This window comes from Zootoca vivipara, chromosome Z1 (assembly GCF_965207765.1).
Source record: "Zootoca vivipara chromosome Z1, rZooViv2.hap1.1, whole genome shotgun sequence".
Classification (NCBI taxonomy): Eukaryota; Metazoa; Chordata; class Lepidosauria; order Squamata; family Lacertidae; genus Zootoca; species Zootoca vivipara.
In genome coordinates this window covers 72,657,890-72,780,028 of record NC_142583.1, presented here as the reverse complement: position 1 = coordinate 72,780,028, position 122,139 = coordinate 72,657,890, and the positions used below count along the sequence as shown (strand labels likewise).

At 47.9% G+C, this 122,139-nt stretch overlaps 2 protein-coding genes across 5 annotated transcripts; one reads left to right on the top strand and one right to left on the bottom strand.

The window, feature by feature from the left end:
- The first annotated feature begins 8,820 nt into the window (after positions 1-8,820).
- HSPA12B (heat shock protein family A (Hsp70) member 12B) lies at positions 8,821-54,334 on the top strand. 2 transcript variants are annotated; one of them, XM_035103691.3, is made up of 13 exons: positions 8,821-9,032; positions 19,571-19,632; positions 26,283-26,383; positions 27,075-27,199; positions 28,137-28,323; positions 30,782-30,886; positions 32,587-32,703; positions 37,366-37,537; positions 44,575-44,661; positions 48,953-49,057; positions 50,281-50,539; positions 51,439-51,542; positions 52,812-54,334. In XM_035103691.3, the coding sequence occupies exons 1-13, from the start codon at positions 8,905-8,907 to the stop codon at positions 53,453-53,455; spliced, it is 2,196 nt and encodes a 731-aa protein (XP_034959582.1). In that variant the 5' UTR covers positions 8,821-8,904; the 3' UTR covers positions 53,456-54,334. The 2 variants fall into 2 exon arrangements, with proteins under 2 accessions (XP_034959582.1, XP_088516831.1); XM_088660705.1 differs by having other exon boundaries at positions 8,863-9,032; positions 26,121-26,383; positions 52,812-54,290.
- Positions 54,335-56,839: 2,505 nt separating this feature from the next.
- Positions 56,840-118,375, bottom strand: ADISSP (adipose secreted signaling protein). 3 transcript variants are annotated; one of them, XM_088660706.1, is made up of 6 exons: positions 118,244-118,375; positions 94,545-94,661; positions 86,954-87,102; positions 76,744-76,882; positions 61,185-61,307; positions 56,840-59,039 (listed from the first exon to the last, which is right to left on the bottom strand). In XM_088660706.1, exons 2-6 carry the CDS (start codon positions 94,561-94,563, stop codon positions 58,939-58,941), a joined length of 531 nt encoding a protein of 176 aa, XP_088516832.1. In that variant the 5' UTR covers positions 94,564-94,661; positions 118,244-118,375; the 3' UTR covers positions 56,840-58,938. The 3 variants fall into 3 exon arrangements, with proteins under 3 accessions (XP_088516832.1, XP_088516833.1, XP_088516834.1); XM_088660707.1 differs by having other exon boundaries at positions 118,138-118,333; XM_088660708.1 differs by lacking the exon at positions 118,244-118,375 and adding an exon at positions 114,057-114,154.
- Positions 118,376-122,139: the final 3,764 nt, after the last annotated feature.

The window sequence follows — 122,139 nt, the reverse complement described above, 5'->3', positions numbered from 1 at the left end:
TGGCCATTTCCATATACCTGTATTCCAAAAGTTTCGACTGCAAGTCGTTAATTGATGGCATTTAGTTAATTTTCCATTTCTGGGCTATTAGAATTCTCGCCGCCGTAGTGGCATACAAAAAGAAATTTTGGTCAGGTTTTGCTATTTCTTTGTCTAAAAGTCCCAGCAAAAAAGCCTCTGGCTTTTGGGGAAAAGTGTATCTCAGAATTTTCTTTAATTCATTGTAAACCAAATCCCAGAGTTCTTCTTTAGTGGGAGACAGCAAGAACTGAACCCGGGACTTTCTTCTTTCAAAGAATTTTCTCTCCCCATTCTTCCCCATGTGGTTTTAATAAATACTTGACATTTGCACAAATTTATTAGTTGCTAGCACTGCCTTTAATAGCAAGCACGCGGGGTGAGTTCCTTCCGATAGACATGGAGCCAAAACAGGGCCATTGATAAATGAGATTGGGGGATCCTCCAGGTTTGCATTGGAGGGGAACCCCGACGTTTATAAGAAGCTAAGAGTGGGGGACGAGACAGAGGAAGAAACATCCCAGGGTGGCCTGAGCAAAATGTTGCATGATGGAATAGGAGGGAATTTGAAAATCTAGGGGTAAGAAAGAAATGCCCACTGGGAAGGAACGGTTGGCAGAGGGAAGACTACTATTAGAATGGGGCTCTGGGATGCTGTGTTCAACCTGTGGACCCTCCAGATGCCATAGAATCATAAAATTGTAGAGTTGAAAGGCACCCCCAAGGGTAATGTAGTCCAACCCTCTGCAATGCAGGAATCTTAGCTAAAGAATCCTCTGTTTCAAAAGCCCCAATGAAGGAGAGTCCACAAGTTTTCAAGGGGGTCTGTTCCATTGTTAAACAGCTCTTATTGCCTGCTGAATTAGGCCAGGGGCCTGTCTAGTAAAAAGGTAAAAGGTAAATGACCCCTGGACGGTTAAGTCTCGTCAAAAGGTGACTATGGAGTGCAGTGCTCATCTCGCTTCAAGCCGAGGGAGCTGGCCTTTGTCCACAGACAGCTTTCCGTGTCATATGGCCAGCAGGACTAAACTGCTTCTGGTGCAATGGAACACCGTGACGGAAACCAGAGCACACAAAAACACCGATTACCTTCCCGCTGCAGCTGTACCTATTTATCTATTTGCACTAGTGTGCTTTTGAACTGCTAAGTTGACAGGAGCTGGGACAGAGCAATGGGAGCTCACCCTGTCGCTGCGATTCGAACCGTCAACCTTCCGTTCAAAAAGCCTCAGTGGTCTAAACCCTGCATACCCAAATTCCTCCCCCCCTTCCTCCATACAATGTATTCCTTCTGCCTCGCTTTTTTTGCCAAATGCTAACAATCCCTTAGATAAATAGACAGAGACAGATCCCCTTGGGGCCTGATCCAGCTCCGTGATTCTGTGACCGAACCCAGTTTATTAGCAGGTCAGCACCAAAGTTTCCAGCAAAGTCTGGCCCCTTCTCGCACTTTCCCATCAGTTGCTAATGGCTCGGGGCGAGAGTGAAGGAGAGAGATCTGGACACAAAAGAGCAGAGAAAGTGAGCGGTGCGGTAAGGGAGCCTTGATAGAACAAGACGTGCCTTAATAGCAAGACACTGTATCCATTTACCCAGCAAGGAGAGCGTGGCATCTTCCTGTCCTTCAAGGCTCAGGAGCCTAAATCTTTGTGACAAAGACACAAGGTGCCATCGCTGCTCAAGCCCCGGACTCCGTGGCATTTCGCCGTCTCCATTTCTCCAGGCCGCAAAGGGACACGCCAAGAGGGAAGGTGGGAGGGGAGATAATGTCCCTGTCTAATTTGAACACAGTGTTTAAGAGCAAGATCAGGGCAGCCACGTCAGGAACGATCTCCTACGACGAGCGCCTGCAGATGCGGGCAGCTCCCCTGCTGTAAGGTAAGGTGAAGCGGCAACTTCTGATGGGGGGTTTCGGAGCCCCTGGTGGTGGCAGCGGCAGATCTGACCTAAGGGGTGCAACCCAACAGGAGGTTCTCCTGCAAAGACCCCACCCCACTCTTGCCCAGGTCCTGTTTGTTTCCATGAGGGTCACATGGGGCTCTGGGCAATGGTTGCCAGGATAGTGAGTGGAAGAGGTCCTGCCACTGGACCTTCCTGCTCTAGGTACCATAGAATCATAGAATCATAGAGTTGGAAGAGACCACAAGGGCCATCCAGTCCAACCCCCTGCCAAGCAGGAAACACCATCAAAGCATTCTTGACATATGGCTGTCAAGCCTCTGCTTAAAGACCTCCAAAGAAGGAGACTCCAGCACACTCCTTGGCAGCAAATTCCACTGCCGAACAGCTCTTACTGTCAGGAAGTTCTTCCTAATGTTTAGGTGGAATCTTCTTTCTTGTAGTTTGAATCCATTGCTCCGTGTCCGCTTCTCTGGAGCAGCAGAAAACAACCTTTCTCCCTCCTCCATATGACATCCTTTCATATATTTGAACATGGCTATCATATCACCCCTTAACCTTCTCTTCTCCAGGTTAAACATACCCAGCTACCTAAGCCGTTCCTCATAAGGCATCGTTTCCAGGCCTTTGACCATTTGGGTTGCACTCCTCTAGACACGTTCCAGCTTGTCAGTATCCTTCTTGAACTGTGGTGCCCAGAACTGGACACAGTACTCCAGGTGAGGTCTGACCAGAGCAGAATCATAGCGAATCATAGAATTGGAATGGAACCCGGGGGGTCATCTTGTCCACCCCCCTGCCGTGCAGAAATCTCAACTAAAGCATCCGTGACAGGTGGCCATCCAACCTGTGCTTTAAAACCTCCTGAGGGAGACTTTTTCACTGCCAAACAGCTCCTACTGTCAGAAAGTTCTTCCTGATACAGTCGTACCTTGGAAGTCAAACGGAATCCATTCCGGAAGTCCGTTCGACTTCAAAAACATTCGGAAACCAAAGCGCGGCTTCTGATTGGCTGCAGGAAGCTCCTGTAGCCAATCGGAAGCTGCAGAAGCCCCGTCGGACGTCCGGGTTCCAAAAATAGTTCACAAACCGGAACAGTCACTTCTGGGTTTGCAGCGTTCGGGAGCCAAAACGTTCGAGAACTAAGCTGTTCGAAAACCAAGGTATGACTGCATTTAGTCAGAATCTCCTTCCTTGTCACTTGAAGCCATTGGTTCAAGTCCTACCCTCCAGAGCAGCAGAAAACAAGCTTTCTCCTCTTCCATGTGACAGCCCTTGAGATATTTGAAGAGGGCTATCATATCTCCTCTCAGTCTCCTCTTTTCCATGCTACCCAGCTCCCACAACCGTTCCTCATAAGGCTTGGTTTCCAGTCCCTTGATCCTCTTGGTTGCCCTCCTCTGCACACTTTCTAGCTTGTCAACACCCTTCTTAAATTGCGGGGCCCAGAATTCGACACAGTATTCCAGGTGTCAGCCGTCTTGGGGACTTGAGGTCTTGGGTCATATTACTGAGCACCGCTATTCCCCAATTTGTCTCTAAGAACCAGCTGCTTATCTAAGGGGTGTCAGGGCGGGTTTCAGGCCATGACCACTAGAGGGCTCTGTTTGTTAGCAAGATTGCATTCTCAACCCCACCCAGGCTTCTTTTGATTGGGCCCTGATGGGGTAAAGGTTTACAGGCCAGGTGGTCCTGCGCTTCCTGCTGGCCCAGGATTCCTCCTTGCCTGGCTGTATGCATCTGTCAAGGATTGCTTGATTGGGGTGCAGCTGCCCCATGTGGTAAACCACAGAACTACAGGTGGCCACCATCCCCTCCTGAAGATCCTGTGGAAGTGAGTTCCATAGGTTAACACTGCGCTGTGTGAAAGAGGGCTTTCTTTTTCCTGTCCTGAATCTTCCAACATTCAGCTTCTGGTCCTATGAGAGAGCGAAAAGATAAAAGTTTCTCTGTCCACTTTCTCCGAGCCACGCATAATTTTATAAATTTCTATCATGTTGCCTTTTCTCTAAGCTCAAAAGTCCCAAACACGGCACCCTTTTTTCATAGGGGTATCCCTCCATCACCTTGATCATTTGAGTTGCACTTTTTGGAAACTTTTCCAACTCTACAATACCCTTTTGGAGGTGAGGCGGCCCAAAATGGACCCAGCTCCAAAGGTGGTTGGTTGCATTCTCTATCTTCCACCAAGGGACAATATTCTCCGTTTATTGAAAAGTATTGAGAAATGGAATGGGTGGTGGCATGGAGCAGCTGGCATCTCTCTGCACCCCAGCACCAGTCTGCTGTTCAAGCCAATTGCTAGGATGTCCCCGAAATCTGCCTCCTGAGTGGTACATGGGGTAACACCTCTTGCTGCCAAGGGCAATCACATCAGGCAAATGGGAGGACATGTAACCCTCCCTCTCGGCGCAGGTGGAACAGGGAGCCTTGGAATTAAACCGCTCAGTCAAAACATTAAGGAGCTATTAAAGCATAACACCAAGATGGCAAGGAGACAGGCCCGGCTAAAAGCTTTTTGGCGTCGCGTAGATTGCAATGATCCCAGGCCTGTTACTGTGCTCAGAAGGGAGACAAGGAGAAGACAAAGACATAACAGGCAAGAGAGAAACTGAGAGGAAGAGACGGGGGAGCAGGGAGTGCTGGGTATTTTATTTGCAATTAAAGCACAAATCAACACAAATAAGCATTTACTGATTAGTCTGGTTCGTACTCAGCAGCTGATAAGCATTGCAGAGGAATTCACAGCCTGGTTCAGGACACGATAGTCTGCTTCACCTGGAAATCTCTACCTAGCGTGGGCATGCTTTTCCTTGGCAAAGTGCAGGATTTTAGGGTTGGAAGGGACCACAAGGGTCATCTAGTCCAGCCCCCTGCATATCTGGGCTGCCATTTGCATGGTAGGACCCCTGCCCAGCCCCAGAGTTTGAGGCTTTGTGTCTCCCCTTGTAGGCTTTTGTAGAATCAAGCCACATGCTTAGTTTGCCTGTGGGGTGATACAGCTGCGCCCCACAGTTTCTTGAAGAGGGTGGATGACACAAAATTAATGCTTCTATTCCTCCCTGTTGTCTTTGTCCATGGAGTTTTCTTGGCAGGGATACTGGAGTGGCTTGCCAGTTCCTTCTCCAGGTGGATCACGTTTAGTCTAAACTCTCCACTATGACCTGTCCATCTTGGGTGGCCCTGCATGGCATAGCTCATAGCTTCTCTGAGTTATTCAAGCCCCTTCGCCACGACAAGGCATTGATCCATGAAGGGGTGAGAGGCAGTGAGAGATTTTACTTTCTTGGGCTCCTTGATCACTGCAGATGGTGACAGCAGTCACGAAATTAAAAGACGGCTGCTTCTTGGGAGAAAAGCAATGACAAACCTAGACAGCATCTTAAAAAGCAGAGACATCACCTTGCCTACAAAGGTCCGTATAGTTAAAGCTATGGTTTTCCCAGTAGTGATGTATGGAAGTGAGAGCTGGACCATAAAGAAGGCTGATCGCCGGAGAATTGATGCTTTTGAATTATGGTGCTGGAGGAGACTCTTGAGAGTCCCATGGACTGCAAGAAGATCAAACCTCTCCATTCTGAAGGAAATCAGCCCTGAGTGCTCACTGGAAGGACAGATCGTGAAGCTGAGGCTCCAATCCTTTGGCCACCTCATGAGAAGAGAAGAATCCTTGGAAAAGACCTTGATGTTGGGAAAGATGGAGGGCACTAGGAGAAGGGGACGACAGAGGACAAGATGGTTGGACAGTGTTCTCGAAGCTACGAACATGAGTTTGACCAAACTGCGGAAGGCAGTGCAAGACAGGAGTGCCTGGCGTGCTCTTCTCTATGGGGTCACGAAGAGTCGGACACGACTAAACAACAACATTCCTCCCTGAGCTTCTGCAAAGGGTTCTCTCTGAGGCCATGCTCTCCTCCAAGGGAGCATTCCTGAGTCACGAGACGTCTAGGGGAGAGCCCCCCCCCAGGCCACACCCACGACTTGGTCTTTACAATGCCTGTGTCCCACTTGAGTTATTTATTCTAGGACCTGGCAAAAGACCTTTCAGAGTGCATTTAGTAACACGGCCTCTATTGTGAAGCAGGAAGCCAGCCAGCCCTTCCCAAGCAGGGTGTGTTTGGTTTGCAGTCCACAATTTGGCTTTTTTTATAAAACACACACACACACACACACACACACACACACACACACACAAATGGCCATGGACATTTCCAGACAAAAACATGCCCCTGGACAAGGCGGGGCAGTGAGGTGAGCGATAAGCAGTGTTCCGGAGGGCAGCCGCCACCCTGGGAATTCAGGCGTGCCGGTGGAGGCCTGACCCAGCGGGAAGGTCAGGATCTAGAACGTAACTCGGAACTAGTCAGGAAGGACCTCAAGGGTGTGAGGCCTGCCGTCTCCGCTGGGTGGTGCTTCTTGGAAGCCCTGATGAAACGCTCTCCCAATCCGATGAGTCTTTCGTCACATGATGACCTCAACATTTTGCTCTCTTGGAAGCGTGCCACTGGAATCTGTCCTAGAATCATAGAACCACAGGACTTCCAGTGAAGGGGGGTCCACCACATTCTAAGGTCAATCATTCCACTGTCAAACAGGAGCTTCAACCTGGATTGGTCATAAGTGGACAGCCAATGCAACTGTTATCATAATGCTATCACATGATCTCATTTCAGATGCTCCCATCAGCAATCTGACTGCAGCATTCTGCACCAAACCAGGCCCACATAGAGTGCCTTGCAGCAAATCGATCTTTGCTTGTATTTTTTTTTAATGAAAAACTACCTCCTTCTTACATCTTAGATCGAGACATGAACTGAAACACAATTCTCCTGCAAAATTCGCACATCTCTGAATTTTGTGATGCAGTTCTCTAAAGCACAAAAATGCATATGTATTAAGGGGTGTGCATAGATATGCCTATATGAGTGAAAATAACATACAGAAATGCATTCTATTGTGGGACAGCGCTTGTGAAATCCATGTATATTAGTTAAAACAGCATCCAAAAATTCAGAATTTTCACACGGACTTTTAAAAAAATGCACATATGGAGAACTAAGAAAACTATGAACTGAGAGAGAAAAAACCCGACAGGTTTGCTCATCCTTAACACAGTGATCTCACTTTCACCTCTGGTCAACAGGTACTATAAGCTCCAGCTTTGATCTGAAAGTCTGCCCAATCTGTTTGGCCCAGAGGTTACAATGGACTAAAACACAGGAGTTCATATACACAGCATGGGGCAAACAAAGCTTCTCTTCAACTATTTTGTTTCAGCCCTGTAAGAACAGAAGAAGACCCTTGCAGGATCAGGCCAAAGGGGGCCCATCTGGTCCAGCCTCCTGTTCTCACAGGGGGGAAATCAGATGCCCCGACGGACAGCCCGTAAGCAGAACCAGAGTTCAACAGCAACTCTCCCCTTCTGTGGGTTCCAGCAAACTGCTTCTGACAGTGCAGCTGGAGCAGAGCCATCCTGGCTAGTAGCCATCAAAAGCCTTCTCCTCCATTGATTTATCCAATCCTCTTCTAAAGCCATCGGCCCAGTATACCTGAAGGAGCGTCTCCACCCCCATCGTCCAACCCGGACACTGAGGTCCAGTTTCTGGCAGTTGCCTCACTGCAAGAAGGGAGGTTACAGGGAACCAGGCAGAGGGCTTTCTCGGTGGTGGCACCCGCCCTGTGAGAAACGCCCTCCCGCCAGATGTCAAGGAAAGAAACAACTATCTGACTTTCAGAAGACATCTGAAGGCAGCCCTGTTTGTTGTTGTGGTTGTTTAGCCGTTTAGTCGTGTCCGACTCTTCGTGACCCCATGGACCAGAGCACGCCAGGCACTCCTGTCTTGCACTGCGTCCCGCAGTTTGGTCAAACTCATGTTCGTAGCTTCGAGAACACTGTCCAGCCATCTCGTCCTCTGTCGTCCCCTTCTCCGTGTGCCCTCCATCTTTCCCAACATCAGGGTCTTTTCCAGGGAGTCTTCTCTTCTCATGAGGTGGCCAAAGTATTGGAGCCTCAGCTTCAGGATCTGTCCTTCCAGTGAGCACTCAGGGCTGATTTCCTTCAGAATGGATAGGTTAGGGAAGTTTAGGGAAGTTTTGAATGTTTGTTGTTTTATCGTGCTTTTAATATTCTGTTGGGTGCTGCCCAGAGTGGCTGGGGAAGCCCAGCCAGATGGGTGGGATAATAATAATAATAATAATAATAATAATAATAATAATAATAATAATAATAATAATAATCCTCTCCCCTCTGGCGGTCTCCAGCAACTGGGACTCTGAGGCATTGCTGCCTCCACCTAGCCATTGTGCTTAGTAACCCCCCATAGCCTATGGGGGTGATAAGACACTGGCTAGGTGATACAGAAGATGCTCTCTGTGGTCCGTCTGTTGCTTTCTATGCATGTTTGCAACCCCCCCCCCCAGGAAAAGAAAACAGATTTTTAAAGGCGGGCTATATATGAGACGCAGTTAACCTTTCCCCTCTTTCCTCTCTCTATTTTTCTTGGCCTCCTGCAATTCTCCACCCCAGGCCTCTCTCTCTCGAAGAATCTGTGCTGGGGAAGGGGAGGGTCTTTCCTCCCCGCCCTCCCCCCTCCCCACATGTTGTGTCTGCCCTCCACATCTTGCACATTCCTGCAAAGGAATCCAGGGGGGGCGGGGGGGAGCCTCCCTACATTTGGAAGCGGGTGGTATGTTTCTGCAAGGGCTCCCGCGCTGCCCAGGCAAAGGAGACAGGAGGAGGGAGGGTTGGGGGGGGGTTCTCTGTCCCGCAGGAGGGCAGGGGTGGGGTAGGCTGAGCCTGCCCCCCTTCTTCCTCCTACCCCACCACCCCATGCAGCACATCTGCAGCTGGGCTTGCAATTTGAACAAGAGCCAGGTCTGGGCTGGGCCAGGATAAGGGGGTGGGGAGGAGAGGGAGGCCTGGAGGAAATCGGGAGGAGAGGCAGAGAGAGTGAGAGGACCAAGCAGACCAAAGGACTCTCTCTGGGCATGGTCTTCAGCTTGCAAGGTCAAGAAGAAGAGGTGGCCTCAGGGGGCGCAGGAAGCTCAGCTGGACCGGGGGGCTTTGTCCCTGCCGCGGCATCTGCGGTTCACTGGCACCACCCGCCCGTGAAGAGGTGAGGCTCCCTTCTCGGCAAATCCTTTCGGGCGAGAAGAGCTTTGGAAGAAGGAGACAGGCAGTTCTAGAAAGCCATGGGCAATGCCAAGGTTGGGGGTGGGTGGGGTGGCAGCTTGTGGCGAACGAAGGATGCAGGATGGAAGGAGGTTGGAGATGAGGGGGGCACCTCTCCTTTCCCTTCATGCCAGGGGAGGGGAGGGTGGGGAGGTCCAGTGGGTCGGGGAGGAAAAGAAGTCGGGTCTCAGCCCTGCTCACGCAACCCAGAAGCTCGCTGGCTGGCTCCTGGCCTCTGAGCAATACTTTATGGGCGAGAGGCCACCTCGTAAGGTTGTTGTGAAGATCAACGGAGATATGGGTAGGTCGTAAGTTACCCAAGACTGCAAAAACCACCCCAAGCAATGTGGGAGGGGCGGAGAACTAGCTTGGGGTAATACTGGAGGTCTTCTTTTACTTATGTATGGGTTATCAGGTGCATTAAAAATAAATAAATCTGTTTAACAAAGTTGATATCCCACTTGATTGTAAGAACAACCACCACCCGCCAAACCCATTTTGGTTTGTTTTTTTAATAAAATGTTTGAAATTGTCAATAAAAACAGTTAAAACAGGATTTGGAAACATCCAAAAGATGATTAAACAGTAGCTGGAACAGGATAAAATGCATGTTAAGTTGATCATGTCTGGGGAGGCTTGCCTAAAGAAAAATGTTTTAAGCAGATGCCTAGAGTGGCTGGGGAAACCCAGCCAGATGGGTGGGGTATAAATATATTATTACTATTGCAGTATTATTATTATTATTATTATTATTATTATTATTATTAAGTACAGTAAAGGCACCTGCCTGGCGTCAACAGGCAGTGAGTTCCAAGTCCAGCCCTCTAGCCAATACAGTTTATTGTTATCTGCTTATTTGTTTTACGTAAACCACTGGAGTTTTTTTTAATAAAAAAAATACATTAAATAAGGAATAAATAATAAATACACCACACTGTCTCCCGTGAGGTCAGAGCCCTTGGTCCCAATTCCAGGAGCAGACATCTCAAACACCTGGAGTTTCCAGGTTTGCTTAGCTACAAAATATTGGAGAAAACCCTGGACTTGCAGTGGGATCGTAACTCCTCTTACCTGGGGGTCAAAATGTTCTACAACTTCTCTATAACAGTGGCATGAAAGTTTCTTTGAATCACGACTTCTCAGTTCTGGGTAAAAGCTTTTCCTGTTGAGTATCTGCTGGTCAGCAACTGGAAAGGCAACCAGACAAAGGGCCTTCTCAGTGGTGGCTCCCACCTTGTGGAACACCCTCCTATCCAATGTCAAGCTTTTATAAGACATCTGAAGGCAGTCTTGTATAGGGAAGCTTTTAATGTTTGGTGTTTTGATATCTGTTGGAAGGAACCCAGTCAGATGGGTGGGGTAATAATAATAATAATAATAATAATAATAATAATAATAATAGGCAGAAACATGGGCCTAGAACAGTCTAAGTTCCCATCTGGGGAATAGTTCAGGGTTGCTTGTGTATTGATCGAGGTCTACAGGTCCTCTTGGAACAGGTGAACTTATGAGAGTGTGAGAGAGGTTGGGATGCGGCTTTTTGTTGTTGATTATGATTCCCAAAATTTCTGAGTCTCATCCCTGCATTTGGAGAAGAGTATAAGAGACGTCCAGTAGGTAAAAAGGGTGGGAACAGCTCTAGGAAGCAAATCATAGAATCATAGAGTTGGAAGAGACCACAAGGGCCATTCAGTCCAACCCCCTGCCAAGCAGGAAACACTATCAAAGCATTCCTGTCTGCTTAAAGACCTCCAAAGAAGGAGACTCCACCACACTCCTTGGTAGCAAATCCCACTGCCGAACAGCTCTTACTGTCAGGAAGTTCTTTCTAATGTTTAGGTGGAATCTTCTTTCTTGTAGTTTGAATCCATTGCTCCGTGTCCACTTCTCTGGAGCAGCAGAAAACAACCTTTCTCCCTCCTCTATATGACATCCTTTTATATATTTGAACATGGCTATCATATCACCCCTTAACCTTCTCTTCTCCAGGCTAAACATACCCAGCTCCCTAAGCCGTTCCTCATAAGGCATCGTTTCCAAGCCTTTGACCATTTTCGTTGCCCTCTTCTGGACACGTTCCAGCTTGTCAGTACAGTATCCTTCTTGAACTGTGGTGCCCAGAACTGGACACAGTACTCCAGATGAGGTCTGACCAGAGCAGAATACAGTACAGTGGTACTACGGTATTACTTCCCTAGATCTAGATGCTATACTCCTATTGATGCAGCCCAGAATTGCATTGGCTTTTTAGCTGCTGCATCACACTGTTGACTCATGTCAAGTTTGTGGTCTACCAAGACTCCTAGATCCTTTTCACATGTACAGCTCTCAAGCCAGGTGTCTCCCATCCTGTATTTGTGCCTTTCATTTTATTTACCCGAGTGTAGTACTTTACATTTCTCCTTGTTAAAATTCATCTTGTTTGCTTTGGCCCAGTTGTCTAATCTGTTAAGGTCATTTTGAAGTGTGATCCTGTCCTCTGGGGTATTAGCCACCCCTCCCAATTTGGTGTCATCTGCAAACTTGCTCAGGATGCCAAATAAGTGTATACAGAAAGAATATTGGCCTGAGACAACAGGGACCAATGTATAATTCCCCACCTTCTTTAACCATCCCATGTTATTCAGAATCAGGGTTTGGGAAGGGAATATTTCTCCCCACTCATCTTTTCAAGAAGACACACTTGTGTTTAACAGGGGAGATAGTTCTGAAATGAGTAACTGACGATTACAGCCCAGAAAGTGCATTGTAAACACTCCGTATCCCATGGTGCAGTGCTCCCTGACAAATGTCCATGTCCCCGTGGGCGGCTAAAATTTCTTGGTATAGACTCAAAAGTGTCAAAGAAAAACTTCTTTCTGGGCTCTTCATCTCCATAACTAAACTTGTCCCAAGATGAGAAATAAGAAGCCAAACTCATTTTAACCATCCAGGGACTTTGAGTGTGGAACATGGCGGTGGTAGTTCTTTGAAATTAATTTCTCACGAACTGTGCAAGAAGAGGAAGATGGAAGGAGAGCCTGATGAGGAGGATATCTGGGTGTACAGACCTTTTTCTTCTTCTTCCTCTTTCCTCCTGTCACAAATATGCAGCATGTAAATAGAACAGCCAAAAGATGGAACAAGACCACGAACTGCAAATCTCTAAGCTTCTATTACCGGTAGCACTTAAGACTGTGATGACTAACAGTGGAAGAGAGATCCTGCTTGCAGTTTTCCCACGGTCATCTGGCTGTCCACTGTGAAAAGAGGATGCTAGACTAGATGGGCCATTGGCCTGATCCAGCAGCCAGCTCTTCTTATGTTCTGACCCACCTTAAACAACGGTATGGATAAGCCCTTAATTTCAGCTTAAATCAGGCTTCTCCAACCTAGCACTCTCCAGATATTTAGGACTGCAACTCCCATGAGGCTGCGTTGGCTGGGTCTAATGAAAATTGTGGTCCAAGGCATCAAGTTGGGAGAGGTTTGAGCTGATCCTGCAAAATGCCCTTGGTTCGCTTCTTGTTCGTTTTCATAATGAGCTCGCAGACTTTAACCATTAAGTAAAGTTGGAAAGAAATGATCTTGAATTCCTGCTCTGCAGAAGTGTTTATTCCGGAATCTAACAAAGGAGGGGCCCCTGTTCTAAGAATTCACTAGGTTTCTCCCCACCTCAGTCCCTCAAAATGAACCAACTGGCTGTCCACTTTGGTGACCATGTCTCATTGGGCAGAACCCCCGGGAGATTTCCTGCACTTAGTGGCTCTTGATTTGTTGTCGGAAAATGTGCCACCAGACGCCCCCCCCCCCGCTCTTGACTAGTCTGCTCTCAGTCCTCTGCTGTAGACAACAAACGCTTTCAGTGCTTCTTTATCCAGAAAGCAGGCCGAGTGAGCCAACAGTTTCTCAAGGCTGATTGTGAGAAAAGGCACAATGCTTTGCAGAGCCTTTTTGCACGCTGAAAACTGCTTTGGAAGCAAATTATGATCGCATCTTGGTGGTTGCTCTCGCTTGGCTTCTGCTCAAGGTTGTATTTTTTTTCTCTCTCTCTCTTTTTTGCAAGAGGAGGTGCGTGCAGGGACAACGCCGCTGCAGCCAATCAAACGCTTGTGGTTCTTTCTGTAGCAATGCCCTTTGATCCCACAGATGGAAATTATAATCTTATGTATGCTTTGCCTTTTACATCATAGGAAACAAAATACTTTCACTACCAGAAGTCAGGGCAAAGAAGCAAACATATGCAAGGCAGGAGAGAGGGAGAATTATTGGTACAATCGCTGAATCGGCTGTTCTCTCTGTGTTTTAGAAATACTTAAACCCACATACTGTGTTGAGACTGGTGTGTAGACCGCATAGCTTAAATTATTCCTGCATCACAGGGGGTTGGACTCAATGAGCCTTGGGGTCCCCGTTCCAACACTACAATTCTATGGTTCTATAAGCCCAGAGAAGGATTCCTAAAATGAAAGGTGCCAGTTCTACTTGAGACCCAAAGCTCCTTCCTTGCCTATGAACCCAACTGTGTCAGGGTAGTTCTTGTTGGAGAAAAGGCACTCTGCATGTGCTATGGGGCCCTTTTCTTGTTATCAACCATGCTCTGGCACTCATAAGTAGTGTGAGGACCACACCTGCCTATACCTTTTGTAATAATATCTCTGTCTGTCATCCTGGTGGCCCTCCCTTTTTTTAGTGACCTATTATTGGGTGACTAGTTCTGAAGAAGCTAAAAAGATGAGCATCTGAGGATGATTTGTAAAAGGAAAACGGGGTTCGCAAAGTTTCTTCTCCCCCAGCTTTGCCACCTGATATGTAGTAACACACATTCCCAGCTAAAAAGTGGGGTGGGAACAAGATGGTTAAATCCAGAGCCTAAAAGCAGCATTGCAGAATACTCCAAACCTCCATGTCCAGGACTTCAGTAATCTTTATGACTGAATTCAGATAAACAATTTATAAAAAAACTTAAAAAAAACCCAAACAATTGCCCGGTCCTTCCATTCAAAAGAAAACCCCCAAAGCAGCTTGCAAATTAAAACCCACACGCTGCACTGGATGAAACACCAGCAGCTCTGTAAATAAATTGTCCTTGGTGATGATGATGATGATGATAATCTTAAGACTGTTCAGCCGCAAGCAGAGACAAGCCTTGCAGAATCAGAATTACAACAGCTTAGCTCCAATAGCATATCTACAATTGCTTTGGGGTTGGCCTAGGTGGATATGGTAGTTCCTTTGTGGTTGGCTGTGGTGGTCTTTGTTTCGTATGTGAGTGGGGTGGGTGGGTGTTTTGGATCAGGTTAGCCATATTGATTTGTATGCTAAGCAAAATAGAAAAATCGCCACCCGACCCCACCCCCGCCTACCTCTTTCCCCCTTTTCTTTCCAATGTCTCAACAAATGAAACTGATCTGTAAAAATGCTACGAGAGACATTGCATATATTTTTGTAAACCAAGAAAATCTTTAATAATAATAAAAAAGATCTACAGGTGAAACTCGGAAAATTAGAATATCGTCGAAAAGTGCATTTATTTCAGTAATGCAACTTAAAAGGTGGAACCAATATATGAGATAGATGCATGGCATGCAAAGCAAGATATGTCACGCCTTTATTTGTTGTAATTATTTGTCGTTAGGCGGGTCAATTATAAATGAAATGTAATTAATGAAATGTAATAGTGATCTTTATTTTTGTATTATTGTAACTATTTGTTTTATTACTGTGGAATTTCCAAAAGAAAGCATTTGTAAAAATGAAAATAAAAATAAAAAATAAAAAGTTGCATTACTGAAATAAATGCACTTTTCGACGATATTCTAATTTTCCGAGTTTCACCTACAATTGCTTTGCTCCTGAACTGCTAGAAACTGCCTGAAAACTCAGATATAAGGTTTTGTAAGCAAAATGGCCAGCAAGCCTTTCGGGAGATGACTAACTTGGTCAAATCTAAACCATCCATTTTAATCTATTTCTATACCACTTTAGCAGTCATGGAGAATCTTGGGAACTGTTGTTAAGGCTGCTGCCTGATCTCATAGAGCTGCAGTTTCTGGCACCCACCAGCAAACTACAATTCCCAGGATTCTCCATGACTGTTCAGTGGTATAATGATACTTTAAATGGAGAATAGCAAATTCCAGTGCCGAGGGCCTTCTAGCGGTTCCCTCACTGCAAGAAGCCAAGTTACAGGGAACCAGGCAGAGGGCCTTCTCGGTAGTGGCACCCGCCCTGTGGAACGCCCTCCCATCAGATGTCAAAGAGAAAAACAACTACCAGACTTTTAGAAGACATCTGAAGGCAGCCCTGTTCAGGGAAGTTATTACTGTTTGAGGTTCTATTGCGCTTTTAATTCTGTTGGGAGCCGCCCAGAACAGTAAAAAAAACTAGTAAAAACGTGAACCAGGGCACTATGACCCATATAGAATGCAAATATTTAACAAATCTGTTTGGTTCGCTTTGTTCTACTCTGATTAGAGAGCTAGTGTAGAGACTGCGCTGTGAATCAGGAGGCCCTTGGTTCAAATCTTGCACCTGCCGTGAACTCACTAGGTAGTTACAGGTAGGTAGCCGTGTTGGTCTGAGTCAAAGCAAAATAAAAAAATTCCTTCAGTAGCACCTTAAAGACCAACTAATTTTTTATTTTGGTATGAGCTTTCATGTGCATGCACACTTCTTCAGATACACTTGAAACAGAAGTCAGACCCTTATGTATATACAGAGGGTGGGGGTGGGGGGAATGGGTGATGGGCTGATGGGAGTGGTAAACCTGTAGATGGCCGTTAACGACTGCTGATGACTGCAATTGGTCCTGCGGGGAAAAAGCAAGGGCTGAGGCGCTAAAGAAAGCTAGGTCATGATGCATAATGAGATAAGAATCCTATGTCTTTGTTCATCCCAGGTGGCTCCATGGTTTTAAGCTTGGTAATGAGTTCCAATTCAGAAACTTCTCTTTCCAGTCTGTTCCTGAAATTTTTCTGTAAAAAAACAGCCCATCACCCATTCCCACCCACCCCCACCACCCTCTGTATATACATAAGGGTCTGACTCTTCTGTTTCAAGTGTATCTGAAGAAGTGTGCATGCACACGAAAGCTCATACCAAAATAAAAACTTAGTTGGTCTTTAAGGTGCTACTGAAGGAATCTTTTTATTTCACTAGGTAGTGTTAGTCAAGCCCACTCTCAGATTTGATCCTTCCGTCTACAATATGGCAATAATAATCCTGGTTTACTCTATAGGGCTGTTGTTAGGATTAAAACTATAAATGCATCGGAAGCACTTTTAAGATGATGCCTCAAATAGTGGAGGCAGACTGTATGTGTTCAGATGTGAGTGGGCATCACTCCAAAGCCCAAAGTTGGCAGGTTGACAGACCGCCAAATTATGCACCACCTTTAACTTCCCTGCATAAGAACACCATCAGAGCCCGTCTTGCCCTGCGTCCTGTTCTCACAAGAGCCAGGCAGACGAGGCGCTGGCATCAGTTGGATTGGTGCCCTTGGTCTCTAACGCAATGGGTGTGCTCTTGAAACCAGCTTTAGAGATCTCTGCAGCTGATATCACTGGAGTCATTCTCCATCCCCTTCCCACCCATTCCTGCTTCTCTATTTATAGGCGGTGCAGTTACGGAAATGTGTTCCTGGTCAGGAAGAGCTTGGCAGCTGCAGTTTCAGAATGAGATCTTTCCTCTCGGGACTTCCGGGGTTTGGAGCGGCCTGTTTGGAACACGGGGTGTGGCCCGCTCCTCCTCAGATAACCTGCTCCTGTTGTTTGTGCCCAGTATCTGGCGGTCATTGGCATATCAATTCTGATCATTGAGGCGCGTTTGGTGATAGATCAGCTCGTAGCCAGGGAGGAATGGATGGCTGTGTTGATTTCAGTTTGTCTCACAGCTGATCTACACCATAGATTTAAGGCGCATCTGATGCACATTTAAAGCACACAATTTCCCCCCAAAGAATCCTGAGAACTGTAGTTTCAATCACACAGAACTGCAATCAGTCCCCAGCAGCCTTGGAAAAAAACTACAGTTCCCAGGATACTTTGGGGGGGGGGGATCGTGTGATTCAAGTGTGTACTGGATGTGCTTTAAATGTGTGGCTCTGCTGCCTCGTTTTTCTGCTCTTCAATTTGGCTTGCCCCAAGTTCAAGTGGACTTGAACGTCCACACACATTCTTGTTCCTACTTTGGCAAGCAATTACCCATAAGGGTAATTTGTATGCTTGAACTCAGGACAAAAGGGGGAACATGCTAAGAGGAAGGCACACTTGGCAAATCCACACCGTGATCAACTCCCGCCCGGAAACCAATGTCCCCACTGTGGAAGGACATGTGGATCCAGAATTGGCAACCGTAGTCACTTATGGACTGACTGTTAAGAGTAGACCATGTTCATGGAAGACAATCTTACTCGGCTACAAGTGATCGCCAAAGAAGAAGAAGGACCAGATCTTGCGGTCAATGCATATCCCCACCGGAGACCGATGTTCAATATCACTTCTCACCTCCCCTTCGCAATGGCTGCTAATCAGCAAAGCCCTTTCCGGTTTGCGTCATATTCCGTTAGACTTCAGTTTATTACATTTTATACATTGTTTAAAATACTTAAAACCACGTGATAAAAACATATTTTAGAAGTTAAAAACAGACGTCAAACAGCCTTTGTGGAAATATGTTTCCTTAATTGCCTGCATAGGCCTGGCAGAATAGAAAAATTGTCAGCAGGCATTTAGAATTTAAAACAGAAGGTGCCTTCCAAATCTCTATTTGCAGAGTGTTCCACAACTCTGAGGAGATGGCACTAAAGCCTTGGTATCTTCTTGCTGTCAAATGAGCCTCACTTGAGGGATGGCCAGTGACTCTCCAGAGGATCTCAGTAATCAGGCTGGGATGAAAAGGCTCGGGAAATCCCTGGACCCAAGTTATTCAGGGCTTTGTAAATTAAGAGAAGGGCCTTGAAGCTGGCATGATTGGAAGCGGGCAGCTGTTTTCACAATGGCAACACATGTTGTCGGATAGGTGCCCCCGTCAGCAATTTGGCCACAGCATTCTGCACCCGTTGGAGCTTCCGAACTAAACCCAAGGGCAGCCCCACATAGAGCGCCTTGAGGTTACCAACACAAGGAGTCTTCAGACTATTGCAGCATGAATGCAGCGTTCTGAAATATGCAGTGTATGGAATGCATGTGCTGTGACCAAAAATAATACGCATTTGCCAGCAAGCAACACATATTGATGGGCTTGGCGTGATGTTGCCTTCTGGAAATCTGAGGGCGGGCAGTGGGGTGTTCAGAGAGGTTTGCTAGCATAATGGCCTCTCAGCGACATTATCATCCTGAAGGAGCGTCTCCACTCCCATTGTTCAGCCCGGACACTGAGGTTCAGCTCTGAGGGCCTTCTGGCGGTTCCCTCCCTGCGAGAAGCAAGGTTACAGGGAATCGGGCAGAGGGCCTTCTCGGTAGTGGCACCCGCCCTGTGGAACGCCCTCCCTTCAGATGTCAAGGAAAAAACAACTACAGTATCTGACTTTTAGAAGACACCTGAAGGCAGCCGTGTTTAGGGAAGTTTCTAATGTTTGGTGTTTTATCGTGTTTTTAATATTCTGTTGGGAGCCACATAGAGGGGCTGGGGAAACCCAGCCAGATGGGTGGGGTACGTACGTATAAATAAATAAATAAATAAACAAATAAATAAATAAATATCATCATCATCAGAGGAATGGTGGGAGGAAGGAACCAGCTGAGGAACCAGCTGAGGAACCAGCTCAGAGCCTGGGGATTGGTGGTGGGACGATGATGAGTGGTCAGATGGAGATGAGAGAGAAGACTGGGAAGAGGAGGTATCGGAAGCTGAAGGGATAACAGGGCTTCTGTGAGCAGGGAGAGTCTGTGGCAGAGAGAAGTACAGAACCAGAGGCAGAAGCTGAAGCAGGAGAGGAGGGAGGCCAGGAGGCAGAGAGGAGTCAGGCTGCTGAAGAAGTCAAGGTGTCTCCCTCCCCCCTCTTGTGACCAGCTCCCCTCCCTCTTGGTCTCCCAGAACCGGGAGAGGTGTGAAGAGGGTGGAGGAGAGGTTGGCTGCACGCAGGCTTGGAAAAAGCCCTGGAGAGGAGGGTACTTAGATGGCTGTGGGGAGGCGGGGTCTTTCAGTCTGGGCAACTGATGCATGGTGTAAAAATATTTGGAGTTTAGCATTAGCTTGGAAAAAATAAAGGCTTGGAGAACCCTGAAAAATTCATTGCTGCTTGTTGGGATTTTATCTTATGTACAAGAAGAAGGGTACACAGGACACCCTCTCCACAGTACAACATGAAATTTGGCTTCCTTGATGGTTTCAAGTACTTTACCCACCTAATACTGTATTGAATCTTTTTTGTATATGCTGTGCTGCCTTTTGGTACTTCTATTGTTTTTATTAAATTGCTTTGCTTTATTTACTTCAATAACATCTTTAAAAATAAAAATCAGAGGACAATTTGATTGGGATGTTCTGTCTGTCTTTCAGCCAGAAAAGTGATGTGAAGATGTCAAGGCTTGTGGAACCAGCAATGCACACACTCCAGATTGGTAAGAAATACAGGATGATAAATCAATGAAATGGAAATACTGGGCATATTCAGCCTGGAAAAATAAAAGAAGATGGGTGGTGGGTGGATGACCTGGGTACCACTTTCCAAATCTCTGAAGAGAAGAGGTTGAAGGCAATTTCTCTACTGCCTCAGAGGGCAGTAGACACTAGACCTGGTAATCTTACATTACCTCGCTGCTACTTACCAAAGCACTGGGTGGGAGTTCTGTCCAAGGCTAAGGAGAAAGGAAAGATAACACATTGTTTCGAACATGTTTCGAATTAGCAGCCTTAGCTGTGTTGCATTCCTGAATGTTCTGAGGAATTGATAAGTGTCACTTCTGCAAAGATGTTGGGCTTGGGGATTTCTGCAGAATAGCCAGAGGCAAAACAGAGAAGTTGCTAAGGAGGCGGCACTTCAGAATGTGTTGAGAGAATATCAACCTACCTTCCCACTTACCTATCAGGCTCCTTTCCTTAAAAAAAAAACACAACTCCAGGCATTTCAATTTGAGCTTTTTGTTGGGGGAGCAAAGACGGACAAAGTCTCAAAGGCCTTCTATCTACACCTAGGGTCTTGATCCAGATTGTGGTCTTTGTGTTGGCAGTGTGTGTGACAGAGAGGGAGGGAACTCTTGCAAAACTACACAATCAAAATCAGAATTCATGTTGTTGTTGTTGTTGTTTAGTTGTTTAGTCGTGTCCGACTCTTCATGACCCCATGGACCAGAGCACGCCAGGCACTCCTGTCTTCCACTGCCTCCCGCAGTTTGGTCAGACTCATGTTGGTAGCTTTAAGAACACTGTCCAACCATCTCGTCCTCTGTTGTCCCCTTCTCCTTGTGCCCTCCATCTTTCCCAACATCAGGGTCTTTTCCAGGGAGTCTTCTCTTCTCATGGGCAAAGTATTGGAGCCTCAGCTTCACGATCTGTCCTTCCAGTGAGCACTCAGGGCTGATTTCCTTAAGAATTGATAGGTTTGAATGATCTTCTTGCAGTCCATGGGACTCTCAAGAGTCTCCTCCAGCACCAGAATTCAAAAGCATCAATTCTTCGGCGATCAGCCTTCTTTATGGTCCAGCTCTCACTTCCATACCTCACTACTGGGAAAACCACAAAATTAACTATACAGACCTTTGTTAGAATTCATATGTTTTTAAAAAATACTTATTTTATATTCTAGCCCATATAAAAGCTCAGATTTGCTCAGAAAGTGTGCAGGAAACCCATGTTGATATCTCAGAAGTCAAAGAGGTGGCAAAAATGGATTTCCATGGGTCAGAGAGTATGAGGCAATAAGCGCTCTGACTTTGCCCCCTCCCCATGATCAGCAAAAGCAGAAAAAATATCCAAAATTAAAGAAGTGACACTTTTTTGCATATTTTAGGCACCTTGTGGAATTCCTGTGGAAGCAGAGTGCTTCTGGGTCAGGTCATCTAGCCCAGCCTCCTGTTCTCACTGTGGGAAAAGGGACGTGGGTGGTGTTGTGGTCTAAACCACTGAGCCTCTTGGGCTTGCCGATCAGAAGGTCGGCGGTTCGAATCCCCATGATAGAGTGAGGTCCTATTGCTCTGTCCCAGCTCCTGCCAACCTAGCAGTTCAAAAGCACACCAGTGCAAATAGATAAACAGGTACAGCTGTGGCGGGAAGGTAAATGGCGTTTTCGTGCACTCTGGCACTTGTCATGGTGACCCATTGTGCCAGAAGTGGTTTAGTCCTGCTGGCCACATGACCCAGAAAGCTATCTATGGACAAACACCGGGATGATCTGAAAGCAAGATGAACATCGCAACCCCATAGTCACCTTTGACAGGACTTAGCCATCCAGGGGTCCTTTACCTTTTACCTAGAATCATAGAATCATAGAGTTGGAAGAGACCACAAGGGCCATCCAGTCCAACCCCCTGCCGAGCAGGAAACACCATCAAAGCATTCTTGACATATGCCTGTCAAGCCTCTGCTTAAAGACCTCCAAAGAAGGAGACTCCACCACACTCCTTGGTAGCAAATTCCACTGCCGAACAGCTCTTACTGTCAGGAAGTTCTTTCTAATGTTTAGGTGGACTCTTCTTTCTTGTAGTTTGAATCCATTGCTCAGTGTCCGCTTCTCTGGAGCAGCAGAAAACAACCTTTCACCCTCCTCTATATGACATCCTTTTATATATTTGAACATGGCTATCATATCACCCCTTAACCTTCTCTTGTCCAGGCTAAACATACCCAGCTCTCTAAGCCGTTCCTCGTAAGGCATTGTTTCCAGGCCTTTGACCATTTTGGTTGCCCTCTTCTGGACACGTTCCAGCTTGTCAGTATCCTTCTTGAACTGTGGTGCCCAGAACTGGACACAGTACTCCAGGTGAGGTCTGAACAGAGCAGAATACAGTGGTACTATTACTTCCCTTGATCTAGATGCTATACTCCTATTGATGCAGCCCAGAATTGCATTTCAACTGAGCATTTCAACTTATCTGTGGCATGATTTATAATTTACACCCATGATGTTATTGTTTCCTAAGAATTTGTGTACCATTTTGTGAGGCATCCTGTTTGCTGCAGGAGCGCAGTTCCAGAGGCTTTGATCCCAGAGCAGCTATTTGTTTTCATTTCGGCAGAGTGCCTCTTTAATTTCTTCCCTTCCACCCCCCAACCCCCATACGCACAAGTAAGAAGATCTGGGTAAAGAGCCTTCTCCGAGAACATGTTGGTTTCATTTCAAAATCCTGGCTGGTTTCTGTCCTTTTTTTGTACCAGATGAAATATTAACATGACAGCCAGCCGAGACAGAGAAAGCCACTTAGGGAATCGGAGAGAAGGGCCTAGTGTCGTGTCTCTCCTGTCGCTGATTCTTCACGGTGAGAGTTGCTGCGACTAATCTCTGGAGCTGTATTTGGAAAGGACAAAAAAAAACCCCATCTTTGACAGGCTCATAAAACCCAACCCTTTTAAAACAACTCGCTTCTCCAGGCGTTCAGCCAGGAGCTGCAATGGAGTAACTCTCTCAAAAGTTGTCCTTCTCGGGATGTTGGTGGTCTGGGAAGGATGGAGGGGGCCTACTTTAAAGGGATGGTTTGGTTACACTGTATATAAAGAAAATGCTGTCTGTCTCTGGCTTTGCCAACCTGGGACAACAGAATGATCAAGGAAATGGAGCTACTCCTGTAGGAGGAAAGGTTGAAGTTTGGGGACTTTTTTGAGAAAAGGCAAATGAGAGGCGACGTGATTTACGTGTATGGAGGAAGTTGGACCACAAAGGGGTTTTCTCCCTCTCTCATAACACGGGAACTCATGGGCATCAGATGGAGCCGAATGTTGGAAGATTCAGGGCAGATCAAATGAAATATTTCCCCATTCGGAGCAGATAAACTGTGGAACTCCCTGCCACAGGAGGCAGTGATGGCCACCAACTTGGATGGCTTTAGAAGAGGATTAGACAAATACATGGAGGAGGAGAGGCCTATTGATGGCTCAAAGGCAGGATGAAATTAAAAGACGCCTGCTTCTTGGGAGAAAAGCAATGACAAACCTAGACAGCATCTTAAAAAGCAGAGACGTCACCTTGCCGACAAAGGTCCGTATAGTTCAAGCTATGCTTTTCCCAGTAGTGATGTATGGAAGTGAGAGCTGGACCATAAAGAAGGCTGATCGCCGAAGAATTGATGCTTTTGAATTGTGGTGCTGGAGGAGACTCTTGAGAGTCCCATGGACTGCAAGAAGATCAAACCTATCCATTCTTAAGGAAATCAGCCCTGAGTGCTCCCTGGAAGGACAGATCGTGAAGCTGAGGCTCCAATACTTTGGCCACCTCATGAGAAGAGAAGAATCCTTGGAAAAGACCCTGATGTTGGGAAAGATGGAGGGCACAAGGAGAAGGAGACGACAGAGGACAAGATGGTTGGACAGTGTTCTCGAAGCTACCAACATGAGTCTGACCATTGGCTTGATTCTGCAGGCTCTTCTCGTGATGTTTTGGGCTACAGACCCCATGGCCGCTGCCAGAACAGGATGCCAGGCAAGATGGGCGCTTGGCACTGTTTGGCAAGTGCCTGGGCAGACCAGCCTTGCTCAAAGCAGGCCTTGAGATCTGAACCAGCCCCCCCGCCCCCCTTCCAGCTCTAAGAGAGGCCCTCACTGCTAGGGGTCTCAGATGCCTTGCAGATAAAGTGACTCTCCTCCTCCTCCTCCTCCTCCTCCTCCTCCTCCTCCTCCTCCTCCTCCTCCTCCTCCTCTCCCCTGAACCAACAGCTGGATCCTGTCAGCCAAGAAGCCATACTTCTGGCCTGGAATGGGGCAGCAGTGATGGGGGGGGGGGGAAGCAATTAACTCCATCCCCTAATTGGAACCATCTGTGGCGCAGGGGAGTGCGGTCTATGCACCGACGGGACGGAGACATGTCTGCCTCATTAAGTGCGCATTGCGTGGGCGAGACGAGGCATCCAGCACACTCGGGGCTCCAATGTCGCACGAAAGAGGCATGTTTGCTTCAGATAGCGTAGAGAACGACACCCGCCTCCCTTGGGCTGGAGCAGAGTCTCCTTTTTGGAAAATTGCAGCCTGCAACACACACACACACACACACACACACACACACACACACACACACACCCCTCCTTTTTTCCAGGCTTGCTTGAGGTTTCTTATTTGCAGCTCGAGTCCTATTGATTTCAACAGAGCGAAAGAACCAGTGTGCACATTTGGGACAACCAAGTGGCAAAGACCTCCCTGGCTTGAGGTTTTTTCCATCTGTGGTTCCAGGTCAGGCTTCGCCGGCAGGGGAGGTTGAGGACCAGAGTCTTCCTTCTCCCAGATGGGCTCCCTTCCCAGGTGGACAAGCCCCACCTGCCCCTCACTTCCCTCTACAGCATGTGCAGAAACCATCTTCTTGGCTGTTGGACCCGCTCTTGGTCTTGTCTTCTCAATCCTCAGGAGCCTGTCTTCGCATGCATGGGGAGTCCCTAACGCGTCTAAGGCAGAGATTTTCAATACTGTCCACATTAAAGAACAGTATGGATGAGCCCTGAGTTCCAACAGCTCCAAAGCCTTTCAGAAGATGACAGAAGATTTGGAGTTTGAACCACTGGGTTCGTTCTGGGAAAATATAGAGTGCTATCCATACTTGCTCAGTGATAAAGCATTTTGAGGTTGAATCCCAACAAGACAGAAGTATTGTTTTGGGGGGACAGGGGGCTGGCAGGTGTGGAGAACTCCCTGGTCCCGATTGGGGTAACTGTGCCCCTGAAGGACCAGGAGTCATTTTTTTACTCACAGCTGTCCATGGAGGTGCAGGTCAATTCTGTGTCCAAGGCAGCTGTCTACCAGCTCCATCTGGTACACTGGAGGAGACCTTCCCTGCCCGCAGACTGTCTTGCCAGAGTGGTGCATGCTCTGGTTATCTCCCACTTGGACTACTGCAATGCTCTCTACATGGGGCTACCTTTGAAGGTGATTTGGAAACTACAACTAATCCAGAATGCGGCAGCTAGAGTGGTGACTGGGAACAGCCGCTGAGACCATATAACACTGGTCCTGAAAGACCTACAGTGGCTCCCAGTATGTTTCCGAGCACAATTCAAAGGCTTGGTGCTGACCTTTAAAGCCTTAAATGTCCTTGGTCCTGTATACCTGAAGGAACACCTCCACCCCCATCGTTCAGCCCGGACACCGAGGTCCAGCACCGAGGGCCTTCTGCCGGTTCCCTCACTGCGAGAAGCAAAGCTACAGGGAACCAGGCAGAGGGCCTTCTCGGTGGTGGCACATGCCCTGTGGAACGCCCTCCCATCAGATGTCAAGGAGATAAGCAACTATCTGACTTTTAGAAGACATCTGAAGGCAGCCCTTTTTAGGGAAGTTTTTAATGTGTGGCGTTTTATTGTGTTTTTAATATTCTTCTGGGAGCCACTCAGAGTGGCTGGGGAAACCCAGCTAGATGGGCGGGGTATAAATAAATAAATTTATTATTACGATTCTTATTATATAAGACGACTGGGCGTTTAAGACGACCCCCAACTTTTCCAGTTAAAATATAGAGTTTGGGATATACTCGCCGTATAAGAAATACGACCCGGTGTATAAGACGACCCCCGACTTTTGAGAAGATTTTCCTGGGTTTAAAAGTAGTCTTATACGCAGGAATATACAGTATTATTATTATTATCCCTGATGGCATCTACAGTTTGGGCTAAAAAGCCCCTGCTTGAGACCTTGGGAATCAGTGTGCAGACGATACTAAAACGCACGACTTCCTCCCAAAGAATTCTGGGGGCTGTAGTTTGCTAAGTGTGGTAGGAACTGTGACACTGCTAGGGTTAAACTACCCAGATTAAGGGTAGTTTTAATAAGGGTTAAATTCCCTGGATTCTTTGGAGGAAGTTCACGTGCTTTAAATTGGCATCAAATGTGCTTTAAATGGTATGGCTCTTCCTAGATCGACCAATGGCCTGACTCTGTATCTAAGGTAGCTTCCTTTATTCCTTTCATGCTTCCCTTTCAGCCCTGCATATGAGGAGCCTGCAGGAAAGCAAAGAGCTGATGCAATTTAAAATAAAATGCTTCCCTTCCTAGTCAGCTCAAGGGAGACTCCCACTCATTCTTGGTGACCAGGAGAGCGGCTTTTGCAAGCCTCCCTCCCTTGCTATCTCTTCTTATCTGCCAGGTGCAAATGGAGAGAGATCCTGCACTCCATCTCCCCAAAACTCTCCCAGACTCCACAATGAAAGCTGCAACATCGCCCCTCTGACGCCGTCCCAGTCGCCGGTAAGCAGGGAGAATGGCATGCGAACCAAAAATTGACCGAATTCAAAGCAGTGCCCTGGGGAGGCTCACAGGCAGGGTGTGAGGGTGATAATCCCTGCCCCCCCCCATCCAAAATAGCCTGAGTTCAGTCTATTGCCTGCCATGTCCCTTTGAATCTTCATCTGGCCTTGTTTAAAAAGCGGTCGCCACAGCATCTTGTGGCAGTGAGTCCCAGAGGCCACCTGCAGTGTGCGAAATACGTCCTTTTCATTTGTCTTAAGCCTGCTGCCTACAAAAATTTTCTGTCTCTTTCCCCCTATCTCCCAGATTTATTTCCTTACGTGGGAAGCATTTTTAAAAAAAGTTTAAATATTCAGATTCCTGCATTGAAGGGGTTGATCTAGATGACCCTTGGGGTCCCTTCCAAGTCTACAATGCTATGATTCTAAAGCAATCCTCCACCATCTAGCCTGCAGTGGAACAGTCTGGGATTCCACCATCTCACTCTGAGCAATGGGTTAAGCCAATCTTCACCCTTCAGGTGCCCTCCAGAGGGTTCGGACTACAAATCCTATCAGCCCTGGCCTGGGAATGATGGAAGTTGTAGTCCATCCAGGGGGGGGGGGCAAAGGCACTGCTAAGCCCACAGGTTCTTAGTCAGGTATGGTGAAATTGCCCTCCAGGATCTGAACCCACTGCCTTTTGTTTCCAGAGGAATGAAATCCGGATGCGCCAAACCACTCCCTTTTCTGTGGTGGTAGCCATTGACTTTGGGACCACGTCCAGCGGCTACGCCTTCAGTTTTGCCAGTGACCCAGAGGCCATCCACATGATGAGGTATGTGGCATTGCTGGGAGTAAAACTCCTGCATCACAGGGGGTTGGACTAGATGGCCCTTGGGGTCCCTTCCAACTCTACGATTCTACAAATACAAGAGGGTCAAAATGAATTCCCTGCAAGCCTCTCCCTCCATTAAACATTCACCTTCTTAAAATTCCCCTCTGTGAGGTTGAAGGGTCAGCTTTCAGGTGGCACAGAATCCAACCCCCACGGCAGGTCGCCAGGAACGGATAAGACAAGGAAAAGTTCTTACCAACTGCTTTCTATTCAATAGTCACAGAGAGAGGCTTGGGAATGCCGCCTCTTGGAATAATGGCGTTGCTCCGAGTGAGTCTCCACCCCCTCGCTCTCTCATGTGTCATTGCTACGGGTGCTGAAAAGTGCCCTCTGTCTTTGAGCTCTTTGCTCTCCTACTTTCAATGCTTGCCGGGTTCAGGGAGGGGAGGGGTCTGGAATGCTTTCTAAAGACTCTGTGTCTGTCAGCTGTGTCCCCCCCACCCCCCTCTAGTGCTTCTTCGTCCTCCTCCTCCTCTCCCATTATTTCCCAGCTTTTCCCCTCTTCTGCCTCTGAGCTGTGATCTCCCTCAAACCCCTGTTGTAATTCTGAATTGTCTTCTTCTCCTTTGGAAGGGTCAGGCTAGGGTGGTGGTCTCCATCATTCCTCCTCCTCCTCTGCCCAGTCCCTGACATGAATATTACCTGGAGGGACAACTGCCCTTCCTGCTCCCCTGCCTGTGGACGCCCCGGTTGTGCAGCAGATTGTGGACCAGTGAGGGAAGTGGACTGGGAAGGGGGAGTGCAACCTCTTTCAGTGAGTCCGTGGGCTGAATAGAGGGGCATGGGAGGGGGACACCACCCAGCTGTTGCACCTGTGGTTCCACACACCTGTTTAGGACATGGACAGGTGAACCCACTTTCTGATCCCTCCTTCCAGGAAATGGGAAGGTGGAGACCCAGGAGTAGCCCACCAGAAGACCCCCACCAGCCTCCTCCTGACTCCAGACGGCAGTTTCCACAGCTTTGGGTACACCGCCAGGGATTACTACCACGACCTGGATCCGGATGAAGCTCGCGACTGGCTGTACTTTGAGAAGTTCAAAATGAAGATCCACAGCACCAGCGTGAGTTCGGTGGCGGAAGCCTCCTTTGGGGGCCATGCAAGGCACAGTATCCCTGAATGATAGCATATGGAAGCAGTTTCAGGGCAGCCAACAAATTCCTCTCGGCCTCGAGGCTCAAAATTTGAGCTCACAAGGACTGTTTGAAGGTGGAACGGTCTAGCCCCTGGAGGTGGTGGACTCTCCTTCCTTGGAGGTTTTTAAGCAGAGGTTGGATGGTCATCCGTCAAGGGTGCTTTAGTTGCAATCCCTGCATTGCAGGGGGTTGGACTAGATGACCATTTGAGGTCTCTACAATTCTATGATTCTATTAATCTGGACACCTGCTTGCAGGCAGCCACCCTTTCTCAGGGAAATGCAGATTGCCAGGAGGAGGGCGTGCCTTTCCCACAGGCTTCTGGTCCCATGCACTGTTGAGTGTTTTCATACATAGAATAATAGAATTGTAGAGACAGAAGGGACCCCCAAGAGTCATCTAGTCCAACCCTCCTGCAATGCAGGAATCCCAGCTAAAGAATCCCGAACAGATGCTTCAAAACCTCCAGTGAAGGAGAGCAATTTGTGTAATTTGTATCCACGAGGCTCCAATCTATTCTGCTGTATTTATTTTGCAAGATGTTTGTTGCATTCTTTGTTGAGAACAATGCAGCAAAAGTGACCTTCAGTTTTCAGTCACCCACAAGCCTCTACTGGACTCTGGGTGCTCAGCCTCTCACAGCTGTTTTCTTTCTTTCTTTCTTTCTTTCCTTTCTTTCTTTCTTTCTTTCTTTCTTTCTTTCTTTCTTTCTTTCTTTCTTTCTTTCTTTCTTTCTTTCTTTCCAGAGAGAGGTGTGATGATTGGTGTCGATATCTCAAACTCTGAGCTCTCAGAGAGGACCGGGAACAAGTTAGGCAGGTTCTGATAACCCAAAGGCAGGAGTTGGTGATTCTAACCTGTTTGTGCACATCTCAGTTTTGTTAAGAATGCCATGTGAACACATTGAATTAAGCTACTTAAGAGGAAACCCGTTTGCCTTCAGGGAGATTCTGTCCGTTCCATTGGGCCATGGCACAGATGATCTCCCAGGTGATCTTCAAACTCCCATGTGCAATTTGCAGCTGATGGTCATGTTGGGATATGGATAGATGCTAAGAATGGATATATTTATTAGATACTGTCCTTCCTTCCTCGCGTTTGTGAGTTCAGCAGAATGGTATCCCTTTCCATCTTAAAAGGGAAGCTTAGATAGGCTAGTTTTCGCATTTAATTCAGGATACTTTAAAGCAGACTCGGTTCTCCTAGCATTACTCAATCTCCCCACCCCCTTAAAATAACAATCAAAACCAGGTAAAAGGACATTTACTCACTCAGAATACTTCATGAAGAGTAACAGAGCAGCTTTTTTCAGGCAGGCTAAAAAGGACAATTCGGTTACAAAGACATGCTTAAGACTATCTTAAAAATGGAGTTGCAATGTGCTTGGGAAACCTGGAAATCTGTCACGGTGGTGGTCCAGGTGGAAGCATGCAGGTGGAGAAGGGAATATTTACGAGAGGCTCAAGGGGCCTGTGGGTATCCCCTTGAGCAGGCTTCCCCAAACTGCGGCCCTCCAGATGTTTTGGCCTACAACTCCCATGATCCCTAGCTAACAGGACCAGGGGTCGGGGAAGATGGGAATTGTAGTCCAAAACATCTGGAGGGCCGAGGTTTGGGGGTGCCTGCCCTTGAGGCTAGAAGCCCTCAGGAGTCCAGGTGAGCTTTAGCAAGGGGGCAGGGCGTGTTGGTGGGAGAAGATCAGGACCCTGGTCAGTTCCCTGTGGAGAAAGCCTACAAAGGAAGAAGCAAAGGACAAGCTTGCTCCCCTGTATGTCCAAAGCCAAGGGTGGGATTTCATAGCCCTGAAGCTGAGAGGGTTTCACCATGGAAGGACCATGGCTCAGTGGTAGAGTGTTCGCCTTACAAGCAAAAGGTTCCCGGGTTCAATCCCTGGCATCTCCCATAGGGTTAGAGGAGACTCCTGCCTGCTGCCACTACTGAGCTAGATAGGCCACTGGTCTGGACCTGGCATAAGGCAGCTTCCTGTGTTTTGCCATGTTCACCCCACTGCTACCAAGGAAAGCTGTTGCATCCCGATTTTCAGGTGTGAGCTCTGGCAGAGCTGGGGAGCCCCCATTTCCCTGGGGTTTCCAGTGATACCCTGCGGGGTGCTTCCCTCTGCCCACCTTGGGGGGTTCTTAGGAGGAGAACAGGACGACTTCTGGGGGTGCAGTATAAACCAGCAAAAGTAGGTCTGGAGCTCTCCAGATACCTGTGGGAATCTCCATCAAGGCAGGTATTCCTGGGCTCTCTCCAGATGTGAGTCCTGCCCCCCAATCTTCCTCCTCACCTGTGTTCTGGGGCCAGAATGCTTGACCAAGACGGTGGGGGGGCTATTGAATGAACTGAGGGCAATCCATCTTTGTTTCCCTCCTCTTTTGCTAGGACTTAACCATGAAAACCGAACTGGAAGCAGTGAACGGGAAGAAGGTGCAGGCTCTGCAGGTCTTTGCCCATGCTCTCCACTTCTTTAAGCGACAAGCACTGCAGGTAAGGGAAAGGGGGGGGGAGAGACACCCCGAGGTGCATGTCCGTCATGCAGAGAAGTCACACAGAGGCAAAATTTGGCCGGGCATGAAATAACTTTCTGCAGTTGTCTGGAGAAGGCATTTGACTGGCTGGCGTTTCTCCTCCACCGTAACAATTTGTTATAGTCTCCTTTTTTGCCTCTCCCACAGTTTCTTCCCCATTCAGAGACCCTCCCTTTGCTAATATTTCTTCTTCGCAGACTTGGGGCCCCTGTAGGGGCCTTCTGCAACATGTCACTGACGCAATTTGAGGTGGGTTTATACACCAGACATAATATAATAATAATAATAATAATAATAATAATAATAATAATAATAATATTTATACCCCGCCCATCTGGCCGTGTTCCACCAGCCACTCTGGGCGGCTTCCAACAAAACATTAAAAATACAGAAATCAAACATTAAAAGCTTCCCTAAACAGGGCTGCCTTGAGATGCCTTCTAAAGGTCTGGTAATTGTTGTTCTCTTTGACCTCTGGTGGGAGGGCATTCCACAGGGTGGGTGCCACCACCGAAAAGGCCCTCTGCCTGGTTCCCTGTAACTTGGCTTCTCGTAGCGAGGGAACCGCCAGAAGGCCCTCGGTACTGGACCTCAGTGTCCGGGCAGAATGATGGGGGTGGAGATGCTCCTTCAGGTATACTGGACCGAGGCCGTTTAGGGCTTTAAAGGTCAACACCAACACTTTGAATTGTGCTCGGAAACGTACTGGGAGCCAATGTAGGTCTTTCAGGACTGGTGTTATGTGGTCTCGGCTGCCGCATTCTGGGTTAGTTGTAGTTTCCGGGTCACCTTCAAAGGTAGCCCCACGTAGAGTGCATTGCAGTAGTCCAGACATCATTCTGCTTTAATAGTTCTTCTGCAATGCTTCCCCCAATGTTATTGCACTGTTGCCCTCTGGAGGGGCATGCATGCCCTATATTGCAGCTCACCCCCCAACTGCCTGTGTGCTGCAATTAGGCTTGGGAAAAGCCCGTTGTTGCAATAGAAAGCTTCTTTTCCATTCCAATGCAAGCAGGGAACAGCAAGGTGAGGGAGAGACACTGTGGGATGAATTTGCAGGCCCCCGGTGCATGGACACACACACACACACACACACACACACACACACACACACACCCTTGGGACCAGAGTAACCTAAAGAGCCACTTCTCCCCTGAAAGCTTGCCTGATCACGAAGCTCAATCAGCTACACAGGGCCTTCTCCAAGCTGAGGTAGGTGCCAACCAGAGAAGCAGCCTTTTCAGTGATGGCCCCACATCTCCAACATCTCCCTCTCCAAACAGATTTGGGAGGTATCCACAATGTGGCAATTTCCAGGACTGGTGCAGCACAGAGGAGTGACCGGATTCAGGCAGTACCAGGGAGAGGTGGGCGGAGAAGAGAGAATTGGTGTTTGGATGTCGCAGCAGGGCCTTGAAGGTGGTGGCCCAAATTGTGTGGAGGAGGCAGCATTTGGGCTCCACTTCAGGCAGCAAAATATCATGGGCTGGCCTGGGACATGGCAACTTGTAGCTACCTTGCAACTATCTGCATTCCTTCCAGTTAGAAGTAGCAGTGAATAAGTTTGCCTCTCCTTCCTACTAGTTGCTCCCTTCTCCCTCCGTTTCTTGGAGCCAGAGGAGAGTCAGTGCCTCCTGCTTTGTTCCCTGTGACTTGCAGGAACTCAAGGACCAGTGCCCAGCCTTGCCAGAGAAAGATGCCATCCGGTGGGTGATCACTGTGCCGGCCATCTGGAAACAGCCTGCCAAGCAGTTCATGAGAGAGGCTGCCTACCTGGTGAGTGAAAACGCTAATGCTATTCTAGGCTGTATCAATGGAAGTATAGAGTCCCAATCAAGGGAAGTCATGTTGTTGTTGTTTAGTCGATAGTCGTGTCCGACTCTTCGTGACCCCATGGACCAGAGCACGCCAGGCACTCCTGTCTTGCACTGCCTCCCGCAGTTTGGTCAAACTCATGTTCGTAGCTTCAAGAACACTGTCCAACCATCTCGTACTCTGTCGTCCCCTTCTCCTTGTGCCCTCAATCTTTCCCAACTTCAGGGTCTTTTCCAAGGATTCTTCTCTTCTCATGAGGTGGCCAAAGTATTGGAGCCTCAGCTTCAGGATCTGTCCTTCCAGTGAGCACTCAGGGCTGATTTCCTTCAGAATGGATAGGTTTGATCTTCTTGCAGTCCATGGGACTCTCAAGAGTCTCCTCCAGCACCATAATTCAAAAGCAGCAATTCTTCGGCGATCAGCCTTCTTTATGGTCCAGCTCTCACTTCCATACATCACTACTGGGAAAACCAGCCCCTTCATGGATCAATGCCTTGTCGTGGCGAAGGGGCTTGAATAACTTAGAGAAGCTATGAGCTATGCCATGCAGGGCCACCTAAGATGGACAGGTCATAGTGGAGAGTTTTGACTAAACGTGATCCACCTGGAGAAGGAACTGGCAAGCCACTCCAGTATCCCTGCCAAGAAAACTCCATGGACAAAGACAACAGAGAAGTCATAGTCCTACTCTAATCTGCCTTGGTCAGACCACAGCTGGAGTCCAGTGTCCAGTTTTGGGCACCACAATTTGAGAAGGATGTTGACGAGCTGGAAGGTGTGCAGAGGAGGGCGACCAAGATGATCAAGGGTCTAGAAACCAAGCCTTATGAGGAATGGTTGAAGGAGCTGGGTACATTTAGGCTGGAATAGAGGAGACTGCGAGGAGTTAGGATAGCCATCTTCACATATCTAAAGGAAGATGGAGCAAGCTTGTTTTCTCCTGCTCTGCAGGGTAGGACATGAACCAATGGCTTCAAGTTACAAGAAAGGGGATTCCGAGTAAACATTACGAAGAAATTTCTGATGGGAAGAGCGGTTCAAGAGTGGAGCGGACTACCTTGGAAGGTGGCGGACTCTCCTTCCTTGGAGGTTTTAAAACAGAGGTTGGATGGCCTTGAATGCTTTGGTTGAGATTCCTGTATTGCAAGGGGTTGGACTAGATGACTCTTGAGGTCCCTTTCAATACTACTGCTCTATGATTCTCCTGGCAGAACTAGAATGATTCTTATTAAAATAAGAAATACAGTATAATGTTTTTGGTATCCGATGAAAACAAAGAAAGTAATACAGTAATCTGGAACTTTGTGTGAAGAAAGAATAGAAATAATAATACAATGAGTCAAATCAGAAGACAAATGTGTTCATTTATTTATTTATTTCCCTTTCTTCTAATTCTTTCTTTAAATCTCTCCCCCCCCCTCCTTTCTTCTTTTCCTTTCTACCTTCTTCTTTTTCTTTTCTTTTTTGGTCCTTTTCATTTTCTTTCTGATCTGCTAAGAAAGAGACAAAGAGATAAAAGTTAAATATGAAAATTTGAGCACGTTAAAGTGATGTTCTGTAATTTTTCAGTTACTGTTAAAGATGGTCCATTGTAATGAACTGATGTAGGAGATATTGTGGATTTTTTGTTATTGTTGAATCTTAAATAAAGTATTTTTTTTAAAAAAACACACATTTGCATCATCTGGGATATTAGCTATGTGTGGTCCTCTGTAATTTACACAGACAAAACCCCAAGTCGAAATGAATAAAAAAAATAGAAAAATTGTCCAGTAGTACCTTAGAGACCAACTAAGTTTGTACTGGGTATAAACTTTCGTGTGCATGCACACTTCTTCAGATACACTTAAACAGAAGTCACCAGACCCTTATATATAGTGGGAGGGTGGGGTGGGATTTTTCTCAGGAGGGTAGTGGGAGATGGGTGATTGACTCAATGGGTATGGTAAACCTGTTGGTTAACGACTGCAATTAGTCCTACAGGAAAAAGCAAGGGATAGTATGCAGATGACAAAAAATAGCTTTAGCATATGCAATGAGACAAGATCTCTCCATAGTTTTCAGTTTAGTAAAGGTAAAGGACTCTGACAGTTAAGTCCAGTCGCGAATGACTCTGGAGTTGCGGGGCTCATCTCACTTTACTGGCTGAGGGAGCCGGCGTTTGTCCGCAGACAGTTTTCCCGGGTCATGTGGCCAGCATGACAAAGCCACTTCTGGTGAACCAGAGCAGTGCATGGAAACGCTGTTTACCTTCCCTCTGGAGCAGTACCTATTTATCCACTTGCACTTTGACGTGCTTTCGAACTGCTAGGTGGGCAGGAGCTGGGACCAAGCAACGGGAGCTCACCCCGTCGCAGGGATTCGAACCACCGACCTTCTGATCGGCAAGCCCTAGGCTCAGTGGTTTAACCCACAGCACCACTTGCGCCCCTTTTCAGTTTAGTAATAAGTTGTAATTCAGCAACTTCTCTTTCAAGTCTATTTCTGAAATTCTTTTGTAATAAGACAGCTGCTTTCAGATCCTGTATGCCCTGGGAAACTGAAGTGTTCTCCTACTGGCTTCTCTGTCTTGTGATTCCTGATGTCACATTTATGTCCATTTATCCTTTGGCATAGGGTTTGGCCTATTTGTATATAGAGAGCTGAAAGGCACTGTTGGCATTTGATGGCATACACGATGTTAGAAGATGAGCAATTAAATAGTCCTGAGATGGTATGTTGGATGTTGTTGGGGCCAGTAATGGTGTTGGCCGGGTGTATGTGGCAGCAAAGTTGGCAACAGGGTTTATTGCCGGCTCTGGTACCAGTGTTCGTGTTAAGTCTGGTGGTTGTATTATTGTGGGTGAAGAGCTGTTTAAGATTGGGTGGCTGTCTGTAGGCAATGAAAGGTCTTCCTCCCAGAGCTTGAGAAAGGGAGCTGTCATTGTCTAGGAAATCTCTGATGATGCATTGAACTGTTTTAACTTGGAAGCTGTATGTGATTACTAGTGGTGTTCTGTTATTTTCTCTTTGGGGTCTGTCTTGCAGCAAGACCAAGTGTTTCAGGTCAGGAGTCTGGCGTTCACACAATAAATTCAGAACGTCAAATGCCTGCGAGACTCACGCCCCCCCCCCTCTGTGGTTTTGCCTGCCAATGAGCTGTGTTTTCTTTCTTTTTTAAAAAAATATGGTTTTCAGTTATATACGGTACATTTCGATAGTTTTACAGTCATTTCAACATTTCAAAACTTGACGTCCTTCCTCCTCTTTCTGCGGTTCCTTTAATTTATTTTTATCATTTCCTGCATATTCTAAATCTACTTAAGTTATTCTTTTATTAATCTACTTTAATTATATACTCTTGTAAAACTGCAGGTTGTTACAATAATCCTGCCAATTTAAAATTTGTTTGTAGATATTCAATAAATCATTCCCATTCTTTTATAAAAAGTTTGTTATCTTGATTTCTTATTTTTCCGGTAAGTTTCGCCATTTGTGCATATTCCATAAGTTTTTGCATCCATTCTTCTTTCGTTGGGACTTCTTCTTTCCAGTTCTGGGCAAATAACATTCTTGCTGCTGTAATATGCTCCAACTCAGACCCTCCAAGTGTCCCTATTTTCCAGGGACGTCCCTAATTTACATACGATGTCCCAGTTTCTGATATTATCTTGGAATGTCCCCCTTTTCCTTAGGATGTCCCTATTTTCATTGGAGAAATGTTGGAAGGTATGGAGTTATCAGGAACACTCCCTCCCCCTGAGCCATCTGAAGGCAAGGGAAGGTTTTTTTAAAAATGTTTTATTATGTTTTTATATATGTTTTATATATGTTGGAATTTGCCCAGAGTGGCTGGAGCAACCCAGTCAGATGGAAGGGGTAAAAATAGTAAAACTACTGTTATGGAATGTTGTTGTTGTTTAGTTGTTTAGTCATGTGTGTCCAACTCTTCGTGACCCCCTGGACCAGAGCACGCCAGGCACTCCTGTCTTCCACTGCCTCCCGCAGTTTGGTCAGACTCATGTTCGTAGCTTCGAGAACACTGTCCAACCACCTCGTCCTCTGTCGTCCCCTTCTCCTAGTGCCCTCCATCTTTCCCAACATCAGGGTCTTTTCCAGGGAGTCTTCTCTTCTCATGAGGTGGCCAAAGTATTGGAGCCTCAGCTTCAGGATCTGTCCTTCCAGTGAGCACTCAGGGCTGATTTCCTTCAGAATGGATAGGTTTGATCTTCTTGAAGTCCATGGGACTCTCAAGAGTCTCCTCCAGCACCATAATTCAAAAGCATCAATTCTTCGGCGATCAGCCTTCTTTATGGTCCAGCTCTCACTTCCATACATCACTACTGGGGAAAACATAGCTTTAACTATATGGACCTTTGTCGGCAAGGTGATGTCTCTGCTTTTTAAGATGCTGTCTAGGTTTGTCTTGTTATGGAATAGGACGTCCCTATTTTCACCAGAGAAATGTTGGAGGGCATGCAAACTGCCTTGCCCTAGTGAATTCTGCACTGCATATTTCTATGGATGGTTTTTAGTCACTCCACCAGGAGTGGCTGTTGTCACGGGGTCTCCAGAGAGATTTTTGGGCCGTCTTCTGCAATGACTCCTTCCTCCCAGTGACGTCCTTTCTCTTCCTTCCTCCAGGCTGGGCTGGTTCCTTCGGAAAACCCCGAGCAGCTCCTGATCGCGCTCGAGCCGGAAGCGGCCTCCATCTACTGCCGCAAGCTCCGCCTCAACCAGCTGATCGACCTGAGCTACAAGCCCCAAGCCAACGGACTCATGTCGGATCTGCCCATCGATTCCAGCTTCAGGCAGGGTAAGGTGGGATCCTGAGCTCCCATGGGAGCGAGCAAAATGGCAGGTCACAGGACACGGCTGATGGGCCATGCCAGACCCGGAGTACCTGGATTTTAGGGAGCTGCTGCTACTGAATCAGACCCATCTACACAGATGGCCTTTGGGTGGCTTTGAAAAAGGACTTGTGGAGGTCAAATTGGTTGGTGTCCTAGGCATACCTGCCAAGTTGCTGTCGGAAGTAGCAGACCAGAAGTAGCGCTGCCGCCATTTTGGAACTGGGCAGAGCATGCTCAGAAGTGACTTTTGATACTGCTTTGCCCAGTTCCAAAATGGCCGCCACGCCAGAAGTCGCACTGCAGCCATTTTGGAACTGGGCAGAGCAGCATCAAAAGTCGCTTCTGACCATGCTCCGCCCAGTTCCAAAATGGTCGCTGCACCAGAATAAACCGGGGGGAAACAAAAAAATCCATTTTTTCAGCTAGGAACAGCTGGAAAAACGGGGATTTCCCGGGGAATACGGGAGACTTGGCAACTATGCCTCTAGGTAGGCCAACCCTCTGCAATGCAGGAATCTCAGCTCAAGCATCCATGGCAGATGGCCACCCAACCTCTGTTTAAAAACCTCCAAGCATGGAGAGTCCACAACCTCCAGAAATTATGGCTATCGTACCTCCTCTCATCCAGGCTAGAAAATACCCAGCTCCTTATGTTGTGCTTACAGAAATATTGTAAACAAATGAGCTCACTAGCAGGATTTGACTAAACACTTACAATTAATAATAATAATAATTCATTTATACCCCGCCCTCCCCAGTCAAAACCAGGCTCAGGGCGGCTAACACCAATAAAATTACAATAAGACATAAAAGAAAAGAAAACAATGAATTAAAATACAGATTAAAATACAATATTAAAATTTAAAATTTAAAATGCAGCCTCATTTTAAGTAGTCCATAAATCCAAACCATGAGGGAGGAAAACACAGGGGTCAGACTAAGTCCAACCCAAAGGCCAGGCGGAACAGCTGTCTTGCTGGCCCTGTGGAAAGATGACAAATCCCGCAGGGCCCTGGTCTCCTGTGAAAGAGCGCTCCACCAAGTTGGGGCCAATACTGAAAAGGCCCTGGCCCTAGTTGAGGCCAATCTAGCCACCTTACGGCTCCTGATCTCTAGAATATTGTTGTTTGTGGACCTTAAGGTCCTCCGCGGGGCATACCAGGAGAGGCGGTCCTGTAGGTACAAAGCCGAACAGAATAAAGAAAGGACCTAATTTAGAGAATACAGCACTAAGGTATAACCCAAAAACAGGGAAATTATTACGCAACAAACCAGAAGAGGAAGCTGAGGGAAGTCAGAGGGGGGTATTTGGGCTTGGGTTTATATCTGAGATGATATTCTTGTGATGAAGATAAAAATTTTAAAACCAATAAAAACTATTTAAAAAATAAAAGAAACTACCCAGCTCTTTCGACTGTTCCTCATCAGGCTCCATTGCCAGACCCCTGATCATGTTGGTCCACCCTCCTTTGCACACATTCCAGTTTGCCAACATCCTCCTTAAATTATGGTGACCTGTGCTTAATGCAGATTGTGACCCTTTTAGCCTCCCTCAATTCCCCCTCGTCTGTGCGGCACCCTCTGGTAGCACTAGGCCATTGGGCCACTGGTTGCATAGGGATGAGAAAGTGTGGGGCGGCAGTAGCTGGGGGAATTAAAAGGAAGCAGAATCCACATGAAGCCGAGGTGAGATGAGCTGATACCTATGAGGTCAGTTGCCTTTGCAATATCTTGTGGCAGTGAGTTCCGCAGGTGGTGTGTGCATCTTCTACCCAGCTCCACCCAGTTTTCCCTCTTGGGCGGCGTATTCTTTGACGGAGCCGTTTTAAAAACAGTAAGAAAAGGGGGAAAGCATCAGAAGACAGTGGTTCGAATTAAGGTTTCCACACATCTGGTCTTCATTTGATTTTATTAGCAGAACAAACCACAGTGAATAAAGAGCCTGTCTCACTGCAAACAGCTTGGCGGAGTCTTCTGCAGCTCTGCCTGTAGGAAGGAGAGTTGAGGGAGCCTTTCTTGAGTCCACCAGCAAGTGTAACACCTGAAGTTTCCAGGATCTGAACCACAGTGCTCCTCTCCTTCTAAGCAGAAGTTACTCATAGAATCACAGAGTTGGAAGAGACCACAAGGGCCATCCAGTCCAACCCCCTGCCAAGCAGGAAACACCATCAAAGCATTCTTGACATATGCCTGTCAAATCCTCTCTCAGATCAACAGTCTTGGGGCCCTTTCTAAACACAAAACCTGGTCTGTCACACAAAGCAAAGGCACTCTGCACATGCTCAGGAAGGGAATATTGTGCATACGATTACTAAAACCCAGTATGGGCTTCTCAAAAACAAGTCATGCCCCACACATCTCATTTCTAGTTACAAGCTTGGTGGATCAGGGGAATGCTGTGGGCGTAGTGTATCTTGACTTCAGTAAGACTTTTGACAAAGCCCCCAGTTATATTCTTGCAAGGACAGAATCACACAGAGGACAGAATCCGACTTCAAAATGACCTTAACAGATTAGAGAACTGGGCCAAAGCAAACAAGATGAATTTTAACAGTGAGAAATGTAAAGTACTACACTTGGGCAAATAAAATGAAAGGCACAAATACAGGATGGGAGACACCTGGCTTGAGAGCAGTACATGTGAAAAGGATCTAGGAGTCCTGGTAGACCACAAACTTGACATGAGTCAGCAGTGTGATGCAGCAGCTAAAAAAGCCAATGCAATTCTGGGCTGCATCAATAGGAGTATAGCATCTAGATCAAGGGAAGTAATAGTACCACTGTATTCTGCTCTGGTCAGACCTCACCTGGATTACTGTGTCCAGTTCTGGGCACCACAGTTCAAGAAAGATACTGACAAGCTGGAACGTGTCCAGAAGAGGGCAACCAAAAGGGTCAAAGGCCTGGAAACAATGCCTTATGAGGAACGGCTTAGGGAGCTGGGTATGTTTAGCCTGGAGAAGAGAAGGTTAAGGGGTGATATGATAGCCATGTTCAAATATATAAAAGGATGTCATATAGAGGAGGGAGAAAGGTTGTTTTCTGCTGCTCCAGAGAAGCGGACACAGAGCAATGGATTCAAACTACAAGAAAGAAGATTCCACCTCAACATTAGGAAGAACTTCCTGACAGTAAGAGCTGTTCGGCAGTGGAATTTGCTGCCAAGGGGTGTGGTGGAGTCTCCTTCTTTGGAGGTCTTTAAGCGGAGGCTTGACAGCCATCTGTCAGGAATGCTTTGATGGTGTTTCCGGCTTGACGGGGTTGGACTGGATGGCCCTTGTGGTCTCTTCCAGCTCTATGATTCTAAGGAAGCTGGAAGTTTTTAAGCAGAGGTTGGATGGTCATTTGTCATGGATGCTTTAGTGGAGATTCCTGCCTTGCAGGGGGTTGGACTAGATGACCCTCGGGGGTCCCTTCGAACTTTATGATTCTAGGATTCATTTATCATTACATTTATATCCTGCCTTTCTTCCAAGGAGCTAAAGGTGGTATATGTACCCTATGCTAGCCTAACAACAACCCTGTAGGGTAGGCTGGGGTGAGAGACGGCCCAAGATCACCAAGTGGGGATTTGAACACTGGTCTCCACTAGCTTAGACTCTAACCCACTGCTTCCCAAATTAGTGCCACCTTGCTGGGGGGGCAGTGAGATTCCCTAGTGGGGCTCAACAAGCCAAGCACTGGAGGTGCAAATAGCAACCAGACTTTGAAAAGCTGGTCTCTCAGTTTTGTTGAATCAATTAAAATATATTGTTTTAACTGGACTTCGAACAAATGTGGAATTAATTGCCACTGCTTTGAATTTTCATGTGTTATCTTCCTCCATGGGTTGTGCAAACCGCTGTTCTGAGCAAGGAGGCACTGGGGCTGACTTTATGGAACCAAACGGGGTTGTGGCCCAGAGCACTGATCTAGCCGCTACACTACACTTTGTACGTGTTCAGAGGCACTGCGCCCAAAGGGCCAGAACTGTTGAAAGCCAAAGCTAAGCCCTGACTAGGTGTGAGCAGAGGCAAAACATCCGAGTTTCTTTTTGTCGCTCAGAATGAGTGGTTAGGCGACACACCTTCTGAGTTCAGGGGGATTTTGGTTTTCGAAGGCTCTCTTCTCCAAGAGTGACTCAGAGGTGCTAATCTGAAGGCTGCTTTTACATCTGTGCATGCTTGTGCCAGATGCAAGACCCGTAATTCTAAAGAAAGGCTTCTGTCTTGAAGCCAAGGGAGGGAAGCCGGAAGCCAGGAGACTCTCAAGAGGGAAGTTGTGGGGAAATGGCCTGTTTCCTGAAACCTTGGCCAGGTCAGGGAGTTTCCCTGCATCTGTTCAGCCTGGGGGGGGGGGGGAGGCTAACTGTCCTCAGCCCCACCACAGACCATCCAGCCTGTGCTGCTGAACATTGCTCCTGGACATCTCGGGGGCATCCCCAATCTCCCCATTTTCTTGCCCAAACGATTTTTGCAGAAGAAACTCAGATATTGAGTCTCTCCCTCATTTATTAAGGGTGTTAGCTGTGTTTTCCTGCATTGCAGGGGGTTGGACTAGATGACTCTTGGGGGCCCCTTCCATTTCTACAGTTCCATGTAGTGCTTTTTTCTGGTGGGGGTTATGCAGGGGTACACATACCCCTAAACATTTTTGTACTTTTGTCCATTTACTGTATTTATTACCCCCGATTTGAATTATAAAATGGTAGTTTTCTTGAGTCAAAATGAGAATACCCCTAAACATTTATTTCAAGGAAAAAAGCACTGGTTCTATGATTCTAAGCCCGAGAGGTTTCTGGAGGCAACAATACCCCTTTCCGACTCTAGACTTCTAGGACGCTTTGGACCCCTGGGGTTACAGCTAAGCTGAATGGTGTGAAATGCCAGCCCAAGTGTCCGGTTAAAACCATACCTGGACACACGCTGGGTTTTCTTTCAGCTTTTAATGATTGTTTACCTTCAACTAGCTCCTCCACCGAAGAGTTCAGTGTGATCTAGAAGCTTGCGTCTTGTATTTTCCTCTACAACTAGTCCAACTGAAACCCACTAGGTGGGCCAGCTACTCACTCTCAGCCCAACCTACCTCGCAGGGTTGTTTTGAGGATGACACGGGCCACCTTGTGCTGCTTGGAGGAATGGCCGGGTGTCAATGTTCACGTTAAAATAATAATGAAATAAAATAAGGAGCAGGATAGCCCAGCTACTTAGAGTGTGGTGCTGATAATGCCAGGATTGCAGGTTCAGTCCCCGTGTGGGACATATTCCTGCATTGCAGGGGGTTGGATTAGCAGGGGTGTCAAACTCAAATTCATCGGGGGCCGCATCAGCAGTTTGGTCACCCTCAAAGGGCCAGTTGTATCTATAGGACTATGTGTCCACTCTTTATTATCATAAATTATTGTCACTGCATTCAATTATTACTGTTTTTTGTAATAATGTAAGTAATAACTAACATAGTCAGAATAATGGCAAGTAGATATTCAAATGTACAATTATTGTACAATTTATTGAAAAATGATTTTTGGTAACTGCACTGGGTGGTGGAGGCTCGCTAGGGTTTCATGCAGGAGCTTTGCAGAGCTACTGGTACCTGGAGATGCTGGGGTCCTTCTGCATGCAGGACAGATGTTCTGCCAGTGAGCCACCACCCTTCACCAAAGGGACTGGCTGAGGTTGACTCACTGGAGCTGCTCTCCTGGTTCCAGGGTTTAAGGGCCAGAAGTATAAAGCAGCATCCTATGTTTCTGAGGAGAGAGAGAGGGAGGGGAGGGGAGAGGAGGGGAGGGAGGAAGGAAGGAAGGAAGGAAGAAAAGAGGGAGTGGGAGGGAGAGAGGAAGGAAGGAAAGAGGGGAGAGAAAGAAGAGTAGGAAATAAGGAAGGGTATAAAGAAGGAAAGAAAAAGAAAGAGGGAGAGAAAGAAAGATGGGAAGGATGGAAGGAAGAAAGGAAGAAAGGAAGGAAGTAAGGAAGAAAGAAAGAAAGAAAGAAAGAAAGAAAGAAAGAAAGAAAGAAAGAAAGAAAGAAAGAAAGAAAAGAGGGAGCAGGAGGGAGAGAGGAAGGAAAGAGGGGAGAGAAAAAAGAGTAGGAAAGAAGGAAGGGAATAAAGAAGGAAAGAAAAAGAAAGAGGGAGAGAAGACAGAGATAAAGAAGGAAGGAAGGAGAGGGAAAGAAAGAATAAGAACGAGAGAGAGGAAGAAAGAAAGGGAAGGGGGGGGTCGCCGCCTTGATTCAGCGCCAGAAAAGAGCGCGAAGGGACCCAGGGGCAAAAAGCATTTCCCGTGCAGCGTGAGGCAGCGGGTGTCAGTTTTAGGAGACGTGCGTAAAGCCTCAGAGTTGCACGTTCGTGAGGCTGAGCCGCTGCTGAGCTCACGTTTATGAGGCTGAGCAGGAGGAGGAGGTGAGGCAAGAGGAGAAGGCGGCGGCTTGCCGGGTCGGTGCCCGGCAGCGCCGTACGGAGAATCCCGAGCCTCTGGGACGCAGCAGTGCTCTGTAGCACTTTGAATCCTCCTCCTCCACGCGGCGCTGCTGGGTGCTTTGTCTGTGGTTCAGCAGCAGCAGCAGCAGACGTTTCCAGGTGCCAAGCCGTGGCAGGAGGAGGAGGATTCAAAGTGCTACAGAGCACTGCTGCATCACAGAGGCTCGGGACTCTCCGTGCGGCGCTGCTGGGGGCAAGCTGCCTCCTCCTTCTCCTGTGACGCAGCGCTGCTCCGGCTGCCTTTCTACCCCCCCCCCCAGGCCCCAACTGTTTGTCGGCGCTTTGTCGGCGCGGTGCTTCAGCAGCAAGGTCCCGCTGCTGGGTCCTGCTGGCTGGGGCGCTCGGCGGGCCACACGACAAGGTCTGGCAGGCCGGATTTGGCCCGCGGACCTTGTGTTTGACACCCGTGGATTAGATGATCCTCAGGGTCCATTCTATGATTCTAAAACAAAACAATGGATTATTCCATTTTGTGTGTGTGTGTGTGTGTGTGTGTTTCCCCCCATCTTGCTGCTGCCTCACTTTCCAATTCGTCTCCTTGCAGCCCGAGAACAACTTCGCCGTTCCAGACACAGCCGGACCTTCCTGGTGGAGTCCGGGATGGGGGAGCTCTGGTCTGAAATGCAGACAGGTAGGAAGAGCCATTGCGGCAAGTCGAGGAAATTGACTGATTTCTTAAAGAAGAATTCACAAGTCAGCTGGGATGTGCGTGTGTTTGTGGAGGGAAATATTCTGCTGTTTGCAGGACTGATGGATTGATTACAGTGGTACCTTGGTTTACAACATTAACCCATTCCAGAAGTCTAGTCTCAAACCAATGCGGACTTAAACCAAGGCATGCTTTCCCATAGAAAGTAATGGAAAATGGATTGATCCGTTCCAGACGATGAAAAGCAACAACTAAAACATAATTTTACTATCTAACCAGACCATTGATCCATAAAATGAAAGCAATAATCAATATACTGTACTTAAAAAATAAATAAAACAGTATTGTAGATGGCAAAAATGAAAATATTTTTTTTTCTTACCTGCACTGATAGTCATTGCTTGGATGGGGGGCTTTTATCCATTTCCGCAGTCACTCACTCACTCATAAAACGAAAAATAATCCACAAACACAAAAATGAAAAAGCCACACAAACAAAAACGCAAAAAATAGCAAAAACAAAAGCACCAAATATCACCTCAGAACACAACAATCAGAAACGGAAGGGTTTAATTATGATTTTGGGGGGGGGGACTCAGATGAGAGGCGCAAGGGCAGAAGCGGTAGGCGAAAGGCTTAAATTACATTTCTATCTATCTATCTATCTATCTATCTATCTATCTATCTATCTATCTATCATCTAATTGATTTTATAAAACAAAACATACAAAGAAAACACAAGGAACATACAAAAACAAATTGCAAACACTACATTAAAAAATATAAAAAACAATCTTCTATCATAAAATATATCATTTGTCGACTTCCTCCACTCCTTCCCAACTGCGTTTCAATATCTTACTTCCTTAGTACTTTCCATATCTTGATTCCAATCTTTTTACTACTTCTCTAAACATATCATTACTCTTAATAACTTGGCAATATAATAAATCTCTTCTTACTACCGGTATCTTAAAACCCAATTCTTAAATTACAATCGGGGGGTGGGGACTCAGATGATCGGTGAAAAGGAAGACACGGGAGGAAAAAAGGCGGAGGCCCGATCCGGGCAGCGCCAGTGGCGAGGCCTAGCCCTGCACTGCAGCACCGCTCAGGGAGGCAGCCTCCCGCTGCCGGATCCTGGCAGCGGAGGCCCAATCTGGGCAGCACCGGCAGCCCATACAAAGGCCTCCCGCAGCCAGGCCCCGCAACCCGGAGCACTCATTTCCGGGTTGTAATTGGTTGTAATCCAAAATGGTCATATACTAGATAGATAGAAGATAGATAGATAGATGATAGATGATAGATAGATAGATGATAGATAGATAGATAGATAGATAGATAGATAGATAGATAGATAGATAGATAGATAAAAAAATTATTGTCATTGTACATAGTACAACGGAATTGCATGCCATCCCATAAGAAACAAAACAAAAACATAATTACAGCCACACACACACACACATACATACATACACACAACTCCCCAAGATCATCTTATTTAGTTACAGCATTTAAGATGGTTATAGCTCTTGGATAGAAACTGTTTTTTAATCTATTCGTTCTTGATTTAATTGTTCTGTATCTCTTGCCCGAAGGCAACGGTGCAAAGACTATATCTAGGCTGTTCGTAAACCGAGGTACCACTGTAATCCGCTTATTTAGAATACTAGGCTGGTGCTCGAAACCGCCTGCGTCAGACTCTCCAAATGAAATGCAGGGACTTGCCATCCAGCGCAGGGCTGGGAGATCCACTTTGCTCCTTTACGGCTTCACATACCCTCCAAGTGTCCCAATTTTCCAGGGACAGTCCCGGAATTGCGAAAGCCGTCCTGGCTTCTGATTTGAATGTCCCTATCTCCCCCCCCCCCCCCGCTAGCACTGCTGCTGCCGAGCTCAGGGAGGAGGATGAGAAGGCGTTTGTCCCGAGCCGTGGGACAATCTCCGTGGCCGCTGTTCACGTCCTCCTCTCTTGGGCAGATGTGGTGGCTGCTGGAGAGGGGGAGAGGCTGCCACAACCACAGCCCAACCACATAGGATGCACTTGGCCCTGAGGGGCAGGCGGAGGGCAAGGCCACCCTGGGCAGGAAAAAGGGGGGAGCCGAGCAGAGCGCAAGGAGTCTTGCTTTTTTAAGAAATGCTTTGTGCATCCACAGCTAATCCTGCCCTTTTCTAATATTCATTTATTGCTCTCTCTGTGTGTGTGTGTTTTTTTTTTTGAGAATCTACAGAAGAATAAAAGAAAATCAGGATTAAGGAGTTTTCTTTTCTTTTTTCTTTTTTATAATTTTTATTGAATTTTCTGTTTTACAATTTAGAATATTCATTTAAACATCCTTAAAATATTAATAATAATAATAATAATAATAATAATAATAATAATAATAATACCTTTATGGGACGCAGGTGGCGCTGTGGGTTAAACCACAGAGCCTAGGGCTTGCTGATCAGAAGGTCAGCGGTTCGAATCCCTGCAATGGGGTGAGCTCCCATTGCTCGGTCCCAGCTCCTGCCCACCTAGCAGTTTGAAAGCACATCAAAGTGCAAGTAGATAAATAGGGACCGCTACGGCGGGAAGGTAAAGGGTGTTTCTGTGCGCTGTTCTGGTTCACCAGAAGCGGCTTTGTCATGCTGGCCACATGACCTGGAAGCTATACGCCGGCTCCCTCGGCCAATAATGCGAGATGAGTGCGCAACCCCAGAGTCGGTCACGACTGGACCTAATGGTCAGGGGTCCCTTTAATACCTTTATTGGGGACCTTTAATACCTTTATTGTCAATGTCCAACCTGTGTACAATGAAATTGACCCAGCCTCCCCCCCCCCCACGAACACTCAATCCCATTGCACTCTGTGTGCTTGTCGCACAGCACACCAACCCTGAAAGCCAATTGCACTCTATTATTTTCCGTTCAGCAGCCTAACAGCCCACGGATAGAAATTGTTTTTTAGCCTGTTGGTACGACTGATTATACTTCTATATCTCCTGCCCAAGGGTAGAGGATTAAAGAGGTGCTGGCCGGGGTGTGAATCGTCCCTGAGAAGTTTTCTCGCTCTCCTAAGGCAACGATTCCTTGTGATGTCATCTCTAGCAGACTCAAGGGACAGCCCATGGTATCATGAGCCGTGTTCACCACCCTCTGCAAAAACTTCACTTCTTCTCTTTCCATGGCTCATTTTGCACAACATAAATCCCTGTACAGTGGTACCTCGCAAGACAAATGCCTCGCGCAATGAAAAACTCGCTAGACAAAAGCATCTAGCGATTCTTTGCTGCCTCGCAAGACAAAGCTTTCTATGGCCGCGTCTCGCAAGACGAAAAAAATTTTGGCCGCTTTTTTTTTGCCGTCTGCCGTTTGTTTCCGCAAGACGAAAATTTTCATAAGATGGCACGACCCGCGGAACGAATTATTTCCGTCTTGCGAGGTACCACTGTATATTTTATGGCCTCCCCTTTTGGTGTTCTGATGTTAGAGTTCCACCCAGTGGCTGAAACTGAAATAGCAAGCATTCAGTATTCCATTACTGCATCCATCAAAACTTCATTTTACATATCATAAATCCCTGCATATTTTACAAAAACAATCTGCATCCATCAAAACTTATTTACTGTTGAATTTATCTTAATGCTGCCAGCATTTTCAAGTGTACAGAATCACACACACACACACACAGACACACACACAGACACACACCCCTACACCTGGTATATTCAATAAACATTTCCCAATCTTCTTTAAACGTATGTTCTTCTTGCTGTCTTATTCTATATGTTAAATCTGCAAGCTGTGTGTATTCCATCAGTTTGAGTTGCCATTCTTCTTTGGTTGGGCCCTCACTCATTTTCCACTGTTGGGCTAATGAAACACGGGCCACAATAGTGGCATATATAAATAACCAGGATTAAGGAGTTTTCCCAGGGCAGTGGAGGGTGTGTGTGTCCTGGATGGGTGGGTGGGTGGGGGACAAAAATGGAGGGAGGGGCCAAGGAGGCCAGTTGGAGAGGAAATGTCCCGATTTTCATCTGAGGAATGTTGGAGGTTATGCCAAGCCTCTTCCTGCTCTCTGCTATCATTTCCGGGCATCATGACCTGGCGTTGACCAGCCTCGTTAGACTCTCTTTCCTTGGAGGTTTCTAAGCAGAGGTTGGAGGGCCATCTGTCCTGGATGGAGATTCCTGCCTTGCAGGGGGTTGGACTAGATGACCCTCAGGGGTCCCTTCCAACTCTATGATTCTGTGCCATCACCATCTTCTTTCCTTCATCCTGCAGGTGACCGCTACATTGTGGCCGACTGCGGCGGAGGGACGGTTGATCTGACCGTGCACCAGATTGAGCAGCCACAGGGGACCCTCAAGGAGCTCTACAAAGCATCCGGTGAGGGGGGGGGCTGGGGAGAGTTCACAGAGCAAGGCCACCTGCAAGGGCTGAAGGTGGAGGAGAAAAGCAAACTTATCTAATTCACGCTTTCCGAACCCCTATGGAATCTGAAACACAGAATTCGTACTTCTCCGAATTTTGCGATGCAGTTCTCTGGCAAAACAAGAATGCACATGACCGTGTTAAAGCGTGGATAAATGCATATAACTATGGTAAAGAGAGCGTGGGAAAGGAATCTGCTAGTGAAAAGAGCATTTGGAAATGCTTCATACTGGGGGGAAACTGCTTTGCAGAATTGTGCATACAGTCGTACCTTGGAAGTCAAACGGAATCCGTTCGGGAAGTCCGTTCGACTTCCAAAACGTTCAAAAACCAAATCACAGCTTCTGTTTGGCTGCAAGAAGCTCCTGCAGCCAATCAGATGCCGCTGAAGCCCTGTTGGGCATTTGGGTTCCAAAAGAATGTTTGCAAACCGGAACAGTCACTGAGTTCCAGGGCGTTCGGGACCCAAGGTATGACTGTATTTGGCAAAATTCCACACAAACATGGCTACAGCCCTGAACTTTCATGTAAGCCTTGCAGTTTTGCAGCTTCGAAAGGCAGCTGGGGGTTTTTGCCCAAGTTTGTCTCCCGCCCAACTATTTGCCTGGAATGGCCATTGATAGGTCTCCAGGGTTGTTTGAAGCTGGCCTCTCCTTTTGGTGTTCTGATGTTAGAGTTCCACCCAGTGGCTGAAGCTGAAATAGCAAGCAAGCAAGAAGGGAAATAAGGAAGATCAAAGCCCTTATTTGAAGGTGGAAATGCAAATGTCTGGGACTCACTGCATTCTTCTGATAGGTTGTTCACATTTGCAACAACACCTTAAGGAAGTGCATTCCTCAGCTCAGGGGGCCACCCTAGACAGTGCCCTGCCTGACCTTTGGGAGGGCAGAAAACACACAGAGGATAGCTTCTCTGAGGCCCTGAAAGCCCCATATCCTTCATGCCATTATTATTATTATTATTATTAGTCCACCTTTTTCCTCCCAGGAGTGCAAGAAGGAACACATAGTTTCCCTTGTCTCCTCATTCTGCAAATGAGGTCCCAACCAGTGAACTGCATGCCAAGCGGGGATTCGAACCCTGGCCTCTGAAGCCCTAGTTTGACACGCTAGCCACTGCACTGCACTGCTCCTCTCCCTTGCTCCTTTGACCTTCCCTCTCCTGTCGCTGCCTTCCAGGAGGTCCTTACGGGGCCGTGGGGGTGGACTTGGCCTTCGAGAAACTTCTCTGCCAGATCTTTGGCGAGGACTTCATTGCCACCTTCAAGGCCAAGCGCCCGGCGGCCTGGGTCGACCTGACCATTGCGTTCGAGGCTCGCAAGCGGACGGCTGCCCCACACCGCGCCAACTCCCTCAACATCTCGCTGCCCTTCTCCTTCATCGACTTTTACCGGAAGCACCGGGGACAGAACGTGGAGACGGCTCTGAAGCGCAGCAGGTGAGGGTCCAGACGGTTGGATGAAAACAGGGGTTGGGCTAGATAACCCTTGGGGTCCCTCCACACTCTTGGGCGACCTTGGCCCTGGCAGGGATAAAAGGATCACGATTCCACTTCCCCACTGCCAGTTCTTTCCCCTTTTGTTAAAAATTTGAGGCTTTCTTTCAGTAGAACACCATCAGGGCAATGTAGATCTGACACTGCAATTAGAATAAAACAGCATAAAACCAGGCAGAAAGATTATCCTTTAAACAATTCATCCCACTTCTGAAAGTTGGACAAAAAAAAAAATCTTTCCTGTTTCCCAAGGCATTGGAGCTGCAAAGTGCAATTTTGTGGGATTGGTGTAAACTCCCTCTAGGTTCTTGGGTGCCTCTCAGCCTAACCTACCTCTCAGGGTTGTTGTAGGGTTTGAATGAGGAGGGGAAGAACCACAATCACTGCCTTGAACTCCTTGGAGAAAAAGGTGGGGTGTATCTGACTCCCTCAGAAGGTGGTGGACTCTCCATCCTTGGACGTTTTTAAGAGAGGCTGGATCCCCGCCGGGGATCCTTTAGCTGTGATCCCTGCATTGCAGGGGGTTGGGCTAGAGCAGACTTCCTCAACCTCAGCCCTCCAGATGTTTTGAGACTACAATTCCCATCATCCCCGACTACTGGGCCCTGCTAGCTAGGAATCATGGGAGTTTTAGGCCAGAAACATCTGGAGGGCCGAGGTTGAGGAAGCCTGGGCTAGAGGCCCCTTGGGTGTTCCTTCTAATTTTACAATTTGATGGTTCTGTGAAATGTAATAATAAACTTGCTAGTCGCCTCCTTCACAATTGTCAAGGTGATGCACAAATACGAAAGGGGGGTGGACAGTTAAAAATGTCTAAGTAATCTCTTTTCCGGCATCTCCAGCGTGAACCTGGTGAAGTGGTCCTCACAAGGGATGCTGCGCATGTCCTCCGAGGCCATGAATGAGCTCTTCCAGCCAACCATCAACCAGATTATCACCCACATTGGTGAGTCCCCCAGTTGGAGAGCTTGGCTGAGTGCGGCTGCTCAAGCTGGGTGCCAACCCTCTTTCGCCTGTGGCCAATTCCCTCAAATGGGCAAAAGGGAAAAAAGTGTGTAAGTTTGTGAGTGTGGATAGCTTCATTGGTACAGAATGAACCGCTTAAACTCAGTGTTGTGGGTTCGAGCCCCGCATTGGGCCAAAGATTGGACCAGATGATTCTCAGGGTCCCATCCAACTCTCTATTTGTTTCATTTTGCTGGTCAGTTCCACCAACTTGCAGCCTGTTTCCAAGGACGGCCACAAGGTCCTCGCTTCGTTGGCCAAGTGTGGGACCCCCAAGATCCCCCTGTTCTGTGGTCTTGCTACCCTCCAAGTGTCCTTATTTTCCAAGGACAGACTTACAGAAGCCACCCCGATTTCTGATTTGATCCCAGAATGTCCCACTTGGACCTCCCTATTTTCATCAGAGATATGTGGGAGGGTGTGGAGTCATGCAACCCTCAAGCCAAGGAGATAAGTAACTATACAACCTTTTAGAAAACACTTTCGGAAGGCAGCCTTGTATAGGGAAGGTATTTTTTTAATGTTTAATGCTTTGTTCTATTTTTATATACAGTGGTACTCTCGAACGTAATCCATTCCGGGAGTCTGTTTGACTCCCAGAACAGCTTGAAAACTAAGACACAGCTTCTGATTGGCTGCAGGAGCTTCCTGCACTCAAGCGGAAGCCACGTCGGACATTCAGCTTCCGAAAAATGTTCCAAAACCGGAACAATTACTTCCGGGTTTTTGGCATTCGGGAGCTGATATGTTCGACAGCTAAGCCGTTCGAGAACCAAGGTACCACTGTATGTTGGAAGCTGTCTAGAATGGCATCCAGTCGGATGGGATTCATGCAAGTAATAAAATTATTATTTTCAAGGAACAGGACATTCCAATTTACACCAGAGAAATGTTGGATGGTATGCAGTTGGGGGGGGGCACAGCAATGCTTCTGAATCCCAGTTGCTGGAAACCGCAGGAGGGGGGGGGAAGGTCTTCTGTTCAAATCCTGGTTGCTGGTTTCCTACAGGCATCTGTCTGGCCACTGTGAGAACAGGATGCTGGACTAGATAGGATGTTGGCCTGATCCTGCAGCCTCCTGACAGTGTGGAGCATTAAAAAAGCCTTGAAGGTTACTGGCTCCGAAATGGAACCTTGCCGAGCTTTCCCACCCTCCTTTTGACCCATGTGGCCTCTCCACCTCCCTCCACTGCCCCCTCTCTCCCTTCAGGTGACCTCATGAAGAAGCCGGAAGTCAGAGACATCAAATTCCTCTTCCTGGTGGGAGGTTTTGCCGAGTCCTCGATGCTGCAGCATGCCGTCCAGTCGGCCTTCAGTGCCACCTGCCGGGTCATCATCCCGCAGGACGTGGGCCTGACCATCCTGAAAGGCGCGGTGCTCTTCGGCCTGGACCCCACCATCGTCCGCGTGAGGCGCTCCCCTCTGACCTACGGCGTGGGGGTGCTCAACAAGTTCGTGGAGGGCAAGCACCCCCGGGAGAAGCTGCTGGTCAAGGAAGGGAAGAACTGGTGCACGGACATCTTTGAGAAGTTTGTCTCCGTGGACCAGTCCATGGCGCTGGGCGAGGTGGTGCAGAGGAGCTACTGCCCCGCGCGGGTGGGGCAGCGGAAGATCATCATAAACATCTACTGCTGTGGCACCGATGACGTGGTCTACATCACCGACCCCGGGGTGAGGAAATGCGGTACCATCAGCCTGGACCTGGACGAGTTGGAGGAGCCCAGCTCTCCAAAGAGGAGCCGGAGGGAAATCCGAGCCAGCATGCAGTTTGGAGACACGGAGATCAAGGTGGCAGCCATGGACGTCCAGACGTCCAAGACCGTGAGAGCTTCTATCGATTTCCTTTCCAACTGATGCCCTGGACATTAGAGGCCTTGGAGGAGGAGGAAGAAGAAAAAGGGGTGTGGCGAAGGTCCTCCTCCTCCTCCTCCTCTCCTCTCCGGAGTTTTCTGCAAATCTAAAGGTTGAGACATGTCAGGCTTGGGAAGAAATCCAGCAGAGGCCAGGCTCCAGAAACACATCCTCTTTGCACCAACTGGCCAAAGAAATACCAGGTGGACCCTTTCCTCTTTCCGATCATTAGTCTTGGTCTTTGGTGGTGGCGGTCAGTGGTGGCAACTGGATCACAATCATATGCAGTGGTACCTCGGTTTACAAACACAATTGGTTCCGGAAGTCTGTACTTAATCTGAAGCGTACTTAACCTGAAGCGAACTTTCCCATTGAAAGTAATAGAAAGTGGATTAATCCGTTCCAGACGGGTCCGCAGAGTACTTAAACTGAAAATACTTAAACCGAGGCGTACTTAAACTGAGGTATGACTGTATTATCTTCTCAGGACTCTAGAAGAGAGCAGAGGGGCGGGCAGTTTTGCAGGCCAGCAGTAAAAAACTCCAAAGAGAGAAATTCCGCAGGAGAGGGCTTGTGTGGTTGGTCCCATAAGCTTCCCTTCCATTTGCCTTCAGGTTTTGGAACGACAAATTTGCATGCAGGTGGAATGGTCCATGAAGCAGCAGCAGCAGCCCTTCATTCAAGACCATAATTTAACTAGCGGGGAGTTGGAAATTTCACCTAGCAGTGTCACCATGGGAAGATGAAATATCCACAATTCCATTCAATGCAACTCCCCCACTCCTAGGGTTACCATATTTCAAAAAGTAAAAACCAGGACATCCTGGAAAACCCCAAAGTTGTTAAGCTTCTTCTTTTTTTACAAAAACACCAAAACAACACTGCAATTTTCCAATTGTCTTGCCCAAGATCCAGGACAAAGTGACTCCTTCCGGAAATATGAAGTGTTTACACAATAATATCCTTAAATATTGTTGGGCTCTCTCTCTCTCTCTCTCACACACACACACACACACAAATGAAGCATCTCAACGCACAAGGTGTTGGATAATTAACACAACTGCATGAGCAACAAATGGAAAGATTCTGTGCTTTTGCATGGGGAACAGGATCGGGCATTTAAGCCAACGGTGAGTAACAGTGCATGTCTGAAGCATGGATATTTGGTTCTACCTTCCGTTTTAGAGGAAGACTGGCCTGGCTTTAGCTCAGTCTCCCCAACCTCCGTTTTGGACCGCAGCATCCAGTGGGTACCAGTGTGAACAGCAGGTGGAGCAGTTTCCCTACTTCTCGTGTCTTAATCCAAATAAAAGCCCAGCTCAGCTTTCACCAACCTGCCCAGAGCGGAGGGGCGAGATTCATTCAGCTGGGGGCAAAGGGAGAGGCTGCTCAGTAGGGCAATATTTTGCCTGCTGCCCAAAACTCAAAGCTGTAGCCTGTAGCCTGGCCATCTTGAGTCCCCCAGAGTTATATTTACTTTTTAGAAGTCTTATCACTGAGCAGCTCCTTGCAGGTCCTTTCCATCTAGTTCTCTCGATGTAAGCAGAACTGGAGGGGGGGGGGGAAATCACAGGTATATCTAGGTTTTGGACGTTGCCTCCTGGAAATCGGAATTTTTTTCTAAGTGCCCAGCTTGTCTCTTCAAAGTCTGGGCTTTTAAACAACTGATGCTCAAGTCTTGCTTGTGTCCACCGTATCTTTGCAAAGGAAAAGGATGAGGAGGAAATCAGAATAAGTTGATTGCCTCCAGTGACAACCCCCCCCCCCAAGCTCGGAGTCCCTTTAGCTGCCCTGCTCACTGCTCCACCAACCATCTGTTGCCCTCCAGCTAGCTAGGCAGGATTGCACCTTTCTCTGGAAGATCTGGCTGAATAAACTGTCCACATCGCCACCCTGCCCCTTCCAAACTGGGATAAAAGCTTTTCTGGCCTGTCCTGCCTCCGCTTCTGAATGCTTGTAATATGTTGCTTTGTAAGAATCCACCCAAAATTTTATTTTTCTATATTGTGTATAAACCCGCACTCTCTCTCTCTATCTCTCGGGAGAACGGGTAGACGTTCATGAGCTTGTTGCAGCCAACATGGCTTTATTAGAAAAAAATAAATAGAAGTGATTTTTGCTTTCCTCTTCTGCGAGATGAGAGTTTGGGGCCCAGCTGCAATGGGCATGGAGTCTTCAGCTGCGATTCCCCTTTTTGGGGGGGGGGGTTCCTTCCAACTCTACAATTCCTTGGTCAGGCAGGAGGAATGCTTGGCAGACAGATCTACTCTTGGCTTCCTGAATCATAGAACTCTAAGACCGGAAGGGACCCGAGGGTCATCTAGTCCAACCCCCTGCAATGATGGTTGGGGAAGACTTTCCATTGCTGGGGAGCCTCCGTCAGCCAGAGGGAGGGTGGCTTGGGTTGCCAGGAGGACCAGCGATCTGCAGAAAAGATATTTCACACATGCAGGAGGGATTTGGGGGGCACTGAAATGAGAATTAACAACAGGTAAAATGACTTGCTTTCTTGCTGCCTGACCCTGAACAAACTAGATCAGGGGGTCCCCAAAGTTTTGGAGGCCGCGGCCGTCTTGGTACCACAGACTCATCCCCAGGGCCTCCCCTACGAAAAGCAGGATCTGGAATAGCGGTTTGCACAACCCATCAAGGAAGATAGTAAACATTTGAAACAACAACCATTAATTGCAACATTTATTCAAAGCCCAACTGAAGCTAGTTTGCTTATTTCAGCAAACTAGATGTGCGTAGTTTTAATTATTCTGCCCAGGATAAATTGTTTTGCAATGTTCGTTTGTTTGTTTCTATGTTTGAGCAATTCTTGGTTTTTATCTGTAAGCTGCCTTGAGCCCCGTCAGGGAAGAGGGCAAGGTATAAATAAATATCGAATAGTAATAGATGACCCAGCCATACCAGCTTTTCAAGGTCTGCTAGTCATGCCCCCCCCCTTGCCTCTTAGTTTTACTTTATTTATTTAATGTGTGCGCTGCCCTTCATCTGTAGATCTCAGGATAGCTCGCAACACAAAATGCATGATAAAGAACAATGGGGAAACCACACACCCTCCCCCACTCAGTTTGGGGACCACTGACCTAGACGAGGCTCCGGAAGAGATGCTGGGCTGGGCTCCAGCCTGTAGGTGGCAGCAGAGCAACTCCTGGTCTCCCACCCATAAGATTCAGACTTTGCCAACCTGGCGCCCCCTTCAGGCGCTCTGCGGTACTGATGGGAGCACAGCCTGATGGGAGTTGTAGTCCACCTGGAAGGCCCCAGGCTGGGGGTAGATGGTTGCAGAGGGTCTTGATGCCACGGACAAAGGACCTCATTGCAAAAGAGAAAACTTAAAACCCCAACTTCATCCCCAGTCATTCCACACAGACACCAGAGTAAGGTTGTTTTTTTGTTCCAACTGAAGTTTATTGTTTTCCTTTAGAGATTTTTTTTGCTTTTAAAAAACCCCCAAAACACACAACTTTATTTGAATATATATATATCTGTATATATGTATATGTATATAGGCACATAAAAAACCCATTGGTTTCTTTCTTAAGTATATCACATTCCTGGTCTTTGTACTATGAATCTTTTTTAAAAAAGAAAAAAAGAGAGAAAAGAGAATGGTTAAGAAAACACATCTGAGAGAGGAAGCGCCATGTTTAAAGACAAGGCTCCAACAAGTGAACAGAACATCTGCAGCTCTCCAGATGTTGATGGGCTTCAACTCCCAGCAGCCTGAGACAGCGTGGCCCAATGGTTAGGGACAATGGGAGTCCAGCAACACTGGAGGGGTGGAGTGGTGCCCACCTCAGACAGATGAAACAGGTGTCAGCCATGGAGAATGGATGAGCCTTGCGTCTCATCCTGCGCCCTCACCTCCCTGCTGCTCCTGAGAGGGCAGGGGTCTAGTTATGGGGCTGGAGCAGATATTTTATTTCAAAAACAGGAGGTTCTGCTGCAGGTAGTGGAAAACTTAAAATAAAATTTAAAAGAGAAAGGAGAAGAAAGTAAAAATCTAGCACATCAGTCTATGGCAGCCTCGCTCCCTGAAGAGCTACTTTTCCAGTTGCAGGGAACCGCTTTGGGGTTTGGGGCGAAATCCAAAAGTCAAAGCTCTCCAGCCTGCCCTCTTAAGCCACGCCACCACCTCATTCTAACGGCCGTGGGTGGATTTCACTAGGAAATGGCAGTGTGTGTCAGGAGCAGAGGGTCCAAATCTTGAATACGAAAAAGACGTTAAAAAAAACAAACCAACTGCAGCAGGAAGGAAGAGATAACAAATCACAGGTTTTCTGTGACACAGGGATTTCAAGACACCATATGGCTTGCAACAAGAAGAGATTCGCACGGGGCATCTCTGGAAAGGCAACAGAGGGTTCAAGCCATTGGAAGGAATAAGCCTTCTCAGGCGACAGCAAAGCAGAAACAAGAGTTGGGGGGGGGGCACTCTTGCAGGGCAACCGGGCAGCTTTTTCTCCTTTGGGGGCTGCCCCAACTTTCCCGCTCAAAGTAGAAATAACGGGCTGCCTTGTTTGGCAGACGTGGCCATCCTTTCTCTGCCAGAGGCTGATCTGCCTGGAGGAACCTTCCTGGGAAAGTGAAGGCTTGTTTGCCCTGAGGATGGGGAAGGGGGAGGCAAAAGGAGAGAGACCACCCGACCCAAAGGCCAGGCGGCTGTGTAAAATTGGTCCCCAGCAACTGATGCAGCCCTAAGTCAGCCTCACCAAGCCGGCGCTCTCCAGATGCTTTAGACTAGAACTTCCATCAGCTGTGAGCTGCGGTCCAAAGACATCAGGAGGGCGCCAGCTTGGCAAAGGCTCCTCTAAGTAATCCCCAGCTATCTAACCTTAAGTTATCCAAACGCCTGAAGGAACACAGATTTCTCCTCCTCCAAGCAGCCTTTCAGCACTGAGCAGCTGTTCGGGAGCAGCCAGTTGCTGGCTGTTTTGAGATGGCTGCTGGCCTCGGCCGCTCTGCACCCCTTTTGCAAGCTCCGCAGGCCTTGGGAAACTGAGCCAAGGAGATGCCCTCGGCGAGGCGCAGCCCTTGCAAAAGGACGGCTGCAGGAAACGCTTTTGCAGGCAGCGAAACGATGCTAAAACCTGAAGGAAAATCAACACACACAACTGGTCTCGGGGGGGACAGGGGTCCCCCACGCATGTGCACCCGCTTGTCTTTTAGACAAAAAGCCACACACCCACAGACGCAGATTTAAGGCAGGAGAGACGGCTCTCGCCTTATGCCACAGAACGGCCTTTTCGAAACCAGTGGGAGGGTGGGGTGGGGATAAAGCGCAGCACCCCCAAAAGCCCACAAGACAAGCGCCATGGGGGTGGGCACGAAACAAGCACGATCTGCGTCAGGCAGGCAGCGAACATTTGGGGTGGGAGTTTTCATTTCAAGCTCTTTATAACCGGAAAATATTTATACATAGAAAACCCTTTGAAGGACGAGCGGGTTTGCCGAGGAGGAGGAGGAGGTGGGCAGGCCTAGTCGAAGCCATGCCACTCGCTCTGCTCTGAGTCGCACTCCACTTCGGCCCCGATACACTTCACCCCTTCCAGCAACATGGGGGTGCCGTGGTGGCGGTCTGCAAGGCAAAGGAGAGAGGTGGCGTTGGAGAAATAAATAAATGCTGCCCATGGGGGGGCTAAGGAGAGACAGGACCTGCCTCCTAATTCTGGCCCGTTATGCCAGGCAGCGACAGCCAGAAAGCAGAGAGAAAACTGTTGAGGCGACTCGCGCAAGCGAGCCAAGCCGCACAGGGAAGGGTAAAGGGTCTGCAAAAATCGTTGGTAGGCAGAACTGCCTTTTGTAAAAGAAATGTTATTTTGGGTAGTTGGAAAATAACTTCATGCCCCACCTTAAGGTGGTAGCTATCGCCATCATGTATCCATGAAACCCACTCTATCATTCCCCTTTTATTATTTCATCTCCTTTCCTGTGCTTATTAAAAATGGTGCCGCGGTCATTTCGCCCTCTCCAATCTTTGCTTTGATCTCCTGCGAGATCGAGGGGTGGAGGGCAGCGTTTGGGGTCCTTATCGCTGATGCCGCCGCCCCCCCCCCTCCAGCAAACACTCATTAACCCGAGAGATAAATCTTCCAACACACAAGCAAGCGAGTTTAATTTCCTGGGCAGAGGAGGCTCTGCGCCAGAGGAGGATATTAATTCAGGGATATATGGGCTCAGATGCCGAGAGGTGGCATGTCCCAGGGGCACCCAGCTGGTGTGTGGGTGCAGTTAAACAGGAGATTCATGCTTTAAATTGGGGGGGGGGAGGCCAGGGCTGACCCACCGATGCTTGCAGAGATACCTTGCAACGTCACACCAGACAGCGGGACTCTCTGGGCACAGCCAAACAGCTGAAATTTTGAACCACAAAATTGCTGAAATTTTGCACCACACACAAAAAAATCAGAGAATCACAGAACTGCAGAGCTGGAAGGTCCCCAAAGGGTCATCCAATCCAACCCCCTGCGATGCAGGATTCACAGCTGAAGGATCACAGAAAAGGTGGTCACCCAGGGATGTGCAAAGTTCACTATGGATTGTGGGAAAGGGGACACTTACCAGGAACATAAGAAGAGCTGGCTGCTGGATCGGGCCAATGGCCCACCTAGTCCAGCAACCTCTTCTCATAATGGCCAACCAGATGCCCATTACGGGAAACCTGCAAGCAGGATTCGAGCACAAGAGCAACTCTCCCCGCCTGCGGTTTCCAGCAACTGGGATTCAGAAGAATTGTGAAAGGAGCGAGCGAGAACCTCGGTCACACTGAGCCATTTGGAGTCGACTCTTTATTAGCAAAAGCAGGATTTGCACAGGAGAGTCTGGCCTAGTGATCACAGCAACTCATCTCCGGTAGGTCTTCCCACATGAAGCAGTTGCTGAGACTCCCTACAGCTGCCTAAGTCCCCTCCTCTCCAGGGTTTTCCCCAGGCAATCAAAGACTGTGCCTGCCTGCAGTTAACCTCTCCTCCGTCCTTTTCATGCCTCTTCTGGTCCTGGGAGACCAGCAGGGATGGGAGCTTGTCGCAGTAGGAGGGGGGAGACACCTGTGACTCTTCCTCAGCCAGACTCCTCTCTGCCTCTTGGTCTCCCTCCTCTCCTGCTTCAGCTTCTGCCTCTGAGTCTGGAATTCTCTCTGCCACCGACTCTCCCCGCTCACGGAGCCCTGTTACCTCTCCATCTTCCGACACCCCCTCTTCCCAGTCTTCTCCCTCTGACCCAGGCATCCCCAAACTCCGGCCCTCCAGATGTTTTGGACTACAATTCCCATCATCCCCGACTGCTGGTCCTGTTAGCTAGGGATCATGGGAGTTGTAGGCCAAAATATCTGGAGTGCTGCAGTTTGGGGGTGTCTGCTCTGACCACTCATCACCATCCCATCACCACTCCCCTGGCTCTGAGCCTTCTTCCGGGGGGGGGGTTCCCTAGCTGGTGTCCCCCCGTGTCGAACCAGTCCGTGACACATTAGTGCCTCTAGAGCACAGCCATACTGGCCGCCAGCGATGGACAGCCCTCTGCTCCACGAATTTGCCCCACCTCCTTTCAAGGTTGGGGGCCACCACTGCCTCCTGAGGCAGGGAGTTCCGCAGTTTAACTATGTGCTGTGTGAAGGAGGACTTTCTCTTTCGTGGAAAAGTGGTGGGAGTCTTCAGGGTCATCCAATGGCTTCCCCAGCCCGCCCCGCCCCCCCAAAAATGAAGGCTTGAGGAACGGGGACACTTACCCATCACCCTGGCTTGCACGACCACCTTGAGGGAGACTTTGTCATTGGTCTGGCTGTGGAGCACAATCTCCTCCCGGAGGACCCCTTCTTTGTGGGCGGTGTACTCGCATTTGATGTTGTAACCTGAGGGGCGGGGGGAGACAAGAGAGGCAGGCGTCATCATACGTTTCCGAGCACAATTCAAAGTGTTGGTGCTGACCTTTAAAGCCCTAAACGACCTCGGTCCAGTATACCTGAAGGAGCGTCTCCTCCCCCATCGTTCTGCCCGGACACTGAGGTCCAGCTCCGAGGGCCTTCAGGCGGTTCCCTCGTTGCGAGAAGCCAAGTTACAGGGAACCAGGCAGAGGGCCTTCTCGGTAGTGGCACCCACCCTGTGGAACGCCCTCCCACCAGAGGTCAAAGAGAACAACAATTACCAGACCTTTAGAAGGCATCTTAAGACAGCCCTGTTTAGGGAAGCTTTTAATGTTTGATGGATTTCTGAATTTTAATATTTTGTTGGAAGCCGCCCAGAGTGGCTGGGGGAACCCGGCCAGATGGGCGGGGTATAAATAATAAATTATTATTATTATTATTATTATTATTATTATTATTATTATTATTATAAGACCCCCGCGAGGATCACAAAAACGGCAGACAGATGCAGAAGGAACCATTTCCTTGACATGGCAGGTAATTAACCCGAGGAACGCCCTGCCGCTGTTACGGAGCTCAGCTCAGCTGCAACTCTGCACATGCCCTGGGACTAGGCTTTGGTTTTGCCTCAGGCAAAAATTGCAGTGGTGCTGCAACATCACAAAGGAAGCAGACGGTAGTTTGATCTTATGAGGAATGCTGTTTAGCCTGGAGAAGAATCATACAACCATCGGATTGTAGTGTTTGAAGGGACTCCAAGGGGCATCTAGTCCAACACACACACACACACACACACACACACACACACACACACCCGAAATGCAAGAAAGGAATTTAAGGGGGGGCTAAAAAAGCCTTTATCAACAAAAACTGAACAGACGGCTGTTAGGAGAGGGTCCCGCCAGGGGCTTCGCGGAGCAGGGGAGGGCGTCAAGACATTTGGAGGGGAGGCAAGCAGGAGGGAAGCCACTCCTACTTTGCAGTCACATAAGCGGTGCACAGGGCGCCAGCCTCGCCCCTGCCTGCACTGGGCACGCTTGGGTGCCAGTAACTCTCTTTCTCTCTCTAAATCCCTGGAAAACCTATTTAAGCCAAACAACAACAACAACAACAACACCTATGCCCAAAGCAAATTTGTGCAGGGTGATGCTATCCATTTTTTTATATAACATTTTATTAACTTTCCAAGAATTTTAAAAAAACAAAAATAATATTCACATTTAACAATTTCAACCATAAAAATTAATCGACTTCCCTCCCCTCCCCCTCCTGGTTCCATTATTTTACTCTTATTCTTGCACGTCTTTAAAATCTTATATTCTTAACAATCTAATTTTTAAACCTTACTAGGATGATGCTATCCATTATGGGTATTCAATGACGGCTTTATATTTCATCCATTTATTTGTGGCATTCATATCAGTGGTTCCCAATTTTTTGGGGGGGGGCATGTCCCACCTAGGCATTTCTAAAATCCTGGTGCCCCCCCCTCCCCGTGACATATAATTCTTGTTATTCAAAAGGTGAACTCCTATTCACATGGAGGAATCCCAAAAGGCCATTCACTGTTAGTAATTCATTCTCGAATTTCCCCCCCTTAAAAATCAAATTGCCCCCCTGTAGGGTGTGTGCCCCACCTTGGGAACCACAGATTTATATTGTACCCCTTTCCTCCAAGGAGCTCAAGGTGACATGCATAATTATTATAATGAAGTGGTGATGATAACAAATAATTTTATTACAGTCGTACCTTGGAAGTCAAACTGAATCTGTTCCGGAAGTCCGTTTGACTTCTAAAATGTTCAGAAACCAAAGCGCGGCTTCTGATTGGCCGCAGGAAGCTCCTGTGGCCAATCGGAAGCTGCAGAACCCACGTTGGACTTTCAGCTTCCCAAAAAACATTCACAAACTGGAACAGTCACTTGCGGGTTTGTGATGTTCAGGAGCCAAAACGTTTGAGAACTAAGCTGTTCGAAATCCAGGGTACGACTGTATTTGTACCCCGCCCATCTGACTGGGCCGCTCCAGTCACCCTGGGCAGCTTCCAACATATATGAAAACACAATGAAACATCAAACAACGGATTAAACATGGCTTTAACATGGCTCCTCATTCAATCCGTACAACAACCCTGGCGGGTAGGCTAGGCTCAGAGAGGCAGAGACTGGCCAGAGGTCACACCCAGCAAGCTCCACGGGAGGATTTGAACCCATGTCTCTTCCCAGGTCCTTGTCCGGCACTCTAACTAAGGCCCGGGGGCCGGATGCGGCCCAATCGCCTTCTAAGTCCGGGAATCAGCATGTTTTTACATGAGTAGAATGTGTCCTTTCATTTAAAATGCATCTCTGGGTTATTTGTGGGGCATAGGAATTCGTTCATATTATTTTTCAAAATATAGTCCGGCCCCCCACAAGGTCTGAGGGACAGTGGACCGGCCCCCTGTTGAAAAAGTTTGCTGACCCCTGCTCTAACTGATACTACAGTGCTCTGGTCAAAGCGGCAGATCCAGGCTGACCCCCCCCCCCAAAAAAATTACAGACCCCGCTTCTTCAGAGAGAAAAATAGGGGGGGGGCACTTTCTAGCTGATACAGGTGCAAAGCCAGGTGCCTTTCCTAAAAAGCCTTCAAACATTTTTTAAAAAATATGCTTGCTAATTCAAGCACTCACTCTGCATAGATGGGGAGGGGGGCATGAATGGAAAAGAAGCCCTCCTTCCAGCAATAGAATATAAATGACACACCCACCCACCCACCAAGCTTTTCTGCAGAGCAAAACCTTTTTTTGTCATGGGTAATAATTTCGCTTGACTCAGAGGAAGAGAAGCACAGTTATTCACCGGGGGGGGGGGCGTGATTTGGTGCATTCGAGGGGTGGAGGGAAGGCTTCCAACAATTTTGGGGAAATGCCTAATTTCCGCAAATCACTGTGCCTCGGAACAGCGCTTTGAATTGAATTTTTTCACTAATGACTTGCCTCCTACGTGTTAAAGCTGGAGGGGAGGGATGTACTTAAACTATAAGCCATCAAAGAACACATTAATTTGGGGAGCGGCGTAAGGGGGTTGCCTAAAGATAGAGACCAGCTTTCAATAGGTACCTGAGCTTTGGACAGATAGGTCTTTGGTAGAGGGAAGGCTCTCACCATAATGTTTATTACACCAAACCTAGCTTTTCCTTTTGGCATGTTAAAAAAAAAGTCCAGGGAAGGGGGAATTTTTAATATCCGGATTGATTGCCTTTAGGCAGCTACCAGCTATTCAATTTACCCCTATGCTCCTTTGTCTCCTTCAAGCCACCTGCTCTCTCTTCATGGGAATAGGACAATAGAGTAGAAACTTTAGTTCATGTAACCGTGGGGTATTGTGGGAGAAGGGGAAGCTCCATGTTTTAGGAATGCAAGCTGGTCCCTTTATTTACACCGGAAAGGAGAGACCTGGGGTAATTAGGGAGGATGTGGAATGGGTTATAAAAGATCTCCACCTTGGGTGCCTGGTACATGTCCATCGGACGGGGGGGGGGGGGGAATAGGAGTTCCCCTCAATCATGTCAAGGCCTGGCCTTGAAGTCAAAACACGGACAGCTGTGTGTGGACTCTGAGATATGGTTCGCCCATATTCCTATTGGTGACATTAAATTAAACTTCGCATTTTGCAACCTGCAGCTTGCCAAAACAACATCAAAGCCTTGCAGTTCGCCAGGGTGGGGGGTGCCTGTGGGCCCTCTGCCTTTCTGAAACCAGAGAAACCAGTAGGAGAACACTTCAATCTCCCAGGGCATTCTAGACAAGATCTCAAAGCAGCTGTTTTATAACAGAAAAATTTCAGAAACAAACTGGAAAGAGAAGTTGCTGAATTGCAACTCATTAGCAAGCTTAAAACCATGGAGCCACCTGGAATGAACAAAGACATAGGATTCTTATCTCATTATACATGATCAAGCTTTCCTTAGCACCTCAGCCCTTGCTCCCCCCCCCCGCAAGACCAATTGCAGTCATTAACAGTCGTTAACAGTCATCAGCAGGTTTACCACTCCTATCAGCCATCACCCATTCCTATCACCCCCTCCCCACCCTCTGAATATACATAAGGGTCTGGTGACTTCTGTTTCAGTGTATCTGACGAAGTGTGCATGCACACGAAAGCTCATACCAAAATAAAAACTACTTGCTACTGAAGGAATTTTTTTTATTTTGTTTCGACTCAGACCAACATGGCTACCTACCTGTAACTAATTCTGACTTCCTGTTATGTTCCTGAAATACCGACGGTTCATATGTATGAGATAGTGATATTAAATAATGTTTTTATTTCCTGTTTGTAACTTTTTAAAGAAATGTGCACTGTTTTAAGCTGTCTTGTTTTATTTTAAAATAAATTCTGGAAGAGGAATTTTGCCTTTCTGTTTTCTGGGCTTTGCTGATTGGGGGGGGGGGGACGGACAAACCCAGTTTCCTAAGCCACTTAGTCACCTACCCTTTCGATTGATCTTCTGTTGGCGTCACGGTAAAGTGAGCCAGAGTTTTGTAACTGAAAAAACCTTACCTGTTGAATTTCTGTCTGTGGTACGATAAAGTATGCGGTGCTAAGTGTACCTGGTAAAGGGGGAGAGGACGTCCTTGGCTCCCACCCTAGGGTCTCTTAGGGCATAAGGGCGTGGTGGCAGAACTACGTACCTTCTTGGTTTCTGTGTTTTGTACGCGGGTCTGCGTTCCCACCCCGCTCACACAGTTCCTGTACGGATAGAGAGGGACAAGGTGCGAGGGGCAGGGAGTGCAGGATCCTGACAACCCCCCTGCAATGCTAGGGACCCCAAAGGTCATCTAGTCCAACCCCCTGCAAGGCAGGGATCTCAGCTCAAGCATCCATGACAGAGGGCCACCCAACCTCTGCTTAAAGACCTCCAAGGTCCTCCCGAGGGAGACCGTTCCACTGTTGGACAGCTCTTACTGTCAGAAAGCTCTTCCTGATGTTGAGTCGCAAACATGAAAGAAATACACAACTGCAATGTAAGGAAAATAAAAATAAAAATACATAACCAAATTCAACACTTTCCACACCTATCACAGCAAAATCTAAAATAAAGGCAGCACACAAACTCTCCTTCCTTGGAGGTTTTTAAGCAGAGGTTGGGGGGGTTGGATTGGATGACCCTTGGGGTCCCTTCCAACTCGATGATTCTATGAAACAAAACACCCCAGCCCAGAAGCCTGCCCTTTATCATCTTGGTTGCCCTCCTCTGCACAGCTTGTCAATATCCTCCTTAAACGGTGGCGCCCAGAACTGGACATGGTACCGCAGGATAGAGTCAGAATACAGAGAGGAACTATTGCTTCCTTTGACCTGGACACTAGACTTCTGTGGACGCAGCTTTTATTCGCAGTAGACTTTTCCTGCTGCATCACACTAAGAGACTAAGGAAGTGCTGTGTAGTTGGTGGAAGTTTTTGTTGGTTCCCCCCCCCCCTTTTTTTCTTGTGTTGTTGTTTTTCTATATTTTTTCTTTTTCTTTTAATATGCTAAAATTAGCGATTGTTAGGAAATTTGCATAATGTATATAATATATTTTTGCTTTCTTCTTTTTCTTTTCTTTTCTTTTTCCTTTCTTACTTTCCATTTTTTTGGAAATTGGATTTTTTGGTACTTTTGTTGTTGTTGTTTTGTAAAAATGTGTATATGAAATAAATAGATAAAGTTTTTAAATTTAAAAAGAAAAAGAAGAAGAAAAACCAGGTGGGAGGAGGGAGTGGATGGAGAAAGGCGTCTCCGCCTGCCGCAAGCCAGCCTTCTGAAAAGGGCAGTGCGTCGCCGAGCAAAGTATTCCTGGCACGTCGGAAACACTCTGCAGAAGATCAATGCCTTGGCTCAAATGCCAGAGGGCTGCCTCTCTGTGCCAATCAGATACAACCCCGGGCGGCAGGTGAAATGTACGCTGCACCCTTAATCCATCTCTCGCAGGCCCTGCAGAAGGGGTGGAAATGGGTGCATTTTGTTTTCTCGCTGCAAAAAGCCACGGGGTGGGGGTGGGGGGGTGGCAGCCAAGGAAAACTGCAAAGAGGTAAAAGGAGCAGCAATGGTTGAATCGTAGAGGTGGAAGGGGCTGGAGGGAGCATCTGTTCTAGTCCCACCCCCAGCAATTTGAGCTTAGGAGTCAGAGGGGGCTCTTCCTTGCTCCCCCTTTCAGAAAAAGAGAGACCTCCATAGACTCACTGCCCAGGCTTGCGCCCCCCGGGGAGGCTGCCTGCCTCAGTGACTTCACCCCCCGGAGGCACACTCCATTGGTTCTCGAGGCAGACGGAGGCCAGCTTCTTTATGCTGCACATAGCTAAACCGCGGAACTCACTGCCACAGGAGGCAGCGACGGGCACCGACTTGGACGGTTTTTAAAGTGGGTTAGACACATTCTTGGAGGGGAGGGCTACTCACGGCTACTAGCTATGTTCTGCCCTCCACAGTCCAAGGCGGCAATGCTTCTGAAACCGAAGGAGGAGACAGCGCTGTTGGGTTCGAGTCCCGCCTGCGGGTTTCCCACCGGGGCAAGCGTTCAGAACAGGAGGCTGGACTACACGGCCCACCAGCCTCATCCAGGAGACCCCTCTTATGTTCTCCAAATGCCTGGAGGGCACCAGGTTGGTGAAGGCTTCTCTGAGCACACCTCTGGCAGCATAGAATAATAGAATCATGGAGTTTGGAAGAGACCACAAGGGCCATCCAGTCCAACCCCCTGCCAAGCAGGAAACACCATCAAAGCATTCTTGACATATGCCTGTCAAGCCTCTGCTTAAAGACATCCAAAGAAGGAGACTCCACCACACTTCTTGGCAGCAAATTCCACTGCCGAACAGCTCTTACTGTCAGGAAGTTCTTCCTAATGTTTAGGTGGAATCTTCTTTCTTGTAGCTTGAATCCATTGCTCCGTGTCCACAACTCTTTCAGGGACAGAATGAGATCCCTACTGAAGCTGACAGCTATGGGGTCCAGCAGAAGCCTGGGGGGCTGTGTTTAGCAACTGTGAGCTGCCGGGTGCGTCTCAACACGCCGCCAAATTTCCTGCCGCCGCAATCCTCTTCCATGTAGTGTATCATTAGTCACCCGCCGAGGCTAAATATAAAAACAAACTCAGGAGTTCCTGGACAGGCTCCACCAGGCAGGCTCCTTGCATGGCAGCCAGGAGGCTTCACGATCTTGAATCCTTCTACCCCGTTTGAGTCACGACTGGAGGGAAACCTCCACAAACGGAAACTTCCCTTGTTTTCTCAATGAATGCAATCTCCCAGCGCAAGACATCCACTCATTTTTCTAGGGAGTAATTGGCAAATAAGCAAAGGGGGACTCGGCATATAGGTTAGGGCTGCCACACATCCAGAATTTTTGGGACATAGCAGAGATTCATCCATCGAAAGTGGCGTCCGGGTGGAAATTTTCGAAAAATTGATTAAAATATCTGGAAAAACCAGGAAGTACGGCAGCCCAAATTGAAAGTGTCGGGTTTTTTGGTGAATTTCTGAAAAGTAGCTAAAAAACTTGAAGATTTTGCAAAAAAAAAACAAAACAAAACACCAAACAAATGCAACAACCCAACAACTTTTGTGTCAAGATTTTCACTTCTTGAAATATGGCAACACTAATATACATTGATCTAATCTTTTATCATGTTACACTTCACAGGGTCCCTTGCAGATATTTGCTGCTTGCTTCCTGTATAGGAAAGGTTATAGTGTTTTATGGTGTTTTTATATGTGTTGCAAGCCGCCCAGAGTGGCTGGGGCAACCCAGTTAGATGGGCGGGATACAAATGATAAAATTGTTGTTGTTGTTGTTTAGTCGTTTAGTCGTGTCCGACTCTTTGTGACCCCATGGACCATAGCACGCCAGGCACTCCTGTCTTGCACTGCCTCCCGCAGTTTGGTCAAACTCATGTTCGTAGCTTCGAGAACACTGTCCAACCATCTCGTCCTCTGTCGTCCCCTTCTCCTAGTGCCCTCAATCTTTCCCAACATCAGGGTCTTTTCCAAGGATTCTTCTCTTCTCATGAGGTGGCCAAAGTATTGGAGCCTCAGCTTCACGATCTGTCCTTCCAGTGAGCAAAATTATTATTATTCCTTCCAAAAGGAAGACCCTAGCAGAGAACCAGCATCTGATACCTACCCTTTCCACTCATACACCCAACATGACTTGGCTGGAGAACTTCATTGCAACATTGAAAGAAAGAAGCGAAAGTTTCAAAGGAGGGACACCCCTTGCATCTTGTTTTGTGAAGAGCCAACTGCGTAAGGCCCACCTTTCCACGCAAATCGAATCGAATTCCTCACCCCATCGTGAGTTACACAGAATAATAGTAACTTTATTAGTTATACCCTTGCCCATCTGACTGGGTTTCCCCCGCCGCTCTGGTGACCCATTGGAATGCAGAGTTAACCAGGGCTATTGACTGTCTGGGTCTGAAGCGCCCTCTCTGATTGCATGCAGCCCGGACAGCCCCGTGACTTTCCCTGGAGCTGAGGGTGATGAAACAATCGCTGAGACAGCTAGAGCGCCAGTGGCGGAAAACTCACTCTGAATCGGTCTGGACACAGGTTAGAGCTCAACGCCGAGCCTACCAAGTGGCAACGGCGACAGCGAAGAGGACCTTCTTTGCCGCCTCTATTGCATCTGCAGAAAACAGCAGCAGGAGACTTTTTCAGGTGGTTCACAATCTATCGGAACCACCTTCGTCATCAGGGCCCGGTAGGGACCCCAAGATCTCCTGCAATGCTTTTGCAAAGTTTTTTTGCAGACGAAGTCGCTCAGATTTGGAAGGAGGTAGACTCCACCGTGGGAGCAGGGCCGGGGTGGGAGAGTACAGGGGTCCTGTCTAGTCATGTTATATGGGATCAGTTTCAATCTGTTACCTCTGAGGATGTGGACAGGCTGCTTGGACGAGTGAAACCAACCACCTGTCTTTTGATCCTTGTCCATCCTGGCTGATAAAAGCAAGCTGGGAAGGGCTGGGCGATGGGCTCTGTGGGGTCCAGTGCCAAGGGCCTTCTGGCGGTTCCCTCGCTGTGAGAAGTGAGGTTACAGGGAACCAGACAGAGGGCCTTCTCGGTAGTGGCGCCCGCCCTGTGGAACGCCCTCCCAGCAGATGTCAAGGCAATAAATGGGTGGGGTATAAATAATAAATTATTATTATTATTTTAGAAGACAACTGAAGGCGGCCCTGTTTAGGGAAGTTTTTAATGTTTGGTGCTGTACTGTTTTTAATATTTGGTTGGAAGCAGCCCAGAGTAGCTGGGGAAACCCAGAGAGATGGGCGGGGTATAAATAATAATATAAAAACATCATGCACAGGTTACATTTTTATAGGATTGGATAAAAATGGAATTTGAACTCCGGCTATATTATGGAATTTGCTGTATTGATTGGGGGAAAGAGATGGGGGGGAGGAAGTGGTGAAATTAAAGGTATGAGTAAATATATGAAGTTTTTCTTGGAGGAAATATTAGGCCAGGGTAGGAAAAGTATGATATGTATGTGATAAATAGGTTTAGAAATATGAGAAATTTGTTTAGGATAGTTAAATAGAAATGGTATGTTTAAGTAGATGGTTGGGTGGCTCACTATCATTGTTCCTCCTCTCTATTTTGGAGCCCCTTGTGGCGGGGGGGGCTCTGGGGGGGGGAGAAGTTTAATTATAAAATGGACCACCTTCGACTGTCTGTTCACTCTGGGACCTTCTCATGGCAGGAGGAGGCCTAGGGATGGAGGGATAGGAGAACGTGGACAATAAGGCAAAAAGAAAAAAGAGAAGAATGTTTTAGAAATATGAATGTGATCTTATAATAAGAATTGACGTAGATGACAATGGATGAAATTTGGAAATATGAAACTGCTAAAGGATAAAAACAATTTTAAATGAAAATCAGAAGGGTGGGATCTGAAGAAGTCCTCAAGACAATGTTAAGTAAAATATGAAGTTAAGAAATATTGATAAGTTTGTTTGTATTTTGTGTAAATGTTTTTTTTAATGTATTTGTTCTGTATTGTTTTTGTTTGTCTTGTAAAAAATTTTTGGAGAAAAACATCATGCACAGAATCAGAAGGCAGGTGGGTTCAGCTTTGCCACACTGGGACCGTGTATGTTTTTTCTGCGTGAGAACAAGACAAGACCTCCACAGGTGAATCATTTACTCAATTTGGTTAAAGGTGGAGGCAAAGACTGAAAAAATGAAGGCACAAAAGACTGAAAATAGAGGGGATCACAGCCAGAGGCTGGAAGAAATACGTTCAGAAGAAAACATTGAGTCTATACTGGCTGGGGCTGATGGGAGTTGTAGTTCAACAACATCAGGAGGGCACCAGGTTGGCAAGGGGAGCTTTTACACCCTTAGAAGACAACGTATGGTATTGCCTTCCCAAATCTAGACTGTGCCCCCTCCTGCCTAGATCCAGCCAGCCAGCCATTGGCCCCCCAAACAAACCCCTTTCACCCTCCAGAAAAGGCAACCTGAGCATCTCTTGATGGCTCTTCAAGGTGCAGACAAAGAAGTTCTAAGCAACACAATCCCCTTGGCCTTGTCTGGCGCAAAGCACAAGCTACCCCTAGCTGAGCAAAATGCCCAATAAAGCATAAAAATGTAATTTGAGGCTTTGACAAGGACTAGAACCCCCAGGCTCCTTTTATCTGATTTGGCAATCTTTTGGGACACACACAGCAGAACAGGCATTTTCGAGATAGCCCTCATCACAAGGCCTGGCAAATCCAAAACAAAACCTGATAATCTGATAACGCTGATAGTCTAGTTATTTTAACCAGTGTGCACTCATTCTGCACTCCTCTTTTATGGCTAAGCTTTTGACCTTTTGCTTTTTGTCTGTTGCTGTAATCATTCTCTCCGTTTTATGCCCCTTATAAAATAAAACAAAGCAGAGAGCTTTACAATAAAAAGATAGCAAGCGACACAACCCCCTTGCACAAAGCACTAACTGAGCACAACGTGCAATTTGCATAATGGCAAAGCTCTCCCCATAACCTTTTGGCAAGAGAAAATTATCCTAGTGACTGATTACTCCACAGAGATCTGGCAATTCCAGAGGGGATGGAAGAGTAGAGAAGAAGAAGAAGAGTTTGGATTTGATATCCCGCTTTATCACTACCCTAAGGAGTCTCAAAGCAGCTAACATTCTCCTTTCCCTTCCTCGCCCACAACAAACACTCTGTGAGGTGAGTGGGGCTGAGAGACTTCAAAGAAGTGTGACTAGCCCAAGGTCACCCAGCAACTGCATGTGGAGGAGCGGAGGATTACGAGTCTACTGCTCTTAAACACTACACCACACCACATCTTGTGCACTTCTGGAATCACAACACATCCAACCTGCCATGGATGACACAGCAGAAGCCCCAGGAAAGATTGGAGAAATGACCTAATTATCCAATTCTGTGCAGAGAGCGGACTTGTACCCTGTTTCTTCAGCTGCAACAGCAGGGACAAATGTGAGCCGAGCCCTTCTGTCAGCAGCTGCAGTGGGTAAACATGCAAACCGATGACTCATCTTGACACATTAAAACTTGCGCACCAAAGTGGCCTTCCTTTTTTTTTTTTAAGTATCATTTTTATTTCAACATTTCTGAATTTAGGTACATACAATAATGGAAATTAATACATATACATAAATAAAAGCAAACATACAAATCTATGCACCTCTTAAATAAACTTTCTTTTATACAATCAGACTTTAGTTGTGTCGTGATTATCTTTACTTTTCCTATAACGTTCATCTTCTCCACTTGTTCTTTCGAACTGGACTTCCTCCTGTTTCTTTCTTGGTTTTATTTCCCATTCCATCATTTTCGGTGCCATACTTTTTCTTGCCTGTCCTTATCTTACTTAGTGGCCTTCCTTTCACGGTGCACGGCAGGATCCCTAGATAATTGGAAGCATCTCAAGGAAACTGGGGTCGGAAAGACACAGTTTTGCATAGCACAAATCGCTAGGTGGCTCTGCTCTGCCTCCACGGTTGGAGTAAGCAGTGATTCTGAATTCCAATTGCTGGAGATTTCTTCCAGTTTCTTCCAATTCCAGTTGGAGGAAGGGAGGGTTTTTAATGTTCTTGGATCCCTCTTGCAGGTTTCGTACGGTCGGCCACTCTGAGAATGGGTTGCTGGACTAGATGGGCCACTGGCCTCATCCAGCAGCCTCTTCTTATGTTCTTCAACCCAACAGAGTAGCCTTCCCCAACCAGATGTTTTGGGCTGCTGCTCCAAGTTGTGCTGGTTGGGGGCGATTTGTGCCTTCATCAGCCAAATCTGGCTCAAGGGACGTCCCGGGTTCCTTATGTCGCTTACTTAGTTAAATGCACAGCCTGTCCCATCCTGAAGACGAAGGGAGGGCAGCAGGACAGACTCATAGAGATGGATCAAAGGATTGTAGAGCTGGAAGGGACCCCAAGGGTCATCTAGCCCAACCCCCTGCAATGCAGGAATCATAGTCAAGGAATCTCTGGCAGGTGGGCATCCAGCCTCCAGCAAAGGACAGCAAAGTGGGTTCAAATGGCACCAGATGTGGCCTTCCTGGGTTTTGTCTTCTTGTTGGCATCCATCTCTCTCTCTCTCTCTCTCTCTTGAGAGAGACAATGGAGTGCACCTTCGGGGATAAAGTCAAACTGCTGTGATTGCAGAAATGAAGTGACCTCCCTAGGGCGCAAGCCTGGGCAGTGTGTCTGGAGGGCCTGGGCTGCCCAGACGACAAGACCCCTCTCTTGGCCTCGCTGATGGGGTCCAAAGGAAAGCGGAGCAAGACGTTTGGCACCAGCTTAGCTGCAGGAGTTGCCGGAGTTGCCTGCTCTCTCCGTGCATTTATCCTCTTTTAAAGCCACCGCTTCCTGTGTGTGGGAGTTCCAGAGGTTAACTCTGCGCTGCATAGAGAAGTCCTTTCTTTTCTCTGTCCCGAATCTTCCTTGATTGGATGTCTATGAGTTCTGGTGTTATGAGAGAGGAAGAAAAACTTGCCTGCCTAGTTCTTCTATGACTCTATTATCTCCCCTGGGGCCAATCAGATGTCACTTCCGGGAAGCCCACTGGAAGCACCCACCTCCTGTGTGTTTCCAGAAACTGTATTCAGAAGCACAGTCTCCTCCACACAGGAGGGAGAGGAGAACCATTGGGGTTAGTAGCTATTACAAGGTTTATTTGACTGATCCGCTTTTAAAGCCATCCAAGATTCCTTCAGTACATTCAACAATTATAATCCAACACTTTTTCTGGGCATTGCAGGGGGTTGGACTAGATGACCCTTGGGGTCCCTTCTAACTATGATTCTATGGCCCTTTGTCTGCTGTGCAGCACATCGGGGACGTTTTGGAAGCCAGTCAGCACACTTAATGGGGACTGGCGCATACAGTGAGAACTAGCCACTTGGGAAATGGGATCTTGATTTGAAATTTGGGGTGGGGGAAATTTAAAAAAGCCATACCAGCCATGCTTTTGCATATCAGCACACCAAACTGCACTGTGACTTTTTGGAGAGGTAAGATAATGGGGGAAAGTTCGTACTGCATCCTTAGAGGTTTGTCAGCAACATTGTCCCAGTGCATGTAAACAGCTGTGAGGATTTCCCCAGCCACTCTGGCCGGCTCCCAACAGAATATTAAAAATAGAATCAAACATTAAAAACTTCCCTAAACAGGGCTGCCTTCAGATGTCCTCTAAAAGTTGGATAGTTGTTTATTTCCTTGACATTCCACAGGTCGGGCGCCACCACCGAAAAGGCCCTCTGCCTGGTTCCCTGCAACTTTGCTTCTCGCAGGGAGGGAACCGCCAGAAGGCCCTCGGCGCTGGACCTCCATGTCTGGGCAGAACGATGGGGGTGGAGACACACACCTGCCACCCCCCACAAACCCCGACCTACACCCTGCCTCAAGCAAGAGATAATCCCAAACAGGAAGACAAGGCTCTTTCTTCCCAGTTGGATTTTGCAGGCCGGCCTGCGCTTCCCAGATCAAACCTCCCTTGCATTCCACCCGGCTGGAGAAAAGAAGCGTGCACCTGATCGCTCACATCCATCATCAGGTCCCTCCACCCTGCACAGCTTTTGTAGCGGCTGCATGTTTTCCGCATCCAGTCTCCTGGGGGCACAGCAGGCCCACAACCGTAGGGCTTCAACACCCTAAGAGCAACACAACTTCTCACCGAGGAGCAGTAAGACATCCAGCTGTGTCTCTCTTGCAAAACGCCAAAGAAAGTGAATCTTGTGTTGTTCCTCCCCAGGAAGAGGCATGCGGGAGCAACCCACAGGGAATAATGGTCCGGGGATAACAGTGTTTGCAATGTGAGAGGGTGCAAACCAGTCTGAAAGGCCCCCAAACCTGTTGCGAGCAGAGTCAGGCCTCTTAGGAAGTTGCCTTATAGCTACGTCGTCTTGGTCTGGAAACCCAGCCTTGAAAGAGCTGGGTATGTTTTGCCTGGAAAAGAGGAGGCTGAGAGGAAATAGGAGAGCCATCTGCAAGTATCTCAAGGGAAGATGGAGCAAGCTTGTTTTCTCCTGCTCTGGAGGGTAGGACTCGGACCAGCGGATTCAAGTTACAAGAAAGGAGATTCCGACTGAACACCAGGAAGAGCTTTCAGATGTTAAGAGCTGTGCTGTTCAACAGCGAAACAGTTTCCCTCAGGTGATGGTGGACTCTCCTTCCTTGGAGGATTTTAAGCAGACGTTGGATGGCCATCTGCCATGGGTGCTTTAGCTGAGATTCCTGCACTCCAGGGGTTGGACTAGATGACCCTTGGGTCCCTTCCAACTCTGAGATTCTATGAGGTACGGGCATCCTGTTCTTAGAGTGGCCAACCAGATGCCCATTAGGGGAAGCCCACAAGGAGGATTCGAGCACATAGTGCAGAAGACCATTCGTGATTCCCAGCATTCCCAGAACGCTACTGCCTCTGACCGAGTCAGACCATTGGTCAGTACTGCCCATACCATTGGCTCTCAATTCTTTTCAGGGCACCGCCTGCTTGGCTCCATGAACTCACCCCCAGTGCCCTGCATAATTTTATAAACTGCTCTCAAGCTGCCCCTTGCCTTTTCTGCAAAGAAGAAAGTCCCAGAGAGGAGTCGCTCCACCCTCTTGGTCATCTTAGTAGCTGTTTTCCAGGTTGCCCTGAGCCTTTTCGAGCTACACAACATCCCTTTTGAGGCAAGGCGGCCAGAACTGTACCTTGTATATTCCAAATGCGATTGCAGCATAGATTCATACAGAGGCAAAGGCAGAACCAAGAGGGGAAACATTGGGCATGTTGGGTTTTTTTTTAAGGGGATCAATAAAACAAGGTTTTTAGGACACAAGGAAGAGGATTTTAATAAATGGAGACTCTCAAAACTCCAGGAAAGGGTCCCCTTCAGACACACTCACAGTCTCTCGCAGCGCGGAAGGTGACGCAAGGCAGAAAGACCTTACCTTCCGATCCAGCCGCTATGCTGGTCACGCGGAGATGCAGGTTGGCCAGCTGAGCGGCACAGACGTCGTTCCCCAGCCGCTGCACGAAGGGCAGGAGGAAAGAGATCTCGTACTTGTGCAGGATCTTCAAGAACCCAACCTGGAGAAGGAGAAGGGGCAATGAGAGCCAGGAATGGGGCAGGAATCAGAGGGGCAGGAATCAAGGCAGCAGCCACAGCTGGAGAATCCCTGGCAGGTGGCCATCCAACCTCTTTTTAATAGAATCAAAACAAGAGACCACTGCCCTCTGGGGCCACAGAATCATAGAACTGTAGAGCTGGAAGGGACCTCCAGGGGTCATCTGGTCCAGGTTCCTGCCATGCAGGAATCACAGGCCTGGATCCCCCACAAAACATCTATCTTTCAGAACCACACAATAAGGTGCCAGAGACTGAGGGGGGCTTATTGGTTTGTTTTTGTTCTTATTTTTATTATGCTTTTCGTTCTTATTTTTATTATTTTGTGTGTGCTTTGTATATTGCAATTTTTTGTGGTGAACTACCCTGAGATCTAAAGATGAAGGATGATATACAAATGTTAATACAGTGGTACCTTGGTTCTCAAACACCTTGGTACTCAAACAACTTGGAAACCAAACACTACAAACCCAGAAGTAAGAGTTCTGGTTTGCAAACTTTTTTCAGAAGCCAAATGTACTCCGTTTTGAGTGCCACACTTCCGTTTTGAGTGTTATGCTGAGGTTTGTCTGTTTTTGCTATTTATTTTGTGTTTTTGTGGCTTTTTTGTTTTGTTTTTGTGACTGTGGGGAACCCAGTTCAGCTACTGATTGATTGATTGTGTGACTGCAGTACATTGTATATTGCTTTCATTTTATGGATCAATGGTCTCGTTAGATAGTAAAATCCATGTTAAATTGCTGTTTTAGGGGTTGTTATTAGAAGTCTGGAACGGATTAATCCATTTTGCATTACTTTCTATGGGAAAGCGTGCCTTTGTTCTGGAACGCTTTGGTTTTGGAACAGACTTCTGGAATGGATTAAATTTGAGAACCAAGTTACCACTGTTGTTGTTATTATTGTTATTATTATTGTTATTATTATTATTATTGCACACGCGCATTGCCGCAAACTCAGAAGTGACAGGAAAAGGGGGGCGCTCCCCCGTTGCACAAGATGACCCAGGATGCAACCCCCACGCAAATCAGGGGGTGTCTGACTAATGCCATTATGATATTGTCAAGTTATACTTCCAATTCCTTTCCTAATAATCCTTAGAGTGGAGTCTGCCTTTTTCACAGCCCCCCACAGAGTGGGTCTACATCTTCATTGAGATATCCACTAGGACCCCCAAGGTCTCGTCCCTGGTCCATCACCGCCAGTTCAGATCCCATGGGCAAATATGCAAAATGAAGATTAATTGCCCCAACCTGCATCGCTGTGACACGGAATTGCATTTCCTGCTTCCCCACCCATTCGTTCTGTTTGGAGAGGTCCTTCTGGAGCTCTTCACAATCTCTTTTTGTTTTAACGGCCCTGAAGAACTCAGCAACAATTTATCCTGACGCACAATGTTGGCTGTGAAGCCTCTGCGACTCATGCACACCAATGTTTCCCTGCGGTGCCCACCATCAATAAAACACCGTCGTCTCGTACAAATCTGGATTTTACCCTTTCCACTGGCTTTTCTTCCTGGCTGGATTTTCCACGGAAACGGTGAACTGGGATTAAACCGGGGCGTGCGGCTAGCATTATGCAGGACAGCCTTTTGCTAAAGGCCATCGGCAAGAAGTTTATGCCCAGATTTGAGGCCCTTATGAAACAGACGGCCTGGAAACAGGGTGGGTGTGCGAGGCAACCTGGGAGGGTGTAAGGCCAGCAGCACTCCCTGCTTGCCTCAGAGCGGAAACAAATCACCCAGTTATGGCAGGTGGAGAGAGGTGGGTGCATGGCACATTAAGCGTAATCGCACAATTACACCCGAAAGGCAGAAATTAGGCATAATTTATATAATTGCTTCGAGCGCAGAGCTTGGCTTCCCAGGGCAAATGATTTGAGGCAGTGAGATGAAGAAGTCTTGGGCTGCGGGAAGACTCTCGCGGTCCTTTTTTCTCAAAAATGAAACGGGGGGCGATGAGAACACAAAGTACAGTGGACCCTCCGGATACAAATTAAATTTGTTCTGGGGGTCCCTCCGCAACCCGAAAAGTCCGTAGGCAGAGGTGGCGCTTCTGCGCATGTGTGCGGGGTTTGCTGCGTTTGTAAACAGAAACGTATGTAACTAGAGGCATAGCTGTCAACTTACAGATTGGAAAATAAGGGATCAGCAGCCTCACCCAGCGGCGCGGCACCGGAAATCGGTTCTGCGCATGTCCAGACACGAGCAGAAGCGACTTCCGGTGCTGGCTCTGCCCATGTCCAGGGCACCGGAAATTGCTTCTGCCGGGCTGCCCTTGTCTGCATGTCTGGGCACCGGAAACCACTTCTGCACATGTCTGGCTCCCAGTGGAGTACAGGATTAGACTTAAGGTGCTGGTTTTGACCTTTAAAGCCCTATGCGGCTTGGGACTCTCATACCTACGGGGCCGCCTCTCCTGGTATGCCCCGCGGAGGACCTTAAGGTCCACAAATAACAACATTTTGGAGATCCCGAGCCATAAGGTGGCTAGATTGGCCTCAGCTAGGGCCAGGGCCTTTTCAGTACTGGCCCCGACTTGGAACGCTCTCTCACAGAAGACCAGGGCCTGCAGGATTTGACATCTTTCCGCAGGGCCTGCAAGTCGGAGCTGTTCCGCCTGGCCTTTGGAGTCTGACCACTATGTTTATCCTCCCTTGTGGTTTTAATTTGGGCCATTTTAAAACGAGGCTGCATTTTAAAGAATGTTTAAATCTAAATGGTATTTTAATCCGCATTTTAAGCAATTGTTTTTCTTTCTTTTACATTTTATTGTAATTTTGTTGATGTCAGCCGCCCTGAGCCCGGCTCTTGCTGGGGAGGGCGAGTTATAAATAAAAAATTATTATTAGTATTATTATTATTATTATTATTATTATTATTATTATTATTATATGGTTCTATGGCTGGGACCAGGGCAGTTGGGTCCTCCATTTCCTAACGGGCCATTCAAAGCATGTATAAATCAGAGTTGGCGAAACCCTTTCCAGCCCAAGAGCCACGTCCTCTCATAATATGCCTCCACCCCACCCAACAGCGTCATGTGCCCCCCCCCCACCCCAAAGGTGGCACACCAGGGAATGCTGCCCTCAAGACACACACACACACACACACACACACACACACACACACACACACACACACCATGCCCTGAGCTGGATGTGGCAATGGCCAAGCCCACAGCAAATCTCTCTCTCTCTCTCTCCCTCTCTCTCTCGTGATGCAAGATTCGCAGAGTTTCATGCTCCAAGTAAGAACAAGCAAAGAGGAGGCCGGTGAAAGCCGCTCTGCGAATGTCCCAAAACATTTCCAGCTGCACGTCTGCAGCCATTAAGCTGCACCAGCCTGGCTGCCTTCGCAGTTTCTTTGATCGCAGCAAGGACTTAATGTGTTAGCAACAGCGCGCATCAGTAAATGAGATTCGGTGCCTGAAAGAGCCCAGAAGGGGGGTGGCGGGGAGAGTAATCTGGGCGACTTGTTGGGAAGCAGATCTGCTTCTGCAGAAATGCCTCCGTCCAGGTTGAGAAAGTGGCTTGAGAAATCCCAAAAGGCTAAAAGCAGCTCAATAATGATGATGATGATGATGATGATGATGATGTCTACCTCACAGGCCTTCCCAATAAATGCTTTGCTGCTTGTTGTTGTTTAGTCGTTTAGTCGTGTCCGACTCTTTGTGACCCCGTGGACCATAGCACGCCAGTCACTCCTGTCTTCCACTGCCTCCCGCAGTTTGGTCAAACTCATGTTTGTAGCTTCATGAACACTGTCCAGCCATCTCGTCCTCTGTCGTCCCCTTCTCCTTGTGCCCTCCATCTTTCCCCTTAGGTATGCTTAATAACAGCCTTGATGAAGGGAGATCTGCACTCAAGCAGCCCAGATCCTGGCCAAGTCAAGTGTCATTTTGCAACTGACGTAGATCACACACTCCATATGGCAAGGGGCTCTAGCTCAGTGGAGCGGGTGTCTGGCATGCTGATGGCCGCAGGATCAGTCCTAGCATCTCCAGCTAAAACCTCACTTCACTTAAGACCGAGGAGAGCCACTAACACTCAGAGCAGATAAAGTAGGCATGAACAGGCAACATGCTAAATAAACCATAGTTTAGCAAGCTGTGTGTTGGGGGGGAAGTTCAGAATCTTTTGTTTCGCTTTCGGCAAACCACAGTTTCCTGTGCTATCGAAACCCAGAACAATGGCCATCTAACCGTGGTTAGTGAACAGGTTTCAGAAACTCTGAAATGGCATTGGCCTGCTTTAAGCTAATCACAATTAAGGACAGTCTGTCTGTCAATCTGGGCCACATGGCGAATCATAGTTAACTCAGGAGGAGGGGACTAGGCTTCTTCACTTCTCTCTGCCATTGTTTAGGGTGACTCTCCAAGGCAGCCTAGCCTAACTTGGGGCTTCCTATGTCCATCATAAAAAGAATTCATTGGCATTGTATGGAGACATAACTCAGGTGCTTTGAACACAGGAGGCCCCAGGCTCAACACACAGAACCTCTGGCTAAAGCAAAAAAGGGAATTTGGAGAGTGGCGCTCGAAACAACTACTGGTCCTATGGACTTGGAGAGCAGCTGGCTATCTAAACAGGCACAAAGGGCCACCTGCCTTCTTTGACCACTCGCCAATTTAGGTGGGGCTGATGCATACCTTCCAAATCCCGGACTGCAGAATCCGGGACCGGCAGCCGCGTGACACCGGAGGTTGCGTAGACGCAACTTCCGGTGTCGCTCTGCCCATCTATGGGCACCAAAAATGGCCGGCGCCGGCAACAGAAGTCGCGTCTATGCACTTCTGGACATGCGGGGTGCCGGCGCCGGCCATTTTCGGTGCTCATAGATGGGCAAAGCAGGGGGGAAAATGGCCACTGGCAGGAGAATATAAGGGAGAATAACGGGAGACGAAGAGATACGGGGGACCGCCGGGAAACGGTATGAAAAAACGGGGATTTCCCGGGAAAAACGGGGTACTTGGCAGCTATGCTGATGGGAGCCAAGGAATTCGGTAATATCTGGAGAGCCACAGGTCCCGCTCCCCCGACCCACTGCCAACAAGTCTTCCAATAAAGGCAGCTTCGTAGTTGTGCCAGCAGGCAAGGTCTATACTGATAAATATTTTAGTGCCCTTGAAATGGCATTTAATCCTGCCTGAGACAGAAGAATATCTGAAATAGCTTTCTATAAATATTGAGCAGAAGGAAATTAAGATCGAAAGCTCTGGGATTGGGGGGCTGAGAGGGATTGCAACCTTTAGAAACACACCCAAGGACCAAGTGAAAATCCCATCCTCCCTGCCTTGCTGGAGAACTAGAGAGCAAGCAATGAGATAATACCCAGCAACTAGCTCCAATTTCGCTTTTTTCCACCCTGTTGGTTTCACACCTAGCAAGGGAAGCATCAAGAACGCAGAAGCGGAAGAGGCTGCTGTAATCCCAGGCTGTTCCTGGAATGAAACTTGGATAATTGGTTTTTATGTCCAAAACGCCAGAAGTAATTAGGCTTGGCGTGAGTGCTGCACAGATAAAGATGGGATGGCCTGGCAGAGCAGGTGGGGGGGGTGGGGAGGGAGCTTGATGCCATCTCGTAATTGCAGCCCTCCCATAAATGTTGCAAGTGGAGCAGCCTCAGCCTTGTCACCTCGCATGATGCAGGGTCATGGCTCCCCAAAACACTGACGTCAGCGGGCGCGGCACTTTGTGTTGAGGAGGCGCTCTGCCCATGCTCAGAGACACACGGAGGCTCAAAGACCAAAGGCAGTTCTGAGATTTGAGTTCCTTTAGCTAGGCATGTGCGTTTGTGTGTGCCATACACTTGTACCTCGGGTTACGAACACCTCGGGTTACAAACTCCGCAAACCCGGAAGTATTTTCGACGCGCGTGTGGTTTGCGCATGCGCAAAGCGCGAAAATAGCAAAGATTGTGCTTTGCGCATGCGCAAAATGGCGCTTCGGGTTACGACCATTTCGGGTTACGAACTGCGTCCCAGAACGGAGAGTGTTCGTAACCCGAGGTACCACTGTACAAACTCCCAGCTGCCTCTGAAGGCTGCAGCATATCTAACACACAATATAAATATCATTACACAGCTAAGAGGATGCAACTAGGATCCAACATGCAGCACTGCCAGATTTGGCCAGGGCTGAGAGGAGATGTACTCCAACAATGCTCTCTTCTGCCTTGGTCAGACCACACCTGGAATACTGTGTCCAATTCTGGGCACCACAATTTAAGAAGGATGTTGACAAGCTGGAAGGTGTGCAGAGGTGGGTGAGCAAGATAATCAAGGGTCTAGAAACCAGGCCTTATGAGGAATGGTTGAAGGAGCTGGGTGTGTTTAGCCTGGAAAAGAGGAGACTGAGAAGAGATATGAGAGCCATCTTCAAAATATCTCAAGGTCTGTCACAGGGAAGATGGAACAAGCTTGTTTTCTCCTGCTCTGGAGGGTAGGACTCGAACCCATGGCTTCAAGTAACAAGGAAGGAGATTCCGACTAAACATCAGGAAGAACTTTCTGACAGTAAGAGCTGTCTGACAGTGGAGCAGACTCCCACATTAGGTTGCGGACTCTCCTTCCTTGGAGGTTTGTAAGGAGAGGTCATGGGTGCTTTAGCTGAGATTCCTGCATTGCAGGGGGTTGGACTAGATTACCCTTGGGCTAGATGACCTCCCAACTCTACAATTCTGTGATTCTGTGAACATCTGGAAGGCCAGAGGTGAGCTACCCGTGATGCAACAGATGTTGTGGTTTGTCCATCCCCAGAAACCAAATGGAAACGGTCTTGCTGCCATTTTCAGAATGTCGCCTGGCCTGCCACTAGAGGAAAGGTGTCCTATGGTTTGGGGGAGGGGGCTGGTGGAGGGGCCATCCCCTAGGATGCCTCTTAAGGTTGTGGGTGCAAGGACTAAGAATGGTCTTAACACAAGAGCCTGGAGTCACAGCTGATCAGAGTAGGCAGCTTTCGGCCCAATGGGGCAAACAACCTGGCTCTGCTTTCAGGGACTTGGGAGTCACTCTGCTCAGCTCTTCGGGGTGGGGTTGTAAGCGATGCAATGAGACTTCTGGAATCCCAATGCAGGAATAGAGAAACTTGGGGCAGGACGGAGTGGGGTGGAGAAGAACTAGTTGTGGCCTCTTAACTTCCAAACCTGTTAACAGCCTACCCCAGGAATGGAACGCCGCAGAGTGCAACAGCAGAAAAGTCTCTGCTCCAGGGTTGGGAAGAGGTGGCTTAAACTAGCGTTCCAGTTCCTGTCATATTTGGAAATCACCATTTGAAAAGCAAGCCATGGTTCCCCACGTTCAGATGTCACAGGGAACTGTGGTTAGCTTAAAACTAGGTACAGTAGTACCTTGGTTCTCAAACACCTCGGTACACAAACAACTTGGAACCCAAACACTGCAAACCCAGAAGTAAGTGTTCAGGTTTGCAAACTTTTTTTCAGAAGCCGAACGTGCTCTGTTTTGAGTGCCACGCTTCCAATTTGACTGTTAAGCTGAAGTCTGTCTGTTTCTGCTATTTATTTTGCCTTTTTGTGGTTTTGCTCTGTTTTTGTGGCTGTGTGGAACCCAGTTCAGCTACTGATTGATTGATTGTGTAACTGCAGTACATTGTTTATTGCTTTCGTTTTATGGATCAATGGTCTCGTTAGATAGTAAAATCCATGTTAAACTGCTGTTTTAGGGGTTGTTTTTTAAAGTCTGGAACGAATTACCGCAATCCATTTTGCATTACTTTCTATGGGAAAGCACGCCTTGGTTTTGGAACGCTTTGGTTTTGGAACGGACTTCCGGAACGGATTATGTTTGAGAACCAAGGTACCACTGTACGTGAAAGCTTACATTCTTCTCAGTCGTGAAAAGTAAGGAGAGGGTGAGCGCACTGGGCCGTGGCACCCCAAAACTTGGTTGTGCGATTTTACCAGGGAAACCCCGGCTCGCTGCTAAGTCTGAACCAGGCCAAAGACTCCACCCATGGCTGCTCTGAGAGCAGGAAACGTAATAGGAATTAGAAGGGCCCCACACTGCAAGAACTCCCACTGGGTTTGCTCGCAAAAACAGGTGCTGTGGAAGGAAGGGAGCCCACACCTAACGAAGGAGCACAACAAGCCAGGCGGCAGATGTCTCCGCACATCCGGCTTTCCACCAGCCCGACATGCAAGGGAGTCTCCCTCCCGTCTCTTCCCCAGATGTCGTTTTGCTCCAGGGGGACAAAATGTTGGCAAAAGAATGAAAACTAGAAGGACAGCTACTTCCAGAATGGGATCTAAAGTTCTCGGCAGTGGGATGGCGAGGGGGGCCTCTTTGAAGTCTACACTGAGGACTTAATTACTGTTAATTTAAAAACAAAAACAAAAAAACACGGGCTGGTTCCCTTTTACAGAAAGGAAACAGCCATTGCATGCCTCCGGAGCAGCTGGGAGACAAAGTGGTGGGGGGGAAGAGAAAGGGGGAGAAGGAGGCGCCTGGATTAAGTCTCACAGAGGGAACCCCAAAGCAGGGGTGGCCAAGGTGGTGCCCTCGGGGCGTTTATTTTATCAACCACAGTGTGAAAGTATCTTAGCCAGGGGGTTTGGCTCCGAGAGTTCTGCGTGTACAGGAAAACTGTGCACACCCGGCCCCTTAGGCAGGGATTCTCGTGGGGATTAATGCGCCGTCGTGAAATCTCACAAGAGCATCCCAGTGCATTGAGCGAGCCTTGAACCCCACCCCAAAGCAAGGCTCCCAGCCTCTCCATTTTGATGCTTTCTGAGCGACACAAACCTCCTAACCTGCCATGTCTCTGCGTCCTCCTACACCCGCAGTGAAAATGCACATGCGTTGCCCCTGCTTCAAGAGTTACAAAGAGCTGGAAGCTCTCTGCCTCCTGACAATTTGTTAGCCAAAGCAGGAGAAGGAAGCAGGGGAACTCCTGGTAAATTGGTGCTAATTTGGATAAGCTCTGAGTCAACAGCAACTAAGCCACCAACACTACCAAGCCGAAAATCTTGCCTGATCCCCTTCCTTGGATGGCTTCCAAGCGCCAAGGGCAAAAGCGAATTAAACCAGTAATTCCCCGAGCTACAAAAAGGACTTGCTAATTTCAATATGCTATCATCAAGGCAGGATCTGGACACATAGGGTTTATATATAGCTCGCCCTTCCTGGAAAGAGCATTGTTGGGAGGGAGGGAGGGTCCCCTTTGGGAACCTGGAAGGATCTCAGTTATAGGGGCCAAAGAATAAAGCTGAGAGAGGGAAAAACCTCTTGCAGAAAGTTCTTCGATGCAAGACACAGAAGAGCTTGGCATCCGGAGGAGCTCAGCGTTTTGCTGCTACTGCTAGGTTTGTGGGGTGTGAAAAGCGTAACAACGGGGAAAGTTAGTAATATTGTTAGCAGATAAAAATTGGATACGCTGAAAGAAAAAGGGATTGACATTGGAAACCAGAGGGCGGTGGGAAGTCTAGGGATTCTGAGACTCCTAAATGTGATGGCGAACAATACAGTGGTGCCTCGCTAGACGAAATTAATTCGTTCCACGGGTCTTTTCTTATAGCGAAAAATTCGTCTAGCGAATCCCATAGGAATGCATTGAAATTTTTTTGAAGTTTTTTTGCCCATAGGAACGCATTAATTGAATTTCAATGCATTCCTATGGGAAACCGCGATTCGCTAGACGAATTTTTCGTAAAACGCATTCGTCTAGCGAGGCAAGCTCCGCTCAAAAAATCCTTTCGTTAAGCGGAAATTTCGTTAAGCAGTGCATTCGTTAAGCGAGGCACCACTATATGTGTAAATTGAAATATCTTATGCAAAACTCATTAATTTTTAAAAAATTTTTAAAGCATGTTCCTAGTCCTCACTACTGCACAGATAGGGACGGCAGCATACGGGCAGGGTTTCTGGTAGGGGAGGGACTACGATGGGAGCACCAACACGCAGTCCCGACCCCTAGACTCCAGATGGACAAACAGACAGCCGGCCTACTAGTAGTCCATGTGAAATGGATCTAGGGGTCTCCGTGGACCATAAGCATAACGGAAGTCAACAGTGCGCTCTTACCTTCACCAAGAAACTCCCATCTTTCTCCTGGGTGACCATGACCACAGAGTCGTGGAGCTTCTCGTCAAAGTGCACGTGGCTGGAAGTCCCCTCTGCCGGTTGGGGCGGGGCGAAGCGGACACCCCCCACTTTGGACTTGGACTTGGTGCCTAGAGGAGATGCGTCAAACCCAAACAGGGGTCAGGTACCAATTGCAGGAAGAGCAATCCACTTGCAACATTAGACAGACGTTGGAGCTGCTTATTCACAGCTGGCTTGGTCTGGTGAACACGGAACACAAGGAGAGCCTGTTGAATCAGGCCCACCGAGCCCCACCATCCTGCTTTCAACAGCGGATAACTAGATGCCCCCAGGATTCGAGCGCAAGAGCCCCTCTTCTCCCGCGGTTCCCTACAACTGGCATTCAGCAGCAGGGCTGCCTCCAACTGTGAAGGCAAGGCACAGGCGTAATGGCTAGTAGTAGCCATCAAGTGTTAGTTGCCAACACTGCCTCCTGTGGCAGTGAGTTCCACAGTTCAACGATGTGCTGAGTAAAGAAGGGCTTTCTTTTATCTGTCCTGAACCTTCCAATATTGGATGTCCATGAGTTCTAACGTTACGAGAGGGGGAGAAATGTCCACCTGCCTTCCCAATGGCATGCACAATTTTATAAATGCCTACCGTGCTATCCTTACTCGCCTTCTCTCAAAATTAAAAAGCCCCAAACGCTGCAACCTTTCCTCGTAGGGGGTTCCTCCATCCCTCTGATCATTCTGGGCGCCCTTTTTTTGAACCTTCTCCAACTCTACGCTATCCCTTTTGAGGCAGGGCGACCAGAACGGCACATAGTATTCCAAATGCAGCCGCACTATAGATTTGTATAAGGGTATTAAGATATTGGCAAGTTTGATCTGCCCGGCATTCAGGCTGGGGCTGATAGGGTTGGGTCAGGGGTAGAAAAAAACAGATTTGGCTTTGTACTGAAAGCCACACTGCGATGCTCCTCCTCCTTTTCATCATTTGGTCTTATAGCCAAGCAAGGAAGGGGGGGCTCTCATAAGTCACTGCTTGTAATGTGTTAAAAGAAAATTTGTACAAGATGATGTATAGATGGTATCTTATGCCAGTGAAACTGGCGAAGATATAACATAAAAAGGATAACAAATGTTGGAAATGTAAAGAATCGGAAGGGACCTTTTACCATATGTGGTGGACTTGCCCCCAAGTAAAGAGCTTCTGGGATAAGATTTATAATGAGTTGAAGAAAGTGTTTAAGAACACGTTTGTTAAGAAACCAGAAGCTTTTTTTACTCGGAATTACAAGGAAAGAACTGCCAAAGGAAGATGTTACTTTTTTTCTGTATGCCACAGCAGCAGCTAGAATTGTATTAGCAAGGAATTGGAAATCTGAAGATCTACCTACTGTGGACGATTGGCAGATGAAGCTGATAGAATATATGGAACTGTCTGAACTGACTGGGAGAATCCGAGATCGGGGAGATGAGACAGTGGAAGAAGATTGGAAGAAATTCAAGATTTATATGGAGAAGAGATATAAGATTAAAAATGGATAATAAGGGAAGTGGAAGTACAAAGAGGCTGAAGAAGGAGTTAGATATAGAAAGGAGGAAGTAAGACTAAATGTAAAATAATTATTATGACTTCTGGATCCAAACAATATTTTGAAATATGGAAAAGTTGTGGTTAAAATGGATCAAGAATAACGTTTATAATGAGTATCTTAGAAGAAGAAATTATCTAAGATGTAGAGAGTGCTATATTAGTTATGAACAGAAACGTAGAAGGGGGGGGAGGAAGTCGATAGAATAAGAATGTATATTGGAATACTACTGTTAAATAAAGGTTTTTTTCTTCTTTTTTCGTTTTTTCTTTTCTTTTTCTCTTTTTTATATCTTTTGTATCTGTTAAAACTAATAAAAATATATTTTTTAAAAGAAAAGAAAAAACCAGATTTGGCTTTGTACTGAAAGCCACACTGTGATGCTTCTCCTCCTCCTTTTCATCATTTGGGCTTATAGCCAAGCAAGGAAGGGGGGGCTCTCATAAGTCACTGGGGTGGGTGGAAGGAAAGACAGGCTTGCACAAAAGACACCAAGGAGCTGGCGGCTTTCACCACAATGCCGGCATGCTATCAACAGGCAACAGCTGCAGCTCTCAGGGGCAACAATGCACCAAATGGCAGAGATAAGTTTGGTGCTCAGGAGACAGTGAAAAGGGCACACAGTTCCACGGATGAGCAGAGGCGTGTCAAGTGGGAAAGATCCAGCTCTTCCTTTTGCAGAGGGTTTCTGCCACGGAAACTTATTTATAAATGTTTCCAGGGAGCCTGCTTTGGATAAGCGACTCCCCTATGAGGAAAGATGAAGAAGACAAAGAGAAAGACAAAGAAGAGGACAAAGACAGAGAAGAAGACAAAGAGACAAAGGCAGAGAAGACAAATACATTTTCTAATGGAAGAAATTATATTTTTTGAATATGTTTAAGCTTTCCTGTATATTTTGAAGATACACATTTTTAAAAGCCTGCCTGACACCTTCCGTTTCCACACCTGAGCACCCACAATGAACCATTAGCCTAGTCAGGAATCAGCAAACATTTTCCAGCAGGGGGCTGGTCCACTGTCCCTCAGACCTTGTGGGGGGCCGGACTATATTTTGGAATAAAAAATAAATGAACAAATTCCTATGCCCCACAGATAACCTTGAGATGCATTTTAAATAAAAGGACACATTCTACTCATTTAAAAACCACGCTGATTCCCGGACTGTCCGTGGGCCAGAATGAGAAGGCGATTGGGCTGGATCCGGGCCCTAGTTTGCCTACCCATGGCCTGGGCCTTAACTGCCTTTCCCAGACTGATCGCCTCTACAGCCAAACCTGTTAAGATTCCTCCACCCCCCAAACTAACCCAGCAAGCAGCACTCCCAGCTCGTATCAGCCCATCACGCAGTTATTTGCTTTAAAAATGCGGAAAAGTTCAGAGTGACGAGTCACTGCGTATCTGATGGACGGAAAAAATGATATTGGGTAGGTGCTTAAAAAAACAAAAGGTCAAGGGCACAAGCTCCAGCAAGCTCAGACAAGAAGGCGGTGCCGATAGCTGGGGGGGAGAGGGCTGCAGAGCTGTGGTCGAGTCCTCTCCACTCCCAGGGTGGGGTTCAGCATGAGCAGAGCATTGAGCCCAGCCACCTGGAAGCAACCTTTCCATCAGGCTGCACCAAAGGAAGAGGCCAGCTGCCCTTGGCTCTCCTCCATCTGATCCCGAGCAACAGCCATTCCATCAGGCTCCCCTGAACTGTTTCCAGCCTAGCCGCTCGCTGTAAGAGCTCTGTAACCTTAAGCGCAGGTACCCTAAATGTGCTCTTTCCCCCATTCTCCTCCCTCCTCGTTGCCTTTTCCTTTTATGCTGCGTCCATTAAACTGTAGGAATTGGGGCAGGCCTGTTTTTCACTGAGCTGAAATCCCCTTTCAACTTTCTCCATGCCATGAACCATATATATCATCAACGCCTGTCATATCCCCAAGGATGTGCTCTTTGAGGAGCTGGCTTCTGGCACCAGGCCCAGGTTCTAGTGATACGAAGATGTCTGCAAAAGTGGCATGGAGGCTGGCGACATCAGCCACACCGTGTGGGAATCCCTTGCAGATGACCGCTGTGCCTGGAGACAGACAGGTCATGCATCCACAGCAGTGACCAGAGGAGGAATGATCAGTGGGAGAAGCGCAGAGAGCAGAAATGCGATGACTCATCTGCAGCAGCACAACCAGAGGCCTTCTTCTGCCCCAGCTGCAACAAAACATGTCTCTCCCGCATCGGTCTCTATTTTTTGAACTACAACTCCCATCATCCCCAAGACAGTGGTCAGGGATGATGGGAATTGTAGTTCTGAAACAGCTGGAGACCCAAGTTGGGGAAACCCTGCTCTAAACTAAAAAGGCCCCAAACTGTCTTCCTAGAGCAGTGTTTCTCAACCTTTTTTGGGCCACGGCACACTTGTTCCGTGAAAGAAATCACGAGGCACACCACCATTAAAAAAGTTTAAAAAATTAACTCTGTGCCGCCCTATATTGACTATAATTATGACTGTAAGAAACACTTGCCAATTGCTGTGTTGGTTGCAATCTCCTGTAATAAGGCTTCACAAGCCGTCCGGCGGGTCAGCGCTGTGTATTGGCGGCTGCCAGGCTCGTTTGCACTGAGCTTTGGGAAAGAGGAGGAGAAATATTGCTTTCCGGTGGGTCAGCGCTGCTTATTGGCGGCCGCCAGGCACGTGACAATGCAAATCGCCCTTCTCGTTGCCGCACGTCGCGGCACACCAGCCAGCGTCTCGCGGCACACTAGTGTGCCGCGGAACAGCGGTTGAGAAACGCTGTCCTAGAGGAGCCACTCCATCTGGGGGCACCAGTGACAGAGGAAGAATATGAGGCTTGCGGGTTCAGCAGTCGTTTATTTCAGCAGCCAAATGCTTCCTACTCTACACTGCTCTCTGTATTCAGCAATGCGGACAGTTTAGAAGCGAAGCAATTCACTATTCGTTGTCTGCACTTATATTCCCATCCTATTTCTGCAAGGAGCTCAACGTGGCATCCAAGGTTCTCCCCCATAACTTAATAATAATAATAATTTCTATTAATTCTACCCCGACAATCTGAGCAGGTTGCCCCAGCGACTCCGGGAAGCTTCAAACATATATAAAAACACCATCCAACATCAAACCTTAAAAAGCTTCCCTGTACAGGGCTGCCTTCAAATGTCTTCTAACGGTTATATAGCCACTCATCTCCTTGACATCTGATAGGTGTGCCACAAGGTGGGAGCCACCACTGAGAAGGCCCTCTGCCTGGTTTCATCCCACCAACCCTGCGAGGTAGGTTAAGCTGCAAGGCAGTGGACTGGTAGCCCAAGGTCACAGCCAGTGAGAGTCAGGGCTGAGCAAGGATCTGAACCCTGATCTCCTGGGCCCTAGTCTGACACTCTAACCACTACTCCAACCTACTCACGACAGCAAGCAAGGATGTGAACCTGGATCTCCCAGCTGGCTGTTTACTACTACACCTGCCTCTCCTAACCTCCTATTAATGTCTGAGTAAGCAAAGGATTCCTGACTCCCCGGCTGTTGAGCAATTGCAACAGAAATGACTCACCCACTGACAATATATCATAGCTGGAATGAAGAAAGTTGGGGGAAAGCACAGGCCAAGTTTAGGGGTGTGTGTGTAAGGGCTGAGCTCCATTCAGTCCTGGGACTCAAAATCACCCCCCTGTGCTGAAATTTATTGAATCCTAAGCATACGTCTTTCTATACCAGACGCCAGGTAGTGGATTTCAGGGTCCCAATAAAATACAGTGCAATAAAAAATATATACTGCAAAGGCTGAAATCCCCTCCAGTGCCGATGAGTCTACAAATATGCCCCAAGCAGGACGACCAACTTCTGGGAGGCTTCCTTCCTCCTGTCCAGGAGGTTTTTCGTGTCCCCCTCCCAGGTCAAAGTACACGGACTTGCCTTTCCAGAAACTCCTGTCCAGCAAAAGAGGAGGAGGAGGAAAGAGGAGGGTGGGAAGAAAACCCCAAATTCTGCCCATTAGCCATGGATCAGCCGCTGAGGCTGCAATCATGGGACTGTAGAGTTGGAAGGGACTGTAGAGTTGGAAGGGATCCCCAGCGGTCATCTAGCCCAACCCCTCTGCAATGCAATCCTACATGAACCTCCCTCCACCCCACTGAATTCAAGAATTCACCTCTGAAGAGACAAGTAGATAACAGTGGGACCTTGGTTCTCAAACAGCTTAGCTGTCAAACAAACCGGGTCCCGAACGCCGAAAACCAGGAAGTAAGCGTTCCAGTTTGTGAAAGTTTTTCGGAAGCCGAACGTCTGACGCAGCTTCCGCTCCTGCAGCCAATCGGAAGCCACACCCTGGTTTTCAAACAGTTTCAAACACATTAAGTTGGAGAACCAAGGGACCCGTACACAATTGTGATGTCAATAAGGCCAAATAACGGGGGTTGAGGCCACTGGAAGTTGGGGGAGAAAAGGGTTGTTAACGCAGAGAGGTTTCGGCAGTGGAAGGCAGGAGAATTAGAAGCACTGATTCTTAGGAGACCCCAGACGTCTGCTAATATATATTTTTTGCAGAACGGCAGGTGTGCCTTGCAAAGCTGCAGAGCTGGTCTGTTGAGGCATCTGTTTACTGAGTTTATAAGCACATACGAATGTGAGAAGGCCCATCTACTCCAGCATCCTGTTCTCACAATGGCCAGCCAGATGCCCAAACAGGAAACCAGTAAGCAGGATTCAAGCACAGGAGCTGTTCTCCCCTCCTGTGGCTTCCAGCAACTGGCATTCAGAAGCAGTGCAGCCTTCTGACTGTGGAGCCATATTATATCTATCATGTCTAGTAGCCATCGATAGCCTCCTCCAGGAATCTCCTGGGGCACTGAGCTTCATAGTTTCGCCATGCATTGCATGCAGAAGCACTTTCTTGGATCTGTCCTGAATCTTCCAGCATTTAGCTCCTTTCTTCCAAGGAGCTCAGGGGCTATCCAGTCCTAGACCCCCAACGACCCTGTGAGGAAGGCAAGCCTGAGACGCAGCCCTCTGCCCACCAAGCCAGAGCCAGTAGGGATTTGAACCCATCCCCAGTTCAAGCAGTCACGGCGCTGCCGTCTGCACCAAACTGGCTCAGATCCCTTTCACTCAGGTTTTCCTGCGGCATGCCGGTTTTCCTTGCCGGAGACGTCTTGAACCGATTTGCATCCGCTTTCTGAAACTGATTATTAAAGGGAGGCAAGGACTGAATGCAAAGCACGGAAAGGCACGCATAAATGGAGCAAAAGATTCGAGCAACTCTGCAAGATATTTTAGCCAGCTCCGTTCTGTATGTTTCGGGCACAACAGCCCCCTCTGCCCTTTGATGGGCACGAGGTTTATTTACAAAGAATATTATTCCCTCACCTTTCCTACCTCCAGACGCAGCGATGGGTGTTTGTTTGGACATATCACAACCGAAAAGGCTCAAGAAAGAATTCGCGCTACATCGGCATAGCACAGCCTTTGCCAATCTGGCGCAATCCCATGGTTTTGGACTAAAACTCCCAGAAGCCCCAGCTAGCACAGCAGTCGTAGTCCAAAACCTCTGGAGGGCACTGGGTTAGTGTGGGCAGGAATTTCGTCCAGCACAGGACCGTAGCAGCCTCCCCGAACTTGCAAAAGGGAACGCGTAACGTTTCCAGCGCAATCCTGAGCATTTGTGCCTTCCCACATGCTCAGACTGCTCTGCATCGTCTCTGCGGCCCGTGCAACCCTGCAAGGTAGGCCTGTGCTGGCTGGCGCTGACGGGAGCTAGGGTCCAAAACAGTTGCAAGGGTGCCAGGTTGGCGAACGCTGTGCTAGCAGCCCTCCAGGTTGCAGGCTGAGAGTCGCAGCTGCCTGGACTTGGCCTGATCCAGCAGGGAAGCTCTGGCATTCAAACAGAGCGAGGAACCCTGCACTCGAGGAACACGCAAAAGCAGCCCAAGACCACCCAGGATGCTCAGGTCGCCATGGCAACGGGCATCCAGCCCCACTCGGGTACCACACCGGCCACTCACCCTTGTTTGCAGTCGCCATTTGACCCAGGGAGAAGTTCCTCCGGCTTGCTCTGCGTTGAACTTCGGCCAGCCCTGTCAGCGAGGGGCCATGCTCCGAGGGGGTGCAGCAGGCTGCCTCTTAAGACAAAAAAGGGGGTACACAAAGGGGAGCGGGAGAGGGGAAGGAGACAGGCAGGAATGAGCCACAGTTAAAGAGACTTCCCTCTCTCCCCGACAAAAGATCTTGCACAGGGTGGGGAACCGCCTTGCCCAAACAGTTCTCCAAAGCGTTCCCTCTGGGTCCTAAGGGCTGACATGTCCAAGCCCATACCAACAATTTTCTTCATGGGGGGGGGGTGAAGAGGAGGAGGAGGAGGAGTGGGCAGGCAGGCTAAGCGTCCTTAGGGAAGTGAACCGTCAACCCCAATCACAGATTCCGTGACCCACATGCGAAGAGACAAAATGAGCTCAGGACAAAAGCTAACAAACCCCGATAGCCGCCCCCCGCCCCCCGAATTGCAGAGAGTTTCCCACAAGCAAATATCCACAAGGCCCGTTTGCAGGCATTGAACTTGGACTGTATAGCATAAGGTTACCAGACGTCCCCGTTTCCCGGGGACAGTCCCCAGATTTACAAATCAGTCCCCGTACAAAATCCATTGAACTTGAAAAGTGTCCCCGGATTCATTGAAAAAAATCTGGTAACCTTACTATAGCACCAGCAACCTTTGGAACTCCCTGCCCCTGCATATTGAGGCAGGCTCCATCTCTACCATTTCCTTTTCAACTCTTGAAGACCTTCCTCCCTTTTTCTTTTTAATAATAGTAGTAATAATAATAATAAAATTTTATTTATACCCCGCCCTCCCCACCCAGTCAAAACCGGGCTCAGGGCGGCTAACACCAATAAAATTACAATAAGACATAAAAGAAAAGAAAACAATTAATTAAAATACAGATTAAAATACAATATTAAAATTTAAAATGCAGCTTTTAAAGGCTTGGAAGTTTCTAATCCCATCCAGTCTCTCTCTGCTGGGGCTGAAATTGTTTGTTTGTTTTGCAAAACTTTACTGTTGATTTTAAAAATTATTATTCCTAACAACAAACATATGTTTTCGTGGGAAGCGACTCGTAGGCACCTCCTCTCGGTCCCACCAGCATCATAAGCAAGACACACTCCCTCCTCTCAAAAGAGGTCAGGCATACTATCTCCTTACTTTTCTTCCACCTTCCTGCTCAGACAAGCCTTTGGGAACTGACATGTAGACCAGGGTCTCCCAAACTTGGGTCTCCAAGTTTCTGGACTACAAATCCCACCACCCCAAGCCAGCAGATCCGGTGGTAAGGGATGTTGGGAGCTGCTGTACCCCCAAAACAGCTGGAGACCCAAGTTTGGGAAACCTTGGTCACTCTAGACCAAGCTGATGGCTGGGCTACTATCAGGGCAAACTGGATTTTAATAGCTGGTTCTAAATTTATTAATCTCATAAACAACTACCCTCGAAGCGGTTTACGAAAGACAAAATCAAGGGGGTGGGAATCACATTTTGGAACATACAAAAGTTAAAATACTAAAACAGATTCACATTGCCTCAACTTTCTAAGTGTCTGGGTGGACTTGTCTAAACAAGAATGAAAAAATAATACAGCGATGGTACCTGCTTGATATCAATAGGCGGGGAGTTCCAAAGTGTTGGTGCTGCCATGTTAACAGACTGATTCCGTACAAATGCAGAATGAGTATTTTGGGGCACCTATTCCTCCAATCGAAGTGGCCGAGTGGGCGTCTGTGGGGTAAGGTGAGCTCACAGGTAAATTGGTCCCCCAGTTGTTAGGGGCTTTATATGCTAATATAAATGCGTTTTGATGTATTTTAATTATTGCTTTTCAGCTACTTTGTATTTTATAGCGTCTCTAAGTGCTGTTAGCTGCCTTGCAGGAGTCGTTTGGAAGCTTGTGGAGCATTTTTTTAAAAAAAGAAAGGTTGGATGGACACCTGTCAGGGATTCTTGACCGGTGGTCCCTGCGTGGCAGGGGGTGGGCTAGATGACCCCTGGGGAGCCCTCCCAGCTCTACAATTCTATGAGCCGAATGCCAACATGGGGGAATGGCAGGATATAAAACAGTAAACAATAATAATAATCGAATAAAGTGCGTGCGCACTGCTGCCGATTCGAACACTCAGGAATGCCGGCCCATCACCAACCCCTGAGCCCATAAACATAAATCTCATTAGCACGCTTTTGTTCCCCGTTTTCTCCAGAGCCTCTTGAGCCCGGAACAGGTTGTGCAAGATGCCGGCACGCCTGGGACCTTGGTGTCAATTGTGGAGAGAGATGTGCCAGGTATAAAAATAGAGCCCGCTTTGAAGTTCTCACCTCCTCCTTGGCTTCTGAACATATTATCTTACAATGCCTTTGCATCAATAGCATCCCAGTTCTAGACCCGTTTTTAAGAGAAACGTGAAGGGCTTAGGCACACACAGAAGCATGGGAGCTGCAGAGCCTCGAGAGCTCAGCAAAAGGAAGAAAACCATAAAGCAAAAAGACCGAGTGAGACAAAGAATGCAATGCACCCTGCAGCCATTGCCAACCTGGGGCCCCCCAGATGTTTTGGACTATGACCTCTTTATGAAAGCGCTTCTTCCTGCAGTTAAACTATGGAACCCACTCCCACAGGAGGCAGGAGTGGCCACCAACCTAGATGGGTTTAAAAATCAAGCAAAATTCCTGGAGGGCAGGGCTACTGAGCCGTGTTAGAAACTGAGATATGAAAGCTAGGAGCTAAATGGCACTTTAAACCGAGGTTACGGGCGCAACAACGAAATGGGCGCTTTCTTTTTTAATAACAAGAATGCAAAGCTGGAAATGAATGGACTGCAGCTGAAATATTATGCTCGTTTTTCACATGGTCTAGTCCAGGGGTGTCCAACTTCCAAGAGACTGCGATCTATTCCCACCAAAAAAAACCTGGCAGTGATCTGCCCATTGCATTGACCAAAGTTGTTGAGCTTTTTGGGGGTAGCGCTGATCAGAGTTGTTGAGTGTTTTTGGAGGAGGAAGAACCAAAGATTGACCAGTAGATCATGATCAACCTGTTGGACAGCTCTGGTCTAATTCTTCTCCTGCTCTCTCCTCTCCAGCTGGAAGTGGGGAGGCAGAAAAAGGTCCTCCTTTCCTTCCACTCTGCCGTTTTAATCTCAAATCTTAGCCCCAGTCCTGCCTGTGCTCAGAAACTGCTCGCACGAATGACATTTCCCGTCGCAAAATGCGCCGAGAACAATGGGAGTTACGAACATTGCCTTTGAGGGCTACTAGACGGGGGTAGCTCAGTTGGTAGAGCATGAGACGCTTAATCTCAGGGTCGCGGTTTCGAATCCCATGTTGGGGAAAAGATTACTGCGCCTGCATGTTTGTTGTTTTAAATCAAGTTCACTTTTGTGAACAAGAAGCCTAAGCAGATCTGCTGGAAATCACCCAGAGATCCACCAGCAGGTTCCAGCCTACCCTGAGCCCATTCTTGGTCCAGGGGCACCTGGGGAGGGAGCCCTGAGCACACTCCAACCCGGATCCCATCCTCCGCTCCAGCGATTTGGCAGAGCGCAATGGAACCCTCAGGCCCTGGGCCAACTTCTCCCCCAGCCTGGGACCATCTGGTTCTGCTCATCCTCCATAGGAGGAGATGTCCTTTTAAAGCATGTCAGGCCAAGAAGTCCTTCGGAGCTGAATTGGGAAGCAACTTCCAGATGTGTCGGTCTCTAGCAGAAAACAAAGAATCACGCAGCAGCACCTTTTTGGAAAATAATAATAATAATAGCCAATTTATTTGAAATGGATTCAAATGACAAGAAAGGCGATTCCGTCTAAACATTAGGAAGATCTTCCTGACAGTGAGAGGCATGTCCGGTTTTCAAATAGAGGCCGGAGTGCCATCTCTCATGGATTATTATTTAACTGCAATTCCTGCATTTCAGGGGGGCTGAAGATGACACTTGGCGACCCCTTCCAACCCTAGGGATGTGAAAGATTTAACTAGGAATTATGAGCCTCAGAAGTAAAGAGCATGGGCATGTGCAGAGTGCAAGTCCCTCGCCAGGGAAAACCCTCTGTATTTAATAAGATGATTCCGTAATGCGACAATATTCCTTATTTTATTTAAATTCTACGATTTCTAGTAATGATGAATGATGATTAGAAAATGTTGATTATAGAATTGTAGAGTAGCAGCCCTTCAGATGTTTGAAGACGGCTCTCCTATCTCTTCTCAGCCGCCTTTTTTCCAGGCTAAACATACCCAGCTCCTTCAACCATTCCTCATTGGTTTCCAGACCCTCGGTCAACTTGGTTGCCCTCCCCTGCACATGTTCTTGTCTTTTGATTTCGTTTACATTCCTGAAAACCTTGGGTTGGTGTTGACAACAACTTTATGAGCTAATCAAGGGGCTGATGGACTCTAACGTCTGAGGAACCCTTTCCAGGAGTCACAAAGTCACGTGGAACAAAGAATTTGCAAGCAGAAAAAATACCCTCCTCTGCCAAGAATTAACTGATTGCAAGTTTCTTCAGTATACCTGAAGGAGCGTCTCCACCCCCATCGTTCTGCCTGGACACTGAGGTCCAGCGCCAAAGGCCTTCTGGTGGTTCCCTCCCTACAAGAAGCAAAGTTACAGGGAACCAGGCAGAGGGCCTTCTCGGTGGTGGCGCCCTCCCTGTGGAACACCCTCCCACCAGATGTCAAGGAAATAAACAACTATCTGACTTTTAAAAGACATCTGAAGGCAGCCCTGTTTAGGGAAGTTTTTAATAACTGATGTTTAAATGTATTTTTATTCTTTTGTTGAAAATCGACCAGAGTGGCTGGGGAAACCCAGCCAGATGCGGGGTAGAAATAATAAGTTATTATTAATAATAATAATTATTATTATTATTATTATTATTATTATTATTATTATTATGGATTCCATCTCAAACTCTTTCCAAAATTTCAATGCAGCTTCAAAAGCTCAAGGAGCAGGAGGGGAGATGAACCGGGCAGAACAGAAGGAAGTCCATCTGACCCATAAGAGGAGATTTAAAAGGCAGCTAGGCTGTGGGGCTCACGTTTTGTCTATGCTCCAATTCGACTTCTTCCTTCATTTTGCACCTTATAAGAAAAAAGAGTGGGTCCAACAGTCAAGAAGGAAGTTTCTTCACGTACTGCAGAGGCGGCTGAGAGGCAGACGGGGCTTGTCAACCTGCGAAGGGAGCCCATCAAGAGGGAAAACTCTGACCCTAGATCTCCGCTGCCTTGCAGGATATCTTCAGGAGAAGAAAGGCTAAGGAATAAAAGGTAAAAGTAAAGGACCCCTGGACAGTTGTTGTTGTTGTTTAGTCGTGTCCGACTCTTCGTGACCCCATGGACCATAGCACGCCAGGCATTCCTGTCTTCCACTGCCTCCTGCAGTTTGGTCAAACTCATGTTCGTAGCTTCGAGGACACTGTCCAACCATCTCGTCCTGTCGTCCCCTTCTCCTAGTGCCCTCAATCTTTCCCAACATCAGGGTCTTTCCCAAGGATTCTTCTCTTCTCATGAGGTGGCCAAAGTATTGGAGCCTCAGCTTCACGATCTGTCCTTCCAGGGAGCACTCAGGGCTGATTTCCTTCAGAATGGAGAGGTTTGATCTTCTTGCAGTCCATGGGACTCTCAAGAGTCTCCTCCAGCACCATAATTCAAAAGCATCAATTCTTCGGCGATCAGCCTTCTTTATGGTCCAGCTCTCACTTCCATACATCACTACTGGGAAAACCATAGCTTTAACTATACGGACCTTTGTCGGCAAGGTGATGTCTCTGCTTTTTAAGATGCTGTCTAGGTTTATCATTACTTTTCTCCCAAGAAGCAGGCGTCTTGTAATTTCGTGACTGCTGTCACCATCTGCAGTGATCATGGAGCCCAAGAAAGTAAAATCTCTCACTGCCTCCATTTCTTCCCCTTCTATTTGCCAGGAGGTGATGGGACCAGTGGACAGTTAAGTCCAGTCAAAGGGATTGCGGCGCTCATCTCATTTTCAGGCCATGGGAGTCGGTGTTAAGACCACAGACAGCTTTCCGGGTCATGTGGCCAGCAGGACTAAACCGCTTCTGGCGCAACGGAACGCCGTGACGGAATCCAGAGCGCACGGAAAAGCCGTTTACCTTCCCGCTGCAGCAGTACCTACTTATCTACTTGCACAGGCGTGCTTTCGAACTGCTGGGTTGGCAGGAGCTGGGACAGAGCCTCCATCGTGGGGATTCGAACTGCTGACCTTCCGATCGGCAGGCCCAAGAGGCTCAGTGGTTTAGACCACAAACACAATTCCAGAGTGGAGTCCCTTAGGTGGTTTGATGGCGCCTTGTACGCCTCCTTCCGGCAACTCCTGCAGCCAAGCCGGTGCCAAACATCTTGCTCTGCTTTCCTTTGGACCCCATCAGCTCTCTATGGGGATTTCAGACAAGGGATGTTCTCAGCTCCACCTGGAGATGCCACTGGCGACTGGACTTGGAACCTTCTACATGCAGAGCAGGTGTCCGACTGCTTAGCCTCAGTGATGGGCCCTGGGGAGAAGGGGAGGCTTAGGAGAGAGAGTTGTAAGCACCAGAGCTCAGGCAAGGGGGGCAAGGGAGGCAATTTCCCCCAGCAATTAAGAGCTGAAAGGCACCAAAAAGGCATCTGTGGAGAAATCCAAGCAGAGAACAGGCAAAGCTCATTTTCTCCTGATTCCCCCACCTTTGTATATTTTTTGCAACCTCTGCACCAAACAGCCTCAGAAATTCAGCCATTGCACGCTAGGAGATACAGCAAGTCGGAAAGGCGTCACGAAAAGAGCACTGTGCGGTTTTTGCCATCACTCCGCACCCACCCAAAAGTCTTAAAAGCAGGTTTGGGAGTCGAGTTGGCAGCATAGCTGCCAAGTTATCCCTTTTTTACAGGGATTTTCCCTTATGCTGAATAGGCTTCCTCGCGAGAAAAGGAAAAACTTGGCATCTATGGTTGGCAGGGGAACATCAAACAAAGGGTTCTGTTGGCGGGTGTGTGTGTGTGTGAATGACAAGAGGTTCAGAGAACGATGGTGATGATAGGGAAAATGCAGAAAGGGAAGTTCATCTCACTCTTTCTAGGGCCTAATAATATTAATAATAATAATAATTGTTATTATACCCCAACCACTCTGGGCGGCTCCCAACGGAATATTAATAATAATTTAAAAATGGCAAAACATGAATCCACACAGCCGTTTACAGTGTTTTAAATTGGGACTGTTCTCATGCCATCTGTTCTAATGGGTTGGGTGGGTGGGTGGGTGGAGACGTTTTCTTTGGTTTATTTTAACTATGATCTATTGCATTTTTAGGAATGCAAGCACATAAAATTAATAGGAAGTGCTCCACGAGACCGAACTCGAGGGAGCTTGCTCTAAATAAAGCACTGTTTGCTTTGTTCCTTGAAAGAGTTTTGATGTTTTTTTCCAGCAAGGGGAAAAAAGGTGGATTGCTAGTCTACTGTTAGGAGCACATCAACATTCCCTTTTTTGGGGTGGGGTGGGGGACAAAACCATCCTTGCTTGCCATTCAGTAAATTTACTGGCAAGACTCAGGCAGCTCACCCCCCCCCGACCTTCAAACAGATGGGTGCCTGGCTGAGAAATAGAGATGGGAGGAAGAAATCGAAGAGAGGACTGTAGCTGAGAGACACAGCAGCTGCTTGGCATGCAGAATGCCCTAGGTCCAATCAAGGGATGTGGGGCGGAAAATGTATTTATTTATTCAGGCTTGACAGCCCCGCCGTTCTTAGCTCTATGTTACTTGTATTTGGGAAACAAGCAAGCTAAAATCAGATCACTCTCATTTTTCTTTTATTTTTAACGCAAGAGGGAAAATGATCCTAATCTTCACAGGAAAACCCTTCGAGAAAACCCACATGGGGTGCTGATCCTGGCAATTGCAAAGCGGCAGGAAGGACCTCTTGCTACCTGAGACCCTGGACCAGAGGGCAGCAAACTTTTTCAGCAGGGTCCACTGTCCCTCAGACCTTGGGGGGGGCAAACTATTTTTGGGGGGGGGAATTAAAAAATTCCTATGCCCCACAAATAACCCAGAGGTGCATTTTAAATAAAAGCACACATTCTACTCATGTAAAAACACGCCGATTCCCGGACCGTCCGCGGGCCGGATTGAGAAGGCAATTGGGCCGGATCCGGCTTAGTTTGCCTACCCATGCCCTGGACGGCCAGCACTGTATACGGCCAGCCTGACATACGGCTCAAATCCTGCATTCAGAAGAGCTCAAGGTGAACCAAGGGCAGGAGCAGCCCATGAGAGCAGGTGCAGAAAGGTGAGGAGGAGGGATCCCAAGGACCTGGAATCAAGGTGAACTCCTGGCATTTTGTGTGTGTGTTATGATCACACGTTCATTTTATGCACAGAGGAATAAAAACAAATCGAAATTGGCAGAGCAAAAGAGATTGTTTGTGCTTGGAAGGGAGGGAGGGGGGGAACATACAGGGAAAGGATTGTGCTAACTGAGGGTCTTATGGGATTAGCAAGAAAAGGAAGGGATTAGGGAAAACCACCTTGGAGGCAAAGGCTGCAATGGTACTAGGCAAGCTTACCTTCAAGAAGCCCCCATTGCACTCAGCGGGAACCACATCTGAGTCAACAGGCTGCAATTTGACCCCCACTACCCACTGGTCAGAATAGGGCTCACTTTCAAGGGAACATACGTGGCACACCCAGTTGCATATTTGTGGAGGAGGAGAGGGCTATAAGGGACCCAGGTGGCACTGTAGGTTAAACCACTGAGCCTAGGGCTTGCTGATCAGAATGTCAGCGGTTCGAATCCCTGCGACGGGGTGAGCTCCCGTTGCTCGGTCCCAGCTCCTGCCAACCTAGCAGTTCGAAAGCACGTCAAAAATGCAAGTAGATAAATAGGAACCGCTACAGCGGGAAGGTAAACGGCGTTTCCGTGTGCTGCTCTGGTTCGCCAGAAGTGGCTTTGTCATGCTGGCCACATGACCTGGAAGCTGTACGCCGGCTCCCTCGGGCAATAACGCGAGATGAGCGCACAACCCCAGAGTCGGTCACGACTGGACCTAATGGTCAGGGGTCCCCTTTACCTTTACCTAGAGGGCTATGGGTGGCTACCAGCCAGGGTGGGCTCTGTCTTGCTTCCACAGTCGGAGGCAGCCATGCTTCTGGAATTCCAGTTGCCGGAAACCACAGAAGGGGAGAGGGGTCTTGCGTTAGGGTCCTGCTTGCCGGTTTCCCAAAATGCACACCTGGTTTCCCCTCCTGTGGTTTCCAGCAACAGGTATTCAGAAGCATTTCTGCCTCCGGCCGACCGTGGAGGCAGCTCAAGTGGGCATAAACTGCACCAGCTCTGGAGCACGGCGGGGCATGCTGTGCGGGAGACAGGACTAACAAAGCCTGCAGGTAGTGCAAAGAGGAACATTTCTTCCAGAATGGAGCCCCCCCCCCAAGAGCTTCAAACTCCCCTAAAGCACAGAGGAATCATTGCTTTTCAAGACACTCTAAACACGGATTTTTTTAAAATATTGGAGAGCCGCTGTCCTTTCTCCTTCAGGGACAGCCGCTCGACGGCAGCGATGGTGAGACTTAGCTATTCCATTGTTGGCACCTGTCTATCTCAAGAGGCAATGGAGTGTGCCTCCGTGGGTGAAGTCAAATCTGAGATCCTGGGGAGCCACTGAAAAGTCGGTGTAGGTCAAGGCTTTGAACCAGGGACCCTACAGATGTTGCTTAGCCCCAGCCAGTACAGTGGTACCTCAGGTCAAGTACTTAGTTGGTTCCGGAAGTCCGTTCTTAACCTGAAGCATTCTTAACCTGAAGCAAACTTTCCCATTGAAAGTAATTGAAAGTGGATTGATCCATTCCAGACGATGGAGAAAAAAAACTAAAAAAAACACAAATGGGGCAATTCTGTGTGTTTGCTGTCTTCCTCCATCCTACTACGCTGAACACTAAATAGATTTCTCTCCCCCCCCCCACCCCTGCCCTTTTCCTCCTTGTGGAAATATTATTTACCGAGCCCATTTCCATTAGGAAGGGAGCTCTTTAAAAGCCGAGACACCCCGGGGCTTGGCTCTGAGCTGCCAGCCTATATAATGCCTTTTTCTCTCCTCTGCCAAATGTTGCAGACATACGGGGGTTATTGCTGTTGAAAGATCACCGCCATTTATCCTGCTCCCCTCCTCACTGGTTGCGTAATCCAGGCTAGGCTTTATTTGGGGGGGGCGGGCTTTCCGTTTGGTCTGTGCTTGCATCGCGTGGAACGCAATGGCTGCAGCTGCCGCAGCGCCACAAATCCTGGCTCAGCCCTGGAGCCACCAAGACAGATAACAGAATTGGTCTACGCCGCAGGGGTGGCCAACTCCCAAGAGACTGTGATCTACTCACAGAGTTAAAAACTGGCAGCGATCTACCCCCTTTTTTGGGGTTCAGGTCAAAGTTGTTGAGTTTTTTCAGGATGGAGGTAAAAGGTTGAGCTTTTTTTAGGGGAGCCACAGTTGTTCAGCTTTGGGGGGAGCCAATGATCTACCAGTGATCTACCGCAAACGTCCAGTGATCTGCCGGTAGATCTACCTGTTGGACATGCCTGGTCTACGGGGTGTGTGTAAAATCTCAAGAACTGCGTGAGTGATGGAGCAGCTCCCCTGCGAAGAAACGTCTCAGTGTTTGGGACTTTTGAGCTTAGAGAAGAGGCCATAGGAGGCGACACGACAGCCGCTTATAAAATTACATGTGGCATAATAATAATAATAATTTATTATTTATACCCCACCCATCTGGCTGAGTTTCCCCAGCCACTGGGCGGCTTCCAGCAGAATATTAAAATACAATGATTCATCAAATACCGGTATTAAAAGCTTCCCTAAACAGGGCTGCCTTCAGATGTCCTCTGAAAGTCTGGAAGTGGAAGACAGCGGAAGACAGGAATGCCTAGCATGCCATGGTCCATGGGGTCACGAAGAGTCGGACACGACTATACGACTAAACAACAAAAGTCTGATAGTTGTTTATTTACTTGACATCTGGTGGGAGGGCATTCCACAGGGAGGGCACCACCACCGAGAAGGCCCTCTGCCTGGTTCCCTGTAACTTTGCTTCTCACAGGAAGGGAACTGCCAGAAGGCCCTCGGAGGAGGACCTCGGTGTCCGGGCAGAGAGATGGAAGTGGAGATGCTCCTTCAGGTATACTGGGCTGAGACCATTTAGGGCTTTAAAGGTCAGCACCAAGGCTTGAATTGTGCTCGGAAACGTACTGGGAGCCAATGCAGATCTCTCAGGACCAGTGTTACATCGTCCTGGCGGCTGCTCCCAGTCACCAGTCTAGCTGCCACATTCTGGATTAGTTGTAGTTTACAGGTCATCTTCAAAGGGAGCCCCACGTAGAATGCATTGCAGTAGTCCAAGCAGGAGATAACCACAGCATGCACCACTCTGGCGAGACAGTCTGCAGGCAGGGAGGGTCTCAGCCTGCGTACCAGATGGAGCTGGTAGAAAGCTGCCCTGGACACAGAATTGACCTGCACCTCCATGGACAGATGTGAGTCCAAAATGACTCCCAGGCACCTGGTCCTTCCGGGGCATGCAGAAAGTGGACAGAGAAATGTTTTTCTCCCTCTCTCACAACACTGGGACTTGTGGGTGTCCAATGAAGATTCAGGACACAGAAAAAGAAGCTCTTCTTTCATGCAGTGACTGGTTAAACTGTGGAACTCCCTCCCACAGGATGGCTTTAAAAGAGGATTAGACAAATTCATGGAGGAGGAGAGGGCTAATGGATGGATACTAGCCAGGATGGCTCGGCTCTGCCTCCACAGTCGGAGGCACGGGGGGAGAAGGCTCTTGTGTTCAAATCCTGCTTGCGGGTTTTTCATTGGGGCATCTGGTTGGCCACTGTGAGAACAGGATGCTGGACTGGAGGGGCCATTGGCCTGATCCTGCAGTCTCCTCTTTCGTTCTTATGGTAACCAAATATCATGACTGAACACAGGGTTTTGTTATGGTCCTTCTCTATTCTGAATTGGTTAGAGCCCACCTGGAGTCCTGTGTCCACTTCTGGGCACCACAATTTAAGAAGGTTAAAAGTGCGCCCCCACCCCACCTGTCCAGTTTTCTATGTACTTTCAGGACAACTAGACAAATGGGTGTTGATCTCCCTAGAAAAACCAAATTGGCCAGCTTCCACCCTGTGCGTGTGCTGTTAGCATTAAATATAGCAGAAAGGAATTACTTTCCAAACAGTAACTAAACTGCTCTGTTATACTAAAAATAAAAATCCAGCTCTATACTTTTTCTGAGAGCAGCTGCATCTTTCTTACAAGCTTCTGAGCAAGCTTTCCGGGAGTTTTGCATTGGGAGTGTTTGCCAGAAAATTTCCCTCTGCAGAATTAGAATAATTTGCATTGGAAACTGGCCTCATAACATTTTATGATGACCTAGAGGAGAGCCCTAGAGGAGTCACTGGGGGCATAGTCTAGCATCCTGTTCTCTCAGTGGCCAATCACATCCCTGTGGGAAGCTCAAGAGCAGGACCTAAATTCAAGATTACTGTGTTCTCCCCACTAACAATTCCCAGCAGAGGGCATTCAGAGGCCTAATTCACCATGAATTTGCCCAATCCTCTTTCAAAACCACCTAGGATCTTGGCTAGCACTGCCTCCTGTGGCAGGGAGTTCCATAGTTTAACTGTCTTGTCTGCCCTGAAATCTTCCAGCACTGAGCTTCATTGGAGGTCCGTGAGTTTTAGCAACGTGGAAAAATATTACCCTGGCACAAACTTTAAAAGATAAACGGAGAAATGGTAAGTGCAAGGAGCAGCATCAGCCGTACCCCAAAACTTCGCGCCAACCAAATAAGCCCAATGAAACTTCTGGCAAGGAGCTCCATGTCTTTGGGGTGAAGGGTGGAAATAGAATTTAAAACCCAATAATTCATTCCCCTTTGCACTAATTCCTGTAACCGACAAAAAGAAAGTATTAAAGATTCCATGCCTTCTGTCTTTGAAAAGAGCTTACAGATTTAGAGGATACAAGTTCCCAGCTTCTTTCCAAATCGAAAAGTTATCCTTTTCAAAAGGAGATTTCGAAAAATCCATTTTGCTCGCTGCCTCGCATTCAGAGCAGCCCCTAACAGGATCAAGATGCTAGAATGCCGTCATCGGCAGCAGAACCATGAAAGCCTGCTCTGCACACACACAGCAGAGTTTATTTAGGGTGCTAATTTGTCTTGCAAGAGACAGTGTGGGAGAATTTAATCGCTGCCTTCCAACAGTCAGAGGCAGACCAAATCCTGCCCTGTCTCATGCAGCTGGCACAAAGCCAAGCACGATAATCTCGTCACCGCCGTGTTGGGGTGCAGGGAATGTTGTGCATTACTGTACTTTGGAAATGCAAGCACAAAAGGCAGCCCCCACCTGCCCCCCCCCAAATCCTCTATTTCTCAGGTAGGCTGGGAAACCAGGGCTGGCAGGGCCTGGCAGCAGCTGAGCTAGGAGGCGACAAGAGACGTCAAAGGACAAACGTCTTCCAAAAGGCGGCAAAAAGTGCAGGTTGCATGCTTGCCTTGACGCTGCGCATGACACCGTGCAAAGTGTATGGGAATTTTGAAGCCATGCGGTTCAACAGAGCAGGGAGAGAGCAGTGTTAGAAACTCAGATATATACCTGAAGGAGCGTCTCCATCCCCATCGTTCAGCCGGGACACTGAGGTCCAGCGCCGAGGGCCTTCTGGCGGTTCCCTCGCTGCGCGAAGCCAAGTTACAGGGAACCAGGCAGAGGGCCTTCTCGGCAGTGGCACCCGCCCTGTGGAACGCCCTCCCACCAGATGTCAAAGAGAAAAACAACTACCAGACTTTTAGAGGGCATCTGAAGGCAGCCCTGTTTAGGGAAGCTTTTAATGTTTAAGAAATTAGTGTATTCTAATATTTCTGTTGGAAGCCGCCCAGAGTGGCTGGGGAAACCCAGCCAGATGGGCGGGGTATAAATAATTTATTATTATTATTATTATTATTATTATTATTATTAGCTGGGCGACAAATTGCTCCTTAAACCAAGGTTACAGTCGCCAAAACAGAATGTCTAGTTGCCATTTTGGGGCCAGACAGCTCCAATGTCTTATTTTTCAAATGATGTACTGACTGTGATTGATCCTCAGTTAAACAGCTGGCTAGATCAGAGGGCAGCCTTGAGCCAGGTTAAGAGCTTTGAGAACTTAAAGAAGAAAAGTCACTTGGAACAGGGACAGTCCACATATATACAGTGGAACCTCGGTTTCCCCAACGTCTCGGAAGTCGAACGTTTCGGAAGTCGAACACCCAAAACCTGGAAGTAATTGCTTCGGTTTCCAAACGTTTCGGAAGTCGAACGGTCTTCCGGAACAGATTCCGTTCAAAAACTGAGGTTCCACCATATTGGCCTATTCCGACCTCTTTTTCTTAACGTTGATACGGACCATTCATAACGCAGGAATATTCTTCACAACTGTGAGCAGGACAATGGAAAGGGGGTAAGCAACGGCAAGCAGCAACCATTCACTATAATGTCGTTCACTGCTCCTGCTCAGGCTGGAGAATGAATTTGTGGTTCCTGAAAATCTTTCTGATTGTGCAGATAAACGATAACTGATAGGATTCTACAGGATGGGGGAATCTGTGTATTAAAACAGTCAAGATCCAAGGATCCCCAGGCATGCAACTCCAGGTGGTGGAGACGTCAGGTGCCATCCTGACACCTGGGCATCTTCACTTGGTCGCAAGCGGCCGATAGCCAAGTGCAAAATCCACCTGGCAAATTTCCAACACTGCCTCCAGGCGTTGTTGGACTCCGATTCCTGCCACCCCGATCACTGACCATAGGTCCTGTGGATGATGGGAGCTGGAGTCCAGTAATATCGGCAGGGCCACAAATTCCACCCCCCTGTTCTCGAGAGTGATCTAAGCTAGCATGTTTACTTACTTGCATTCAGTAAGCCAACGGAAAAACTTTGAAACTCGCCTCATATATCTTGATTAATCTTTATTTGCAATTGCACCCTTTTGTTGTTTACCTTATGAAATGGAAAATTTCCTGTGGGAAAGCTTAAATAACTGAGGGGGCGGGGAGGGTAAAGTTCTGCCCCACTTGGCTGCACATCCTTGGAGCTGTCTCTCCATTATACCTATTTTATAGCAGGACATCCAGTTTAGGAAGTCAGATATATGTTAACACCTGACTCTGCAGAGGGAAGCTTTTCATAGAATCATAGAATCATAGAGTTGGAAGAGACCACAAGGGCCATCCAGTCCAACCCCCTGCCAAGCAGGAAACACCATCAAAGCATTCTTGACATATGCCTGTCAAGCCTCTGCTTAAAGACCTCCAAAGAAGGAGACTCCACCACACTTCTTGGTAGCAAATTCCACTGCCGAACAGCTCTTACTGTCAGGAAGTTCTTCCTAATGTTTAGGTGGAATCTTCTTTCTTGTAGTTTGAATCCATTGCTCCGTGTCCGCTTCTCTGGAGCAGCAGAAAACAACCTTTCTCCCTCCTCTATATCACATCCTTTTATATATTTGAACATGGCTATCATATCAAGCCTTAACCTTCTCTTCTCCAGGCTAAACATACCCAGCTCCCTAAGCCGTTTCTCATAAGGCATCGTTTCCAGGCCTTTGACCATTTTGGTTGCCCTCCTCTGGACACGTTCCAGTTTGTCAGTATCCTTCTTGAACTGTGGTACCCAGAACTGGACACAGTACTCCAGGTGAGGTCTGACCAGAGCAGAATACAGTGGTACTATTACTTCCCTAGATCTAGATGCTATACTCCTATTGATGCAGCCCAGAATTGCATTTTCCTGGGACCCCACCAGATCACGGCATGTACGGACTGTTTTTTATTAAGCCGTGCTGCACCACCATCGATGCAAACACGGAACGCCATTCCCGAAGAGACTGGTCCCTGCCTCAAGGAGCTTGCAAAAGTTTTGAATTGAGAAAAGGCGCAGCTGCCGCCCTCATCAAACCTTCAAAGTTTGAAGGAGGTTTCCAGGCACGTCGTCGCTTCCGTTGCCATGGCAACAACATCGTCTCACTTCCATCCATCAGGATGCAAGAGGCAACTTTGCACTCTCGCAATAAGGCCACACGGGGAATGCTTTTCCTTGCACAAACGGGAGGCAAGGGCTCCGGGAACCAAAACTTCTCACCGAAAGTCCACACCCTCGGATGCCTTTGGCAGAATAAAGGAACGCAGCCTAGATAGAGGCAAGGCGAGCGCCAAGCAGGACCTGCTCCATTTATTTGGCACAGAAAGAGAAAGAAGGTTAATCTCCTTCCACTCTTCAACAAGGTCACCGGGCGGGGGGGGGGGAGGTTTTCTATAACAATGATCTAGTTTAATGTCCTCCCCTCGCAGGCTGGGAAGAAGGACAAAGAGAAGGAATTTTAGCTTTTAACCATCCAACCTTGATGGCTCAGTCGGTAGAGCCTAAGATCCTTAATCTCAGGGTTGTGGGTTCGAGCACCACATCGGGCAAAGGAGTCCCGAGGGGGATGGACTAGATGACCCTCGTGGTCCCTTCCAACAATTCTGATTGTATGAAACCAAAGGGTGAGACACTGGTTATAGAACTGGAGTGCTGGAAGGTATCCCGAGGGTCATCTAGTCCAACCCCTGCAATGCAGGAATCCCAGCTGATCCCAGCAGGCCTGATGGATTTAGACTCCCTGGCTCGATTCAGAGGCAGACTTCCTCTGCACCAAGCAACAAATAATAACAATAACAATAACAATAATAATAATAATAATATATTATTTATACCCCGCTCATCTGGCCGGGCCTCCCCAGCCACTCTGGGCAGCTCCCAACCAAATGTTAAAAACACAATACAGCATTAAACATTAAAAACTTCCCTAAACAGGGCTGCCTTCAGTTGTCTTTTAAAAGTAGGATAGTTGTTTATTTCCTTGACATCTGCTGGGAGGGCATTCCATAGGGCGGGGGCCACCACCGAGAAGGCCCTCTGCCTGGTTCCCTGTATACAATCCCTATCATGTCCACAACACTATCATGTCCACTTTCTACGTGACTAAATTTTGCAGGGGGTTGGGCTAGATGACTCTTGGTGTCCCTTCCAACTCTACTCTTCTGTGACTCCCAGAACACATTTCTCGTGCGAGCTAAACAGAAATTTTACACCCAGAAAGCGCCGCCGGTGCGCAGAGCACTTGCAAATATGTTTTTGCCTCTTTTGCAGCCAGCACATTCTTGGTTGTTCCCCGGTGGAGAGCAAAAATTCCAGAGGCAGCTTCATTGTGCGAACAGAGAGAGCTTGGCAGGGAGGGGTGGTGGAGGGCAAACGGGGTTTGTTTCCCTTTAGAATAAATCAAAGCCAACGTTTGGCTCAACTCTTGGGCATCCCAGCCAGATCTCCGGCGAAGATTCAGGAGGAGAAGAGGACAAAGGCAGCAGCAACCGGCTGGCAGCCGGCTCACCGGCTGCAGAGCCTGGCACCTCGCCCACCCTGGCACACCCTCACCTGCATAGGATGCACCCTTTCCTTTTCTGTGTTGGCAGAAGCCCATGGCGGACGGCTGCTGGGACCCACCAGGACGCGAAGGGGCAAAAACCAGCCGCTTTGGTGAATTTAAAGGAAGGCGAGGCAGAAGAAGCTAGTTTCCTGAACAAGGGAATCCATCAATGGTTCTTAGCCACAACAACACAAAGCCTCCCTGCTGAGGTACAGTATACCTGTAAAAACCATGGAAAGGTCACTTCCATGCTGCACGTTTTGACTTCACCCCCCGGAGGCAAACTCCATTGTCTCTCAAGACAGACAGGTGCCAACCAACCAACCAACCAACCAAGTGTCTGGACGTTTTAGGTATCAGAAACGCTAGAGACCTGCCCTTAAAAAAGAAAGCTGGGCACCTGGAATGTATTTATTTATTTTATTCCATTTCTATCCCAACTTCTCCTCCAAGGAGCTCAAGGTGGGGGACAGGGGTCTCCCCTCCCGCATTTAATCCTAAAGGCTGAGAGGCAGTGACTTGGCCCAAGGTCACCCAGTGAGTTTCATGGCTGAGTAGGGATTCGAACCCAGCTCTCCCAGACACTCTAACCACTACACCACCACTGCCCCTTAGGGTTCATGCAGCCCTTCCCCCCCCCCCCGCATCCTCTGTCCCTACCCAAGATGGCTGTGCTGGTTAACATGAGCCATTCCCACACACCTGGAGTCAGGCAAAAGAGCTCAGAGGAAAGCTTATAGAAAGGTGGGGTTGGAAGGGAAACCCCAGGGGTCATCCAGCCCAACCCTCTGCAATGTCATAGATAAGGGATCCCAGACAGGTGGCCACCCAACCTCTGCTTAAAAACCTCCACAACCTTATGAGGGAGCTGCTTCCACTGACCAACGGCCCTTACCATCAGATAGTCCTTCCATTTTAAAACTAAAGTCCCTCTACCCAGCACACAACTGATGTATCCTTCTGCAAGAGAGAAGGGGAACTGACCTTCGCTGTTTGCCAGGCTCTTAGAGTAGAGGGAAAGAAGGCCGCTCTATGTGCTCAAGAGATCACGCCAAGCGATGCCAGAACTATGATATTCCAGCAGAGGGGGGGGGGGGCAGGGGAGAGACCACCATGTCTAAATGGCCCCAACTTTATTTCCAAAAATATGCACACAACAGTGTGTCATATATATGTATACACACAAACACACACCAGGCATATTTTGCACCCAAGTGAAGATGCCTGGGTGCCAAGATGGTATCTGAAATCTCCACCCCTTGGGGATCCGTGGATCTTGACTGTTTTCCCACGTGAATACCCCATGCTGTAGATTTCTACCAATTATATCAGAAACCAGGCCTGATGAGGAACGGTCGAGGGAGCTGGAGAAGAGAAGTTATGAAGAGATATGAGAGCCGTCTTCAAATATCTAAACCAGGCATCGCCAAACTCGGCTCTCCAGATGTTTTGGGACTACAATTCCCATCATCCCTGACTACTGGGTCCTGCTAGCTAGGGATGATGGGACTTGTAGTCCCAAAACATCTGGAGGGCCGAGTTTGGGGGTGCCTGATCTAAAGGGCTGCCACGTGAAAGATGGAGGTGGAGGTCTCTCCTTTCTTGGAGGTTTTTAAGCAGAGGTTGGGTGGCCATCTGTCCCAGATGCTTCAGCTGAGATTCCTGCATTGCAGGGGGTTGGAATGGATGGCCCTTGGGACCCCAACTCTCCCATTCTATGACTGTAAGTGGGGAAAAGCTTCCTCTCTTTCGAACCGCTTTCAGCTCCCTTCAAACCAATCGCCTGTCTCCGGGCCAAATCTAACAGAAGTTTTGTAACACAATCAGGGAAGGAAAAATATGTTCAGTGACATAAAGAGACAGCGTTAACCAGATCTGGACTGCAGCCAAGCCTGGTATACATGACCTTGTGGATATAGTTACAAAGGTGAGTCTGCAACATAGAGAAGATTATTTTTCACACAGAGGAAAGGATGACTCCTACCCTCACAGACGAACTGCCCCGCATTGCTCGGGTCTGGAGAAGATAACTGGGCACAGGTGGTAAACACAGAATAAGGCAGGTTCAGGAAGTGTTGGTAGAGCAGCTGGAGTTGGAGGGGCAGAAAATATAGAGGATCGCAGAATTGTAGAGTTGGGAGGGAAACCAAGGATCATCTAGTCCAAACCCCTGCAATTAACTATACACTGCTCTAAAGAAAAACCCACAAAACCCAAAAAAGCAACAAAAAAAGCAAAAAACAATGCTCTGCATTGTATTCATTCTGGTCACCTGATCATCTAAAGAGATCACGCAACTGGCTCACCTTTGGTGAAAGATTGCATGTTTATTTATTTAATTTAATAAAATTCATATACCACTTGATTGTAAACAAAAAAACACCACCCTCTGGTTTACAGAATACAGTCGAACCTCGGTTTTCAAATGTCTCCGATGCCGAACGTTTCAGAAGCTGAACACCAAAAACCCAGAAGTGAATGCTTCTATTTTCGAACGTGCCTCAGAAGTTGAACGGCTTCCGAGGCATGTTTCTCAATTTCCCCCATGGAACTTGCGGACAGCCCTTTGATCCTCGGTTTTCAAAGTTGAACAGACTTCCAGAATGGATTACATTTGAAAACCGAGATTCCACTGTATAAAACATTGAAATTAAGACAAACTGGCAACCCTACTTTAAAACATACAAAAGTTAACAATACTAAAACAGATGAAAATTACCTCAACTTTCTAAGCGTCTGGACAGGCTTGTCTAAATAAGAATGTTTTTTAACAGGTACCAAAAAGAGTACAGTGAAGTCGCCATCTTGATCTCAATTGGCGGGGAGTTCCAAAGTTTATGCGCTGCTAGACTAAACGACCGAGTGCTTACAAATACAGAGCGGGCATTACGTAGCACTTGCAGCTGTGCCATTTCCACTGATCGAGGTAGTCGAGGGTGCATGTGTGGGTTTTGGTATCTTGCTCCCTTGGAGGGGGTCAAAACACATTTGGTGTCTAGGGAGGAGAAATCCATTCTTTGTCTAGGCATTGTTCTGGGTAAATGAAATTATCTATCAGTGTTATTTGGGTAATTGTACCCCAATTATGGTGTGGAGGAGACTCTTGAGCAGGCACCCCCAAACTTCGGCCCTCCAGATGTTTTGGACTACAATTCCCATCTTCTCCAACCACTGGTCCTGTTAGCTAGGGATCATGGGAGTTGTAGGCCAAAACATCTGGAGGGCCGCAGTTTGGGGGTGCCTGCTCTTGAGAGTCCCATGGACTGCAAGATCAAACCTACCCATTCTGAAGGAAATCAGCCCCGAGTGCTCACTGGAAGGACAGATCCTGAAGCTGAGGCTCCAATACTTTGGCGTGTCTTAGGATTATGTGTGAATTTTACCTGGCAACTTAACTATGGTATGTTTACTGCCCACAAACCACCATTTGAAGCTATGGTTTGTTTTTGGCTGACAAATCTTTACTTTAAACAGCTGCTTTGAGTTATGTGCCAGTCCAACATCCTTCCTTAACCATGGTTTGTTCAGCAATCCCGTCCCAAACACTCACCAAGCTACAAAGGCATGAAGGAAAAGCAGATGGACAACTAGTAATTACATTGGAGAAAGAAGTAATGGTCCTTTTTTAAATAAAATGTTAGCAGTTAAACAAACCATGGCTTACAATTATGTGTGAACCAGGCCAATAAAGAAAAGAACGTCTTTAATATTTTTCGTTCTCTCAGTTCCTATAGCCACAGTTAACAAAAGGACCAGAGTAACGTATTATAAATACAAGATGTGTGGCCTTAAGTCTCAACTACAATAAGATTTGATCATGCCAAGTAATCAACTGATGCTTTATTTCACTTTGTTTGCCGATTAAAACCTGTGTTCCTGTTTTGTGAAATCATTCTTCTCTGCATGCCAAGCTGCAGTACCAAAACAAAACAAAGGAACTGCTTGTTAAAAAGGAGTTAATTGACTGATTCTCCCACCCAAATCAGCCGAAATGCAACAGGAATATCACAGCCTATAAAATGCATTTGGGGCAGACAGAACTGGAGCATATTCTCTCTAACCTCACTAGCACTTCCAGTCTAAACTACGCCTTCCTGCGTACCTGCCTTTTCCTACGCTCTCTGTGCCAACCGGATCCCCCTACAAATATTTCCCCAAAGGCAAAGACAGGAGTCCGGAGCAAGAAGCAGGTGAGAGATCAAGGAGGAACGGGAAGCAGAACATCAGCCGGAATTTTGCTCAGAGGTAGGAGCCGAGGCAAATGGGTTTGGGCAGAATGGCACCGTGGCATCAAAGGCTGTATTGCACCAAATTCAGTGTCGCGGGAAAAGGGGCAAAGGGCAGCAGGTTCATGGACAAGAGAGGGCCACTCAGCGCCCACTGCACTTGGAGCAGGAGGCGGCAAAAAACTGATAATATATCAGGAAAGAGGAAGGGCAGCACAAGGCAGGAAGTATGGAACAGCTCCCAGAAAGCTGTTAAGAGATGCAGCAGCAGAAGAAGAAAAAGGGCATGTTTAAAGCATGGGCGGTTAGGGCAAAAGAGAAGAAGAAGCACATACAGGTGCTCCCCTCCATCTTGTGCAACCTCCCTCCCAAGAACCCCCTTTCTAAGGTCACTGCCTAGCTCTAGCTCACACTGAGGTCCCCCTTCTAAAGTCCCAAGATCCACTAAGCATAGCCTGACGCAAGAGAACCACACTTAGAATTAAAAACAAGTTTTAGTCAAAGAGCTTCCTGTGAGCATCAAAACCTGATGGGTGTCCGCGGATTTTCCACACAAAAAGCAACTCCGATATTCCTTCATCTCAGAAGCACAATTTGGGGCAGGAGGGGTGGCATTTTGCTGATGTACTTAAACAACCAGGGCGCCAGAAATCCCGCTGCAAAATCACCCCGAGATCTGCTAGTAGATCCAGATCTGCACCCCTGATCGAGAAGCAACCACTCTGCCCCTCGCACTTGGTTCTACGGATCTGGGGCAAAACACCTTCTCAAGGAGCCTGGCAAGAGGACCTGGAAGAAAGTGGATGGCACCTGGTACCATGGCACTGCTATGAGGAAGACGGGGAGAGGAGGGGAAACAGGCATGCTGGAAGCAGAGAGCGGGCACAAGAGACCCCATCCCATCCCACCCTCTGTGTGCCCCCATTTATTGGCCATGTGGCAAACTGCAGGTGGGAGGGAAAGGTCAAGGGGGCAGGAGGCAGGCTGGATCAGGAGGGCAGGTGCACACCTTAGGTCAGCTACCACTAGTGCAATCACAAAAAAGGGTGCTGTGGTACCCAGAAGACTGCTGCTCACTTTAGTGCAGGACCTGCTTGTGAAAGCTCACAATCTCCCCACAATAATGTCACGGGGCAAGGCACCTTGAATGTATCTGCGTGGAGAAAGCAAAACATCCATTTCACAAAGGAAGGAAGGCTTTGGGGAGTTTCTGTCAGGGGGAAACTACCAGTGCAAGAGAGCAGCATGGCTTTCTAGCTTAAAAAGAAAGCAAGCCTAACAGCAGATGAGAGGAAGAGAGTGGTGTGCTGCAACCCGCCCCGGAACCTTAGGGCAAAGAGCTGGTAATAAACAAATTAAAAATACTAATAGTCAGTGCTTTTTTTCTCTCTTTAAAAAAAAGGTTTAGGGGTACTCTAATAAAATCACCATTTTATAGTTCAAATCGGGGAAAATAAATACAGAAAATGGACAAAAGTATATCAGAGAAAAAAACTGGTAATAATAACAATAACATAAATATAGAGGCTTAAAGCTGCATTAAGAAGCACGGGGCAGAGAGCTAGAGAAAGGAGGAATCACAACGGCAGACGCTAGAAGGATCTAACCTAGTTAACTCCCTCCCTTTATAATAAAAACACTCACACAAAACCTTGTATACACAAAATGAGACCAGGGTCCTCTGAAGCACGTGGCTTCTGTCGGGTCGCGCCTGAGCCTTGACACTCACCCCGCCCCCAAAAAACAACAACCACAAATCAAACTTTCAGAGTTTGCGGGGCAGAGACCCTTTCCCCCGACGCAAAGCACGCTATTGTTCTCCCTTATTGCTACCGTTACCCCTTAGTAGCGCAGACACGTGGACGCTTGCGATCACAGGCAGCTGAACGTGTGAATGCGACCGAGGGCGAGCAAGGAGGAGGAGGAAGGGGTTTGGTGCACTCACGGCTGGCGCAGCGGAGAGGTCAGCGGCGTGGCCGGCCAGGTCCTTCCTGCTCGAGCCTCTCTCCCACCCGCAGACCCAGAGCTCGGAGACGCCCCGCCCTCGCCGCCGCTCATTGGCCCGGGCAACAAAGAGGGCGAGGCTCCTCCTGATTGGCCGCAGCCGAGAGGCCCTTCGGCCAATGGCGGGTGGGAGAACTGGGAGGCGGAGGCGGGGCCCGGCGGAACGGCGGGGGTGGAGCGCGGGGGCGGGGCGGAACTGCCTTTAGAAAGCGGGGCGTGGCCGAGGCGGGAAAGACTCGGCCAATGGCAAAGGCGGGAAATGTTGCAATGCGCGGGGGGCCGCTCGCGGGTGCGGCTGCACGTGGGAATGGAGCGCGCGCGATGCGAAAAGGACAATATGTGCAGTACAACAACCCCAGGCTCTTTTCCCCATTGATCTGCCGGCCGGGACCATCCCCGCTCCGTTACTGCACCTTCTGCTGCAGGAATAAGTCAGGTACTGCTGCTGCTGCTGTTTTATGTTTATTATCGGGGGCGGGGGTTGTTTGAGCAGGAACATGGGGGAACTGAGTTCCTTACCTTTTCTAAATTAAATAATTAATTCCCCCCCCCCCGGGGATGGGGGCTGGAACAGGATATGCATCCAGTGCCTGACCAAAAATCCACCTACTATATCTGTAATCAATAAAGCAGCAGTGGCCATTTCTAATCCAGATCATTCTCTGCTTGAGTTTATTAATCACAGAGTTAGCCGCTGCACGAACTTTGTGGTGAGTTCCCCCACCTTTTTTTTCCAGAAAAAAGAAACTGTTTGTTGTTATTATTGCTACCATCTTCGTCATTTATTAAATTTGCATACTTCCCTTCTCCCAAAGATCTCAGAGTGGTTCACAGCATAAAAATGTAAGATATAAACACAAAATGCATGGGCTCCGCCCTCCACCGTCTTCCTACACATCATTCCAGCAAAATTAAAAAAAAAAATCCTTCCAGTAGCACCTTAGAGACCAACTAAGTTTGTCATAGGTATGGGCTTTTGTGGTATCTGAAGAAGTGTGCATGCACACGAAAGCTCATACCCATGGCAAACTTAGTTGGTCTCTAAGGTGCTACTGGAAGGATTTTTTTATTTTTGTTTTGACTACGTCAGACCAACACGGCTACCTACCTGTAACCATCATTCCAGCAGCTATCCCAAACCTGCAACCTTAGCACTATAAGCATCACACTCTAACTAACTGAGCTGCAGCAAGCAAGGCTCTCTCTAAAAGCCAGTGGGGAAATCACCTCTGCTGGTAAAGCTGAGTTCTCAAAAACTTTTCATCAGGTTGGATAGGTGGTCAAGAGAGTAGCATAGCGGTTAAAAGTATCAGACTTGGACCTGGGAGACCAGGGCTCAAATCCCCACTTGGCCATGAAGCTCACTGAGTGTGACCTTGAACCAGTCACTGCTTCTCGGCCTAACCTATCCCACAGGGTTGCTGTGGGGATTAAATGAGGACAGAGAGAACTATGTATGCCAACTTGAGCTCCTGGAAAGAGAAATGGGATAGAAATGTGATAATAAGCACAAAAAGTTGGGGGGGATGACTGATCTTGAACCCACAGATCCTAGCATCTGCATTTCGTCCTTCTTCAGATGGAATATGTGGAACAGCCATCAAGTTTTCCCCTGGCTCCTGGGTGCTTCCAGATTTGCAATTTCCAGATGGGATTCAGGCAAATTTGTTGTTGTTTAGTCATTTAGTCGTGTCCGACTCTTCGTGACCCCATGGACCAGAGCACGCCAGGCACTCCTGTCTTCCACTGCCTCCCACAGTTCGGTCAAACTTATGTTCGTAGCTTCGAGAACACTGTCCAACCATCTCGTCCTCTGTCGTCCCCTTCTCCTTGTGCCCTCAATCTTTCCCAACATCAGGGTCTTTTCCAAGGATTCTTCTCTTCTCATGAGGTGGCCAAAGTATTGGAGCTTCAGCTTCAGGATCTGTCCTTCCAGTGAGCACTCGGGGCTGATTTCCTTCAGAATGGATAGGTTTGATCTTCTTGCAGGCCATGGGACTCTCAAGAATCTCCTCCAGCACCATAATTCAAAAGCATCAATTCTTCGGCGATCAGCCTTCTTTATGGTTCAGCTCTCACTTCCTTACATCACTTCTGGGAAAACCAGAGCTTTAACTGTACGGACCTTTGTCGGCAAGGTGATGTCTCTGCTTTTTAAGATGCTGTCTAGGTTTAAGATGCTGTCACAAAGACAACAGGCAAATTTAGGTTGCTGAATAATGGTTAATTCTGGGCAAGTTTATGCAGAGGGCCACTTCACAAATGTACAAGTGCTGGATCATCTTGTACTTTTTGCGATTACTAGCCACACCCCTGGGATTTTTTCTCAGTGTTCTTGTTTGCCCTTCCCAATAATTATAATAATTATTATTATTTATTATTTATACCCCACCCATCTGGCTGGGTTTTCCCAGCTACTCTGGGCGGCTCCCAGCAGAATATTAAAAACACAATACAGCATTCAACATTAAAAACTTCCCTTTAGGTGTCTTTAAAAAGTAAAATAGTTGCTTATTTCCTCGACATCTGATGGGAGGGCGTTCCACAGGGCAGGCACCACTACCAAGAAGGCCCTCTGCCTGGTTCCTGTAACCTCACTTTTCACAGTGAGGGAACCACCAGAAGGCCCTCGGCGCTGGATCTCAGTGTCCAGGCATAATGATGGGGGTGGAGACGCTCCTTCAGGTATACAGGACCGAGGCCGTTTAGGGCTTTAAAGGTCAGCACTAACACTTTGAATTATGCTCGGAAACGTCCTGGGAGCCAATGTAGGTCTTTCAGGACTGGTGTTATATGGTCCCAGCAGCCACTCCCAATCACTGGTCTAACTGCCGCATTCTGGATTAATTGCAGTTTCCAAGTCACCTTCAAAGGTAGCCCCATGTAGAGCGCATTGCAGTAGTCCAAGCGGGAGATAACCAGAGCATGCACCACTCTGGCTAGACAGTCCGCAGGCAGGGAGGGTCTCAGCCTACGTATCAGATGCAGCTGGTAGACAGCTGCCCTGGACACAGAATTGACCTGCACCTCCATGGGCAGTCAAAGGAGCTCAGAGCTCTCTCAACCCCTCCTGCGTGCCTAACTGAGGCCGCCTGGAGAGAGCAGCCTGGAACTCATGTCCTTGTCCCCAACAAGCTCTGAAAAAGTCGAAGGCGGAAGCCTTGCAGATGCCAAGAACCTCTCTTGGGAGTCCAGAGATGAAGGAGGAGAAGGCTGTGAGGCAAAGGGAGAGTGACTCAGTCTCCAGGTGTCTCTGCTTTTGGTAACTTTCACAACCAAGTGCCTGGAAAGAGTAGAACTGTGGAAGGCGGGCAAAGATTAAAATGCAGACAAGGATACAGGCAGATGCTATTGCTGGTTTGGGATAGGATTGGCCAGTGATGGTCTCCGCCCCCACCCCACCTCCAAATTCACCTCCCTAGAAATCTCAGCTTGTTTTCTTTTACAGTTCAGTTACAAAGGGGACCATGTCTCCCCCTTATGGCTACAGAAAAAAGCCTGGAAGGTGTGTGGGCGATGCCAGGGACATCTCAAAAGCCAGAGGAGTTATTGCAGCCTTCCCCAATCTGGTGCCTTTCAGAAATTATGGACTACGATTCCCATCAGCTCCAGCATCATCCTGTCTGAAGCCCCACCCACGGAGAGCCCTGCATCACCCCGGGCTGTCTAGTTTAGCTTGGAGAAAAGAAGACTAAAGATATGAGAGCCATCTTCCAATATCGGAAGAGCTGTCCCATGGAAGATGGAGCAAGCTTGATTTCTCTTGCTCCAGAAGGAAGGATCCAGACCAATGGATTCCAATAACAAGAAAAGAGATTTTGACTAAACATTAGGAAT

Bases quoted from the DNA above. Each gene is read 5' to 3' on its own strand.
- ADISSP (XM_088660706.1), bottom strand. The intron at 76,883-86,953 runs GTAAGAGCGCAC...CTCCTTCTCCAG, and splicing joins ATGGGAGTTTCTTGGTGAAG to GTTGGGTTCTTGAAGATCCT. The intron at 59,040-61,184 runs GTAAGTGTCCCC...TTTGCCTTGCAG, and splicing joins CGTGCAAGCCAGGGTGATGG to ACCGCCACCACGGCACCCCC.
- HSPA12B (XM_035103691.3), top strand. From the start codon at position 8,905: ATGGTCTTCAGCTTGCAAGGTCAAGAAGAAGAGGTGGCCTCAGGGGGC. The intron at 37,538-44,574 runs GTAAGGTGGGAT...GTCTCCTTGCAG, and splicing joins CGATTCCAGCTTCAGGCAGG to CCCGAGAACAACTTCGCCGT. The intron at 44,662-48,952 runs GTAGGAAGAGCC...TTCATCCTGCAG, and splicing joins CTGGTCTGAAATGCAGACAG to GTGACCGCTACATTGTGGCC.